This window comes from Bos indicus x Bos taurus, chromosome 13 (assembly GCF_003369695.1).
Source record: "Bos indicus x Bos taurus breed Angus x Brahman F1 hybrid chromosome 13, Bos_hybrid_MaternalHap_v2.0, whole genome shotgun sequence".
Taxonomy (NCBI): domain Eukaryota; kingdom Metazoa; phylum Chordata; class Mammalia; order Artiodactyla; family Bovidae; genus Bos; species Bos indicus x Bos taurus.
In genome coordinates, this window is record NC_040088.1 from 48,212,379 (window position 1) to 48,356,557 (window position 144,179).

General features: G+C 46.6%; 1 protein-coding gene across 6 annotated transcripts; it reads left to right on the plus strand.

The window, feature by feature from the left end:
* The first annotated feature begins 26,654 nt into the window (after positions 1-26,654).
* Positions 26,655-105,051, plus strand: JCAD (junctional cadherin 5 associated). Of its 6 annotated transcripts, XM_027559748.1 has the most exons (5): positions 67,699-67,800; positions 78,736-78,843; positions 82,070-82,411; positions 94,392-97,990; positions 103,347-105,051. In XM_027559748.1, exons 3-5 carry the CDS (start codon positions 82,128-82,130, stop codon positions 103,379-103,381), a joined length of 3,918 nt encoding a protein of 1,305 aa, XP_027415549.1. In that variant the 5' UTR covers positions 67,699-67,800; positions 78,736-78,843; positions 82,070-82,127; the 3' UTR covers positions 103,382-105,051. The 6 variants fall into 6 exon arrangements, with proteins under 6 accessions (XP_027415546.1, XP_027415548.1, XP_027415544.1 ...); XM_027559747.1 differs by lacking the exon at positions 78,736-78,843 and having other exon boundaries at positions 67,667-67,800; XM_027559746.1 differs by lacking the exons at positions 78,736-78,843; positions 103,347-105,051 and adding an exon at positions 98,368-98,470 and having other exon boundaries at positions 67,694-67,800.
* The last annotated feature ends 39,128 nt before the right edge of the window (positions 105,052-144,179 follow it).

The window sequence follows — 144,179 nt, forward strand, 5'->3', positions numbered from 1 at the left end:
CCCCGGGAATAATCAGACTCCATCGCAGGCCCAGCACTCTTCACCTTTTCCAGCTGTTTTTCATCTCCTGTTCATTTCTGTAGACCTGGGCCCTGCCCAACATCTGCCCTGGCCGGAAGTGTACATGAAGTCTAACCAAGACCTGCTGATCTATTGTACTCAGATCACTGGTGCTGCCTGTGGCTTAATTTGCTTAACTCTCTGGACTCCCTTGCGTTCCTGGCCAGTGCTATCTGCCTAGTCTGTGGTTTTGCTTCAACCACCTAAACTCTGGTTCAACTGTACTCAAGATCATCCATGCTCTGACACCCTGGATCTCGATTCAATCACCTCTGCTCTAGCTTATTTTTTCATCTGTAGTTGTCATGTTCTTCCTAACCCTAAACTTTCCATTTAGGAGCCAGATTATGGTCCTCTCCCAGTCCCAGTGCCCACTGACACATAAAGCCCACCTGCTCACTCAATTCAGCTTTTCAAATCAAGGCAGTCTTAACCTAGCCTTGACCGTCCCCACCACGTGCCCTCAGGGTGAAAGTCAAGCTCAGAGAAGGAGGAAGGTAAGGGATACAGTTAGACTTCAGGACAGGATGAGCAAAAGGATGGAGATGGGGGAAGGTGAGTGTCCACTGGCTACATTTCCTGGCAACGTACAAAACTGGACATGTAATGATGTGATGAGAGCTGCGGAATACGTATGGATGTCAAACTCTCAAAAAAACAAGAGTCGAAACAAGTTTATGGTTACCAAAGGGGAAAGGTGTGGGGGAGAAATAGATTAGGAAATTGGGATTAAAATATACACAGTACTAATAGATAACCAACAAGGACCTACTGTATAACTCTGTAATAACCTATATAAGAAAAGAATCTGAAAAAATAATAAGACACATATATGTATAACTAAATCACTTTGCTGTATACTTGAAACTAACACAATATTGTACATCAACTATACTCTAATATAAAATTTAAATTAAATTAAAAGAAACAACAGAGTCAAGATAGCACTATAAAAACATGTATTCCTGCCACCCACAACTTGAGTGACTTGGGTGTATAACAAGTCACACTTGGTTACACCCAAGTTGGGTGTAACTTGCTGCTACAAGGCAACAATAATAACTCATTTTGTAGCATTTCTGAATTTAAAGAGCACCTTTTAAAAAAGCCTTTTTAAAACAATAATACTAATCAGAATTTATTTATTTATATTTTTATTTCAGCCAGGTTGTATACCCTGTGAGATCTTATTAAAAGTTCCCTAACCAGGGATCAAACCTGTGTCCTCTGCAGTAGAAACGCAGAGCCCTAACTACTGGACTACCTAGGAAGTCCCCCTAAAGAGCATCTTTGCATCTCATGTTTAATCAATTCCAAAATAGGTACATTTTTATTGTATATTTTAAACTTCTAAAATCCTATATCTTGCAATCAGTGTTTTGTGATCACTGTGAGCCAGGTGTTACCTGTTATCACTGTTTCGGCTTTGAAGATGCCGACATCAAAATCAACAGCATAGGTGGCAACAGCCTGGGACAGTCCCAGGGACAGTGACCCCCTAGTCCTTGGGGGCCAGATTCTTTGGTGGGAGTGAAGAAGAGGGAAAGATGGTGCGTTAGATGGATTTGGCAATTCTTAAAGGACAATTCAAAAGAAAGCAAGCTCTAAATAATTGTGGCGTCAGCTTAGGAGATGAGTACTGTTGGCTTGCAGCTCTTCGATGGATTCTTTGAAGATGCATTGTAGCAGTAAACTCTTCATGGCACAGAGGAGAGTTTATGCGGTAAAATACAGCTTTCAGCGACCCTGAGTTAAAAAGCCATTTGGAAGAGTATGTATGTGAAGATGTTTCTAATTTATTCCTCTTGTGTTTTCCTTTTTATAGACGCATGTATGTTATACAAGCAATGTCTAAGTAAGACTAAAACAACTCTTATAAGACAAGTAAGATAAAAATTTTTCATGACAAGAAAGCATTGTCTCATTGTTTGGCAGTATGTTTTCTTTCTTTCTCAGTGGCTTTCAGAGCATAAAATATGTCTTCATCTGGTCTCTGAGAAGTGGAAGACACTGTCCTCAAGTGTGGCCCACTGGTCCTCCTTTTGGTGCTGAGGATTCTTTGGTGCTAAGATTTCATGGTGATGTGTCAGTTTCCTACTCACTAGTGGTTTGATTCAGTTTTGGCCACAGAACATTCCTTATTTTTCTGTTTCAAGGCACTCATAGGATCTAGGTTGATAAATGCTTTTGAAATCAATGCACCTTGTAAAAAGCAAAGCTCAGAAATGGAATAGTGAAAAATATGTCCAAGTTCAAAACATTGGCCAGTGTTGCAAGGCAGCTTGGGTGATGCAGTGGAGGATCACTAATTCTTGAACGTACTAATTCTTGGCCAGAAGTCTTGAGAAATGTAGGGAAAGTGTGTGAGGAGGAAATGCTGCAACCAGAGCTCACAGAAATCAAACTTGGTACAAGACCACGAATATCTTCAATGAGTTCACAGTGCTCAAGCCAAGATTCATTGAAACCACAACCACAACTTTCAATACCTACATCCTTCTAGGGGAAGGACTGTATCTTGCTATTATCAGCTATAATGTATTCATTTTCCTTCCCAAAAGACACTCAGTATTCTTATTGGGAATTACATCCTCCTGTTCAGCTTTTTTTTTTTTTGGCCCCTGCTTCCTGCCTTTCTTTGCCTCTCCCCACTAAGGTTGGCAGAGGCCAAGTGAGCCCAATACTTCCTCCTTCTGCCTCTTACTATAGTCAGATTGGGCCAGTGATCTCAGCTTGAATGATCAGATGCTTGTTCTTAGAGACTTTAAAATCTGTTCAGGTGACAGGGAAAGAGAGGGGTTTCAGAGGTTAGATTCATCCCATTGGTTTCTGTGACTGTCACAGTGATGTCTTGATCACATTACCCTGCCAAAAAGACTGTTGCCTGTTCTATGAATTATGACCCTCTTTTCCAGGTTGTTCAGGGTTCTTTCCATCCCAGACCTATTATTCCAGTTTCCTACCAATTCTAAGAGTCTCACATAATTTCCTCTTAATACCTTAGTGCTTCCAAGAGCCAGTTTCTCTTACTTGCCACCAGGAACCCTGATTGATTCAATAGCATCTTGTATAGAATAAGTAGTACCATAACGGAGGGGAGGGAAACCAGCAGACTATATCCCAGAGCCTCCTCTTTTGTTTCATTAGAGGGAGGAGATGAAGGCATGGATTCTTTCTCTGGAGATCTTAAAGAACATGATGATGGCGCATCTGATATAGGGTGGTCCTGCCAAAGAGATAATACATGTGGCCTTTTAGGCTCCCCCTGCCCAAGATTAGATACCTGGTGAAAAAAGAAAGTCACTCAGTCGTGTCTGACTCTTTGCGACCCTATGGACTGTAGCCCCCAGGCTCCTGCATCCATGGGATTTTCCAGGCAATAATACTGGAGTGGGTTGCCATTTCCTTCTCCAGGGGATCTTCCTGACTCAGGGATTGAACTCAAGTCTCCCACGTTGCAGGCAGACTCTTTACCATCTGAGCCACCAGGGACTCTAGGTACCTGGTGGGCTTCCCCAATGGCTCAGTGGGTAAAGAATCCACCTTCAATGCAGGAGACACAGGAGATGAGGATTCACTCCCTGGGTTAGGAAGATCCCCTGGAGAAGGAAATGGCAACCCACTCCAGTATTCTTGCCTGAAAAATTTTATGGACAGAGGAGCCTGGTAGGCGACAGTCCGAGTGTTACAAAGAGACGAACACGACTCAGTGACTAAGTGCATGTGCTCCAGAAGCTCAGCAGGCGAGCGTAGGCTAAGAACACAGAAGTCCCTGTGCCCAGCAGCCTCCATCCTGTCTTTTCCTCCCCAGGTGCTGAATTAGCTTCAGAAGCACTCGGCAGGTGATGATGGCATGGTCTCAGCCACGAATCAACACAAGGGCCTACTGTATAGCACAGGGAAGTCTACTTGCTATTCTGTAATAACCTCTGGGTTATATGGGGAAAGACTCTGAAAAAGAATAGATACTTATATCTGTGCATAACTGAATCACTGTGCTGTAAACCTGAAACTAACACAGTATTGTAAATCGACTCTACTTCGATATAGAATAAAAATTAAATTTAAAAAGCAGAGTTCCTTTCAGGGTTCTGCACATATGTTAACTTTGCTAAGCCAAGAAACATCCCCACCCTACAAAATCATACAAATCTATAAACATTTTTTTTGGCAGTAATATTGGTGACAAGTAGACATGCATCCTGGAAGAACATGGTAGAGTGTGGGTATGTATTGATTTGGCATTCAAAATAGATCCTTTGTTGATAAAATCGACTGGATATTTCATTACCTATTACTTCCCTTTGGGAAGCAGACACAACAGAAGTGGCAGTCTCCAAAGCTGAGTCTTGAACATTGGGGTACATGTGTCATTTTGAATTATGGTTTTCTCAGAGTATATATATACTCAGGGGTGGGATTGCTCGGTCATAGGCAACTCTATTTTTATTTTTTTAAGGAACCTTTCTATACTTTCTCCAGTAGCTGTATCAATTCATATTCCTGCCAACAGTAAAAGATGGTTCCATTTTCTCCACACCCTTTCCAGCATTTATTGTTTGTAGATCTTTTTGATGATGGCCATTCTGACCTGTGTGAGGTAATACCTCATTGTAGTTTTGATTTGCATTTCTCTAATAGTGATGTTGAATTCATTGCAGCAATATTTACAATAACCAGGACATGGAAACAGCATAAATGTCCAATAACAGATGAATGGATAAAGAAGATATGGTACATATATACCATGGAGTATTACTCAGCCATAAAAAGGAACAAAATTAGGTCATATGTAGAGATGTGGATGGACTTAGAGTCTGTCATAAACAGTGAAGTATGCCAGACAGAGAAAAACAAATATCATATAGTAGCATTTATAAATATATGTGGAATCTAGAAAAAGGTATAGATGAACCTACTTCCAAGGCAGGAATAGAGATGCAGATGTATAGAATGGACATATGGACATAGTGGGGAAGGGGAAGGTGGGACAAATTTGGTGACTGGGATTGACATGTGGGGTTTACTACCATGATTAGGATTTACTACCATGTGCAAAATAAGTAGTTAGTGGGAAGCTGCTGTATAGCACAGGGAGCTCAGCTCCGTGCTCTGTGATGACCTTGACAGGTGGGATGGGTGAAGGGGTGTGGCCCCAAGAGGGAGTGGAAATATGCATATGTACAGCTGAGTCATTTTATGTATAGCAGAAACTAACATGACACTGTAAAGCAATTATACTCCAATTTAAAACAAAAAGCCTAAAAAATTAAAATGGATAACCAAAAACAAAACAACAACAACAAAAAACCAAAGTTGAGTCTTGCTTGGGGGACTGTACCAAGATCATCCATCAACGCAGGAAGATGCAGAATCTCCCACATCTGAAGGTGGTCTGGAGGTTTTTGGTGTCTACTCTTGCTCTTCTCTGTGGCGTCGTGGGCCGGGGGTAAGGGAACCTACCCAATCCTTGTGTCCCAACCTACTTGGCTCACTAAGTCTGTGTTGAGCTTTCCATGGGAATTAGACTGTTGAATCCCCAAAAGGAGAATCCTAAATGTGAATTATTCTTCTAGGAGGGGCAGTATGTTTGACTGGCTGGACAGATTTTTATGTGGCTGGCCAGCTCTGGCAGTCCTAGTTAGGATGTCTTTTAATTTCATGGCTACAGTCACCATCTGCAGTGATTTTGGAGCCCAGAAAAATAAAGTCTGACACTGTTTCCACTATTTCCCCATCTATTTCCCATGAAGTGATGGGACCAGATGCCATGATCTTCGTTTTCTGAATGTTGAGCTTTAAGCCAACTTTTTCACTCTCCTCTTTCACTTTCATCAAGAGGCTTTTTAGTTCCTCTTCACTTTCTGCCATAAGGGTGGTGTCATCTGCATATCTGAGGTTATTGATATTTCTCCCGGCAATCTTGATTCCAGCTTATGCTTCTTCCAGCCCAGCGTTTCTCATGATGTACTCTGCATATAAGTTAAATAAGCAGGGTGACAATATACAGCCTTGACGTACTCCTTTTCCCATTTGGAACCAGTCTGTTGTTCCATGTCCAGTTCTAACTGTTGCTTCCTGACCTGAATCCAGGTTTCTCAAGAGGCAGGTCAGGTGGTCTGGTACTCCCATCTCTTTCAGAATTTTCCACAGTTTGTGGTGATCCACACAGTCAAAGGCTTTGGCATAGTCAATAAAGCAGAAATAGATGTTTTTCTGGAACTCTCTTGCTTTTTCGATGATCCAGCGGATGTTGGCAATTTGATCTCTGGTTCCTCTGCCTTTTCTAAAACCAGCTTGAACATCTGGAAGTTCACGGTTCACATATTGCTGAAGCCTGGCTTGGAGAATTTTGAGCATTACTTTACTAGCGTGTGAGATGAGTACAATTGTGCAGAGTTTGAGCATTCTTTGGCATTGCCTTTCTTAGGGATTGGAATGAAAACTGACCTTTTCCAGTCCTGTGGCCACTGCTGAGTTTTCCAAATTTGCTGGCATATTGAGTGCAGCACTTTCACAGCATCATCTTTCAGGATTTGAAATAGCTCAACTGGAATTCCATTACCTCCACTTGCTTTGTTCATAGTGATGCTTTCTAAGGCCCGCTTGACTTCACATTCCAGGATGTCTGGCTCTAGGTGAGTGATCACACCATCATGATTATCTTGGTCATGAAGATCTTTTTTGTACAGTTCTTCTGTGTATTCTTGCCACTTCTTCTTAATATCTTCTGTTTCTGTTGGGTCCATACCATTTCTGTCCTTTATCGAGCCCATCTTTGCATGAAATATTCCCTTGGTATCTCTAATTTTCTTGAAGAGATCTCTAGTCTTTCCCATTCTGTTGTTTTCCTCTATTTCTTTGCATTGATTGCTGAAGAAGGCTTTCTTATCTCTTCTTGCTATTCTTTGGAACTCTGCATTCAGATGCTTATATCTTTCCTTTTCTCCTTTTCTTTTCGCTTCTCTTCTTTTCACAGCTATTTGTAAGGCCTCCTCAGACAGCCATTTTGCTTTTTTGCATTTCTTTTCCATGGGGATGGTCTCGATCCCTGTCTCCTGTACAATTTCATGAACCTCAGCCCATAGTTCATCGGGCACTCGAGTCCCTTAAATCTATTACTCACTTCCACTGTATAATCATAAGGGATTTGATTTAGGTCATACCTGAATGGTCTAGTGGTTTTCCCTACTTTCTTCAATTTAAGTCTGAATTTGGCAATAAGGAGTTCATGATCTGAGCCACAGTCAGCTCCCGGTCTTGTTTTTGTTGACTGTATAGAGCTTATCCATCTTTGGCTGCAAAGAATATAATCAATCTGATTTCGGTGTTGACCATCTGGTGATGTCCGTGTGTAGAGTCTTCTCTTGTGTTGTTGGAAGAGGGTGTTTGCTATGACCAGTGCGTTCTCTTGGCAAAACTCTATTAGCCTTTGCCCTGCTACATTCCGTATTCCAAGGCCAAATTTGCCTGTTACTTCAGGTGTTTCTTGACTTCCTACTTTTGCATTCCAGTGCCCTATAATGAAAAGGACATCTTTTTTGGGTGTTAGTTCTAAAAGGTCTTGTAGGTCTTCATAGAACCATTCAACTTCAGCTTCTTCAGCATTACTGGTTGGGGCATAGACTTGGATTACTGTGATATTGAATGGTTTGCCTTGGAAATGAACAGAGATCATTCTGTCGTTTTTGAGATTGCATCCAAGCACTGCATTTCAGACTCTTTTGTTGACCACGATGGCTACTCCATTTCTTCTAAGGGATTCCTGCCCACAGTAGTAGATATAATGGTCATCTGAGTTAAATTCACCCATTCCAGTCCACTTTAGTTCGCTGATTCCTAGAATGTCAACGTTCACTCTTGCCATCTCCTGTTTGACCACTTTCAATTTGCCTTGATTCATGGACCTAACATTCCAGGTTCCTATGCAATATTGCTCTTGATACCCAACATCTAAGGTAAGAGAAACCCAAGTAAGACGGTAAGTGTTGCGAGATGGCATCAGAGGGCAGACACACTGAAACCATAATAACAGAAAACTAGTCAGTCTAGTCACATGGACCACAGCCCGGTCTAACTCAATGAAACTAAGCCATGCCCTGTGATGCCACCCAAGACGTCATGGTGGAGAGGTCTGACAGAATGCGGTCCACTGGAGAAGGAATGGCAAACCACTTCACTATTCTTGCCTTGAGAACCCCATGAACAGAATGAAAAGGCAAAATGATAGGATACTGAAAGAGAAACTCCCCAGGTCAGTAGGTGCCTAATATGCTACTGGAGATCAGTGGAGAAATAACTTCAGAAAGAATGAAGGGATGGAGCCAAAGCAAAAACAATACCCAGTTGTGGATTGGCCTGAAAGAGCCCTAAAAAGAAGATGATTTCCAGGGGGGCAGGCATCAAGATTGCAGCAGTAATCCTGTCCCTCTTTGGAGATTCTTATTCCATTGACAATTTTTAAGGAAGTCCGAATTTGGTCCTGCCTTGGTGTCTGTGATCAATGTGGCCTTGTTACTTTCTACAGCTGAGTGTGAAGTCTGTAGGAGACAGGGTATAGAAAACACATACATGGCATTAGCCAGAGACTACCTCTAGCATCCAATCCTGGTGACTCACAGAGTTGTCCTCACCAAAGTCACCAGCCTCAGGATGAGGGTGGAGGAGATGGAGCCACTACATGACAGGGGCGAACTGAAGCATGTCACACGGGTGTGTCCTGTGGGCTTCGGGCTCATGGGGCAACCACAGTAACAGCAAGGAGAATCCATTTAGGGCAAGATATTTTCATGGGCAACTTTCTGATACCCCAGGGTTTGAGTTTTTTAAGAGTTAAAAACCTTTCTGTTGGTCTTCCAACAAAAGGATATTTTTTTAGGCACACACCCTCTCCTGAGGCAGCCCTGAGGGCCTCAGGGTAAATTCAGCTCCATACTTAGGTTTTTACCTCTAGATACAAAGGCAGTTGTTGCTGTAACTCTGAGAAACTAGGCGGTTGTGCCTGGCATTTGAAAAAAAAAACAAACAACTTTTTGTTTTGCAACTCCAGGTACAATAACCTATTTAAAAATTTTGTATCAGATTGAATCAGAAACAAATTTTACCCACATGCATCCTCTCCACCTCACCCCCTCCACCCCACTGGTCCATTCTGTCAGCGATCTTTCTCTCAAGGACAATTAAATCTCCCAACACCACCGCAGTGTGGTTCAGGGGTGGAGAACCTGGGCTCTGGAGTCAGCAGACCTGTTTAAGCCCTGCTTTCGCTGCATGTGCCCTCCTTGCTCCGTCTGCAAAGTGACAATGGCAGAACCCCCTCACCACGGGGTCAGAGGCAAGCTCTGCAAACAATAAAACAAGTTTTGAAACCGAACATTCTCCGTGTGTCCTCCGTCTTTCAAGGTCCTTCCACTTTACAGCGTTCTGTTCCCTCATCAGCCCAGGTGATGGAACACGTGTTCCAGGGGCCTGGTCACTACCTGCCGTCCCCACCCCGGCCCCCTGTCCCTTTCGTGCTGTGACCCCTGCCTCTGGCTGCTGGAGGCTGGCTGCTCAGAGCCTGTCTGGGGCTGACAGGAGCCAGGCCCGGGGGACTTCCTGGGAAATTCGCCCCCTCTGAGGGCTCCATGTGGCTGCTTCCGGGGGGTTTGCCTGCTCTGGAGGCATTTCACCCCCAGAGCACCTGTTTCTCCAAAGTAGGCCTTGGCCTGTACGTATGTGTGTGTGTGTTTGTCTGTATGGTGTGTCTATTGTTTGTGTGTCTGTGGTGTGTGTAGTATGTATGCGTGGTGTGTATAGTATAGTGCATGTTTGTGTCTATAGTGTGTGTAGTATATGTGTGTGTCTATGTGTGGGGTGTGTGGTGAGTGTGATATGTGTAATGTGTGTGTAGTGTGTGTGGGGTGTGTGTGGTGTGTGTATGGTATGAGTAATGTGTCTGTGTGGTATGGATAGTGTGTGCATGTGTGTGTGTGTGCAATGTCCTTGCCTTGGTCCACAAGGACACTTTCTGAGTTCCTTAGCTCCCACCCGTCTATACAATTGTCCCCCTCTTCGTCTACACAGCCACCCACATCTACACAGCCTGCCTTCCTGGAGGGCTTCATTGCCAGCCCTTGTGGCCTGCGGGTCTCAGACCCGCATCTTGGACAGAAGTCAGCCTCTGCCCCGAGAAGGGAGGACGCAGGCTGCTTCCCTCGCTTCAAAGCCCAGCAGCCTTTCCTGAGCTCACAATGAGGGCCCCACCTTTTTCCTGGCCAAGTGTTTACTCCTTCTGCTCCAGCGTCCGGGGGCCTCAGCACAGCCTCTTTCCAGCCTCCTGGTGCAAAGCGGCTCCCAGGTCTGTGGCCTCGACTGCCGCCCCTGCCCCCAGCGACTAGTGGCGGGGGAGGGCCCACCACCAGACTGCAGGGCGTCTCAGGATGAACTTGGCCCTATTTCTGTTGTCCCCAGGTCCACAAGGATCAGCTGAGCCTCCTGTAAATGGTGCATCCACACAGTGTCATCTGCAGACCAACAGCTGGAATGTTCAGCCACCTTTCCTCTACCTGGGGACCGAGTGTGACAGTCCTGCCGAGTGACCATCAGCCTGGGAACAGGGGTCTTCAGTTAGGCTCAAGCAGTGCTGAGCAGCCTTTGTTCTCCCTCCCTGGCTGATTTTGTCCCATGGTTATTTTCAAAGCAGGACAATAGATTGCACGGAGCAGCTTTACAGTGCAGGCTCCAGGAAAAAAAAAAAAAAAAAAGCATGTTTTTGATGAATGATTGCCCTGCTCCTCCATGAAGTTCAAGCCACCTGCCACCTGCCTCTCCCCCCTGAGGGAGCTGTGTGTGCCATCAGCAGGAGGCACTTTCCGCAGCCCAGACATTGGCACAGCCGGGACTCGGCCTCATCCCAGGGTCCTGCTGACAGCCAGGATGAATGATTTTGCTCCCAAGAAGGCAGATGAGTTTGGTCTGGCCTGGAACTGTCTTACAGGGATGGATGGTTCAAGGCTGTCACAGCCAAGTGTGCATCTAGAAAACCAGAGGTACAAAATCGTAACTAGCCCTGAATTTAGGAAGTGAACATTCTGTACACAAAGTCCCAGGTGGGAAGGATGCTCTGTCTTCTTTGCTTCTCCAAAGCCACATTGATCCCTCCACCCCTGCCTCCCACCTCTCTCCTCTGTCTCCCTCCACCATCACCTCCCTGAACACCCTGACATGTGACTGACAAACAAAGAGATGATGGGAGACACGTGAATGGCTGTGATGGGTGCTGTCAAGGAAATGCTTTTAAATAGAATACAGTGGGCTGTGCCTAAAGAAAAACCCTTCGTGGTTAATCTGGGATCTCCCGGGTGCCTGAGGTTTCGTGATGGTCCCTCTGGCCCCACAGCAGTGCAGTGTCGGACATGAGATGCAGCCACTGAGATGCAGGGAAGAATCTCATTCCAAAACACCTCTCCTTCTCATCTCCTCTCCTGGAAAACTGCACAGTGGAGCTGCAGTAAGTTTCTCAGGTATTTTTACCGTGTTGGTGTATATTATTGGTCAGACAGCTGCTCCGTGTTCCTTATATAACATTTTCACTTATATAAAATTGCACCAGGATTTGAGGTTTCCTTACATGCCCCATCTCAGGTTCACCCTCTCTGCCGCCTCACAGAACAGTCCTGGGGGCTGGGATGGGTGGACATCTGCCCCCAGAGTCAGTCCCATGGCTCCTGTCACCTCTGGGGGCTGCCACTGACAGTCCCTTCTTCCCAAGCCCTGACCCTGTGTAGATGGTATGACTTTTGACAGAAGCTGCTCCTGGCTAATATATTCTGAGCACTTAGTGTGCTAAGAACTGTGCCAAGCAGTGCATGTGTGTGTACACTTTCTTATTTACTCTTCAGATGATCCCATACGGAAGACACTGCTGTTATCCCCATTTTTCACATGAGAGAACCCAGATTCACAGAGGTTTAGTCTCTTGGATAAAGTCACACAGTTAATTAACTGTGAATTGGAACCCCAGGTAGGTCTGTTCACCAGAACCAGAGTATTCTATTCCCCCCAGGACTGCAAGCCTTAAAAGCAAGCATCTAAGGAAAGAGGGTAGCTGACTGGGCAGCTCCAACCCTCTGCCTGTCTTCATGGGGATGGTGTGCCTGGCCATATTGTGGGGGCAGGGATTTGTCATGGAGTTTTTGTCCAAGTCCAAAGCTGGTCCTCAGGACATCCACGAAAACCCCTTAAAACTGTGTGCGAGATATTGTGGATATGTGTGGTGTGGTCTTTTTTTTTTTAAGAAGGGCTGTATAATTTCATTGATTCTCAAAACATTGGTGCCCCCCAAAAGTTAAGAATGCTGTGACAGAAGGTCACATCAATTGACCACATCACCTGCTCCTCTTCTCAGCTTTCCCAACCCCATTTCTGCTGTCCACCCCATTTTGTTCAGTTATTAGGAGCTGAACCCAAGGCTTATGTGATGATGGCATGAGGTGAAAGACAGTGAACCCCAGCCCTCACCATCCCCTCGGACCTGCCTGGCTGCCCCCTTCCTCTGATGTGTGGCCTGAAGTCACTGAACTCTGGACCATCTCTGAATAGGGAGCTGGGGAGGCATGTGGCTGGCCCACTCTGAGGTGATTTACACTAGGGTGTGAGGGACTGGTTTTACTGGTGTGAAGGGTAGGTGGGCCCATGTGCCAGCTGAGCCAAGGGGTCCAGCCTCCCTCTGCTGCAGGCTTCATTTGGAATCACAAGTGGTCTTGCTTATCCTTCAGGCAGGGTCTTGAACTTGAGGGACCTCCAATGACAAGATTAATACTGCCCTGCTGAACAGAGATGGAGAAGTCAGGCCATGGTCTTTCTCACTCAGTTTCCTGAAGTAAGAGCTGAAGGTTGAATTCCCACAAGGAGCAAACCTAATCAGGGTGACAGTACAGAGATGGAAACCCCAGATACCAAATGTTTGCAAGCAATGAATAGTTTTCCTTGGGATAGAGGTCACATCAGAAGTAAAACCCTCTGAATTATAGACAATTACAAATACACTTGGACTCAGATTATTGTGGTCCAAGTTAAGAAAATCTAGACATTTGTGTCTCAAGATCTCTATTTCAAGAACTATCCAGAAAGCTATTGAAACTGAAACTGAAAGTTGCTCAGTCTTGTCCTACTCTTTGCGACCCCATGGACTGCAGCCCGACAGGCTACTCCATCCATGGAATTCTCCAGGCCAGAATACTGGAGTGGGTAGCCATTCCATTTTCCAAGTGATCTTCCCAACCCAGGGATTGAACCCAGGTCTCCTGCATTGCTGGTGGATCCTTTACTGTCTGAGCTACAGGGAAGCCCTGAAAACCATGGAACCTATCACCCAAAGCCATGTAACCTATTATCAATTTTTCCATTTATTTTTGGCTGGAGAAAACTGGCTTAATCAGTTATTGAGGGGCTTCTCTTTCATCACTTCTTCCTTCTTTCCTATCTCATCTGCAGCCTGAAAATAGCCTTCTTTTGGTGGATTAAGGGCCAACTCTCACACCTCTGAAATGACACCAAAACGAGGGTATTTTGTTCTTTTGCTTAACTCGTCTGGCTGTACCTAAGACTGGCTGAGGGCCAGGTTCCCCTCAACATCTGGTTCACGGTGAGTGGATACACCTTAAAGTCCTTTGGTGGCCTGGAGGGGCAGGGGTGCTGGTTTGCTCGAGTCTAAGAATTGATTTTAACCTTGACTTACGTAAATAATTTTTGGAATAAGGCACATGAAGGTGAATTAATAAAGGGTTTGGACCCTGGTTCATAACCGGAAGTGGATTCTGAACTGAGCCAGGAAGTGAGCCAGCCACATGTCCTGGGGCTGCGTGTTTACTACGCGCAGAGAGCAGGGAGGTGCTGGGAGAAGGCCAGGTCTTAGAAGAATTCTTTCCCTCAACCACAAGCTTTAAAGTTTATAAAGGCTAGAATACAGTTCAAATAAAGCCCTTCTCCTCCTTGCCTTCTAGAAGGACAGTGAGTCTGGGATGGGAAAGGGATTGATCAGAACCACATGGGAGATGCAGGTCGTCACAGAGGGGAGGAGGGGGACATTCAGAACCCAGCTCCTTATTAATGTATGACCTTGAATCAGGAATGTAGCCTCTGCGTGCCTGGTGTTCCTGACCTGTGATATTCAGATACAGGTGGTTCCTGACTTAGGATAGACTTAAGGATTTTTCGACTTTATGATGCTGTGAAGGTAATAGGCGTGCGATGGAAAGCACACTTCTAATTGTGGATTCTGCTCTCCTCCCAGGCTAGCGATGTGCAGTATGATATGCCCCTGAGGATGGGGCGGCAGCAGGGAGATGGAGCTCCCAGGCAGCCACGTAATTAGGAGGGGAAACAACCCTTACACTTACAGCCATTCTGCTTTTCACTCTCAGTACAGCAGTCAGTAAGTTACATGAGGCATTCAGCACTTTATTATAAAGCGGGCTTCACGTTAGATAACTTTGTCCAACTGCAGGCTCATAGATGTGTTCTGAGAACATTTAAGGTAGGCTAGGCTAAGCTATGATGTTCAGTAAGTTAGCTGTATTAAATGCATGTTCAGCTTACGATATTTTCAACTTTAGATGGATTTGTTTGGCTGTAACTTCCCCGGTGGCTCAGTGGTAAAGAATCAGCCTGTAATACAGGAGACACAGGTTTGATCCCTAGGTCAGGAAGCTGCCCTGGAGGAGACAGGGCAACCCACTCCAGTATTCTTGCCTGGAGAGTCCCATGAACAGAGAAGCCTGGTGGGCTACAATCCATAGGGTAGCAAAGAGTCAGACACAACTGAAGTGACTTAGCACGCATGCCCAAACTCATTTTGAGGAATACCTGTAGTCACTTGCCTCACTTTTCCTAAGGATGAAAGGAGTTAATATAGATGATGGCTTTAGTTGAAATTGGCTCCTGGCAAGTACTAAGTGAAGCCAATAGGTGAGATTACCATTGTGGTTACTGTACAAATCACCCTCTTTCTTCAGTAGGATGCCAGAGCCTGAACTGCTGGACCTTGATGAGTGCCATCATCTGCCCACCTCTTCTTTCCCCTGCCAGAATTCTGTATTCCAGACACAAGTCTGTTTTTCCTCTTCTAAAGAAAGGAGACCTCACCATGCCTCTGTTATCTGATCTCTAACAGTCCTTCACGCCAGAAAGTTTTCCTTGGAAATTCATTAACCTCTCTTCTTGAAATGGAAGCCATTTCCTCTCACTGAAGCCACTTTAAGACAGAGAAGTGCTTTTCTCCTTAAATAACTCTCCTATGTTTTAATGCTCTATTAAATCCCTTTTCTGGCTTTGCTTTTCTTAAAGAGAATTAGAATCATTTAACGTTTCTCTAGGGCTCCTTTCAATTACCTGCTGGAACAGTTCTTGCTCTTGCCTTCTTGTTTTCTGCACATCACTCTTAGAAACCAAAGCCACTATGAAATGAGCAAATGCCGACAATCCTTGTGGATGCTACAGGCGAGGGAGAGATTACTTCCTGGCTCCTGCCCATCCTCTGCCTATTCAGTCTTGGTACCATGCTTGTCTTCACAGCCACAATCAAAGATGCTCATGAATCACCCTCACTTAATGGCGGGGACCCTTCTTGACCTTCTTCAGTGTCTCATCCCTTTCTTCTACCTGTCATTCACCCTTTGAAGCTCTGATGGTCTTTCTGAATCTGTCCAAGATGCTAGCTAGATTCACATCCAAATTTGGACTCACCCTTCAATTTGTTTTAATGTAGATTTATTTATTTATTTATTTTTGGCTGTATCAGGTCTTAGTTGTGTGGTGCATAAGATCTTAGGTTGTGGCTGGAGTTCAGGCTCTTCATCACGGTGCACAGGCTTCTCTCTAGTTACAGCAGGTGTCCGGGTTCAGTAGTTGCAGCACACGGGCTTAGTTGCCCTGAGGCATGTGGTATGTTAATTGCTTGACCAGGGATCAAATCTTGTCGCCTTCATTGGAAGGCATATTCTTTTTTTTTTTTTTTTCTTTTCTTTCAATTAACTTTGAAACTTTAAACTTAGTATTTTGTATTGGGGTATAGCCAGTCAACAATGTTGTGATAGTTACAGCAAAGGGACTCAGCCATACCTATACCTGTGTCCATTCTCCCCCATACTCCCTTCCCTTCCATGCTGGCACATAACATTGACCAGAGTTCCACGTGCTATACAACAGGTCCTTGTTGGTCATCCATTTAAAATATAACAGTGTGTACATGACCTTCCCCAACTCCCTATCTACCCCTTCCCCCACCCCAGGAATCATGTTTGTTTTCTAAGTCTGTGAGTCTCTTTCTGTTTTGTAAGATCAGTTGCAGCACTTCTTTTCAGATTCCACATCTAAGGGATGCCATATGATACTTCTCCTTCTCTGACTTACTTCAGTCAGTATGACACTCTCAAGGTCCATCCATGCTGCTGCAAATGGCATTATTTCGTTCTTTCTAAAGGCTGAATAATAGTCCACTGGACCACAGTTTCTTGATCCATCCCTCTGTGAATGGACATTTAGGTTGGAAGGTGGATTCTTAACCGCTGGACCTCCAGGGGAAGTCCCTCATCCTTCAATCTAATGGGCAGTGAGCTCCTTGAGATCAGACACTGATTGCTCTCTGCCTCCCAGTGCTCAGCGTGATGCCTGGTTCCCAGTAGATCTACAGGACACACTGGTGGATACTCTTCCTCAGTCGTTGCTGGCAAAGTGGGGCGTTCAGTCCTGTTAGGTCTGAGGTCGGTCCTGAGGTGACATCTCCTGAAAGTTTTCCTCTCTCGTATTCCCAAATGGACGTGGCTGCCAAGTGTGTAAAGAGAACTGATGTCTCTCAAGGCCTGTGTGTGTGCCCATGTGGAAATATGCTTTTTAGATTTTCTTTTTTTTAACCCGTGTTATTTTATCTTCAAGTTGGAAATTCTCAAGAAGTATTTGCAAAGAGTCCCAAAGGGAAAACTTGCCGTGCTTAGGGCCTGGATGCCATTCTGATGAACTCTTTGGAGAGATAGGGAGTGGAAAGTGGGTCATTGTGAAATCAAACCAACAATTACAATGTCCCATAACTCCGACTGGGCTGGGAATTATTGGTTCAAGTCACACTTTCCACTGGGTCACTGTCTCTGAGTGTTGTTCTTCAAAGAGAATTACATAGCCCCTTGTTAAATATCCATACGTCAGATTTATTTCCATCTCCTCCAGTGTGTGTCTTGTCCACCCCAGGCAGCTGGCCCTACTCCCTGCACTCCCCACCCCCACAAGTATCATGTCTGTGGCTTTGCTGATACTGTTTTCTTGCCAGGCATGCCCTGCTTCTCCAATCTAGGGATGTCAGATACAGCCCGAGCTTTCCTTCCTCATGGTCATTATTCTCTGCTTGTTCATATCTGCCTGTTTTCTCTTCCCAGTAACTCATCACTGAGCATGACTCAGGGTGACCAGGGGCTCCACCTCGTTTCCAGGCCTCTGTTCCCAGCAGAGCACCATGCAGAAGAAAGAGACCTAGATCAGCAGGCCTCAAACACGACCAACTTCCAGAATTACCCAGAAAGTTTTTGTTAGAGATTTCCTGAATCAAAACAAAATCTACAGAGATGAGGTCCAAGAATCTGCTTTAAAAAAAAAAGAATTGCAGGAGGTGAATCAGTTGATGGATCAAGTTTGAGAATTACCAAGATGTGAGAGGGAGTTGTGTCAAGTTCTTGGTACTTAGAGGGTAGAGCTGCTAAGATTTGGGGTTGGTCCCACAAAACTAAAACAGCCTCCTAGAAGGTGCTCTATGAGTCTTGCACTGGGGTCCAGGGAGCATCAGCTGCTGTGACACTCTACACATTGGCATATTGGCTTTCCATGCACTGGAGATATTTATGTAATTAATTTTTTTAATATCCTGTGTCACATTCACCTTCAAACTAAGTACCACAACTCTTACCAGTTCATCAGTTTTGCATGGAAATAAACACGGCTTTGCTGGGCAACTTTTATTTTCCATCCATCCTACTTCGCAAGATGGCTCTTCCTGGGCCAACATACAGGATCAATTCTATTCAGCTTAATGCTCATGAGTGACTTTGCTCATGATGTGCTTGTTCATTCTCGGGAGGGACATGCCCAGCCACTATGATTGCCACATCCATCATACTTTTCCAGGCAGTGCCCACTTAACTGTGGTGTTGAGCTGGAGATCCATTCACCCCTTCAGGCAGAGTTGAGACTGCAGGCGCTGACCTTTAGCTGGCACACAGCCAGCTTTGCTCAGATGTTTGCCTGTATCCTTAATAATCTGGGGCTTGGACTGTCCCATAAGCCTCTAGTCTTAGCCTTGGGTATGCTTTAATATGTTCACATGAGAAATTTTTCTGAGTGTGGAGGCATTCAATTTCACTTCCCATGTAATATCCACTTATTTTAGTTTGAATTACCAGGATGACATAATATCAATATTAATACACCATTTATTGAGAACCTAATATCTGTAGGGCAATGTATGGGGTAGATATAGAGGCTTCAGAGATTAAGGAGATAAGGTCCTTGCTCTAGACAGGACCATATTCTGATGGGAGATACAGAATGCCATTCATAAAAAAGCAATTTACAAAGCCAGACAGCAGATACCAAATACCAAATGAATGACCCAGACAGTAATCATCCTCAGGCTTTGGAGGAAGGCTAGACCACGAAAAAATGGAAAATTGGAGAACTGACTCTAACACAGGGCCTGGCTGATAGCAAGTACTCAATAAAACCTGTCAAATGAATAAACAAATGACTGGGTAATGGTAAGTTATGAGCTGTGCCCTGGCATATAGGTAGACCATACTCAAGAGAATAAATACACACACACAGCTTTTTCATCAGTGAAGTTATGAACCTATTTTATCAGAAAGTAACATGAATGAGAAACTTAGGAGAGCATACCTTCTTGTTAAGGTTAACTTTATATTATTATATATTAATATTAATATATATGATCAATAATTAATAAAATAATAATTAATAATAATGTTAATATTGATGTATATTAATATATAACTTGTATTGAGGGCTTCCCTCATAGCTCAGTTAGTAAAGGATCCACCTGCGATGCAGGAGACCCCAGTTTGGTTTCTGGGTCGGGAAGACCCTCTGAAGAAGGGACAGGCTACCCACTCCAATATTCTTGGGCTTCCCTTGTGGCTCAGCTGGTAGAGAATCTGCCTGCAAAGCGGGAGACCTGGGTTCGATCCCTGGGTTGGAAAGATCCCCTGGAGAAGGGGAAGGCTACCCACTCCAGTATTCAGGCCTGGAGGATTCCATGGACTGTATAGTCCACGGGGCTGCAAAGAGTAGGACACGACTGAGCAACTTTCACTTTCATCATGTATTGAGCAGTAACTAAATGAATAGTACATACTAAATATTGTTTATTTCCAGTAAACTGATTCAGTGTTTGCTATGTAAATTCATTGCTTTACAATATAACAAAGAAACAAGAGAGATGCCTATTCAATCAACTGAGCTATATACAGTAACTGCCTGGTTTGCTTTGGAATCAACTACTTTAATTCTGGGTTTCCCAGGGGGCTCAATGGTTTAAAAAAAAAAAAATCCACCTGCTAATGCAGGAGACACAGGAGACATGGGTTCAATCCCTGGGTTGGGAAGATCCCCTGGAGGAGGAAATGACAACCCACTCCAGTATTCTTGCCTGGAAAAGTCCATGGACAGAGAACCTGGCAGGCTACAGTCCATGGGGCCTGGGGCTATTTCGCAACTCAAGTCCCGAGTTAATTGCTGCTACTCCTAGTTTGACTACTAGGGGGACTGTTATCACCAGCTAGCCAACTTTTCTGCGCCCCGGCACTGAGCTAAATCCCATACACATGTTTTAAAAATTTTAATCCTCCAACTGCCCTGTGAGTAGGTCCTGTAATTCACCTCTTCTTGCAGACTGCTTTTCCTGAAAGCAGCAAGTCCTCTCCAGCCTGGGAATCGACACACAGAGCAGGAGATGCAGCCAACGGGAAGCCTGCCCAAGGGGAGATAAGAAGACCCTACTTCAGAGCAGCTTTGATGTAGAGAGGGGGCAGGCCAACAGGCCTGTGCGTGGCCAGAGCAACTCCAGGGGAGTCGGGACGAGGTTTCTGGACTGAACAAGGAAGAACCATCCCTGGTAATTGAGGACTCTCGTTTGCTTATTTGTTTTTATAATATATCAACTTTATTTTGGATGAATACATTAAGTCATATGATATTTGGGATTAACTTCAAAGTATCAGGTAGAAGATGTAGTGGGGGGGGAGAAGGGGGGAGGGGACAGTTAGGGAGTTTGGGATGGACAGGTACGCACTGCTGTATTTAAAATGGGTAACCAACAAGGACCTACTGCATAGCACAGGGAAATCTGCTCAATGTTCCGTGGCAGCCTGGATGGGAGGAGAGTTTGGCAGGGAGAGTGGATACATGTATATGCATGGCTGAGTCCCTTTGCTGTCCACCTGAAACTATGACAACGTTGTTAATCGGGTATACTCTAATACAAAATAAAAAGCTTAATTAAAAAGAATAAAAGACATAAGGGGTCACCTCCCTCCTCCTTGAAAAAAAAGCCTGAACATGAGTTAAAGTTTGTTGAAAGGACCCTGGGTTTGACTGGCCACCATGTTAATTGTTTAGAGGTAGCCATGGCGCAGAGTCCAGTGTGCTGGACTTGGAATCAAAGGAGACATTCCCACCAAGCACATCTAAGCTGGTCCCTTCCCACCTCTTTGCTCCATCTTTTAACTGGCAGGAAGGGCGCTTCCCCATGCACCCTGCAGACCCCACCAGAATAAGTGTAAACACCAAGGCTGTGGGCTAGTATTCAGTCCCAGTGTCAAAGGCTATGTGTGCTTGTTACTACTGCTGCTGCTGCTGCTAAGTCACTTCAGTCGTGTCCAACTCTGTGCAACCCCATAGACGGCAGCCCACCAGGCTCCCCTGTCCCTGGGATTCTCCAGGCAAGAACACTGGAGTGGGTTGCCATTTCCTTCTCCAATGCATCAAAGTGAAAAGTAAAAGTGAAGTCGCTCAGTCGTGTCCGACCCTCAGCGACCGCATGGACTTCAGCCTTCCAGGCTCCTCTGCTTGTTACTACATGGTTCCTAAAATTCAGTATTCCTGGTTCCTCAGTATTGAGTAGTTTATTCTTTAAATACTTTTTCCTACTTCTGCACCTCCTTCAATGTGTCCCAAGTCCTGCTGGTGGCTGCCTCTCAGACCTGCCTGTCTCCTTCTTGTCATCACTTAATATTGCATGATCTTAGATAGAAGAGGGAAGAATATTTACTGTTGTACAAACATCCTTATTTATTCCATTAAAAAATTGAAGTATAGTTGCTTTACAGTGATTCAGATGTTCAGCAAAGTGATTCAGTAATATATATATATTATATATACATTCTTCATATTCATATATTCTTACACATATATTTTGGAGAGGCAATGGCACCCCACTCCAGTACTCTTGCCTGGAAAATCCCATGGACGAAGGAGCCTGGTAGGCTGCAGTCTATGGGGTCGCTGAGAGTCAGACACGACTGAACGACTTCACTTTCACTTTTCACTTTCCTGCATTGGAGAAGGAAATGGCCACCCACTCCAGTGTTCTTGCCTGGAGAATCCCAGGGACGGGGGAGCCTGGTGGGCTGCCGTCTATGGGGTCGCACAGAGTTGGACACGACTGAAATGACTTAGCAGCAGCAGCACACATATATTTATAAATATATTCTTTTTCAGATTCTTTTCCATTATAGGTTATTACAAGATATGGAATACAGTTCCTTGTGCTATACAGTCAGATCTGGCTATCAAACATCCTTATTTTTTTAAGAATGGCAATTTTATAAAATTAATCCACCTCTCATGGATTAATTTTTAAAAATAAAATAGCATATTTATATTTAATAAATAACATATTTATAAAATAAAATAGCATATAAAGTAGCATATTGATTCCCACACCACTTTTACTTTGTCTCTATACATTTATGATGTTCACATGGCTGTGATCACAGGGTAGATACATTATCTAGTTCCCCTCTATGTATTTAACATGGCTCTAAGCATTTCAAGTTGCTATCTCGCCTTCATAATTGGCTTGGCTACTGGCTGAAAACAATTTCAGGATAAAATGTCTCATGATGAAATGTAATTTTATTACTGTTGGACGTTTAGATTGATTTTAATAAATAATGCCAGAACAAATACCTTGGATTTATAGTCTTTTCCCTCTTGTGAATTAGAAAAAGTCTTTGCTACTTTTTTTTTTTCCCCCAAAAGCCAGACACAATTTTCTAAATCCCCTCTGTATTTGTCAGCCTTCACTGACGCATCTCTGCTTCATCTTGTTTTATCCTCCTGGGATGTTCTGGTCTGTGAGGGCGAGGATGTAGCTGTTGTTTCTGATCATGATTTCTTCCCATCAACAAGTCCCTTCGAAGGCTGTTTCTTATTCTCTGAGAGGCCAGAAGATTACGTATATCAGGCAAATGACTGATAACATTTGCCTCATGGTTGTCCACTTTGGAGAAGTGACCTTGTCCAAAGCAATAGGAAGAATTCTACCCAACAGGGTGAAGACACTGCCCAGAGAGTCTCATCCAGCCATGGGGGCTGGTGGCTCTTTAACCGGAAGTGCAAGTGGTATGGGGAGCTGTATCAGTCAGGGTCTGACCAGCAACATGAGATTCACTCCAAGCATTAAAAGAGAGGACGTGTAATTCAGGGAAGTGGTGACACAGACAATGGAAAGGTTGAGAAGCAATCAGAGGTGGCAGGAGGTCACTGCTACCTGGAGATGGAGCCCAGAGCCAGAGTCATCTATTAGAAGCTGGACCTGGGGGGCTGGTCCCTGCAGATCTAAAGTCAGAGACCGGCAGACACAGCCCTGCTGGAGATACCACCCAAGGCAGAGCAATAGGAGAAGCACCCCAGTGCTCCCTTACTCCTGCCGGCCCGCCCCCCCGCCCCCGCCAGTGCCTCTCTTGTGTTGAACTAGGTGTCACAAGATCCTGCAGCACACAACTTGCAGGGGTGAACCGCTCCCCAAACACACACAATGCCTGTGATATGAAGCAGGGAAAAGATGAGGAAGGAGCCCAGAGCAAACGAGCCAGGAATCAGTACAAAGTCACATTCCAAAGACTCGTTCCAAACAGCACTGGGGCAAGAGAGAAAAATCCTCCAGAGAAGCAGCCAAGGAAGCAAGCAGAAGAAACTAAGTGCCTTAGTCTTAAGCACCAGCATCAGCCACACACATGTGTGTTTTTCGCTGCAACTGGTACTTCCTGCTAGTTTGAGCCAAATGATGATTTGCTGAAAACTATCAGTAGGTTACCGATCTCTGGGAGACCAGGGTCAGGTGTAGAAGTTGCATGGCTGGGAGCACAAGACAAGTTATGCGGGGGAAGGTCGCTGGCTATCCCTGCAGAGGTGGGGCTGGGACCCTGGACTTACTCAGCAGAAAATCTGTACCAGACACATGACCGGCTCTCCTCAGGGCTGCCTCTGAGAACTGATATCCCCCTCCCAAGTGGCACTGACCTCCTGTAGAGTGGATTCAACTCCTTTCTTGGTTTTTACTGAGTTGAAGGCACATTAGGGCTGACATATGCCTGCACCTTGGCTGCAAAGAAGGCTGGGGGAGAGAGTCTGGCTTCTACTTTGGGGAAGGGCAACTGCTACATACTGAATTGTGTCCCCTCACCCCAGTAGTCATGTACAGATCTGAGAGTTGGTGATAAAGAAGGCTGAGCATCAAGGAATTGATGCTTATGAACTGTGGTGCTGGAGAAGACTCTTGGAGTCCCCTGGACAGCGAGGAGATCAAACCAGTCCATCCTAAAGGAAATCAGTCCTGAGTATTCATTGGAAGGACTGATGTTGAAGCTGAAGCTCCAGTACTCTGGCTACCTGATAGGACAAGTCGACTCACTGGAAAAGACCCTGATGCTGGAAAAGATTGAAAGCAGATGACAGGAGAGGAGATGGTTGGATGATATCACTGACTCAATGGACATGAGTTTGAACAAACTCCCAGAGATAATGAAGGACAGGGAAGCCTAGCATGCTGCAGTCCATGGGGTCACAAAGAGTCGGACAGGACTTAGCGACTAAACAACACCCCAAATTCATATGTTGAAGCCCTAATGCCCAAAGTGACTATATTTGAACAAGAACTTTTGGGGAGTAGCTATGGTTAAATGAGGTCAGAAGGGTGGGGTCCCAATCTGATAGGATTGGTGACCTCGTAGAGGGAGGAAGAGAGAGAGCCATCTGTCCTCATGCAAGCATCAAGGAGAGGCCAAGAGAGGACACAGCCACAAGGCGGCCGGGCAGCCTGCAAGCCAAGGAGAGCATTGTCACTGGAACCTGGCCATGCTGGCACCCTGATCTTGGACCTGCAGCCTCAAAAGCCATGAGAAAATACACTTCTGTCTGTGGGGTTTTGTTACAGCAGCCGGAGCACTGAGATAAAGACTCAATGTGGGAGTCCACCACCATCAAAGGAATTCTGTTCCCAAGATGTGGGGTGGCCACAAATGTGATAAATGTCCCGTACACCCAGATTACCACCTTCTGTTTGCTACAGAATGTTACGGGATCCAAATGAGGACAGAGGTGGCCTTGCTGGTACCATTGGTGCAGCGCCAGTGCCACTTGCCATGTGAGAGGGCTGGCTCTGGTGAGCTCCGGACCTGACTGGGCGGGTCTGCATCCCTTGGCCACGTGACAGGTAGGGCCACACCACAGAAGCTAAACTAGCACCTTAGGAACTCAGAAGCATTCTGCCTCCTTCCCAACCAATGCCAGACCTTTCCAAGCCTTCTGACAGCCCTAGTTGCCACAAAACCTGTCTTTTTCTAACGTCTGCTGGTATAGAGTCCTACAACGAGGGTCTTCTCCCATCAATTCAAAATGAGATGACCAACTAATAGAGAATGTGTAAAAGTCAACCCCACTGAGGGGGAAGGGTGGGAAGAATTGGGCCAGGGTCAACCTTGAGGAAGACTATCTTAAGAAAGCTGAGTCTTCAGAGAATGTCAGATACCCTTTCATTCACTTCTGTTAAGATTCTGTTCCAGTGGATTAAGACAGATTGAGTTCTTTCTGTAATAAGAACCCCCGTTAACAGGGTGTCCCCCTTGTGCATCTCTTACTGTATTAGGTTCTGGAGATAAAGCATTGACTAAAATATCGTTCTTGCTCTCAGGAAACCTACAGTCCAGAGATCACTGTGATATAATACAGTATATATATTATATATTATGGATATAATATGTATGTCATATTCAGGGTATTAGTCTTTATTCTGTAGGTCACCAGGAGCCATTGAATACAAATGAGCATGTGACAGTCATTTATAGCTTTTATTGCATTCAAAAAGAAATCATCAGGATACAATGACAAGAACTACAAGAGAAGAATGAACAGAATAGACAAGAGACTTCCCTGGTGGCCCAGAGGTAAAGACACCATGCTCCCAATGCAGGGAGCACGGGGTTCGATTCCTGGTCAGGGAACTAGATCCCGCATGCCACATTGGAAGGCCAGGGCCCACTCTTTATTTCTTACAGGCCCTCCTGGCCCCATCCTGCTGTCCACCTGTGGCTCCCAACTTACTGGACGTGTTCTGGCCCCCGGCTGCAGGGCCATTTTTCGTCCTCAAGGTAACTGTGCACAGGATAATTTATATTTTGGTGCCAACACACCCCAAGCTCCTTTGAGATGAAAGCCTCGATATAAAAGTGAGTTATGACCCTGGTGAAGGGGAGCACTGCTGAGTTTTTCCCAAAGTGGAGTTTAACCCTCTTTGGCTTCTGCAAAGGGCTGGCTGCAAAGGACCTTTGGCCATTTCAGTGGCTCTGTTTTTAGCTATCGATTCTGTTGTGTGATAAATTGTCACCCTCCTCCAAGTCCAAAGATAGTGTTTGTCCAGAGGTTGGCTTGTACTTGCCAAAATGCCAAGGAGGAGGAGGAGTTCCAGCTGAGGTCCAAGCTGAGGCTGGATCTTTGCTTTTGAAGTTGTTAGTGAAGTGAGGGACAAACACATACATACGTTCATGTTCCCTAATAACATAATCCAGAAGAGTTCCTCCCTTACCCTCTATCCTCCTGTGGGTTCTCGGGACACTGGTTGTGTTTTTTCAGGAAAAGACTGAACTTGACCAGGGTTCTTGGTCACTCTGTCCTTTAACCCCTAGAAGGCTCTCTGCTGCGTTGGAGCAGGCTGTCTGCAGGTGTGACTTGCTCCTGTCCAAGGCCCAGGGCTCCCCAGGTCAGCTCTGAGCTGGGCTTCCCTTTGGACAGTATCAGACCAACATGTCTTTTTTTAGAAAAGACCGAAAGTGTCTTATCTTCCTCCTCCGGAATGTTCCACAGTTGTTTCACCTCTAGTTTAGGAAAAGTTGGTTTGAGGGTTCTTCCATCAGCTCCGTGAGCTCGTCTCACTTGGGGTGGCGGTGCTTCTGCATGCCAGCCTCATTTCCATCTCTCCTCCTCCCGACTAGAAACCTTGTGGTTAAAATAACACACAGCCTCTATTCAGAGCTCAACTCAGAGCTGCTCTCAGAGGCAGATTTCGGATTTAAACACCACTCTGGGAAGATGTATTGGCTTGCTTTTTAAACGTTCAGTTTTAGACCTTTGCGAAGAAGGTGGGGATCTCAGGTAAATACTTCCTTTCCTTTTTCACTGTTTTGTTGAGAAGACGATCGGGAAAATTGTGCCAGTGGGCACTGGGAGAAGCCAGCTGCTTCCTAGCTTTTGACTGTTGAACGGGGCTTGTGTCTGTTTCTCTGAAAGAGGAACAAAAAAGTGCTGAAACGTGGATCTCAGGGAGAGAAATGGCAGGGGGGACTCTCTCTATGCAGGAAGGGCTGGGGTTTGAGGAATGCTTGTGCCTTGGTAGAGCTGCCCAAACACCTTTGGATGCTTGGGGGTCGGAAATGTAGGAAACAAGGGTCTGTTGGTCCTCTCTCTTCTCTGGTGCAGCTGCTTGGAGGCTGGTCACGTGACCAGCTCACACGGAGTGGGTCCCAGCCCTCTCTCATCTTCTCTTCTCATCGAATGAAACCAAAGTGGTTCTCTTTCCCTAGCTGCTTCCTGCTCAAGCAGGTGGGTACCATTACATCTATCTACCATCTACCTATCAATCTATCACCCACCTGTCATCTATCATCCACCTATCTATTATCTATCTGTCTATAACCTACTTCTAAACTGCTGTGAAACATTAGTCCACTGTCTCGTGTTTTCATATTAAATTTAAATGTATGCCTTTCTCTGGTGATAGGACCTTAAAGATTTGCCTTCCGTCTCTTTGTAGAACATATTAACTATTCCTTTGAATACCAATAACTGTGGTCTCTGAAACAAGAGTTCATTTGCAGAAGCTGCTTTGGGGAAGAACTTGCCACCACTCCTCCAGATCTGTCCTTGTTCAGTTTGTATTTTTTTTTTTTTTTAATTCCTGTGAATATTGGTGCCTGTGAACTTTTTCAGTACAGCTCAGTGTGGCAGGACTAAGTGTTTATTTGCCAGTTCTTCATCTGTCTCTCTATTTCTCTATCCCCTCTCTCTCACTCTCTGTTTTTTCTCTCTCTCTGTCCCCCTTTGCCCCAGGGATCATTGCTTCCTTTGAAGTTTTAGTTGGAAGAAAATCCCATCCCTATTTGATGACAGAACCAAATCAATCAATAATCGATCCATCATTGGGCTACCAAACATTTACCCAAATGCATTTTCTATGTTCTGTGTTAGAAGAGTCATCAGAGTAGAGGGGAGGTTGTGCTGTGCTGTGCTAAGTCACTTCAGTCGTGTCCAACTCTGTGCGACCCCATGGACTGTAGCCCACCAGACTCCTCTGTTTATGGGATTCTCCGGGCAAGAATACTAGAGTGGGTTGCCATACCCTCTTCCAAGGGATCTTCCCTACCCAGGGATCAAACCCACATCTCTTACATCTCCTGCACTGGCAGTCGGGTTCTTTACCACTAGCACCACCTGGGAACCCCAGGGTGGGGAGGTTATCCCAATACATATACATACCATCATTGGTGTTCATCATGCATTTTGACTCTCACCTACATCCATTAAATAATTACCAAATATAGTACAAAATGAAGTGTTCAATTTCAAGCTTTAAGTACAGGTGAGGTTGAAGTCAGAAAATACAACTCCTGTTTCCATGAGCTCACTATGCAACAGTGACTAAGTTAAGCACTTTGCAAGCATCTCCTCTCACTCTCTCAACAGCACTCATGTTGTGTATTGAGGCAGGAGTGGGTGCTAGGTGCCCACGTATCAGGGCTGATGTGCAAGTCAGAGTTCCAACCTGGTCTGGGGCCAGTGCTCAGGACCCAGCTGGTATCAGGATGTACATCCATCAGAGGTGGTCCCTGGACTGGGCTAGGAAGGGTTATCCAGAGTCCAAAGGAGGAAAAGGATGGATTGCTGGGTGGGGGGTGGGTAAGACGGGCCTGGTAGGGGGCAGAGCAGTGATTTGTGCCCTAATGAGAGGCAGGCAGGGAAGTGCTTGTTTGAGGGCAAGAGGGGTGGTGCAGAAGGAGCCGTCTGTGGTTTCTGGACTGAGGTGTGAGTTGAGGGGTCAGGTGATGGTGGCTACTGCTCAGAGTCACTGTGGGCTTCAGGGTATCAACGGGATCCTGCAATATGTGGCCTTTTGTGTCTGGCTTCTTTCACTGAGCATGATGTTTTCAGGGGTCTTCCACGATGTGGCCTGATTGGCACGTCCCTCCTTTTCATGGCTGAATGATATTCCACTGAAGGTACAGAAACCGTCCATCTATCCGTTCATCACTTGAGGTCATTAGAGGTCATCCCCACCTTGGGACTATTGTTAGCAGTGATGCTATGAACAGTCATGTACAAGTTTTTGTTTGAACACATGCTTCCAATTCTCTCAGTGACTCTGTAGGAGTGAAATCCCTGGGTCATATGGTGACTTGACATTTAACTTTTGGAGGAACTGCCAGACTGTTTTCCACAGCAGCTGCTCCATTTTATACTCCCATCAGCAATGGACGAGTGTTTAGATTTCATCACCTCCTTGCCAACATTTGTTCTTCTCTATTTTTTTTATTATAGCCATGCTAGTGGGTGTTAGGTGGTTGGTCATTATGGTTTGATTTCCATTTCTCATAACATTGAGTACTTTTTCATATTTATTGGCCATTGGTCCCATTCACATTTTCTTGCCTTTATTTGACTCCATCTTTTTTTTTTCTACATAAGTCCTATGATTTATCCCTTCCTATCACTTTCCCTCTTTGTTTATTTACTATCCATCTCCTCTTGTTTCTAAAGAAGCTCCATGAGGACAGGAACTCTGTCTTGTCCATTACTGTATCTCTGTATTGTAGGGACTCAATATATATCTGCAGAATAGTTGAAGACTAGATTATGGTTATTCCCCCAGCCCTGTGCCTAGAGCCCCTCCCTTTTCCTGCAGGTGGATCAACAGTGGGGCCAAGTTGTGTAGGGGGTGGGGGCCGGAGCCACAGCTGGTCTGCACACCAGTCAGTCCCTGACCTCATTCCCCACCCACCTCTCTCCCCACTCCCCACTGACATTGCCAAGGCCAAAGCACTGGCCTTAGCAATGGAGTCCACCCACTTAATGCAGTCCACCCACTCCTTGGTTTGTGGGGTGAGAGGATGGAGCAGCAAAGTACTCGGAAAGATCATCAAAGTTTGAGGGGATGAGAGTCTGAGCCAAGGCAGAGGTGAGGAGGGCAGAGTGAGAGGAAGAGATACGAGGCAGATATTTAAGGAAAAATCAGCAAGACTCTGTGACTGGCGGGGGTGTCAATCAAGGTGACTTCAGATATTGAACTTGGAAGGTTGGGGATGCGGTGGCACCATGAACTATAAAAGGAAGTTGGGAGAAAGAGTCTATTTGGGAGCAGGAGAATAGGGAGGCTTCTTCTGTATTGAGTTTGAGACAAGGACTAGAGATGTGAGTGTACAAAGCTGGGGTGTGGTGGCAGGGACAGCCCTGGAGAGTAAACGGGAGCCCAACATGAGAGGTGAGGGCAGAGAGCCTGGCTGGGAAGGTCAAAGTGGAGCATCAAGGAAATCAGTGAAATTCACAAAGGGACTTCCCTGGTGGTGCAGTGCTTAAGACTCCATGCTCCCAAAGCAGGGGTTTGGGGTTCAATCCCTGATCAGGGAAATAAGACCCCACATGCTGCATAGCACAACCTTAAAAAAAAAAAATATATATATATATATATATATTCAGAGAATGGGCAATTTCTGTGCATGTGAGAGAGAGAAAGAGGGTGGAGGGATGCCAAACACAGAAATATTTCTCTGCTGAGGGGTTGGGTAGAAGAAAAGTGGGTGAAGCCAAGAGAGGAGAGGAAAGAGGATGTGGGGAGAAACCCAGAAGCAGGGAGGTGTTGGAACAGAAGGGAGGACGGGAGGTGAAGTAGGACACAGACAAGAGCGAAGCTGGAAGGAAAGAAGAGAGACAGAAGAGGGAGCGAGGGCGTTAGGAAGAGAGGGGCTGGTACCAGAGAATACTGTCCACCTGCTCAGGAAAAAAAACAGGAAGGCAGAGGGAAGGCAGGAGGGAGGGATGTGTGGGCTGCTGTGTGAGGTTAAGGAGGCGCTTGGTACCCAGCCTAGAAAATTGTGATGGATGCCTATGCTTCTCCAGCTCTGAGCCTGAATAAAGAGAACAATTCTGCGCCACATACACTGTACTGACTTCCCAACAGCCCCTCCCCCTCCCAATATGGCCATTCTTATCACAAGATAGGGCTCTTGACATATTTTTGGGACAGAAGCTACTGACTATGATGTCCTCGGCTGGAGGAGGGCACGCCAGGATAGGGTGCGTATCTCATTAAATGGCATGGCCAAGAATAAAAACAAAAAAAGCTTTCAAGAAATTGTCCCTTAAGTGATTAAAAAGCAGATGAGTTTCATCTTCATTCTGAAACAATGGGAATTCAGGATTGACTTCTGTTGACTAAAAAATAATAGTCACAACCTGAAAGTAGACAGTTATTTTATTTGGTGGGAATGTTTAGGATTCTGAGCCCAGGAGTCAGCATCTCAGTAGCTCTGAGAAAACTGCTCAAAGGAGGCAGGAGGGGATGTCAGACTCCAAACAAGCTTGCAACAAAGGGAGCAGGCCCTCTGAACTTCAAAGATCAGGTATCAAGTTAAGGAATTTAGCCTTCTAAGTGTGGGAAGATGCAAGCCTCTGGGCTCACTGAATTCATTCCTTTCATATGCACCTCAGCTATCTGGGGCCAATCCTGCTTCTTTGTTCATCTTGCTTCTTGCATTCGCCCAGCTCCTCAGTAATCACCACGAGGGCTGGTGGCATCCCCTGGATCCCAGTTTTGGGAGCCCTCATGCACATTTGGAGGCCAGTGACATTTCTTATTGATTAATATGGCAGGAGATATTTTCATTTCACACTTCCTTGGATGAAGTGTTTTCTGACTTCATAAGATCATTGACTAATTTGTTTGCGTATTCATCTAACAAATCTTTGTGGAAACTCGTTAGAATAAGCCCATTGACAGTTGGAGGAGGGGGGACACATGACCTGCCCTCATTCTCCAGTCAGGACTAACACGTGGAGGAAAAGCGCTACAGGTCATCGTGTTCATCCAGATTAACCTTGTGGGTGGCTGCAGGCTTCACAGTGACAGAAATCCTACCTCGTGTGCATTTGCTTTTTCACGATGCACCTTTCCTGCCGTAGAACATCTTTTTAAGATGACGGAAGATGTTTAAAGCATCATCTATATTAATGGTTTTATTGTTCTGGAACTGTGGCCTCTCCGAGTTGTAAAACATCTCTTTAAAATGAAAAAGGATCCTTACAGCATCGTCTGTAATCATGGTTCTATTGTTCTGGAATTGGGATGAAACACAAGTAAAGGTCGGGGTCTTAGTGCCATAGGATGTTTTGTTCTAAAGGGAGGGGTGCAGTGTGTTTCTTCCTAGAAGTCGCCACTAGGAAATCAACTAAGTTAGGAAGGTTGAAAGTCGCTCAGTCGTGTCTGACTCTTTGCGACCCCATGGACTATACAGTCCATGGAATTCTCTAGGCCAGAATACTGGAGTGGGTAGCCTTTCCTATCTCCAGGGGATCTTCCCAGCCTAGGGATTGAAACCAGGTCTCCCATATTGCAGGTGGATTCTTTGTCAGCTGAGGTTAGCATAAGATTAATGTCCAATTCAGGATATAGGAATGATGTAAAATCACCATTCTGATTTTTGCACGTAAATTGTAAAATCAGCCTTTGATCTTTTATGTTTAACAAGAGCAGTGATGTCAATTAATCTCAAGGCTAATTTATAAGAACAGGTAACACAAATAAAATGACTATCCCACAGGCGTTAGGCTTTGAAAATACTACGTGGGATTATTTCAGAATAGCCTTGCTTTCCCAATTCTTAATTTTCCTAAATTGATATGAAAATTATGCTGAGGAGTTCGGCATAGACAAACTGAAGGTGAGGAATTGGGCCAGAAAATTGGCAGAAGGAGTCCCTTAGGGGTCAAACATCCCCCACAGTACAGGCTGGTGACAAGCACAGTCAAGTTCAACTTTTGTCCCTGAATCATCCTTTTCAACACCAGACAGAGTAGGGGTGTCTAATAATCATTTTCACCTTTCCCCTCTGTACCCCACCTTCACAAAATCATTGTCAGTTGGAGATGACCTTGCAGGGCAATATAATATCCCAGTTGAGAAACTGGATTTAGGGATAGGATTGACCTGGTTGGGTCTCCAATCTGCCTCTTTCTAGCATGTAGCTTCTTAAAGCTTCCATTTCCCCCAAGCTAAAATCAAAATAACAAAGCTCCAAGGATTGTTGTGACAATTAAGCGAGTTAATGTATGCAAAACTCTCTGCTCATTCAATCAACGTGAACTATTATTATCGCGGGGGCAGGTGAATCACAGAACCGAGCTTCCATTTTCCAGCTGAACAAACACCAACCTGCCTCTCCTCTGTCTTCTGGAAGTTGAGTCCTCAGGCACAGTTGTGATGAAGTTACTCCTCTGCTCAAAACTTTGAGTGCATCAAGTTCAAATTCCCTTCACATGGCCTGGGAAGCCCCTCATGAAGGTGCTTTACTCTATCTCCCACCTACACCCTAGGATCAGCCTCTGTGAACCCACTTCTGAGTCCTCATTCCTCACGTGGGTTAGTTCCCAGCAGGACATTCAAGCTAGAGTTCATCTCCTTTGGTGCATGTCCGTGGTACTCGTTTCATGCCTTTATGTAGCACTTAACACTGAATGAAGTCTCCCATGTTACAGATAGCAAACTCCTTGAACATGGAAACAAGGCCTTGTTCATTTTTATGTCTTCTATAGTGCTTTGCAAGCAATTATTCACATAATCAAACAGGAAAGGTTGGTTGAATTAAATTGAAAAGTTGACTCAGAATGTGTATTGTCAGAAGGTCATTACAAACTTACCGTTAACAAAGGAGAAAGGTAGGATAAATTAGATAAATTAGAAGATTGGGATTAACATATATACACGACCCCACTCCAGTACTCTTGCCTGGAAAATCCCATGGACGGAGGAGCCTGGTAGGCTGCAGTCCATGGGGTCGCTGAGTGTCAGACACGACTGAGTGACTTCACTTTCACTTTTCACTTTCATGCATTGGAGAAGGAAATGGCAGCCCACTCCAGTGTTCTTGCCTGGAGAATCCCAGGGATGGGGGAGCCTAGTGGGCTGCCGTCTGTGGGGTCGCAAAGAGTCGGACACGACTGAAGTGACAGCAGCATATATAAAATAGTCAATAAGGACCTACTATATAGCCTAGGAAACTATACTCAGTAACTTGTAACAATATAATGGAAAAGAATCTAAAAGAATATATATATTCTTTTATATATACACATGGGCTTCCCTTGTAGCTCAGTCAGTAAAGAATCTGCCTGTGGTTCAGGAGACCCAGGTTCAATCCCTGGGTTGGGAAGACCCCCAGGGGAAGGAAATGGCAACCCACTCCAGTATCCTTGCCTCGAAAATCTCATGAACAGAGGAGCCTGGTGGGCTGCAGTCCATGGTGTTGCAAAGAGTCGGGCATGACTGAGCAACTAACACTTACTTACTTATACATACACATATATGTGCATAGATATATGTATCACATATCAGTTCAGTTCAGTCGCTCAGTCGTGTCCGACTCTTTGTGACCCCAAGAATCGCAGCACGCCAGGCCTCCCTGTCCATCACCAACTCCCGGAGTTCACCCAGACTCACGTCCATCGAGTCAGTGATGCCATCCAGCCATCTCATCCTCTGTCGTCCCCTTCTCCTCCTGCCCCCAATCCCTCCCAGCATCAGAGTCTTTTCCAATGAGTCAACTCTTTGCGTGAGGTGGCCAAAGTACTGGAGTTTCAGCTTTAGCATCATTCCTTCCAAAGAAATCCCAGGGCTGATGTCCTTCAGAATGGACTGGTTGGATCTCCTTGCAGTCCAAGGGACTCTCAAGAGTCTTCTCCAACACCACAGTTCAAAAGCATCAATTCTTCGGCGCTCAGCCTTCTTCACAGTCCAACTCTCACATCCATACATGACCACTGGAAAAACCGTATACATATATATATATATGTATATGTATATATATATATATATATATATATAAAACTGAATCAATACACCTGAAAGTAACACAGCATTGTAAATCAACTATACCCCAATACTAAAAAAATTAAATTAACAAAGAAGGTCATTACATAATAAAAATTAAATTAAAAAAGAAGGTAGAGAAAGGGCCTGTTTGGGATCCAAAGAATGGATATGTATGCATATATGTTTGTGTTTACATATATGTTTTTCTATATATTTCCTCACCTGTGAAATAGACAGATGTCACATGAAGATCCTTCCAATGCTGAGTATGTGAATCTGAGCTATTGGCCTTGCTATCTTTATAATGGGCTTCCCTAGTGGCTCAGTGGTAAAGAATTCACCTGCAATGCAGGAGACACGGGTTCAGTCCCTAAGTCAGGAAGCTCCCATGGAGAAGGAAATGGCATCCCACGCCAATATTCTTGCCTGGGAAATCCCATGGGCAGAAGAGCCTGGCAGGATACAGTCCACAGGGTCTCAAAGAGTCAGACAAAACTTAGCAGCTAAACAACAACAACAACAAATCCTTATAACACACTTACAAACTTTGTAGCAAAAGAGTAACCAGAGCACTGCCATCTAGGGCCACAGACTGTGGACTGGGTAGAGATGAGGCCCCCAGAGTGACCTGAGGGTAGCATAGCAGCTTCCCCTGTATTTCCCAGGCAAAGGCTGCTGTGAGTCAGCTTGTTACTTCAGTCTTGCTCTCGAAGACACAGTGTCGCAGATTTTCTCTTCATTGTGGCAGCACCTGGCATGGATGTTAGTACGTCACCCACAGAAGACAGCCCATAAAAATCTCTTGAGTCACTGAGTGGATAATCTTCCCTTTCATTACAAAAATAATGACAAGATTTGTAATACATCTATGGCAGGACTCTGTGCTCAGAAAGCAGTCCCAATTTCCACCAAGAATAAAGAACCTTCCTCGATACAGTCATTAGCTCCCATGATTGTCACAACAGTCCTGTAGGCTAGGAGTTATAAGTTCAAATTTTTTTCATCATAGATAACATTTATCATATAATGTTTTTCATGGGGTTTGTCATTATTTCCAATTATACTGTATATGTCATTATGTTTTTTATACCTCTCTGTGTAAAATGTAATCTCCACAAACAGAGGGATTTTTCTTTCAATTTATTCATTACTGTTTCCCTAAGACAGTGCCTGGTACATAACAGGGGCTCAATAAATATTTGCCAAAGAGAGTTGAAATTTATATCAACAATTTGGTACTAAATAAGGTATACCAGAAAGGGAAAATCATTTAAGCAATGAAGAAAGCTCATTCAAAAAAAAAAAAGAATGAAGCCTGAGGCATAATTGAAGTTTAGGGAGGAGGCATAGGATTAATGGGAGTTTTTTTTCACCCATGATTTGTTTTGGAAAAAAAAAATGGAATGAGACAGAAAACGAGAAGTTGGGAATCCCCAGAAGGTTTTGGAAATAATTAACTGAGACTTTTCTTTTGTAATGTTTTATGTTTTAGAAGTAAGAAGAGTTGGAAATAAGTGTGGGTTTCATTTTCCCCACTTCTGAATGCTTTTCTTTAAAAGGGAAAGAACAGGAATAGAAAGACTGCAAATTTAGAAGAAATCCGAGGAAAAGACAGGAAAAAAAATTGCATGGAGCATACATTAAAAATCTCAAAAGACAATGCAGATATTCTGGCCAAGAGAAAGTAAACTAGGAGTTCAAAGGCTATCAGGGCAATCAAGTGAAAGAAACAGTGAAAAAAAAAATCAAGAAAATTGCATTACTGAGGAAAGAACCACAGATGGCAGGAACCATCCAGCCTGCCAACAGGAGAGCAAATGGTTTAAAGGAAACAGGAAGTTTGGGGGTGATTGTAGCCAGTGGAGCAAATAAGGGAGAGGTGGGTGGAATTTTAAGGTTGAAGATTTCACGACAAAAAGTTATGGGACACTAAAAACTTCGAAATGGCTCGTAAAGAGAAGATGAGTCATTCAGAGACTAAACAGACTTTATAAAAAGATGTGAAAGTGTTAGGAATTGGAAGACACTTGGCATCCTGAAAATTGTCTTAGAAACAAACCAGAACTCTTTCATTCCCTCATTCAGCACTTTTTGAACATCAACCAGGCACTGGAGACACAAAGGTGAAGGGATCCAGCCAAACACAAACCCTGCTTTCTTTGACTTTACCAATGAAGAAAGCAGATGCTCTCACTGATGAAAACACACATATTCAAGTAGGCATCGGCCCAAGAAGTTCATGTGGAAGAGTAAATCACAAATGAATCAGGTCTACTTGGGGCAGAGAGGGATGGATGTGAGGCAGGCTTTCCATGCAGGGCCATCTGAGCTGGGATCCAAAGGGGAAGACGAGTGGAGCTGGGTGGAAGAATCCTTCTAGAGACAGGGGACAGCACATGCCAAGTCCTTTGGAGGAAGGCTCATGCACCTTCCAGAAAGAGACAGAGAATTAGTACAGCTGAAGAATAGAGAACCAGGAGAAGTGGGGTTCACCGAGGCAGGGCAATGGGAAAGGTCCAGCAGGCAATCTGGAGGGTCACGGCAATTATCTGGGCTTTCGTCCCGAGAGCAGTAGGACATCACAGAGCATCTTTTGCTTAAAGTAGGGATGGGATGTGACCAGGAGCTGGACTCTTCAGATAACCAACACTCACCAACCTGTGTGCCCAAACATTTATATTTTTACTTTCTTTGAAGGACGAAGACCTGGATGAGGCTAGCTCTTATCCTTTCTGTCCATTCTTACACCTCTGAACCCTTAACATTATTTCAATGGTCCAAGGCACCAAAATACCATACTTTTAAGATATAAAGGCTGCTTGTCCTGTGTTCAGTGATCCTAGACTGTTTTTCTCTTTTGGAAAAGGATTTTAACTCTTCTTTTCCATCATGCCTTCCTCTCACTCTAATTGGATGCTTCCAATCTATTGTGGAACGAAAAACCAGAGAACCAAATTGAGAGGCTTCAGCTGAGCTGAAGTTCATGGTCTTTGTAGTTCCCCGGCTACCTCATGGGTTTCCTCCTCTGCCCCAGTGGTTCTTCAGATGGCAGTGTGGCTACAGGGAGCTCTAGTTGGTGCATTACAGTTGCACTGTCCAACATGGTAGCCACTGGTCACAGGCACTATTTTAAATTTCAATTCGTCAAAATGAAATAAAGTTAAAAAACTTAGACCTTAGTCTCAATAGCCACATGTCAAGTGCTTAATGGTCACATGTGGCCAATGGCCACCATATGAGACCACACGGATGTGAATGCTTGTATTATCCCAGGAAGTTCAATTGCACAGCACCATCTCAGAGTGTTGATGGAGACCATAAACCAGATGGTGCACACTATTGTCATTCATATTTTTTAAACATCTCTCTGACAGTCACTCCAGGCATGTACCAGCCTTTCTGGTTCCTCCAAGTGTACAAAAATACAATGTGTAAATTATTCCTTTCAGAATTGTTATAATTACCGTAATGCTATTGAAAAAAGCACTCAGGGATCTGCTATTTCCAGCAGAGAAAGACTCAAAGCTAATTAAAATTCGACAGTTGCTCCCTGGAAAATCTGAGCTTGATTCACCTTCCCACAGTGTCTCCAAATAGATCCCTGTCACACACATGTCACGCAGCCTTAATAATCTAGCTGAGAAATTTCAAGACACCCGCCTGAGCCTTCCTCCATCCATATCTCAACCAGGTACTTCAGGAACCTGAGACCTTGGCACAAAAAATGCTCATTTTCTGGGGGGAAAAAAAAAGCAGTTTGTTGAACTGCTGAGCTAGTTATCCTGTGGTCTGGCTCAGAATCACAAATGAAACAAGAAACAGATCAAAGATATTCTGGCTGAATGTTATATAAAAGTCATATCAAGGTGTGATGAATAATGCATAAGCAACTCCTTGATTTTCGTGATGTGGCAGCTTGAGAATGTCATCTGAGCCTAGAGGTTTCCATAATCACCACAATAATCACAGCACTCAAACATTCCTCATCCTTGTAACAACTCTGTACGGTGGGTGGCATCTCCCACATCTTACAGATGAGGAAACTGAGGCTCGGAAGTGAGGCTGAGACACAGAGGAGGCCAGCTCTCTGTCATGTGATTTTGTATTCCCAGACCTGCCCCCGCCCTCTGCCCTCAGATGCACGTGCTTCTGTCTCCTGGTGCCTCTGGAGGTGAGGAAGGCTAGACAGGTGGGTCAGGAAGACACAGCAAGACAGAGAGATGGGGAGAGGAGGTCTTAGCAGTCCAAGCTGATCACATCTTTCTGGAAGCTTCTATCCCCTCTCACGATACACGATTTGTAGCATGTGTGCTTTGAACCTTGGCTTTTACTGACAATAAAAAAAAAGGTGGAATGCAGCAAATATTTTCCCAACTGTTGTGGTCAGCTGACTCAACATGACCTGAGTTTCAGAAATAATTCCATTCTGTTTAAAAAGGAGCATATAAACAAATAGAAACAGACAGAACTAAGAAACTCTCTAGATGAATGAGGACAGACTGTCTCTCGATAATTTGGTCATTTGTTCCTCTTTTTTTTCATTCTTTTCCACTATGGTTTATCAAAGGATATTGAGTATAGTTCTCTGTGCTATACAGTAGGACCTTGTTGTTTATTCACCTTACATATAATAGTTCACATCTGCTAATCCCAAACTCCCACTCCATCCCTCCCCCACCCCTAGCCTCCTTGGCAAGCACAAGTCTGTGCTCTATATCTGTAAATATGTTTCTGTTTTGTAAATAAGCTCATTTGTGTCATAGAATCAGTTCAGTTCAGTCGCTCAGTCGTGTCCCACTCTTTGCGACCCCATGAATTGCAGCACGCCAGGCCTCCCGGTCCATCACCAACTCCTAGATTTCACATATAAGTGATATCGTATGATATTTGTCTTGCTCTTTGTGTCTTACTTCTCTGAGTATAATCTCTAGGTCCATCCATGCTGCTGCAAGTGACATCATTTCCTTTTTATGGTTGAGTAGTATTCCATTGTATATACGGATATACCAAATCTTCTTTATCTAGTCATCTGTCAATGGACATTTAGCCACATCTTGGCTATTGTGAATAGTGCTTCTATGAACATTGGGGTGCAGCTAGCTTTTTGAATTATAGTTTTCTCCAGATATATGCCCAGGAGTGGGATTGATGGATTGATCATATGGTAGCTCAATTTTCTTTTTTTTTTGAGAAACCTCCATATCGTTCTCCATAGTGACCGTGCCAACTTACATTCTCATGAACAGTGTAGGAGAGTTCTCTTTTCCCCACACCCTCTCCAGCATTTGTTATAGGTCATTTGTTCTTCCCACTGCTTTCAGGATAAAGTACTGACTGCAATGAGGCTAAAGTTTGAGGATCCCATAAGGTCTCTCCCTTGAGAAACTGAGTGGCTTGTAAATATTTTCTGAGCACCTGTCTTATCACCCAAAGATGAATGAGGTGCAGTTCTTGCCCAAGAGGAGCTCATAGAGAGGTCTAGGAGACCAACGGGTGAGCAAATATAGGCACACTTCTCTGTATTGTGCTTCACAGATAGTGCGGTTTTTAGAAATTGAAAGTTTATGGCAACCCTGTGTTGAGTAAGTCTATTGGCGCCAACTTTCCAACAGTGTTTACTCACTTCATGTCTCTGGGTCACATTTTGATAATTCTCACCATATTTTAAACCCTTCACCAGTAAAAAGATGATAATTCACTGAAGGTTCACATGATGGTTAGCCTTTTTTATTTCAAAATTAAGGTATGTATATTATCTTTTAGACATAATGCTGTTATCGCATACTTAATAGACTTCAGTTAAACATAACTTATATATGCACTGTTGCTGCTGCTGCTGCTAAGTTGCTTCAGTCGTGTCCGACTCTGTCCAACCCCATAGATGGCAGCTCACCAGGCTCCCCCATCCCTGGGATTCTCCAGGCAAGAACACTGGAGCGGGTTGCCATTTCCTTCTCCAATGCATGAAAGTGAAAAGTGAAAGTGAAGTTACTCAGTTGTGTCCGACTCTTAGCGACACCATGGACTGCAGCCTACCAAAAAATTCCTGAGATTTGCTTTAGTCTGATATTCACTTTATTGTGGTGGTCTGGAACCAAATCCATGATATCTCTGAGGTCTGCTGGTAATTAAAATACAGCATGATAACTGCCATGAAACCAGGACTGATGACGTGTAAATGAGTGGAGAACTAGGTGCACACTTCCAAGCAAAACTTCTGAATTATAGTAGATCAGACAAGGAGGCAAGCTCAGAAATGGGGTAAGACAAAGGGCAGGCTATAAGCTCTGATTAGAGATGAGACAATGCAGACAAGGCACCTGGGACACTGGATGTCCTTTATTGAGGCCATGGGGCTACTGGTAAGACTGGCCCAGGGCTTAATTTAGAACAAAAGTTGTAAAAGCCATGGTTCACCCAGGAATGGAATTAGCTTTAATCACCAACTAGTAAATAGCTACGAGGAATAGCAGAAGTCAGAAATGAATCAGGCATCAGAAATAACTTCAAGTGATGAGAGTTGTGGATTATACATGAGGGGCAAAATTGAGAACTGCAGACCAGCCTGAACCCACCCCAGACCAAGAGATGCATCCCTGGGTCAAACATCCTACTCAGGCCATTTGAATGGAACTAATTTCTAGTGATAACTAGATGTTCTTTTCTGCTCTTTTGAATGAGGGACTCAGCATGCCCATTTCAGAGAGAGTGTGGAAAGAGGCAAAGATGGGAAACCATGCCACACCCCAGGAAGGTCAGGGAGAGAGAAAGCCAGGCAGGAGACCTGGTGATGAGGATGACAGAGGACTGGTGGGCCGAGTCTGTGAGGTGCATGGGCAAGAAGAAAAAATGTGGGAGTGGCTGGCTGCCCTCTACAAAGGCAGGAATGTTGCTTCTTTAGTTTTGAGCAATAACAGGACAGATTTCTTTCCAAAGACCAGCACCCACCTTCCCCAGGGCTGCACAGAGTTATGCAGGCAGTGGTAAAGGTCCTCTGCCTTCAGTGAGAAGGTAGCTATTCTATATGGCCCCTCTCACAGTGACAGCAACCCCATGGCCATACTTCACAGTAGCCTCCAGAACACAGTTCATGGATTTTCATCTTGACTTCGGTACGAGAAATAATAAAGCAGGGAGGCAAGTTCCCAATGACTTCCCAGAGCACTTACAAAAGAAACATCCATGCCCCTTCCTTGCATGTGGCAGAAACCATCTCAGTGAGTTCTCAGGGGCCTAGCAAAATGCTGGGCAAGAAAGAATCCAACAGAGTCCCCAGCTCTTTCTAACAAAGATGTCCAAGACATCAGGTGAGGGCTTCATTTACTGCAAGCAATATCACTGAACCAGTATTCTCCAAAACCAAAGAGTTTAGAGCTTACTTTGGAGATGCTCATTAAAGAAACTTGCCCTCCAAAAACTTGCTGAGTCTCTAAGCTCTTTTCTGTCCTGGGGTTCCCCTGGCTTCGGTGCTGCTGATTGGAGTTAAGGCCTGAATAACAGATGCTGCCCTGATAATGTAAGAGTCTGGGGTTTAGGACATATTAGCAGCTATTCAGGGACTTAAGGCACCGAGTCATGCTATAAGCAGATCCTCGTCATTGGCTCCGTAAACCCCAGCCTCTTTTTGTTTGTTCTGCAATCTTGGGAGGAGAAGGCAATGGCAACCCACTCCAGTACTCCTGCCTGGAGAATCCATGGACGGAGGAGCCTGGAAGGCTACGGTCCGTGGGGTCGCTAAGAGTCGGACACGACTGCTGCGACTTAGCAGCAGCAGCAGCAGCAGCAGTCTTGGGAGGGGCAGCTTTGGGCCACTCTCTCATCCACTTCTCCAAGGCAGCTTGAATGCACCACCAATTTCATCAGTTCCCAATGATCCAACCTATGTGGGTGCCCAGATGCGGGAAACAGTGGACTTGTGACTATAATACAGACACCAGAAACCACTCCTAGAAAGAGTATGCCATAGGGATTCACCTGGGAAAACTAGAAAACCAGGTTTTATCAACGTTTAAACCACGCCCAACTTGAGTGACATCAATACGTGGTTTGGCTGACAGAAGATTCCTTCCAAAAGCTTGAGCAAGCTCCGGGAGATGAAGAACACAGAAGCCTGACATGCTGCAGTCCATGGGGTCGCAAAGAGTTGAACATGACTGAGAGACTGAACAACAACAGATTCCTTTTATTACTTGGTTTCAGGATCTGCAACTCCTTCACTTCTCAAAATCAGAAAGTACACTAGAGTCAACATCCAGAGCCCTGGTGAAGCCGCAGATTTTGAAGTCTGTCTATGGTATCTCCTTTTTGCTATTTTCTAATTTATCCAAAATTTCTATTTTCTGGCTAAAACCCACAGCTCCCTTGGAGCATTTTGTATCCTTTTCATTTTCAAAATTTGTGTACTTAATGGTCTCTCTTTATGAACACTTTCCCACAACAGAACATTTTCTGTTACTAGCAACTCACAAGAGGTACTGAGCAGAGAAACAGCAAAACCTGATTGAAATGTGGACGCTAAGCCATAAGCAAAGCTCATTCACCAGCTACATGGCTCGCTCTCACGCCATACTCTGCTCTCCTGCTAATTCCACTCTGGGCCTCTGCAGAACAAGTGATCATATGACAGGCTCTGGGGGTTGTTCACAAATAGTCAGACCAGGACGGTCCTAGCTTCAAATACCCGGCAGCCAACATCCTGGCTCAGGTGCTGCTGCTGACACAGCCTGCAGACGGAAAAATGCTTCCTTCTCAAAGCTTCTAAGCTGTTTCAAGGACCCTGGGCTGTGTGCTCAGCAGGCAAGTTTCTGACTGGGATGTTGTCCTTGAGATCATCGAGGGGCTCCTTCCCCCAAGCTTGGTGAGCTAGGACCTGCCGGCCTGCTGGCTCCTGTTTAAATGGATAGTGGAGGTGGGTTGGCTGGGATGACTTTTGCTTTTTTTTTTTAATTGGAGGATAATCGCTTTACAATGTTGTGTTAGTTTCTGCTGTACACCAATGTAAATCAGCTATAGGAATACATATATCCCCTCCCACCAACCCCTCTCCGCATCCCACCCCTCTGTGTCATCACAGAGCAGCCAGCTGAGCTCCGTGTGCTATACAGCAACTTCCCGCTAGCTATTTATTTTACACATGGTAGTGTCTGTCGGAGAAGGCAATGGCACCCCACTCCAGTACTCTTGCCTGGAAAATCCCATGGGCGGAGGAGCCTCATGGGCTGCAGTCCATGGGGTCGCTAAGAGTCGGACACGACTGAGCGACTTCACTTTCACTTTTCACTTTCATGCATTGGAGAAGGAAATGGCAACTTACGCCAGTGTTCTTGCCTGGAGAATCCCAGGGACTGGGGAACCTGGTGGGCTGCCGTCTACAGGGTCGCACAGAGTTGGACACGACTGAAGCGACTTAGCAGCAGCAGCAGTGTCTGTATGCCAAAGCTACTCTCTCAATTTGGCTGGGATGGTTTTGACAACTGTAAACCCCTAGTATTCTTCATGGCCTGTGCCCATATGCCAGGAGCTACCATGCAAATACGTGTCTCCCTGCTGCTACAGTTCTACTTGCACCCCCCAGACACCACCCAGGGACTCAATCCCCTGGCCCACCCCACCTCCCATTCCCATTCTCCACTCTTCTTTCTTTCTCTGGAGGATCCCTATTATGTCATAGAAAACATATTTTTGGTTTTATGCCTAAAGTAGATTGACATTAAAGAATTTGAATAGAGTTTAAAATATAGTTATTGCCACCCCGAGGAAACTCAAACAGCTGATAAAGTCATCTTCTCCCATCTCCCCCTTTCCTAACTCCCACGCCCCTCCGAGAAAATCTGACGTCAGTCACCATGTGTTCCTGCTGCCAACTTTAACCACCCTCTCCACCCTGCTTCTGACAGGAACTTCTTTTACAGATAAATTTAAACCGAGAGTCCATTATACCATTAGAATCTCATCCAGAATCACATCTATTTTTGAGGAGTTTTTTCTTAGCTCTGTTAAGCGATTTTTTAATTATGCCAAACGACTTGTCAGAAATCATGTTGCAGACAGAGCTTCTCACCAACAGACCCGTCAGTCGCCGTTAACTTGGGGTCTGAATGGGTTTATTTAGCCGTGAGGATAAGGACAGATGCCTGGGCGCCTGTGGGCAGAGGATCAGGCCCGGAAGGAAAAGTCAGACCCGGAAGGAGAAGTCAGATCCAGGAGATTAGTGCGCGCGCGGCAGGGAGAGGTGGTGAGGGGTTGGCTGTGAGACCAGTGCTCATCGTTTCTGAGGCTGGGTCTGCATCTGGCTGTCGTTTCTAATCTTGCCATGGGGTCGGTTCCCCTCCGCTGCCTCGACCCGATAAATCAATAACCTGTGAATTAGAGCAGAAGTCACCCAACAGTGAGCTGACAGGGCCCAGGCCACCGCTGTGTGACGGCAGCCCTGCCCAGAGGCCGAAATGTTCCACCATTCCTGAGCTGCCTCCACCTTGATTTTCAGTTTCTAGGTTCCTGCTGCTCCTGGTTTCCATACTGGGGAGCTTCGGCTGAGTATGGAAAGGGGTTTAGGAATAGGCAATGGAAAGATCTAGAAGGTTCACATTTTTCTCCTCTTTATCACCTCTTTTACTCATCCCCCCATCCCAACTCCCCACCCCTGTGACTACTTATCACCTGTGCAAATTTTTCTCTTAAACAGAGACTCAAGACATCAGCAAGGAAGTAGGTGGTATCTATGATGAGTCTGGGACCTTGATGTACTCAGAGGATCTTTAGTCAAATTAGCTCTGGATATAAAGAACTGTGTAGAAAACACCATTATCCCATGGCTGGGCTCTGCAGCTTTCTGGGTGATACCCCTGCATCAGCGGTCCCAACTTTTTTGGCACCAGTGACTGGTTTTGTGGAAGATAATTTTTCCAGGGGTGGTTTCAGGATGATTCAAGTGCATTACAGTTATTGTGCACTTTATTTCTATTATTATTATATTAGCTTGACCTCAGATCACCAGGCATTAGATCCTGAAGGTTGGGGACCCCTGTCCTACATGAAAGATGGTAACAGATCAGCACCATTAGGTTGAGAAGGTGAGAGTAACCAGGTCATTGAAGTTCACTAGTGGGACACAAGGACCATTTTGGACTATTTTCATGACCATAATTGGGAACAAAACACATTTTGAACTCATTTTGGCACAATCACATTTTCATGAATTGCAAATAGCTTTTATACTTAGGGGCTTCCCTGGTGGCTCAGATGGTAAACAGTCTGCCTGCAATGCAGGAGACCTGGGTTGGATTTTTCCTGTGTGGGTAAGATCCTCTGGAGAAGGGAATGGCTGCACACTCCAGTATTTTCGCCTGGAGAATTCCATGGACAGAGCAGCCTAGCAGGCTACAGCCCATGGGTTTGTAAGAGTCAGACACGACTGAGTGATTAACACTTTATACATACAGCAGAGTTGATGGGAGTGTGTGTGTGTGCACTTTAAAAGCCTCAAAATACAATAAAGCCTTGCTGTTCACTAGACAGCTGGCATCAGCTGTTCTCTTCCGAGTGATTAACTCACCTATGTGATTCCTCACCACCCTGGATAAATCAGTGTCACTGGCTACAAAAATGGCGGTGGCCATCCCATATCCTAGGAAACAACTGTCCAGTGAGCACCAGGTCCAAAAGGGTCTCCCAACATTTCTGTCCCTAGAAAGCCATTAGCGACAAATAAAAAATCTGGAAGGCACATCCACGTTTCACAGCCCACATCCCCGATGTTCCTCAGAGATTCCCCAGATGGAGGCACAGCAGTCGTTTTGTGAGTGACTGCCAAATGGGGCAGGCAGACAAGCAGGGGAGCAAGAGATTCTGGGAGACAGATGCTGGTCTCTGAGCCTTGCTCACTCTCAGGTAGCCATGCTCCCATCAACACCTCCGCAGTTCAGTTCCTCCGCCAGGCAGAGGCAGCTGGAGGCAGAAGTCCCGCCCTCACCAGCAATGGCTTCTCAAAATTTACCCCAAAGAGGGAAAATAAAAATCTCCATTTTGATTCATGAGCATTACTGTTTGTACATCATCATCCTTCTTGGGATCGAGATCAATGGTCCGTGTCATGTCTTTTCTTCCCACATCAAGGCTTGGAAACCAAATGGACTTCGTCCAGCTCCTGCTTTAGGGTCACTGTGTTCCTGACCCTTATTATTTTTAAAAGAGAAAGAAACTGAAATGCAATCAGGCCCTTTATCTTGCTATCTCCTCAACTCTTTGATTTAAACCTGAACCCTGAGCTGGCAAACATCTCCCTTTGTTCTAAGTCAACACATAAATCTTGGAGTTGGGGCGGGGGGACTTCTTTGAGTTCCTGCAGCGTTGGCTGAGACCCCAGACTCAGAAAGGTCGTGTGTTCTGGAAGTCCTAAGGGTGACCATTCTCTCCTGAACGTCCCACGAGGAGAAAGACTGCTGTTTGCTCTTAGAATGCTAAGGATCTATCTTTGGGAGTTGGAAGTCACATCAACTACTTCCAACTGCCTGTGTATAATCTTCACACTCAACCTGCTTGGTTTTTTTTCCTACCAGATCCACTCTGTCTACTTTCATTCATTTTAAGCCAAATTGACAACTCCAGCGGGGTTCCAGGGTCCATGCTAGGTCTTTTTGACTAGAGACAGAGAAACAACCTCCCCTACTAACCTTCCCCTCCCACACTGGGAACTGGTTAAGCCAGGCAATTGTATTACTGACAAAATGATGTTGGACAATGTTCCTCCCCAACTTGACAATCAGATACTAAGTTGGCTTCCTGCCTGGGATAGAGAATGTGCAGTTGTGAGAGGCTGATAGGGGGAACAGGTCTGCCTCCACCACACAGCTATTCCTAACTCAGAAGAACTGGGACTCCCACCCTTGGCTCCAGCCCCCAATCTGGAGTTCATCTTCTATGTCTATCCTGCTATTCTTTTTTTTTTTTTGCTGCCCTGGGTTTTCCTTGGGGCGAGCAGGCTTCCTCTAGTTGTGGTGAGCAGGGGCTACTCTCTAGTTACAGTACTCTGGCTTCTCATTGCGGTGACTTCTCTTGTTGCAGAGCAAGGGCTCTAGAGTGAGCAGTCTCAGTAGTCGCGGTGTGCAGACTTAGCTGCCTCATGGAATGTGGGATTTTCCCAGACCAGGTATCGAATCCACCTCCTCTCCATTGACAGGTGGATTCTTAACCACTGGACCACCAGGGAAGTCCTATCCTGCTGTTCTGACAGGTAACATTGGAACTTCTTTAGCAAGAGATAAAAATCTCCCAAAACTAAGATGTGCATTCCATACTTTCCAAATATGAGAGACATTTATCAGTGTACCTTTTAGAAAGACTACTTCTGACTTATCAGGAAGACCTAGCTTCTTTGTATATAAGAAGTAGGTGAACATATTCAGATCATATGCCTCAGATTGGCAAGCGTTCATATCTGCTGGCTGGAAAAAGCTAGATGGACATTGCCCATTTCTTGATCCAGAGTATAAGCTGCGAGAAGGCCCAGGATGACAAAAGTGAGGAGGCCTTTGTCTGTTGGGACAAAACACTGAATGACTTTTTCCAATAGTGGAATTGGATTTCCACCCAACCTACATAGTATTAATGATCTAGATTTGCATGTCTCTCAGTATGAAGAATTCACTGTTGAAAGTTCAGCATTAAGACAATTGCTAAGGTTGAAATACAGACAGAACGTTCTACCTTGGGCCTACTGACACCATCCTGCAGGCAAAGAAAAACAAATGAGCTCTTCATTGCGTTGTTGAAGGCAGCTCATTTCAAACTGGGGAGCAGACTCTGTTTTCTGCCCTGTCAGTAAAAAGCACAACAGACTTGTCTGCCAAAGGGACAAACCAGGCCTTTGTGGAGGGAAAAAGTTTAATATCTAAAAAGAGGCAGACAATAAGTAAGCTTTGTTTTCCTGGGCAGTTAATCTTTACTGTGCTTCGTACATGTTCATTTTTCCATGAGAAAAATCCCTTTTTATAAAATTTCATGTACAGTTTTATTTTTTTGGTGACAGTTTAATGCTAAAAATAATTCTAAATTGCCCATTTTTCAAGAGTTGGTAGAGATACAGAGTTTTGTCATTTTTGTCTATGAAATTTGTCATGTAATTTCAATTTTGAACATTTTACTGGAGTTCATTTAAACAAGTAGACTTTTCAGAGGAAGGACTAGATTGATGTTAGAATCTGGTTAAACAAAATTCTCTCTGATGCCATAGATTTCTGCTGTGCTGATGAGAAGGGCAGGCAGTTAGAACCCCATGGATTGGACATCACCCTGAGTCCATGGGACTCTTAAACAGAAAAGTAAACTGAGGCATGGATGGTGCTGGAGATGAGTTCTCGGCACAGTTGCAAAACAACTGAAGAGCATCTTGGGGGTCAGCCCATCATTCCTCACTCACACACACACTTTCCAACACACCCCTGTGGTTCTTGAAACTGCTCACATCTTTGGCTCATAACTCCTATTGTCCATTACTTGGGAGCCCTTCCTTCTTCCTATCCTGTAAGTTATCTCATCTCCTTCAAGTACCCTTCTGTGAATGCGTAGCTCTGACTGGCCCGCCTTCTCAGATTTTCCACAAAATCTGTGTTCCACATTGTAGTCCAGCACAGTTCTTTCTATTTTAATTATTAAACTTTTTATTTTGTATTGGAGTACAGCCAATTATCAATCTTGTGATAGTTTCAGGTGGACAGTGAAGGGACTCAGCCATAAGTATACATGTATCTATTGTTTCCCAAACTCCTTTCCCATCCAGGCTGCCATTTAACATTGAGCAGAGTTCCCTGTGCTATATGGTAGGTCCTTATTGGTTATCCACTTTATATATAGCAGTATACACATGTCAATCTCAAACTCCCTAACTATCCCTTCTCACCTTTGGTCTAACTTGACATTAAATTTATTGAAAGAAAAATTATGACTTTGATTCATTACAGAATTCTTGAGCTAGAGGGAATCTTACAGTAAAGACTAAAGGACAAATATAGAGATAGTGAAAGTGAAAGCAAAGTCGCTTAGTCGTGTCCGACCCTTTTGACCCCATGGACTGTAGCCTGTGAGGTTCCTCCATCCATGGAATTTTCCAGGCAAGAGTACTGGAGTGGGTTGCCATTTCCTTCTCCAGGGGATCTTCCCAACCCAGGGATTGAACCTGGGTCTCCAGCATTGCAAGCAGGCAATTTTACCATCTGAGCCACCAGGAAGCTCTGGAAAGTAAAGACCAATGCAAGGTCACATAAAAAGAGTGGCAAATAAGCACTATTCACAATAGCCAAGACATGGAAACTACCTAAGTGTCCACAACAGACGAATGCATAAAGATATGTGGTACATGTATACAATGGAGTAGTACTCTGTTATTAGAATGAAATAATGCCATTTGAAGCAACATGGATGAGCCTAGAGATCATACAAAGTGAAGTCAAACAGAGAACTCATGCGTATTTGAAAACTCTGGAAATGTGCACTTTTAGTCTGGAATCAATGGCATCACTTTGATTTAGGTTTCACATCATTTGATCAAAGAAGCTTTTTTTTTTTCTTCCAGTTTGTGACCTTCATTAACAGTGAGCTGTCATAGTCTTCCCAAGGCAATTTTTTTTACAAAAGAATTCATATCCTAAGGTATTAGAAAAAGTGAAAGCTTTTCTTAGCACTATCTGAGAACTGACTCTATTTTTCTTCCCACGGGAAGCTGAGTTTGACAGCTAATGGGTCTGTTTTGCACTAAAACTACTATCTGTTCCAAGGCACTTTAAAAGGTTCCATCATCACCATTATGTGTGAGATACATAAATATATATTCAAAATTATTCATTTATAAGAAAGAGATAAAAACAGTTACACTTAGGCTTCAGAGTATATAACATTTATACAAATGCTGCTAAGTTTAAACTGCAACAAATAAATGAAATTGATATACCTATAGACCTCCTACTTATATACACAATTGATTGATAGCCCTAAAAACTAACAGAACATCTTTTTGCACCAGGATTTCAGGCAGTGCTGGAGGTAATAGTATTATGGTGGTAGTGGTGGTGGTTTAGTCACTAAGTCGTATCCGACTCTTTTGCAACCCCATGGACTGTAGCCTGCCAGGCTCCTCTGTCCATGGGATTTCCCAGGCAAGAATACTGCAGTGGGTTGCCATTTCCTTCTCAGGGGATCTTCCAGACCCAGGGATTGAACCTGCATCTCCTGCTTTGGCAGGCAGATTCTTTAGCACTGAGCCACCAGGAAAGCCCGTGTAGAAATTAGAACCATCATTCGTTGTTAGTGGGATGTGAAATGGCACAGTTAGTGTAGGAAATTGTTTGAAAGTTCCTCAAAAGTTAAACATAGAGTTACTGTATGAGCTGTAATTTCACTCCCAGGTACATACTCAAAAGAATTGAAAGCAGGGACTTCAACAGACATTTCTGCACCACAGTTCCCGAAAGTATTATTCACAATAGCCAAAAGGTATAAACAACACAAGCATCTATTGATCTATAGACAAATGGATAAACAAGGTGTGACATATACAAACAATGGAATATTATTCAGCCATAAAAAGGAAGGCCATTCCAATCGATGCTGCAACATGGACGAACCTTGAGGACATAAACCAGACAGAAAATGAGAAAACATAGAATAGGTAAATTTATAGGCAGAAAATAAAATTGAGGTTACTAGGGGCTGAAGGGAGGAAGAATGAGGACTTACTATTTAAGGGGGAGAACTTCTATCAGGGATGATGAAAAATTTCTGGAAATGGATATAGTGATGGCAGTTGTACAACATCATGAATGTACTTAGTGTCACTGAACTATACACTTAGAAATGGTTAAAAAAAAAAAAGGTATGGAAAAGTAAATTTTTTTGTTCAATTCCTTGCCAGTGGTGTAGACACCTCAGTTCCAGGTACCACCTTCTGCCCATACCTGTGTGTCACCTCACCACAGGGAATCCTGGGAGCTCTCCCTCTGGTGTAGGTGGCACTGGACTGTTCCTGGTGCCTTGCAGCAGCATCGTTAATATTTTCTGTGATTCCAAATGTTTTTTCCCATCTTCCCCAGCTCAATCACCTACATGTCCATTTTTTCTGCCTGCCATTCTGGGCAAGTGAATTCTGCTGGGGAATGTCCCTTCTCCTCTCCCTCAAGCAACTCTCCTCTGAATAAAACATGGACCCAGGCAATTCAGCCTTTGCAGCTGGTTCTTGCAGGCGTATAGTGTGGCTTTTGTTTCCTTCCAGCCTCAACAAGTATGATGGCTCATGCTGATTTCGATTTCTGGGAAGTTGAGGCTGGCAGGTGTCTTTCGGTCCCATCACACCAGAGTCCAATTAATTTGTTTATTTTTCAAAAGACTTATGCATTTATTTTTTTTATTTTTGGCTGTGCTGGGTCTTTGTTGCTGCACTGGGTGTTCTCTGGTTGCAGCAAGTGGGGGCCACTCTTTGTTACGACGCACAAGCTTCTCATCACAATGGCTTCTCTTGTTGCGGAGCAGAAGCACAGGGGCTTCAGTAGTTGTGCCTTGAGTTGTGGTGGCTCAGTAGTTGTGGTCCATGGGTTTAGCTGCCACATAGCGAGTGGGATCTTCCCAGAGCAGGGATTGAACTTGTATCCTCTGCATTGGCAGGTGGATTCTTAACCACTGGACCACCAGGGAAGCCTGAGAGTCCAATTTAGATGGACTAGCAAGGCCATGCTCCCCAGGACTACATGTGTGTACTATTGTCCTCCCCCCGCCAGAGATGGCCATTCACAATCCAACCCCACAACTAGAGAAGGGATAACCCACACACTGGGATGCGGTCCCTTGGTGAATGGGGCAGCCCCACCTCTCTATCTGGTGGAGTGAGCCCCACAGTCTTGGAGCATCCCACTTTGAAATCCAGCCCCAGCTGTGGTTCTTGCCGTCAAGGACCACCTGGGCGGTGTAACTATTTTGATAAAACACTGGTGTGCAAACTCAAGACAGGAATCCCTCTGTCAGATTTCTGAGTGGGTACCAAACGCTCAAAAAGTCCCTGCATGAACCATATTTCTAAATGAGAAGTGAAAACACGTCTGCCCCAGGAAACATCAGGCTAACTCCGTTTGTCATCTCAGTGGAGAAGATTCAGAACAAATGACAGAGCTGGGAAGCGCATGTTATCACGAAATGAGGATACAGGAGCGGCAGGCTGGGCAAGCAGAGGTGTGACAGCTCTTTGCTTTTTTACTCTAAGTCTTCCAAGATGCTTTTTCCCCCTTTAGCAGATATTACTGAAACAAAGACAAACTGCCCTCATTTCGAGTGCATTTTCCCTTCCCCGCTTGCTCTGGGTTCTTCCACCGTGCTGCTCCATAATCTGATGGCACGGTTCTGACAGGCTGGCATCTGCCATTGTTTGGTGTTTGGCATTTCTGATGTGGCACTGGCTTCACTGGATGCAAGGCATTTTTCTCTGGAATCAATGTAAGTTTCTAGAATGGGTTAAGGGGAAAGCCTTGTCTCGAAATCCACCCAAGTCGGAGCCAACCTTGGGCACCCTTTCTGCTTAGCACACTTGTTATATAACAATTACCCAGTGTCATTGCTGCTGACAGGAAGATTAGATCAATGAGGCCATTCCCTGGAGTTGGGATAAAGCTGTGTGAAAGTCACTAGGCTAATGGGTTTAACGAGGAGAGGACTTTATTCCTAAGGACTCCTACTGAAAGCAGATTGAAAGCAGCATGTCACAGAGTCTGTGTCGTGGGCTTTTTCTTGGACTCAGAGGGAACTGTGATTATGTTCGACCCTCCATCCTTAAAGCCTGTCTACTCCCTTCAGAGAGGAGGACTACCGTGGCCCACTGCCCTCTGGATTCCAGAGGCTTTTGCCCCAGGGAAAAAGCTGTCTATAGAGATCTGCTTGTGTAATCTAGACTGAAATAAAATAACTGAAGCTTCTCTAAACTAGTTGAATGTAGGAAATGAAAAAAAAAAAAAAGTGGGGGAGGGTCCTGCCTTCCAGGACTCAGCAGGTATTGAAAGCATCATGTGATGGGATGGGTGGATACAGGACAGGCACTGGGGGGTATGACACAGCTGACATCTGCCCCGTCACCTTCCACCACAGCCCTGCTCCCTTTGTGGGTTCCTGCCTGCTGTAGGCGTCACGGCAGCTTCAGATCCCCGGAAATCACAGCCGACATGTGTCCAGATGGATGCAGAGCTGTGGCCGTGAGCACTACACCTGCCGTGACACACCCACACATGAGGAACTGAGACACGAGCCACCTGGGGACATTTAGAAGCCAGGCCAGACAGCCAGGCTGGCTCTTCAGAACGTCTAGGTCAGAGAATCTGCCTCAGGACACACAAAGAGACTTAAGCTTGAAATCACTCGAACTTTCAGTGAATTTTTTTTTTTTTTTTGGTGGTGGGCATGCCACGTGGCTTGTGGGATCTTAGTTCCCCAACTGGGGATTGAACTCAGGTCCTCGGCAATGAGAGCATGGAGTCCTAACCACCGGACTGCTAGGGAAGTTCCTCGGTGGGTTTATAACATGGTCACACTCTGTTATAAAATCTCCTCCCATTAAATTTGGAAGAAAAGGGTGCAAGTCAGTGCAGTAGTGTCCTGGTGGCAGGTACACTGTGTGTATCATCCGGAGGAAGTCCCGCTGATTTACCCACTCAGGGATGCTTCAGAGCACTGAGTTAGTGTCAGGTGGTTACTCGGTCCACAGTGTTTTTGTCAAGATTGCGAACACATTTCTGCATCCTCTCATCATTGGGCTAAAACTACTCTTCTAAATCCTGAAAGCTAGCCCTTTTACTGCCCTCTTGTCAGACACACACACATACAGAGACACACCACACACACACACCCCACAGACACACACACATACACAAAGCCATGCGCTCAGATTAAGCTCTGAGCTGTCACATCTCACATTAACTGAGTCCTCTCATTAAATGTTCTCTGGGGATCTTGTGATACCTGGGATTCCTGGCGGAATGTAGGGAGCTCTTAGCATCCTGCCTTACGCGGTCTCTTATCTGAATGCATTTGACGTTTAAGTAGCTTTCAGAAGCTCTGACCCTTTGTTATAACTTGAAAATGCACATGCTCTTTGTGATACCATTCTCTCATCTGCAGAGAAGGAAGGAAGGAAGGAAGGAAACCAGCCTTGGTTTTCAATTAAGAGGCTAAGTGGAACAGTCCTTCTTACAATCTGTTAATCACCTAATATCTCTGTAACGTTTTTCCTGCAAAAAGTGAATGAATCCAAGCAGGCCTCACAGATATTATGGGTTCAGCTCCAGACCACCTTGATAAAGTGAAGACAGACACAAAGCAAGTCACACAAATGTTTTTGTTTCCTAATGCGTATGAAAGTCATGCCCATACTATGCTGTAGTCTCTGATGTGTGTAATAGCATTATGTCTAAAAAACATTTTATTGGTAAAAATACTAACCACCACCTGAGGCTTTTTAGTGAGTTGTAGTAACAATGATCACAGATCACCATAATAAATATAATCATGAAAATATTTCAAATACTGTGAGGATTATCCAAATGTGATGCAGAGACACACAGCAAGCAAATATTATTGGAAAAATGACGCCCATAGACCTACTCAGTGCAGGGTTGCCATGAACCTTCCATTTGTCAGAAACACACTATCTGGGAAGCACATTAAAGCAAAATACACTAAAACAAAGTCTGCCTGAAGAGAAATAATTTTCTCTCTTGGCTCTCAAATTAGGGGATGGCTCTCAGAAGTTACATGTTGTCTCCAGAACATGAAGACACTGGGAGCTCTTACTGGGAGAACACATGATGGCCAGGAGTTCACATCACTCTCAGTCATTCTCGTGTGGACCCCTGGAAAGGCACAACCTTTAACATTTATAACGGCTAACATTTATGGAATGTCAACTCTATTCTGAATGCTTTCATAAAAGATCTCATTTGATCCTCGTAACCACAGTGTGGTTTGTTATCCTATAAGGAAACTGAGGTTCAGAGAACAAAATTATTTCCCTAAAGATACATGGTCAATGAATGACACCCTGGACACCCAACCCAGACCTATCTGACTGCAGTCTCAGTGCTTCTTCAGGTTATGTCACTGCCTGACAAGCAGGGGGATGGGGAGGTAGGTCACACGTGAATGTTTTATTCCCCACCCTGGACAGCCGATGGCTTTGTAGTTAACAAGGTCTACAAGGCAAATGAGGAAGCCTCACAAGGAGGACCCGCCAGTAGTAAGTTAAGAACACGATCTGTCATAAACCATGGCCCTTGAACTTTGCTGCTCATTTGAACCAGGGAACTTGTTTAAAATGCAGATTTGCGAGCCCCATCTCTGAGTTCCTAGCCACTGACAGCTACCCATATTTTTTTTTCTCAAATGGCCCCAAAATTTAATAAAATCAGATGACATTTCCAGCCTTAATGGTTTCTGTTGTGAATGGTAGGTTGTCATTGGGTGTCTTGTCTTTAAGAAGCTTACAATCTGTGAGATGAAAGAGGACTTTGTATGTGTGGGTTCTGCAGGAAAATACACTCTTATTTTGAAATATTAGTAAAAATAGTGGCTTTCCTGGTGGCTCAGAGAGTGAAGAATCTGCCTGCAATGCAGGAGATCTTGATTCTATCCCTGGGTTGGAGAAGGGATTGGCTACCCATTCCACTACTCTTACCTAGAGAATTCCATGGACAGAGGAGCCTGGAGGGCTACAGTCCATGGAGTTGCAAAGAGTCAGACACAACTGAGTGACTAACACTTTCACATAGCATGAGACATAAAACAGAGCACATAATCCAGAGAATGGGAGTGTTCAATAAATATACTTTACTGAGTAGCAATGGCAGTTAACTGTGCACTAAAGATGTTTCATGGACTTTAATTTAAATGCCAGGTATGTTTATGTGATACTAACCTCTGGTCACCCCCTTTTATGAAAAAAAGGAGAGGATTTTCTTTTCCCAAAGCAATGATGTATTGGCGTCTGTAGGGTTCTTTCTTATTGTCCTTATATGAATATTTCAAACCTGCAGCTAAGAAAACCTATCTCTCTTTTAACTTTTAAATATATTCCCTTAAACATAGGTGTTACACCTCTAAAATCGAGAGATGATCGTATTAAGTAAGTCAGACAAATACCATGTGCTATTACTTATATGTGGACTCTAAAAGCAAACAATACAAATACACTTATTTACAAAACAGAAGTAGAAACACAGACATACAAAACAAAATTATAGTTACCAGCGGGGAAGTGGGGAAGGGATAAATTAGGAGTTTGGGGTTAAAATATATACACTACTATATATGAAATCAACAGACAACAAGGACTTACTGTATAGCTCAGGGAACTGTATTCAGTATCTTGTAATAGCATATAATGGAAAAGGATCTAAAAAAGAATATTTATTTGAATATATATATACACACATAGGCTTCCCAGGTGGCTCAGGGGTAAAGAATCTGACTGCCAACGCAGGAGACGCAAGAGACACGGGTTCTATCCCTGGGTCAGGAAGATCCCCTGGAGTGGGAAATAGCAACCCAGTATTCTTGCCTGGAAAATTCCATGGGCAGAGGAGCCTTGTGGTCTACAACTCGTGGGGTTGCAAAGAGTAGGACACGACTGAGTAGCTGAACACACACGTGCAGATATATATATATATATATATATCTGAATCACTGCTGTACACCTGAAACGAACACAACATTGTAAATCAACTATACTTCAATAAAAAAGACCTTATCATTTTATATCAAATGTCTGAAAGTCAGTTTTACCATCCTGCAATTGCTTCAATATCAGAATATTTTATCCTCATATCCTCCATCTCTGCACCCATATGGTGTCCTGTTCACACTGCAGTTCATTAGCAAAGGTGGGGAAAGTAAAAATGAAAAATAAATAATAATAATAAAACAATTTATTATGAGTTAGCAGCAGAGAATTAGTAACTAGGAAATTTTAAATTACCCCTTCAACATATAAAATCTATCATAACCTCATATACAGATTTGCTCACTGATAAGCAGGTGGGCCCTGACCACAAATCAGGCAGTGTTCTCTGGAAAAGATATTAGTTTTGTTTATGAATAGCATCTGTTCAAGAATGTATGATATTATGGCTCCAGTGTATACCGTGTAGAGAGGGAAAAAAAATAGGGATGAACTTAATACGACATCTGTGACTAGTTAGTTATGGTAACCTCCAGGTATTTGGTGGTTTCAGCAGAAGTTCTAATATACATTCCAGGCATGAAGAACTACAGGGAAGCCTGTACAAATACTGAGACAAAGATGAATACATTCACTAGTTTGAGAACACTAGGAAATACACATGGCTCCCTGCTGACTTGAGAGCTGCACTCAATTTCTCCTCTCCCATGGGAGGTGTGTGCAGGTTCCCACGTGGGGACAGAGGCTCTGGCCACCCCAGATGCTGAGATGGGGAGTCACTGGACCTTATTAGTGGTGACCCCCCACAAATGGACTAAGTTTCCATGTATCCAGGGGATGGTGGCTGACAAAAGGAACATGCCAGGAGTCACGGAGTTATCCAGGCACTTCCTAACCAAGTGTTCCAACCAAGTGAGACACTGGGATTGGACTTTTACTGTTATTTTGTAACCACTGCTGATGAAAAGCTGACGTTCACTAATGATTTATTTTCTTTTCTAAGACTTACATTTCATGTCTGTTAGTTAGCTTCTGACAAACCGTTAATTCTTCTCCTTGGCTCTCTTGTTTGCATGTTTTATATTATTTGCTTTTAGAAAATGTAATTTTGTTGGATTTAGCCAAAAAGCAAGCAATCTGATACATAGCTATATATCAGATTGACCATATATATATACATATATATATATATATATAGATTGACCATATATATATGGTCAATCAATCACCAGGAACTTAAGAGGCTAATAAAGTTTGAGAACACTAAGCTGGGTTTATGATAGAATACAGAAAAAGCAGAAGTAAAACTCAAAACAGATTTAAAACAAATAGACCAAAAATTCAAGAAAACTCAGGCATTTTCTAAATGTGTTGGTCATCTTTCCTTTGGGGACCCTCAGCCCTCTGCTTCCTGTTTTCACTGTGTGCATATTGTGAGGATTTTTAACTCAGAATTTGCACAATGTCAGTTTAGATGGCCATTTTTCACTTCAGATACATTCAATAATTCAGTGGAACGAGCAGTTGTTTTATCTACCTGTTCAAAGGTGTGGTTCGAGGTTGCAGTGAACAGAGGGGTTGATTTGGGTCTTAATTTATAGAGGTGGGTGACAATTTGGGCTTCCCAGCTGGCACTAGTGGTAAAGAACCTGCCTGCCAATGGAGACATAAGAGATGTGGATTCAATCCCTGAGTTGGGAAGATCCCCTGGAGGGGAGCATGGCAACCCACTCCAGTATTCTTGCCTGGAGAATCCCATAATCAGAGGAGCCTGGCGGGCTGCAGTCCATAGGGTCGCAAAGAGCTGGACACGACTGAGCGACTAAGCACACATGCTCGAGTGACAATTCAGAGAGGCCAATGGTTTTGATGGAAAAGTTTAGTGTCGCTCACAATTCCCCTAGAAAGGAGAGGCACGCAGGGCCGCGGGGGAAGCACCAGTGTCCACCAGGCGCCAGAGAAGAACAAGTGGACAGCATGGGCCACAGCCTTTGCTGCGGTGCCTGTGGAAAAGGGCAAGGCAGGGCTAGGGAGCCAGCTTGGAACCGGCTGGTTTGAGTGGCTCTGGGGGACTCTGGGGCATCAGGGCTTTCCCTGGTTGCCTGGGGGGGGTTTAGGGAAGGGACAATACCGGCTTGGGGTGTGAGGGTTAGATAAGGAGGTAGTTTCCAGCCTGGGCCCCCGATCACAGAAGACTTGTAAACAACCGGGCCACTGCTCTGGCTTTGTGATTAGTGGATACTAAAGAGATAAACATGGAGCCTAAGAAAACACAGGACAGAGACGAACAATCCAGAACTCAAAATCCAGCAGCTGAACTAAACATGTAGGCTGATACAGAAAATCCAAGATATATCATGATAAATCCAATCCTAGAAGCTTAAACCAATTGCTGTGGGTGTTTTATGAGCACAAACAAGCAAAGATGTAGAAAACTCTCTTTATATGGGAGATTCATAGCCTCTCCAGCACTCAACTCAAATCACTCCTTCAAAATCATCCAACCCTGGGCTTCCCTGGTGGTTCAGACAGTAAAGAATCCTCCTGCAATGCTGCAGACCCAGGTTTGATCCCTGGGTTGGGAAGATCCCCTGGAGAAGGGTATGGCAACCTACTCCAGTATTCCTGCCTGGAGAATTCCATGGACAGAGGAGCCTGGTGCGCTACAACTGAGTGAGTAACCCTGGTAACAAAACTGTGGAAGAATTTAAGTCAAGGCCTAGCCACATGCCTGGCGCACAGCAAACATGAAAGGAAGTTCTTGCCTCTCCCCTGGCCTTGGTGTCATCTTTGTATCGCTTGCTATCACAGACCCAATAAAAGCCTGATAATGTTATTCTCTCCCCCAGTGGAAGGCTTCCCTGATGGCTCAGATGGTAAAGAATGCACCTCCAATACAGGAGACCAGGCTCTTTTTTTTTTTTCTAATTAATGTTGATAACCAACTTGTTTCATAGTTGTTCACGTATCTCCCATTAAAAAAAAAAAGTCACACAGGGTAAAGAAAATACTCAATGTTTAGGACTTCACTGGTGGTCCAGTGTTTAAGGTTACACACTCCCAATGCAGGGGGCCCGAGTTCAATCCCTGGTAAGGGAACTAGATCCCACATGCTGCAACTAAGACCTGACCCAGCCAATAAATTTTTTTTTTTAATGAAAGAAAAAAGAAAATACTCAGCTTAATTCTGGTAGATTCTCAATCAGCTGGTGTGAGATGGCAGGAGAGGAGGCCGGAAGTGCCTGTGTGTGGACATGCCAGCGCTGGTCCACTGTCCTCTGGAAGCCACATCTGTATCTCCTTTGTCCCAGGCAATTCTAGCCAGCCACTGTCATTCCCTGGAAAACAGGAGAATTGGGTTTTCCTTATGAATCTGGCAAAGCACCACAGTCTGCAGGCAGGGGGATGCTTGGAATGAACCTCAATTCTGCTCCAGTGGGTGGTGATGGCGCTTGGTGGTAGTGCGTGGCGGGGAGGCCATGAAGGTGTAGCCTGATGGAGGAGAAAGTGGAGAAAGAGACAGCAAGTGATTTTTCTCATGCAATAACCATGCAGATCCTGTCTCCTTAGAGTGAAGGTATAGTACTGAAATGTATTTGTCATCCTTTTTCTTAATCCCCATGGTTGTAAATTTTCTGTTTGGGTTGGTGCCAAATCTCTAAGGCAACAGTTAACACACCCCTAATGCACTTTATTTCCCTGGGGCGTCTTCCAGCCTCACGGAGTGACGTTGATGGCTACCGTTCTGGGAATGTTTATCATGTGCCAATCATTCTGTTAGGCCCTCCACACACTAGTTCTTCCTCTTGTACTCTTTCTCTGCTTCTCAAACTTGCCCATGTGTATGAATTGTCTGGGCACGTACTTAAAATAGAGATTTCAGGCTCTCGACTGTAGGAATTAGAAATTCTGATGGTGTCCAATGAGGCCCAGGAGTCTGGCTTTTAGTCAGACCCCCCCGAGTTGATCCTGAAGCGAGTGATCCATGGAGCACACTTGGGAAAACATGCCTAATTCCTAGTTCATGGTCAAAAGTGATTATGCAGCATAGCCTCTAAATTAATAGAAATATCTATATCTAAAAACAGGTTTTCTTAGCACTTGTGAACATAAAACCCTTTCTAGTTTTTGTATAACTACTATTGTCTGACTTTCCAGAACAAGCCAACAAGAGGGACTTTGAGATCTTATCGAGAACATTAATCTTTTCAGAGAATAAGAACTGGTAGTGTTTTTACAGACTGAGAAAAACATCAAAGAATAATGAAGTTAAAGGAAACCTTGTGGTAGGTCATCACTGAGGCCCTAAAGCAAGGAGGGTTGTTTTTTTTTTCACTGAGTCCTTGAAAAAAAGCAGCAAATCAAAGAAACAAGGGTTTTGCCTTTTTTTTTTTTTTAATTTTTATTTTTCCTGAAGAAGACCGTTAAGCATTCTTGCTCTGGTCATCTCACATCTGTCCTGATGACTCAGTAATCCAGTTCCTTCCTGAGTCTGTGAAATCCCTTCTCCAGAACCCGCAAGGAGGCGGGGTCGTGGAGGCAGCCAGGGAGGCATCCTGGCTCAGGGTCCCGGGCAGCATCACGCTCAGAGTTGCTTTAAACCACATTTTCTGTTTCCTCACAATTACATAAGCAGGCGATAGATATTTTTCCTGTGTTGAAGTCTCCCAAAATCAAGTAGGTGAGAGAGAGGGGTGAAGTTTCCTTATAATTGGGAGATTGGGAGGCGAGGTGGTGAAGGAGTGGGATTCCTTTTATGGGCAAAATAAAACCTATGCAGGTGCTTTCTGAGTTACAGAGACCTGCCTGATGAAGAAATGCCCTTTTTTTCTAAAAATATAATAACAAGCGTACATATACATGTGTGCTCAGTTGTGTAAAACTTTTTGCAAGCCCAAGGACTATAGCCCACGAGGCTCCTCTGTCTGTGGAGTTTTCCCGGCAGGAATCCTGGAGTGGGTTGCTATTTCCTCCTCCAAGGGATTTTCCTTATGCAAGGATCAAACCTGTGTCTCTTGTGTCTCCTGCACTGGCAGGTGGGTTCTTTACCACTGAGGCATCTTGGAAGCCCCATATACCCGTGTGTGTATGTGTACAAAAGGCAGAAGACCACAGGCATATACATGTATACACAGTTGGTTCTCATCTCTCACGCCCACCACTCCAGGTCCAAGTACTATAAACTAGTGTGCAATGGGTTTTTTCCTCCTCAGCTTCCACCTTCATTTGGGGAAACACCACGCCCCGTCTATGTGCTCTTTAGACAGTCACCATCCCATACTCATTGCCTTTTTTCTCTTGCCCTTCTTCCTCTTCACAATTGTAGCCCCAAATCTGCAGAAAAGGCTCCCATCTTTTTCCTTGCTTCCCACCCCCTGCCCCCACTCTGCCCCATCCTCATTTTTTTCATTCTCCTTGTGCATCTGAAATGATCTTAGTCATGGCTGGAAGGCATGAGAGCTGGGCCAGGGATGTATCTGTGCTGGAGAAAGCAGAAAGGCAAACATTTTGGAATGAGCTTATCATGTTAGAGAGCTGGTGTCAGGAAACCACAACAATCTAGGAAATCATGAAGTCATCTTCTCCGGAATCTGTGATAGTGCAATCTTGTCACCTTCCTCTAAAGAAAGCTGCCTTCACCCACCTTTCTGCCCCAACAGTTTCTTATTACAGAGGCTTTATGTGGGTTGATTTAGCTTGTTTCTCCCTTTGCTTCAGTGTTGTCTTCTGCTGCAAATACACAGCCGTTCAGCTGCATTAGGACACTTCTGCGGGGTTGACCCAGAAACCCAACAATATAACTTTGTTCCGTGGGAAACCGTGTCCTGATCTCAACGTGCTGGTTGATAAATGATCTCGTGGGAACATTTGGCTCCATGTGTGTGCATACTGCTGGGCACATAGATGCTCCACAGCAAAAAAAAAAAAAAAATTTATTTCATTGAGTTGACAAATTGAGGATAGATGGGAATGGTGTGTCACTGAAGCAGTCTATCCCTGAGACATGCTTTCATAACAAGAAGTCATGTCACTGCTGTATATAACTATGATTTCTTAACTATGATTTCCCAGGAAAACTTCTGCATATCATTTTCTTTGCTTTTTTCTTATCTTATTTGCCCAGCCTTGCTCTGCCTAAGTGCAACCTACCAGGCCTTTGAGGCATTTCCCATGAAGCCTTCCTTCCAACAGAGCACCATTAGAACAGGTGTTAGTGGTAGGAGCTGATATTTCTGCCTTCTTACCTTGTGCCAGCACTATGCTGGTTGCTAAAGAGGCCTCATTTCACTTAATGCTCAGGGCTTCCCTACAAGGTGAGTACTATTGCTGTACTTATAGTATTAGGCAAGAAACTGAGGCTCACAGAAGTCACACATCTATAAAGTAGCATGTGCTCGTTGTATCTGACTCTTTGTGATCCCATGGACTGTAGCCCACCAGGCTTCTCTGTTCATGGAATTATCCAGGCAAGAATACTGGTGTGGGTTGCCATTTCCTTCTCCAAGGTATCTTCTGGACCCAGGGATCGAACCTGCATCTCTTGCATCTTCTGCACTAGCAGGTGGATTCTTTACTACTGTGACATGTGGGAAGCCCCTAGAAAGTGGCAGGAATACCCAAGATCAAGTACGCAAGCCATCTGCCCCTTGAGCTCCAGAGCAAGCTGTCTGCTCCCATCTTCCCCTCCTGGTTTCCTGGGATACAAGAAAGATGATTTCACCACATGACCCTTGACCATATCGCCTTTCTTTTTCAGCACAAGCGTTTTGGCTTTCTATGCTCTCTTAGACTGCACACGCCTTGTGGTTAGGGTTCAGAATGAGAGTCTTGGGCCAGATTCTGCAATTGCCTACCAGCAGGGCCTCTCAGAGCCCCAGTTCCCAGTGGCACCATCTCATAGGACAATGGTGAGGACTGAAACAAAATCATGCACTTGAAGGGCTCATCCTGGGACTCCCTGCAGTGACAGTGCAATGACTTTAGAGATTATTGGTGTGATGGCAAAGAGCACAGCCAGAAATCAGTAATGTGACTGAACAGTTTTCTTTCTTCTTCTTTTTTAAAAAATGTGTTTATTTGGCTGCATCAGGTCTTAGTTGTGGCTCCCCAGATCTTCGCTGCAGCACATGGACTCTCTAGTTGTGGCATGCAGGCTCCGTAGGGATAGCTTACAGTGAATGATGTCAGATTTGTGATCTCCAAAGAAGGTTTTGCTTCAGGACCAGGGACCAGGCTTCAGATACTCAGAACTTCATGTGGCAAAAGTTCTATTACAGCGAAAAAGGACAGAGAAAGCTTCTGACATAGACATGAGAAGGGGGACAGAGACTGCCCCAGTCACTAGTCTTATCAAGGCCTTATATACTTTACCAGATCCACCCAGAACATACATCTTAAATTAACAAGATTAGAACTAGCAATAGGAAGATCTTACCAGACCCACTCCCAAAACATAGGTCTTAATATAACAAGATTAGTCAGAAGGTTCTTGTTAAGAAGGAGAAACATGTCCTCAAGCAAGACACATTGTTGTTATATAATCATTCAGTTTAGTTCAGTTCATTCACTCTTTGCCACTCCATGAACTGCAGCACTCCAGGCTTCCCTGTCCATTACCAACTCCTGGAGCTTGCTCAAACTCATGTCCATCGAGTCAGTGATGTTATACAACCACCTCATCCTCTGTCGTCCCCTTCTCCTCCTGCCTTCAATCTTTCCCAGGATCAGGGTCTTTTCCTGATCCTGAGTCAGTTCTTCACATCAGGTAGCCAAAGTATTGGAGTTTCAGCTTCAGCGTCAATCCTTCCAATGAATATTCAGGGCTGATTTCCTTTAGGACTGACTGGTTGGATCTCCTTGCAGTCCAAGGGACTCTCAAGAGTCTTCTCCAACACCACAGTTCAAAAGCATCAGTTCTTTGGCACTCAGCTTTTTTTATAGTCCAACTCTCACATTCACACATGACTACTGGGAAAACAATAGCTTTGACTAGATGGACCTTTGTTGGCAAAGTAATGTCTCTGCTTTTGAAAATGCTGTCTAGGTTAGTCGTAGCTTTTCTTCTAAGGAGCAAGCATCTTTTAATTTCACAGCTGCAGTCACCATTTACAGTGATTTCGAGCCCCCCAAAATAAAGTCTGTCACTGTTTCCATTGTTTCCCCATCTATTTGCCATGAAGTGATGGGACCAGACGCCATGATCTTCGTTTTCTGAATGTTGACCTTTAAGCCAAATTTTTCACTTTCCTCTTTAACTTTCATCAAGAGGCTCTTTAGTTCTTCTTCGCTTTTTGCCATAAGGGTGGTGTCATCTACATATTTGAGGTTATTGATATTTCTCCAGGCAATCTTGATTCCAGCTTGTGTTCATCCAGCCCGGCATTTTGCATGGTGTACTCTGCATATAAGTTAAATAGTCAGGGTGACAATATACAGCCTTGACGCACTCCTTTCCCAACTTGGAACCAGTCCATTGTTCCATGTCCAGTTCTAACTGTTGCTTCTTGACCTGCATACAGATTTCTCAGGAGGCAGGTAAGTGGTCTGGTATTCCCATCTCTTGAATTTTCCACAGTTTGTTGTGATCCACACAAAGGCTTTGGCGTAGTCAATCAAGCAGAAGTAGATGTTTTTCTGAAACTCTCTTTGCTTTTTCTATGATCCAACAGATATTGGCAATTTGATCTCTGGTTCCTTGGCCTTTTCTAAATCCAGGTTGAACATCTGAAAGTTCTTGGTTCATGTACTGTTATAGCCTGGCTTGGAGAATTTTGAGCATTACTTTGCTAGTATGTGAGATGAGTGCAATTATGTGGTAGTCTGAACATTCTTTGGCATTGCCTTTCTTTGGACTGGAATGAAAACTGACCTTTTCCAGTCCTGTGGCCACTGCTGAGTTTTCCAAATTTGCTGGTCTATTGAGTGCACCATTTTAACAGCATCATCTTTTAGGATTTGAAAGAGCTCAACTGGAATTCCATCACTTCCACTAGCTTTGTTCATAGTGATGGGCCAAGGTCCTAAGGCCCACTTTACTTCACATTCTGGGATGTCTGGCTCTAGGTGAGAGATCACACCATCGTGGTTATCTGGATATATAATCATTAGTATAGAGCTTAAGGAAAAACATACCCTTGACCAAGATGAGTTGTTTTGTTGTGTAATCATTAGCTCTGGACTTAAAGAAAGTTATTCTTAAAAATTGTTGCCACAATAACTCAGAGTTTAAGAAAAAACGTCTTATGTGACTAAGACAAAGTGATGTAGAAAAAATGTTTGTCCCTTTCTCCCCCTCGAGAGCCCCAGACCCCTTTCTCCTCCTTGGGGACTCCGGGTTTCTTATCAACCTACCTGAGAATTCACTCTCTCAGTAGTTACGAGGCATGTAGGGTCTTAGTTCCCCAAGGAGAGCTCAAACCCAAATACTCTGCCTTGCAAGGCAGATTTTTAACCGCTGGGCCGCCAGGGAAGTCCAATTGAAAGGTTATCCTTCTGCAGTGACCGGCGGCTGACTTAGCCAATACCATCGCCCTCTCCATGACTCATCAGCAGTTGAACATTTTGTCTTTTCTCTGCCCTCCAAAGTGCAAGGACTTTTGCCCTTGAGCAGACCTGGCAGCAGTCTGATCGCGGCTGTGAGGGAGGTGGAGAGGCCGGGAGCAGTATGTGTTCAATCTGTCTGACCTCTGCCTTCTCCTGGCTTCCCGTTTCCTCATCTACCAAGAGACAGGATTGAGTAGCTGACCTGTAAAGGCTCCCCAAGCCTCTAGCTTAGATACTCAGCCGTCTGCTTTTAAAGGAGATTCCAAGCACTAAGCTGTTGTCACTGTCTTCTGCTCTTCACACCTTCCCTACGTGTATGTTTTTGTGAAAGTGTGTGTGTGTGTGTCTGTGTGTGGCTGTATGCATCTCTGTGTGGCAGTGTACGTATGCATACGTGTGTGTGGACATTCGTACAGCGTTGAAGCTGCCCAAACCCAAGAGACTGGAAAGAGGAAAAGATGACCAATTCACCTGTGCCGTAGGCGGGGCCGGAGTAGGCCTGTGCCTTTGGCTACCGGTCCGCCCCCTCCCCGGGTGCCGCCCTCCGGCCCAAGAGCAGAGCCTGGAGGCCGCTCGTCGGACGGGGCGGGGCGGAGCGCGAGGGGTGGAGCGATGGGTGGGGCGGGGATCGCGAGGCCGCGGGGGCGGGGCTATGGGCGGGATGCTGGGTCGCGGAGGGCGGGGTGATGGGCGGGGCCGCGGAGAGCGGGGCGGCGGCGGCGGCGGCTCCGGGCATGCTCGGCCGCAGAGGCTGCGAGCGGGGTGGGTCGCGCTGTTCCCCGGCCGGCCCGAGCGGCGGCGGCAGCGCAGGGCAGCATGAGGGAGCCGCTCGGTAAGTCCCGGCGTCTGTCGCCCCTCCTGACTCCCTTCGTCCATCTGGTCCGCTCCCTCGGCGCCCCGTGGGCCTCGCCCCAGCCTCCCGCGTTCGCCCCCCAACTTCTCCAGCCCGGACGTGGGTCGGGTCGGCGCCCTCCCCAGCGCCGGGGGGGATGTCCGCACCCAGTCCAGAGCCCCCGGCGCGGCCCCCAGCCCCGCAGCCTCGGGTCGGGGGCGCCCCTCTGCTAGGGTGGGGGGGATGAGTCCCCGTCCTCAGGTGACCGGCCCCGGGCTCGCGTTAACCTGTCGGCGCCGAGGGCCGCGGCTGGCGTTGGCGCTCGCCTTGCCCCTCCACGCTGGGTCGGGGCTGCGGGGGGTCGGGAGGCGGGGGTCGCTGCCCAGCTCCCGCGTCCGGGCCACCGCCCGGGTCCAGCCCACCCGCTTCTTCGCCTGCGCCCTCCGACTTCGCGGGCATCTCCACCGCGGGGAACTGACAGCCGCCGCCCCCAGTTCCCACTGGCGCCCCTCCTGCCTGCCCCCACCCGCGGCTGCTGGGACCTGCCCGCGGGACGTTGGGAGCCGGCGGCCGCGCCCCCGCCCCGCCCCGTCTCCGCCCGGCCCGCGCGCCCACCGCCTTGGGGTCAGGGCCGGGATTAGGGTGCTAATCGCCGCTGCCTCCTAGCCGTGCGCGCGGCGGCCCGGCCCTCCCCTAGGCGGCTGGCGCTGAAGCCAAAGAGAGAAAAAGGAAAACAGGGTGGGAGAAAGGAAAGAGCCCCGCCTGAGAGCGCTGTAAATCCGTTAATAAGCCCACTTCTGGGATCCGGAGCCCGCCCGCCGGTCCTGGGTCTCCGCGCTCACCCTGCGTGTCCACACCCCAAGTCGCCATCAGTTCACCCCGAAAACCAGGGATTTCCTAGAAGACCCGACCGCAAGACCTCAGCACTTACAGCTGAGAGCGCCGCTTTGGCCCCCTGTCACTGGCGCCCCGGATTCTTCTAGGGGTTTGAAAAAGAAGCTGTGATTCCACTACTGAAGAAAAAAAAAAAAAAACCCGGGAACTTTATGCCCGCGCCACCTGGTTACGCCCTAGCTCTTGCTCATCCTCACTCTCTAGGAGAGAGGACTTTGGGGAATTAGCTTAGGCAGGTCCCCACCCCCAACCGCCCACACCCACACCCTGCCACCCAGTCTCCCATCCCCTGCGTCCCCGTCCCACCCCCTTCAGCATCTCCCTCCCCAGATCTGGTCGCCTGGCCTGTCTTGGGGAGAGGGTGGAGCGGTGAGGACCACACAACTAGGAGGTTTTCTGCCTTCCCTGGCTGTTTTGTCTTTTCAGATTTGCAAGTAGAGGCGGGGTGGGGGTGGGGAGGGTATGGGGGTTTGAGTGGAGGGTTGGAAGATGGGAGGGGGAGTGGAACGGGGACTCAGGCAGCCAGAAATGCGTGGACAAAAATTGCAGACTCAGTAGTTTGAGTGGGCAAAACTTCAGGGGAGTGTCATCCTAGGTCAGGTAGTTTTAGAATTTAAGATAACTGGACTAAGACCATCCAGCAAGGCAGAGGCGAGTGAAAAGTTTTTTTTGAAGTTTCACGCAGATTCTATTTCCAGGAACTTGTGTTGGCTTTGATGTGACCTGGGAAGTGTGGTAAATTGGTTTGGTTTTCCATAATGTTCTGTGGGTTTGGACTTTATGTTTACCTTGATATTAGGTGTCTAATTCTAGGCCACCAGCTGAACAAGCCTCCTGAAGGGCTCCAAGTGTTACTCAAGGCAAGCAGCTTATAGAAAATGGTTCCCCTCCCACTGGAGGGGTGAGCAAATATTTGTTGAACAGAGGCCTTCATCTACTGGGCCTTCCTCCCGCCAAACTTCACCCTCTGCTGCAGAGATCGGAAGGTCAGGCCCTTGGCAGGCCCAAGAGATTTAGGGGGATTGGGTGGGTGGAGGAAGCCTGTGCCAGAAAGAAAAAAACATTCTTTTTACCTCCTTAGAACATAACTTAAGATGCCAGGGTGTCCACAAGCTCTGGAGGTCTTGACAGCTAATCACAGTTATCTAATAAGGCATCTGAGTAAGTCACAGATTCCAGAAACATTTGGCTGTAAAATTTTAGCTATAAAAGGTAACTGGAGATTGGAGGTACACAGGAGAATAAATAAGGACCAGTTTTTCAATTAAAAAATCTTTGAAAAGATGCTTGGAGTCTTAATTTTTTTAATGCAGTTTAAAAATAAGTTCTAGAAATGGCTATCAGCAAAGAAAACCCAAGGAGTCTGCACCCCCATCAAGTCCTCATTGTCCTTGCTGCAGAGCTCTGGAGTTTGGAGGACAGTTAACACCATGGGGCTGTAGGAGCCCAGAGTTTTTCTAATAATGAGCTTGGCGGGACTTCATGCTAATTGATCTAAAGAGAGTTTAGAACACAGAGCGTGGGATTGAGACAAGTGTTCTGTTGTGGTTTTTCTTTCCAGAGGCAAAGACCATGTCTCTGAAATCCTCCAGGCCGATCGCTGAACCCATCACTGAAGTTCATTTGGTTTTTCAGCAGATGTTTTTCACCTTTTGGATGGCAAGGGTTATCTCATTCACTGAAACTTTGCTATTGGTCTTTGTTATGAAGGCTGGCCGACTTCAGGAATGCTGAGGGGCACTCAGTTGCTAAAGCCAGGAGGCTGAGAAGTCTCCAATGCTTTGATACAGCCTTTAAACCTTTCATGTCACTGAATACAGGAACCGCCCAGATGCTAAAACCTCAATTACCTTGATTTGAGTTTGCGGTATTTTGTTTAAAATTTGACTTTTTACCTTAACTTTCTTTGACCAAATATATTTCCCAGAAACTGTCTATAGATAATATAGTTGAGAACAGCCTGGCCGAAATGACAAAACCTTATTTTTTCAGACCACTAAATAGCCTTGTGGTTTGTTGCTTTCTGGTTATCTCTCTGGAGTTGCCTATTCAGCTTGCGTTTTTTCTGTATGGAAATATAAGAATTTAGATACTATTATGAAGACACCAAGATAAATATTTCAAAGAGGAGAGGGGGAAAAAGGGAGTGAGAGAAAGCAACTATACATAGTAAGACTAGTTGGAAAAATAGAAACCAGATGGTTATTTCTTGACACAGTGGAGTTTGAGGCAACTTTTACTTTCTAGTTAAACACTGAATTTTTCAGTGTTTACTTCTGGAATAATATTATATGACTTTCATAATTAGAAAATGAATAATGTAAGAATTATACAGGTTTGCTTAAACTTTGACATTTTTATAAAACCTTGGGTGTTCTATTCTAAAGATATTTAAAAGCAAAACTAGTGTGTTGTAAGTTTAAGAGATTATTTTAGAAATCTTTACGTGTGGAATTTGACATCTGTGATGATAGTGGAATTTAATTCTAACCTATTATAAGTTTTACAGTTGTTTTTGCAGATAGTCAACAATTCCAGAAGATTTAGAAAATGTTACCCAATTTCAGTCCTCTTTTCTTAATGACTGCTAATCTTTCAGAAACGTTAATGAGATACTTAGAGTCTCTTAAAAATGGTTGAGGTCTCCAAAGCAGTAATTGTGTGATAGAATTTAGAGGTGAAAGAAGGCAGGAGAGCGTGAGTGTGTGTGAGTGTATATGTGTGAAATGTGTGTGTGTGTTCATACAGTTGGTAGGGGAAGAGATAAAGAAGTTTAAAAAGGTAATATTTACCAAAAAAAAAATGAGGTCCATGGTGTTTGGCTCTGTACTTTCTTCTCTTTTTGAATCAGTGCCTTAATACCAACCCAACCCAGCAAGGTTAGCTTTCCAGGAAACTCTTGATCTTAGACCCAAGATTTCCTTCTCTTTTTTTGTTTCGTTTGTTTGTTTGTTTTGTTTTTGCCACCTTAAAGAAACTTAACTCCGAGATGGCTGCCCCACTAAAACCACAACTTCACAGATTCAATATGCTTTTTATGTCTTAGGAGATTGTGACCACTTGAGGGCCCTGGCAGAAGTGGTCATCCCTCTGTGGTGTGGTGACGACACTGTCTTTATTTAATTAATAAGACTGGAAAGGGAAATGGCAATCCTATTGCTCATAATAAAATCCATGACTCTGCCATCCAAGAAAACAAAAAAAGCTGTAGAGAGTATTAAAAATCTGTGCATCAATTAGCAGCCTGCCTCAGTCTGGTTTGTTTTGTATCTTGGCTATTTACCTCTTGTTTAAAGAAAGTACTTTGTTGTATGTTAATCACAACTTTAGACCGAAAAATTGTCAGTTGGAGAAATATTTATAGTCAACTGCCAACAATTTGAAGGACTAATTGCATCTTAAGGGTGGAATGTCAATGAATACAAGAGAGAAGCCTTAGGTTTTCTAGTACCAATGTCTCATCAGGACCTTTAGAATGCTACTTGGGATCCTGTATTCAGTTTTATCAGCAGGTTGGGATTTTAAGCCTGCTAGATTCAAATTAAGTATCTCTTGGTAGCAGATAAGACATAAATACCATATCCTAAACTCTTCAAACCTTATGTAATTTACTTTTCATTTATTCTTCTCTCCTGTGTCTCTCTTATTCTCATTGAGTCTTGAAATATGCAATATGTTTTTGAAGATATTTTCTCTTAATCTTTCCTATATGTAGCTTTTTGTTAAGTTCTTTTTCCCCCCCGATGATGAAATAGTAAGTATAAGAAAATGCCACTACTTGACCACTTTTTACCTGTAAAATGGCAGCTTCGTATGGTTCGATCTAATATATTTCATGACTGAATATTATAAATACAGGAAAGTATAAATAAGGGCATTTAAAAAACTTAGAATCCAGTATCACTGCTGCTATTTTGGTATGTTTCCTCTTGGTGTTTCTCCCCATACTGTATTTGTGTGTATTTACATGGAATTGGTATTATATACACTGAATCTAGGCTTTTGTATCCTGTCTTTATTATTTAACATGGTGCCATGAGCATTTTCTCCCTGTACCATTCAATATCTAAAAACATCATTTTATACACATGTGTGCATATTATAATCTTCCACATGGAGGTACCAGAATTTTTTAGCCATCCCTTAAATGACTGTTTAATCTAGCTTTTTAAAAAATTATTATCATAATTAAAACTTGGGTAAGTATCCTTATATAAAACTTAGTATGTATCTCTGATTATTTCATTAGGTTGGATCCCAAGACGTGGGATTATTAGTCTATAGGGTTTCAGATTTTTAAAGATTTTATAGCATTAATCATTTTTAAGAAAGGAAATAGCCGTTTACATACAGACCTATTCCCCCCACCAACCCCACTCATACACTCACGAATGGGAGAACCCTGACAGCTCATTCACCATGCCCTCAACAAAAGCTATTGCTTTCTAGAAACTTCAGTAATGTGAGAAGTGGATAGTGGCTTTTGGGTTTAATTTGCATATCTTTTATCTCAGGTGAGGGTGAACATTTGTTTGATATTTTTAATTGAGTATTTGTCTCTTTCTTAGTTTGTAGTTCTGGGCAGATGTTTAAAAGGAAGAAAAGTGCTGGTCGATTTCGTGAGTTTATTAATATTTTGTTTCATTTCCCTGTCTTGAGGAGCCTGAGAAGCGCCAATATGAAAAGAAAACATATTTTTACAGATGGGAAGGGAGCGGGCAGTGGAGTCTGTGTAGATAACATTCATTTGCGAGGCTCGACCCCTAGTGATGAAGGCGCCTGTGACTTCAGTAACGCCTCCCAGCTTAGAAGGTTCACAGGGGAGGGTGTTGATGGGGGCTTCTTCTGTATCTCCATGTCTTCAGAGCCCAGGGCCTGCAAACCTGGTGCAAAGCAAGTTGCAGTCAGTGGGCGTGGCTGCGCTCCAGGTCTCCTGGGGTGGGCGATGCTGGGTGCTGGACTCCCCTGGCCCTCGCCACCTCCCCCTCCTCTCACTGTGTGGCCTCTTAGCTCTGCTTTCTGGGCTGGCCTCTGTATGGGTGCTGCTAACCAGGCCAAGGTCAGAGGGTCTAGCTTCCTGTGACCCAGTTAGCTTTATTCTGTGTCATGGCCACAAGCTGTATTCTCTCCACCGAGCTAACTGACTGAGAAATGCATGCTACTCATCGCAGGGGAGAAGAGGCCAGAGAGGGGGGCCGTCTCTAGAGCGGGAAGGACCCAGAAGATCCTCTAGTTCAGCCTTCTTAATTCACTTTTTGGGAAGAAGACTGAACCCCATAGGTTCTCCTAGGCATTGTCTTAGGCTCAGTTCCTACAGCAGTTGTGTATTAAGCCACTGTGGTGGAATGGAAATTCATCCCTACCGCGAGGGGGTAGACAATTCCAGTCCATGCCCAAATGCTATGAGCTGTTATCAGAATCCTTTCAACCTGAATAGAAAGGATACAGCTGATAAGGACAGAACTTAGAAGCCCACCACACTGGAAGATGGCTTACTGTGGTCTCATTTGGGTTCTCTGGAAAGAACAAGAATTCTGATGAAAAGCCATTGGAGAATGATCTGGGTACAAAAAAACTTTGCAGGAATAAGTTGGTTAAATCAAAATCAAATGACCCGTCATCATCTCCAACTGAGTGTTGTTTCCGATTTCTGTGTTTCTCATAACAAGAGGACGATTACTTTAGTCACCAAGACCAAACTTCACTGTACTTCTTCCCTGGGAAGTTACACTCATTAGTTTTCTTTTTTCTTATCTCCCGCCCTCCCATCCACCCATGCACATTACAACAGAAGGGACTTGTGACTATTTGTCCACACATCTGTCCTGTTCTGCCCGCATTACTCCTTCGCTCTCCTGCCAGAGTCACTGTAAAACACCTTTCCTTTATCTGCCCAGACCCCTCGGTGGTTTCCCACAGTCTACTAATTCAAGTCCAGATTGTATTAACACTGCAGAGAACAGTGGCAATTACTATGTAGATAATTTTTTTCTCTGAGAACTTAGTTTTTTACAAAAGTTACAAGTTCCCCTCCCATTTCTCATAGATGTAGTTTGTCTGCTTTTCAGCTTCACACAGCAGGTTTCATGAGAACTCCAGGTCCCTGATGGAGAGCCTGGAACTCCAGATAATTGAAGAGGTCTGCTGAAGGTCACAGAGCATCACGTGGTGTATTTGTGAATGAATCATGTTATTTGCGTGTTTAGAAGTCAGTGTTAGTATCGCCATCAAGACACTGCAGTGAAGTGAAGCATCAGCCTTGTGTGTGTGCATGCCGCAAGGGTCACCTCACAGAGCCATCCTAGCCCAAGAGAATAAAGGAGTTTTCTCATTTTTATTATTGTATTTCATCTTCATGCCACCACGCCTTCTATCCTTTCTTATTTATATTTTATGCATTATTTGGTAAACTGGGAAACTTTTGTTGCTATTAAGGAAGGAAATTTAGAGCCTAAAATAGTAGCATGAGCTTTGAAGCTAGACAGACCTTGGTTTGACCCTTGAATCTGCGCCTATACACTGTAACCTTGGACTCTCAGCCTCGGTTTTCTTGTCTGTAAAATGGAGACGTTCATATCTACAGCAGGACGGTTCCTGGGAGTGGAAAATAAAGAGTGCCAGGCAGCCAGCAGAGTGGCTGGCACATCACAGATGCTCGGCGGATGGATGATGTTGTTATCTCTCGTGTGCTGCTATTCTGAGCTTAGAGAACAGGCTCTTCCTTCTCTGTGTATAGGGAGAGTTAATGAGGGTAGTGGCTGGGTGGGGGGTATAAATTAACCACGAATTGGAAGATGTTCTTGGTGAATTCATTACACATCTCCTGGAGGGCGTTTGAGCATCTTACCACTTATCCCAAGCATCCTCAAGGGGGAAAAAAGTGATCGACTATAAATCTAGTGATGTAATGAATCAATAGAAAAAAACCCAGCCTAGGAAGCTCGGCTGTTCAGCATTCGTGATTCCTCTCCCTGGGTTCCCCTTTAAACCACCTAACTTAGAGCCCGCGTGCCATAAGCATTTCTCTTTGGGTCTCCTCTCGTGACTTTAATCTAATTTAAACCAGTCCTGTCGAGGTGAACAAGAGAACTGTAGGCTGAACGCAGACTTCTCACCCAGCTCCGTGTTCCTCGTGTTTGTTTCCGTCACTGTTTCTTCCGTTATGTTAGTTTTGACGCTTGTAAGCATGCATTTTCATAACAGAACAGAGGGGAAAAAGCTAAAGTTTGCATTTCGCTTAACTGTCTTTTGGAGTGTTGTTATACACTGAGCACAAAAGTTTTCTCCTATAAAAAGAGACTTGTTGTAAATCCAGTTTGCCTTCTTTCTGTACACTGTCTACAGAATTTGCTTTCATTGAATGACTGAGTCGCTCAACTCAAGTTGTATAACCAGGTGAGACGTTCTCTGAGCCGGGGGTCCTGATCTGTTGTTGTTTAGTCGCTAAGTTGTATCCAACTCTTTGCGACTCTATGGACTGTGTCCCATCAGGCTCCTCTGTCCAGGGGATTTCCCAGGCAAGAATATTGGAATGGGTTGCCATTTCCTTCTCTGGGGGATCTTCCCAACCCAGAGATCGAACCCACGTCTCTTGTGTCTCCTGCATTAGCAGGCAGGTTCTTTATCACTGAGCCACTTGGGAAGCCCAGGTTGGGCCCGGGTTTCTCTTTGGTATCATCGAGCAATGCCACCAAGTCCAGTAGGAATTACCAGCCTGACATCCTAATAGCTACTAGATACCACATACTTGTCTTTAGCATAAGTGGCCGATCCATTTAGAAAACTGAGGCTTGGAAGTTAAGCCCCTTGGTAACAGCCATCTTCCAAGCAGAAGCTTGATAGAAGGAAGCCTTTCTATCAAGAAAGCACACTGATCTGCTCCGTTTTCACTCAGATCAGGTGGGAGAAGGTCTGCAGGCAGGTTCCGCCTGAGATGAGAAGAAACAGCTGAACACACGCCACCCAGGGAAGGAGACCCACCAGGACACATGTCCCTTCTGCCAGACTGTCAGGCTTTTTATTAGGGTGGTAGGGTTTTTAAACTGCTTTCTCTGTTTTGTCTTTGAAATGATGGGCTTACTCCAGGAATATATGGGGCAGAGAACAGTCTAGGAAAAGATGAAAAGAGCCGTAGTGGACTCAAAAGAGACAAAAGTCTGCTTCCTGGCTCTTTCAAACCAAAAAGAGAATAAAAGCAGCAGTACTGTAGGTACCGTTCATCCTGAGGGTTCCTTGGCGCCTTCCACGATGCTGGCTTTATCTGTCAACCAGTGGTGTTGTGTTCTGAGGCCTCGGGTCTCAAGCCCCAGGTGGATCACAGGTAGAGGAAGGAAGCAGGAGCCAGGATGTTCCCTTCAGGAGAGTTCTTTCTTTTCATCTTATGCTCTTAAGAATAGGAAAGCAGCTTCACTTAGTTGCTGTGGCTTTTCTTGGAAAGGAAATTTTTGATCAGATAGAACAGCTGTATTTTGCTGTTGAGAACAAAGCAAGGAACTTGTTAAGGAATTTCTCATCGATTGATGAGATCGTTGAACTGGACAGAATTTCAGGGGTCATCTAGTCCAGCATCCTGACCAGCACAGGATTGATTTCTCCATTAGTGCTTTCCAAACGCTGGGTTCTGATCAATTACTGTGACATCAAATTTAGTGTGTAGTAACCAGCATTTTTCAAAAGTGAAATAGAATAGAAAATATTACAGTGCCCCTCAGGATGTGAGGGTAAATATGTGTGCACACCTTCAGTGGGTTGCTGTAAAAACAATAGAATTTGCAAATTCATTGCCTTGACCTCCACTTAAGACTCTCCCAGCCAGGAACTCCTCACTACAGGCCTTGATGGACTGTTCTGTTAACATGAGAATTTTTGTTTTTAATAATTTTATTTCTTTTTGGCTCTGCTGGTCTTCACTGCCGTGAGGGCTTTTCTCTAATTATGGTGAGTGGGGACTACTCTTCATTGTGGTGTGCAGGCTTTTCATTGCGGTGGCTTCTCTTGTTGCAGAGCACAGGCTCCAGGGTGTGTGGGCTTCAGTAGTCGTGGCTCCCAGCCTCTAACCACAGGCTCAATAGACGTGGCGCACAGGCTTAATTGTTCCAAGGCACATGGGATCTTCCTAGACCAGGGATCGAATGCGTGTCTCCTGCATTGGCAGACAGATTCTTTACTGCCAAGCCACTAGGACAGCCCAACATGTGTATCCTTATCTTAATTGTCTGCCCTGCATTTAGTCATAGAATGAATGAGTTACTGTAAGTGGGCTCCTTAGTCTCTGGTCCTTGTGTTCTCAGGATTCTGTCTCTGAGAACATATCTGGGCACGAGCACTGCCTGGACCGCTCTTCTTAGATGTTCCACTCTGAGTATTTGATGCAAGGTGACAAAGTAGCAAAGGAAGACATTTCTTATGTGAACTGACTGGAGAAGCATCCTTACAGGGTGACCTCACAGCACAGCTTCGCCCTGAAGGGCTTGTTTGGCTTTGACACGCTCTTCTAGAGGCCGTCCTGACTCCCTGAGACTGGGTGAGGGTCCCGTGTTCTCCTCCTGTCCTTGTCCCCATCGCAGTGCTGACACTGTGGGGAGCAGGCACGCTCCCGTCACTAACACACGCCTGTGCCGTGTTTCCCTGGCCTGCTCTCCTGCTGTCGCTGCAGTAAACCTCTCAAGAGCAAAGAGTGGGTCTCGTTCATCATTATAGTGTAAGTGCCCGGTGTGTCCCAAGCCCTCGGAACGTGCGTGTGCATGTTCTGGACTCTGTGAAATAATGTTTGCTGTCCTCGGTGACTCAGATGGTGGCAGAAGTACCCCTTCCTGGAAGACAGGAATCTGGGAGATAGAAAGTGGGCTTGATTTTGGGAATCAAGTCACAGGCCAAGTGATCCATGAGGAATCAGGGAACGGTCCAGCGGTCACAGCGAGTAACTACGGTGAAAGCTTTCCATGAGGACAGGCAGCCCTTCAGAGATGGACCCGCCATTGCTGCGTGATAAATGCTATCTCAGATTGTGTGTGATTTACGCTTTTACGTGTACTTACATAGCCCTTGGGAAGCCTGGCGTGCTTCAGTCCCTGGGATCGCAAAGAGTCGGACACCACTTGGCAACTGAACAACACCGTGTGGCCCTTGGAACAGTCTGGGAAGACAGATGTGAGTGCCCCTGCCATTTTGCAGATTGGAAAACTGAGGTTTGGTGCAGCCAATGACTTGCTCCCAGGACCACAGCTGGGGCTGGTGTCAGCACCACCTGGGGATGAAAGGGCTCATGCCAAGCCCGTGCTGTTTTAACTCGAGTGGCCCTTGAACAACTTGGGTTTGATTTGTGCGGGGCCAGATTCTTTTCAGTAAGCACCTGCTTACAGGGTATGAGCCAGCCTGGCCAAGGTTTGGTTGAACCTGTGGCCGAGGAACCTCAGATATGCATACGGAGGGACCCCGTATACAGAGGCCTGACTGAAAAGTTTACCCTCAGATTTATGATGACCCGGGTGTCAGTGCCACAAGGGCCCATCATACACACACACCTTTCCAAGTTGTGAAATACCATGTTCTAATAATTTACACTTAGGTCCAATTTTGTTGTGTGCTTCTCTGAATAGCAGCCCTTTGGGTGGTGGGTGGGGGGTGGCCTCGAATACCTTTGATTTGGAAGGCTGCTGCCTCAGGGCTGGGCGGGGGCTTTGAAAGGACTCCCCTCCTCCTCAGGTCCTTGGCATGACCTCCTGGTGGCCGTGGGACTGATGTGTTAGAGATGCGCTGGTCCATCCATGGTAGGGAAGGATATTACAGGAAGGATGCTGAATACAAAAAGGACTGGATGGTCCATGAGGCTGTTGAGAAGTCTGTCTGCTGGGAGCGACGATGTTTGACATGGGGCTGGAAATGAAGTAGAAGCCAGGCTCTGAGCTAGGGTCCACAAGGTGGCGGGTGTCAGCCAAAGGAAGGAGTCCTCTGGGGATTGGGGGCACCCCTCATCTGGGTCATGGGGCCTGTGCTGTGGGTCATCCCCTCTCGTGGGGCCTGCACCCCAAGTGCTGAAGCTGGTGTGCTTCATCCTCCTGCCCCCCACAGGCTGCTGGCTTCCACGAGACCAAGTTAAAAGAGTCCCCCTACATCAATATACATTTGACCTCAGACCTGTAGGGTCAAGGACAGTTCTTACGAGTTTGTACGAAAGATATTCATGGCTGGGCCTGATCTGTTGTACTGTTTAAGGGTTTGCAAAGTGTACTTACCTTGCAGACAGAGGCAGCATGGACCAGCTCGCCTATCCCCAGGAGGACAGTGACCCTCTGGCGTTTTTCTGGAAGGTCATTGCTTCTTACCACCCTCATAGTGGATTCTGTCATTGATGCTGGCCTGCTCCTCTGTGTAATGGGTGGCCAGCTAGGGTGCTATGAACTTAGCTTTGCTTTTAAAGAGCCTGATGTAGTAACAGAAAGGAGCTGAGTGTCCTCAGACCTGAACTCTGACCATGGTGCCAACTGTATGTGTGACACGGAGTCTGGGAACCCACAGTCTCACCTGCAGGATTCTGTTGCCGTGTCATTTCTTTCCCCCGGGATGATTGTACCCTGAATCTATTTTAAATGTTAATTCCCCATCTCATACACATGTGCACGTGCAGTTTATTCAGTGAGCTCCTAATCATTCTTCAAAACCTAGCTCAAACATCACTTTCTCCCACTGTGCCTTCATTTGACAGTGATTTATTGAGCACGTACTATATGCCGGATGCTGGGGGCGTAGCATTGAACGAAGCAGAGCTTGCCTCGATGTTCCCGCAGATGTCTCGATGTTTCCACAAACACATCCTGGGTTTGTGATGGGGTCCCTGTCCTCTGCAGGCCCAGCCTGGGGATCAGGACAGTGGACTCAGAACAAATGCTCGCCCCTCTGGTCCTGCCATTTCTCTGTCTGTCTTGTGCCAGCCCCTAGAAGACGTGGAGCTGGAGCGCAGCACCGGGACTAGCCGAGGTGCTGCGGAGATACTTCTTCTACTACAGTCCCTGCAGGAGCGTGTGGGTTTTCCATAACGTGGGGACCTGATGGAGAACCACAGGCTTCCAGAGCCTGATCCTTCCTGCCCTCTCCATGCCGGCAGCAACTTGGCTGCTGCTGGAGCCCAGTGTGTGCCGAGGACCGGCACAGTCAGCAGGATCCTGTGATGAGCCCCGGGGAGAGGCCCCACTGGCAGGAAGCACAGGGGCCCCCCTTTCACCTGCACGCGGGGGCAGGCATTTCCTGGCTATTGTTTGCAGGGGCTGCTGCTGCTGATAGTTGCTATTTCCGTCCAGCAGCCAAGAGGGGCTGGAGCAGCCGTGTTCTTCCAGGCCCGCCTCTCCTGTGCTGCTCACCCAGGCCCGCCTCGTGGCCCCTGGGGAGGCAGCGGCAGGACTGACCAAACTGCCTACCACCCCGTTAGCAACAGGAGGTCTTGGGAGAGGAGATGCTCCCTTGTGAAAATAAACGCAGCAGCCCCACCTCTGTGCACACAGGCGCTTTCATGTAGGTTCCCTGTTCACTTTCATTCTTGGCTGGCACCATTGTCTTAGGACCGAGTGTTTTTGAATCGTTGCTGCTGTTGAATTCATGCACCCTGGTAGGACTCGGATGTGGACACCCTGGGCTCAGAGATGCAGACTGTCTCCCCAAGATAAACTGGAGAGAAATCTGATTCTTTAGAGTTCGGTATGGGAAGAAGTTTGGAATTGTGTAGTGCACGGGCTGTGTAGGCTTGGTTAGCATTTCTCATTATGAGCTGAAAGACTTAAGATCTATTTTCGGTGGCTCATTACCCACCCAGATTGCTTCCTCCGAAGTGCATTATAACCCTGGGTTGATTAAAGATCTTGCCTTGCCCTTTTGGAGCAAAAGGTGTGTCTGCGAGATGAAAGCAGGAAAGATAATAAGATGGAGCTGGCCGCTGGGGGTTTCTCTTTTTAGCAGCGTGGAATAGTAATTGCGGCTTCCGAGTCTCTTTATTTTTACCTTTCTCCTGTGTGTGTTGTCTTTAGAGGTCTGGGGCGGGGGACACTGGTCGTCATTCCGTGGCTTAAATGCTGTTCTGGACTCTCCTGCAAGTGGTGGCCATCTGGGGAGGGGTCCCCAGAGTCAGTGCCCCATCCTGGCTCTGTGGAATCCAAGATCAAATGCTCCCTCTCTGGTCCAGAAGGGACCATCTCACCCAACCCCGGGAAGGCAGCCCTCCTGCCTCCACCCTCTGTCTGAGTGAGATGAAGAAGCCCCCTCCTCTTCTCTTTCTCTGCAGGCACCATGACCAGGGTGCCATATGGTCAGGGTCTGGGAGGGAGGAGGTACAGGAGCCCTGAGGGCATTGTCCACAGCTCACAAGACACTCTCCTTATCCCCACAGTGTGGGCCCTGCCACCACGACGGTCCCAGCGGTGGTGCTTTGATGCAGCCAGAGCACTATGTACAGTGTCGAAGACCTGCTGATTTCCCACGGCTACAAGCTGTCGAGGAAGCTGCCAGCCCCGCACGAGGATGATGGCGAGCGGCGCCAACCTGCAAGGACCACGGTGCCCGCGGGCCCCGGCCTGCTGAACGGTTGCGATGATGGCCCCGCCGCCCTCCCCCGGGGCAAGGCCTCTCCGGGGACGGGCCTCCTGAGCGACCCTGAGAGCCGCCGCCTCGGGCCACGGGGCCACGGGGAGCGCCCCAGCACTGCTGCCGCTGCCAGGATTTCTGAGGCCGGGTAAGCTCCACCAGGACCCGCCAGCTTCCTTGGCCCGGGGGTCTGGTAGCAGGTGTACGCGTGCATCCTGGCCACCGCCTCTGTGTGGCCAGGGCCTGGGAGGGAGGGGAACTGAGTGGCAAGGCTGCATCTTCCCTGGAGCATCTGGGATGCTCGGTGGCACCCAGTGCTGGGTCGGGTGTGTGAAGCCTTCAGCACACAGTGACGAGTGAGCGGATTCTCTCCTGCCAACGCAGCATTTTAATCCTCAGCCTCCTTATTCCCTCATAGTCGCATCCTGTCTCCTCAGCCAGGAATCATTTAAAAACTCTAGAAAGGCCAGTTCGTGTCAGGCACACACTCCAAGCACATCCAGGCTCCTTGTTGACATGTTCCAATACCTGACAGAGTTGAAACACCTGTACGTACCTGAAATACAGATGCGTTCCAATATCTTGTACATTACAGGATTGTGAGATGCCTGTGCTCCCCTCCACTTGGGCAAAAGCAAATCCTCTCTTCTCTCATATTCATGTCATTCCACTGGCCTCTAACCCACCTTTTCCCAACACTCATGGGCCCTGAGGTGAGCATCTCACCTCAATACAGCTGCATCTGTGGGTGTTTTTTTACAGCTGAAAAAGAGGGTGGACTGGCCGGGGGATGGGGAGGGAGGTAAATAGGAGGGAATCTGGGCAGCTCACTACAAACCCTGCAGCCCGCAGCCAGCAGTTTTAACCTGTAGGAACGTTTGTCATCGCTTCCTAAAGCTGTGTTTGTCTTTAATGCTACGTGGACACTAGGCTTAGGCAGGAGGGTGGCCTCTGTCTACAAGTGGAAGCAGAGGCCTGTGTTTAAGGCAACAAACCAACACGCAAACAGGACAGTGAGTCAAGTCCAAAGGGGATGAATGGCCTCTTATGGTTTCAAGTCACCCGTCTGTCCACAGGGAGAATCTTTCTTGTTGGTTGACAGACTTCAGGCAAAAAGGGGAGGGGTCTTGCTTTTCCAAGTCAGAGCAGTCAACCCCTTGGTCATGGAGTACTCCCCAAGGGGAGGGCGCCTCTTCATGCCCCATGGAGCAGACACAGGTTTGCATTACTACCCAGACCCACCTCTTCAGGGAGGGCTAGTGTTGTCAGCGATGGGGCGGGTTCAGGAGGGATGGAGAAGGACTCGAAGCTGCTTCTGTTTAACCGTGTCCTTCAGAACTTGCAGTTGTGTCTACTGTTGCCTGGGGCCCTGGTCTTGGCAGCCATAGTCCCTGAAAAGCCTGCCCACCATGGACTTTGGAAGAGGGGGCTTGTGGGTGCATGGGCCGAGGGTCAGGACAGCCTTCGCTTCTACCACACAAATGCTGGGTGTTACTCTGCCTCCTGGGCTTCTGGTTCTCTGCAGAGTGTACCTGTACCTCCCACCCTGGATTTCGGGGTGCCGAGGTTGCACCCTACCCCCCTGCCCCATGTGTCCCACAGAGCTCACTCCAGTGTTGCACACACGGGGTGCTCAGGATAAGCCCCGAGATTCAGTTCATCCTTCCGGCCTCATGACAGCCATCGAGGAGCCGAAGGCTCAGTTTCTAATGAGGTGAAAAGATGGTGGTCATGTTATCCCCATGAATGTGCCATATGTGGGGTCCTCTCAGTCCGGAAGGGCTGAATCAGAGATCAGGGTTGGGTCCTGGGTGGTGGGGGAAACAGAATCCCCTTTAGGATTCTCTGAGGGCAGTGAGACCCCCGCCCCGTCCACAGCCTGCCCAGGACTCCCCAGGCCCCTGTAATCATGGGGCCTGAGCACTGCAAGGCCCTGTAGCCCAGCCTCTGTCCAACCCTCGGGTGCCTTTCCTCCTGTCTTGAATGAGGGGCTCAGCTGGTTTGAGAGCGTCGCTGGCACAGCTTTGTCAGTCCATAGAGTTCTGACAGATCCGACCATTCCCTCCCAGTTCTGAGGTCGGCTGGTTAACTTGGGAGGTGTTGAGCTTTGGGGTTGAAGGTTGTCTTGTAGGGTAGAGAGAGACAGGGCACACATGTTGGCAAAGACCCATGCCAACGCCCAGCACCTCAGAAACCTGCTGCTTGGCTTCCTGGGTTGAAATGAAAAGACATTTTCTTTTTCAGCGGCCATTAGAGAGCTGGAAACAAGAGGCAAACGGAAAGGTAGGCAGGAGGAGAGTTATTTTTCCCTTTCAGGAGAAATGTGCTCTGAGGGAAAATAAATAAATAGTTAAGGCTTCAACCTGTGAAGCCAAATTCTCTGGCTCCTGGGAATTCTGAATCTGGATGGATCAGTGGTGCTTGGCCACATCCCAGCCTTCAGTCACTGGTCCTCACAGTGACCCCACTGGCCTGGCCTCTGGGTCTGGTCGGGGAGGGGTCAGGCGATGGGGCCCAGGAGGTGCTACCCAACTCCTGGGCATCAGGGTGACCTGAAGGCATCATGAGGACTCCCCACCTGCGGTTTCTCGTGAGGTCCTGCACTGTGTCCCTCAGCACCCCGTGGACCTCCCGGGGGTGGCCTGGAAGGCCACAGGGGCCAGAAGGGGACTGGGCTGTTTTATTTTATTCTGGCAGGCTGGCAGAGAGGCAGGCACATTAGCAATGTCATTATAGCCAAGAGCGCGGAGCCCAGGGAATGTCAGTGACTCTGTAAGGGCCACTCGCTCAGTGCTTCCGTGGAGGGAAGCCAGGCTCTGGCTCCAGAGACGGTGGACCTGGCCGCACCCTCGCTGGCGGGGCCGTCCCCGGGCTGGACCACCCTCACTTCCTCATCCTCTCCCGATGCTCGCAGGTGGGGGATCAGCTCCCCAGCACGGCCGCGCCCCTTCCTGTCTAGGGAGCTGCACAAGGACCACATCTGTGCTCCCAGACCAGAGCTGGGCAGTGATGCCAGGCCACACGGGTGGGGGTACCATCGCTGTCGTCTGGGGCGTGGCTGGAACTTCAGGATTCCTGAGGGAGGAGGATGATAAGACTGATAAGTACCATCGCCTTAGAGTTTCTCACGTATGAGCTGGTTGTATCAGGAAAATGCTTAAGGAAAATAAAAGCGGGGACACAGAGCAGCTTGCTCCTGTGAAACTTGTAAAGCACTGTTATCAGGCATTCTGTTTCCTTACCGTGTTCCCTTTCAAATGTTATAATTGAAGGAAGCTGTAAAATAACGTAACATAGCAGAGGTTTGAATCTGAACCTTGTAGCATAATACGCTGTTCTCTGCTTACCCCAGAAATCCCAGCTGAAGTTTGTGCTAGTTAACCGTGAGACTCGCTTGTAATTATCTGCTGTCATCAGCACAGTCGTGACTGATTAGAGACTCCGCAGTCTGGGAGGGTCTCTGATGTGGGGTCTGGGGAGGCTTCCATCTGCTCAGTGAACATCGTTCTAGGTGGTGCTACTGGACTCAGTAAACAGTTCCTTTTTGGAGGCTTTTTAAGCTTCTCTCAAATCCCATCTTGCTTATAATGGCTTTCCTAAAAAGGGATGTCTCGAGTTTAACATCTGGTTCCATGTATCTCTTTCTCTGTACAGAATGACACTTCCACAAACATCACTGGTCTTGTTTCATCTCCTTGCTTCATTTCCTAAGTGCTAGGCCTTGTTAATTTGACCTCTTCACCGAGCAAGGTAAGAGTTGTGTGAGCTGGTGTCTCAGCCGCACACGTGAGGATTCGGACCTTCTGTTTCCCCACTGCCTTGTTGTAAACTCTTCTCCTGGGGCACTTCGTTCTTGTTCGTCAGCAGTGTAAGCTTCCAGAAGCCTGGACGCTGGTCCTCTCTGCACACATTCCCGTGTTGCCCTTCTGTCACCGTGTTTTCCCAAGAAGAAGCAGGTTGGACTGTTTGAACATGAGATTTCAGGAAGAACAGTGTGAACGGGTGTTTCAAAATTACCAGGAAGACTTCAGAGAAAACAGTGATGGGAGGGTGGGGTGCTTCCAGAATTAGTGGGAAGACAGAAGTGCAGCCTGGAGCTCCATTTGTCTAAGAGCCACGTTACCACCAAGAGGAGACTTGTTGGTGATGAGTTTCTTCTTTAACTAGAGAACTAGTTTAATTAACAAGCTAAGAAACGCCCATATATATCCATAAGTGCGTTAGTCGCTCAGCTGTGTCCAACTCTTTGCAACGCCATGGACTGTAGCTCGCCAGGATCCTCTGTCCATGGAATTCTCTAGTAAGGAATACTGGAGTGGGTAGCCATTCCCTTCTCCAGGGGATCTTCCCAACCCATGAATCAAAACCAGGTCTCCTGTATTGCAGGCAGATTCTTTTCCCATATGGATATGGGAAGCCCGTATCCATAAGGATATATACTTATTACAGAGAAAATAGGAAACTCCTGGAGTAATCTGCCTTACTTACTGGTTTACTGGGTCCCAGCTTGCTCTTCCTGCTTTGTTTGAATAAACTAAACACTGGATGACTGGACATCATGGTTATGGATCCTCCCTTAGAGACCGGCCAGAGGGGCAGGGTCTTGTTATGACAGTCAGGACATCGTGGCTTCCTGGTATTGTGAAGGCCCATTGATCACAGCTGAGGAGGGGACAATCTCAGTCTAAAATAAGCCTGCGCAAAGACAAACACTCACTCTTTCTCTCTTTCCTGCGTGGCCCTCACCCTCTTCCTTGGACGATGTGAGGCAAGAGATTTGAAATGGATCCTACTCCACTGAGAATTGATATTAATTGGGTTCAGATAGTACTAATAGCTGAAAACAAGGGATTAGTATACTCTCTGCCAATCATGTAACATGTATTATCTCATGAATCCCTCCCAACACACTTGAGGAGGAAGACGTTAGGAACACCCACTCGATAGCAACGAGGAGTCTGAGGCCAGAGGGGGTGAAGCGTGTTGCTGAGGATACTGGTGACAAAGCCAGGTCCCCCTCGTCAAGATGCACACACACTCCTGGCAAGTTGGCCACCCTGCTCTCTGGTGGCATCATCGTGGGTGGTCCCCTCGGCCCTGGGCAGCTGCCCTGTGGTTCACAGCCCTGTTGCCGGTGGGCAGCACTCTCTGGGGACTGGCTGCAAGTTTCCCGGTAGCCTGACCACAGGCACCATCTTCTCATCCCACTCTTCTCTGTTTTGAGCCCTTTCTCCCTGAAGCCTGGAAACCCATCAGAAGGCGCCAGATCACCTGGAGTAAGTGTGGGGGCAGCTGCCCAGTCACTGGGGATGGCGGGTGGGCTCCACATCTGGGAGGGGAGGGGGGCTCTCATGGATCCCAGAACTACAGCTCTGGGGAGTGATTTATAAAAAGCAGGTAATGACCCCAAACACCCCTCCCTCCTGGGGCAGGGCCTCTGACTTAGGTCTTTGCTGCTGCTGCTGCTGCTGCTAAGTCGCTTCAGTCGTGTCCGACTCTGTGCGACCCCATGGACGGCAGCCCACCAGGCTCCCCCGTCCTTGGCATTCTCCAGGCAAGAACACTGGAGTGGGTTGCCAGACCTCAAAGCATCAAAAGGCTCTTGAAGTCCTACCCCAGCGATGATGTGGAAAGCCGCCGGCCCCCACAGGAGGAATCTGTGTCCACTTCCAGCAACGTCTGATTTCATGGTTGTGCAGCAGAGCAGGCTGGCCCCTGGCACCATCACCTCCCCAGGAGGCTGCCCATTCTGAACCCATCTCTGTAGAACTGGACTCAGGCTCGGTTATTCAGACCCCCACATGGGGGACCCAGACTCAGAGCCTTCCGTCTCCAGTGTCAGCAGGCAGGTTTCCCAGGTGGATCTGCTTGGTCACCTGTGTGCAGTGAGTGCTCTAGACTGTCTTGCTACCCTACCCCCACCCCCCATATGCTAAAGTTAGCATCATTCATCAGTCCAGTCATTCATAATGCTTCCTATTTCCATTGTTCAGTGTGTGTATTTAAAAAAAGATAATCAAACAGTAACCTCCTGAAATAGTCTCCCTGCTCCTTGATCTCAGCTGGAATCATTTGCACTTACTTAGCATGACATAGCGGCTTCCCTCAAGGCTCAGATGGTAAGAATCCGCCTGCAATGCAGGAGACCTGGGTTCTATCCCTGGGTTGGGGAGATCCCCTGGAGAAGGGAACGGCTACCCACTCCAGTATTCTGGCCTGGAGAATTCCATGGACAGAGGAGCCTGGTGGGCTACAGTCCATGGAGTGGCAAAGAGTCAGACAGGACTGAGCGACTTTCACTTTCACTTTTCACTTCATCAGGACACTGTGAAAAGCAGGCCTAACGGTTTGCTAGTCATGTGGCCCAGCAGCTGTGTGTCTCCTAGTTATATCTATGCCAGTGCAACTAGCAATTCTTGTTCACATTGAACTTGGCTGCATAGTGATCTTCATGCAATATGTTCCCAGACCAGCTTTATCCTTTCTGATGGATTTTAATTTGTGCTATCCTCTTAACCTCTGTCATGATCTCCTCTTGACCTTATAGCTCCCTTTTCCAAAATTAGTCTATTACTCTGAGTCAGAGGGCCATTCACCCAGTTGTAATATGTTGAATATACCACAATTGGCTGAAAAGTAAAGTTTCAGGCTTCCAAGCCAGAGAGTGTTAAGAGCAAGTTCTGTAGCATGAGATGGCTGACCCCACCCCAGAAACACCTAACACTGGACTGATAACTCCGAGTCACTCGAAAGAGATGCCCTAGTGCCCCTGCCAATCCAGAAGTAGAGAGCTTCTCCTTTAAGGGGTGGGGGTTTCTTTAAGTGAGACATGCTACATTTATGCTCAGACTCCACCCACCTGGAGGAGGGTGTGGCTTCTGAAGGACGTGGCCCTGTTTCAAGGTGATGATGGGTGGTGCTGGCAGCTGCTAGATTGGGGCCCTGCTGATGGGAAGAAGTCACTGGACCGGAAACCTCTTCAGTGGGGCCTTCTCCCTCCACCCTGATCTTTACAGGGAAGACAAGACTCCAGAGGCCCCCTGGGGACCCACTTCAGGATTTTGTTGGTGGAGGAAGGAGGGTGTCTCCCCTGACCCATGGGGCAGCGGGCACCCAGCTGCGCTGTGTCGTGCCCGGGTGACACTGCCTGTGCTGTGTCAATTCCATGGTCTAGGGACCATGGAAGGGATAGTCCTGCCATGGGTGGAACCATGGTTAAAAGTCATGGCGTTGCTGCCCTTCTAAGTAGGCTTTCCTTTCTAAAAGGATGGTGGGATTTTCTGTTGCCATGGCAAATGTCATGTGAACAGACAGGTCTCATGTTTTTCATCACCAGCTTTTATACCTTCAGCAAATAGATATGCCTTTTTTCCAGTAGACATGTTGTTTGCCGCATGTTCCTGTTTCAGAGGTTTTCTAAACACCCTGTATCAGTGGTTTTGTCATCAACATGACACTGCTGATAGATCAGGGAGCTGCTCGCAAGTGTAGCTTCTGTCTTCTCTCTGACCTCTTCTCCCAGGAATTCTGCACAAAGACCCTGCTTGTCTCCCTAACCTCACTGACACTATTTATTTGGGCTCACACACTCCACTTGGCTTCCTTATCTTTTTCCCACCCTGTTTGAATGTGTTCAGCATGTTTTTGTGGAATGTCCCATTGTTAATGTTTGTGAATGTAAATTTGGGGCTTCCCTGGTGGCTCAGACTGTAAAGAATCTGCCTGCAATGCAAGAGACCCAGGTTCAATCCTTGGGTGGGGAAGATCCCCTGGAGGAGGGCATAGCAACCCGCTCCAGTATTCTTGCCTGGAGAATCCCATGGACAGAGGAACCTGGCAGGCTACAGTTCACAGGGTCAAAAAAGAGTCGGATATGACTGAATGACTAACAAACTAGGTGCACTCTAGATGATGGTGAACTAATCACTTTATAGTTTTCTGTGTCATGTATACTTGTTAAAATAGGTTATTTAAAGTTCTCCAAGTGGCCCTGTGTTTTCCTTAAACTGGGATTTTGGTGTATGGTGCAAATGGAAAAAAAAAGTTTAGCCCAGAATGCTTGGCCATCTTGATTAATTACACATGGCAACTTGGATGAAGTTAAGGTGATGTCGCAATTTTCAGCAGGAAGGAAACTGACCCCCTTCCTGGTGCAGGTAGCTGCAGCCTGTTTGCGTGCTTGTCCTGTTTCTGTCGTCCTTTGTTAGTCTCCAGTTGTGCTCGTGGCCCAAACGTGGGAAGACCGCACCTTGGGATTTCAGCCCCTCTTGGTATTTAACAGATCATGCATTTACAGGGAAACTGGAATGTCTGTTGACCAAGTGAGCAAAAGCCAGACAGCAAGGTCTCTTCTGTGAAGCCAGGGGCCGCAAACGTTCAGGGGTCTGAAAGGAGCCAGTCAGTAGGTGTGGAGGGTGAAGCCCACTCACCGTCAGCTATAGACCAGGCGAGAAAGGAGATTCCCACTCTGGGCATCGACCACACACTCCGGGTGGTTTGTTTTACTCTCTTAATTAGCTTTGCAATGATTGTAGCATCTTATGAAGCCTCACTTTTGAGTCTTGCCCTTGGACTTGGCACAGAGTCTAAGACCCTGAAACCAGTAGATGCACCATGGTTCACTGTCAGTATCAGACTCGGGACAGGCAGCCAGAGGGTGTCCCTAAGGACAGGAACATTAGCTTCTGAGCTCTGGATGCCCTGTGCTGGCTCAGCTGAGGGTGAGGGTGGGGGCGATGCACGCGGAGGCCAGTGAGGCAGCTTCCACAGGGACCAGTCCTCATAGAACCCAACCCGAGGAAGGCTCTGTCAGTCCTCAAAACCTAAATGCCCCCAAACACCCTGTGATGACGACAAAGGCAACAAAGAACTTGACCTTCAGCTGTGGGCAGGGTTAAGACAGCTTGCGCTGTGTGTGTGCAGTAAATGCAGAAGCAGTTAGGCGGTTCTGGCAAACGCTTTACCTCCAATCCATTTCAGGCATTTTCTGCTTTTTCAATCCATGACTCAGCTTTACTAAGTGGCTGCTGAAGTTACTGGGGGGCAGGGGGCGGGATGCAGGATGTGAGAAGCTGCCTTCACTTTTTAAGGCAAAGAAATGAATTCCAAAATAAAAATGACAGTATTTTAATACTGTCATTAATAATAATAACTTTTTACCATTTGTTTACCATCTAGCTCCTGTAGAACAGCCCTTCTTTCTGCCTGTGTGTTGCAGGGGTTGGGGTGGGGGTCCCACCTTCAGCCCATAGCCCACAGTGCCTTGTCCCCAGGCTGTCACCTTCTGTGGCTGCAGGGGGTGGGCATCCTCCCTGTTTTCTGTACCATCCTGTCAACTGGAAAGTGGACTGTGGCATAGAAATCATTCCAAACCACAAAGTGTGGTCTAATGGCACCTAAGTGCATAAAACAGTAATCCTCACTAGTAATCACAGAAATGCAAATGGAGACCAATGGGAGATTGCTTTCATTTCTCTAGTGCAGAAACAAATGAGCCCTGATGATCAGATGCGGGCACAGTCCAGCAGGACCAGCTCTGCTCCAACCTGCGGGCAGATCGCACAGCAGGGAGAACCTGATCCCCTGACCTGCTGATGCCTTCTCTCAGGATTGATTCTTCAGAGGCTGACACACGATTAGTGATGGCGAATAGCATTTCTCCTAAGTGTTTTAGAACTAAGAGACACAGATATCCACGCCTTCCTGGTGGCTCAGTGGTAAAAAAAGAATCCACCTCCCAATGCAGGAGGCGTGGGTTTGAACTCTGGTCCAGGAAGATTCCCAAGAGAAGGAAACGGCAACCCACACTAGTATTCCTGCCTGGGAAGTCCCATGGACAGAGGAGCCTGGTGGGCTACAGTCCTTAGGGTTGCGAAAGAGTCGGACACGACTTAGCAACTGAACAACAAGAGCACGGATGTCCAACAGCAGGGTGACGGTTAAATAAAGCATGACTCATGAGAGACTGTTCTCCCACTGAAACTGTGCAGCTGAGGAATCTGTCATTATGCTGGTAGAAGTAGAACGCGGTGGCTGATGGGCTTTATGGTCACCTTCGTTGGGTTTGAACTCTTCTCCCACCACCTACAAGCTGTGTGACTGAGAGAGTCGTTGAACCTCTCTGCGCCTATTTCCTCCTACCTCAGAGGGGTGCTGGCGGAGCTTGGAGGAGTTAGGAGGGCACTTAGTGAGGATCTGGAGGGCTGTCGCCGCTGTGTGAGCGTCAGCTGGCATTTGTGACACAGTTGTTGGGAAACATTCACGTAAAGCCAGATCCCAGTAGAGTGACACTAAGGCCGTTTGAAAAGCCCACGTCGTCACACAAACACTAGAAGCTGTGAATCACAGTGAGTACCTCTGGGTAGAAGGACTGCCAGTGACTTTTGATTTCTACTCTTTTCTGTATTTTTCCAAATTTTCAGCAATAAATTACATATTACTTTTATTTTTATTTATTTACTTATTTTTAACGGAAGGATAATTGCTTTATGCGTTGATAGGTGGCAGAAAATGACAGAATGCATATTCCTTCTATAATGTGAAAAGCAAGTAGCACTGTTAGCTGCTTGAAACCTTTTCTGGTTTCAAGAAAAGTTGAACCCTTTCTGGATTAGCCCGTGGCCAATCGAGCTCATGGAGTGCCCCAGGCTTCCCTCTGCCCAGTGGGTTTTCTGGGTTACAGCCCTAGTCTCTGCTCCCTGTGGTCAGCAGCTTAACATTTCTGCACAGTGTGCCAGGGTTCTTCAGGCTGTTTCTTCGGCTCCATTACAAGGGTGATTCTCAACTCAGGGTGTGTGTTAGAGTCATTCAAGGAGGTACCAGGCTCCTGGCTAAACAGATTAAATCCCCCATCTGGGGTGGGAGGGACCTGGGTCGTAGTATTATTTAATGGCTCACAAGGAAATTTCAATGCACAGTCAGGCGGTGGACGGCAGCCTGGGGTCGGCAATCCTCGGCTGTTGCCGGTGCTGCCCTTCCTTGCCTGGCAGAGAGCTCTGCCCACGAGCAAGACCCCACTTCCTCTGTCAGTCTCAAAAGTCAGTCCGAGCGGTGTTTCCCCCATCGCCCTGAAGAAAAGATGCCCCTGACAGCTTGCTTAAAATAGACGTGTTAGCCTCTCAGTCGTGTCCAACTCTTTGCGACCCCATAAACTGTAGCCCACCAGGCTCTACTGTCCTTGGAATTCTCCAGGCAAGAATGCTGGAGTGGGTTGCCATTTCCTCCTCTAGGGGACCTTCCCGACCCAGTGATCAAACCCGGGTCTCCCGCGTGGCAGGCGGATTCTTTACCATCTGAGCCACCAGGGAAACACCCAGACCCTAACCCAGACCTACTGAATCAGAACTTTGGGGGCAGGGACTTGGTAATGTGTGTAGTTAATGAGCCCCCTGGGTGGCTCCCACCATCACAGTGGTGTGGGAACTCTGCTCTGCTAGAGCCAAGGGGCCGTCCCAGTCACACGCTGGGAAGAGCTGGGGTCCCACCTGCCTCTCCACCTGCCCCTGAGACTCTTGACAGGTCAGAGCCGGGGTACTGCCTAGGCGTTGGGAGGGGCGGGGTCCCCGGATGGCTGTGCAGTCGTGCTTGATGCCTGCCGGCTGTGATGTCCTCAGGGGTCGCTGGGATCAGCAGTAGCCACAGTACCCGGGACCTGTTAGAAGCGCCCTTTACAGAGTCCCCCCAGGCCTCAGAGTCAGCATCAGGGGTGGGATTCCTGCACCTGCTGGAAGCAGGTACCCAGACTTGCTCCCAGAAAGCAAGGTCTTCCGTTCTGAGCTGGGGGTGGTGGACCCCAGAGGCCCAGGATCACACTTGCGAAGCTCTGCTCTGGGCTCACCCATGTCTCTTGGGCATTTCAGGTGCCACTCAGGTACAAGTCTACTCCTAATGCTCTTGTGGGCAGCATGTCGCTGCCACTCTTAAGTCTGTGATGGCAAAACATGTGGCTGCCTTCCAGCTGTAATTCCTGGGCCATGGTTTCTTTCAAGTGAATGAGTACCGTGGTTGGAAATATGTCTTTCAAAGCTTCTGATCTAAGTTTGACTCAGAACACTGTCCCATAGGCAGAGAGGTGCGCGCTGCTCCCGTGGGCTTCCTCCAGGTGTAACCTGTGGCCCTCTGTCTCGCAGGTTCTACCATCAGCCGGTGCTCGCGTGGTCCTCGCAGCCCCTGACCGGCCGCAGCCACGCCTACTGGAGGAGAAGAGAGCAGGAGGCCCGGGAGGACCCAGGGGGCCGAGGCCCCGTCCCCAGCCTGCCCGCGCATCCGAGGGAGGGTCCCTGGGAAGTTGGAGGAAGGTCTGAGCACGTGATGAAGAAGGCTGTTTGGGAAGACGAATTGGGAATGGCGGGTCCCGCCAGATGGCAGGACGTCAGCGTTAGAAGCTGGAACCAGCCCCCGAGACTAGGCAGGCAGATGTCAGACGGTGTTGGCGAGAAGTTGTTTCAGGACCTGTACCCGTTCATGCTTGGGGAGCACGGGCTGACCTCCCAGAGCAAAGGGAAGTCCCAATCACTGCCTCGAGTCCTTTCCCCTGAGAGCCTGAGTTGCATGGAGGTCCCCATCCCTTTGAGTGATGGCCATTTACCAGGTGTCCCTAAAGTGCCACTTCAGCCTCCAAATTGTGCTTCCAATTTGGAATCCACCAGGAACCCCAAGAAGGCTGGCACCTCGGCCCCCTTGCCCCAGCCCAGGTTTGGGAGACCCCTCAAGCCCCCGTCTTATGGCTCCCAGCCACACTCCAAGGCCGGAGCAGAAAATGGCAGCTACACAGACAGCCGGCAGCTGGACCCGGGTGCTGCCCACTCAGCCAGGACGAACAGTGCCAGGCAGGACCTCTACGGGCCTGACCCCGGCCTGGAGCCCCCAGTGTACGTGCCCCCACCCTCGTACAAGTCACCACCGCAGCCCGCCGCACACCCCTGCCCCGAGGAGGCGGTGTCCAGGCATGAGGGCAGAGGCCGCCGTGTACCGCAGCATCCAATGGAGAGGCCTGCTGCTGGCGGTCAGCCTCTTTCTGGCTCCCGGGGAGCTGGGAGTGAGTGGGGGGCCAGCCCATGCTCTCCTGTTGGTGTCCCCCCACAGCCCCACCACACCACGGCTTACGACGGCTCCATCCTGATAATTCCCTTCGACGACCCACGGATACGACACATTAAACTACCCCGACCCCATGGATTCTGGGAAGATGTGAAGCTGGATGGTGCGGTCCCTGCCCCTGACCCAAGAAGCCTGCAGCAGGAGGGGGCCGTGTGGGGCCCATCAGGGAAGGAGAGGGGTCCTGCCCCTGCTGATCCCAGCCCCTCGTGGCTGTGGGGCCAGCCCCCCAGGAATGGAGAAGACGGCAGCTCTCCTGACCAAAGAGACCCCTGCATTGTCACACAGAGAAAGCAGCCTGATGTGAGCGGCAGCCCACAGGAATATCCAGAAAGCCTGGTGTCCTCCCCGAGCCCCCAGGGCGAGAGTTCATGCGAGATGCAGACCCAGCTCAGAAAGTTCGAGGCAGGGCTGCAGCCCAAGAGAAGCTCAAAGAAAAAAACGAGCGAGACGATCTTTTGTTTGGTTTCCATCCCGGTGAAATCGGAGTCCCAGCTGCCAGGTACGGACACGAACAACAATGACCTGAAGCAGAGCGCGGCGTTACAGGAGCAGAGTGTGCTCAGCTTGTCCTCCACCGACCTGGAGCTCCAGGCGCTCACGGGCAGCATGGCCACGAGGACAGAGCTGCCAAGACCAGACCCAGGGGGCCCAGGACGGGGCCGGCAAGCAGACGACCTCAGGTTTCCCAGCCCTGCAAAGCACCGCGCGCTCGCATGGCCTGGCCCATGGCCTGGGCACCACTTCCGAGACCAGCAAACACAAACCAGCTTCGCTCACGAACCTCAGAGCCTGCAGCCCCTCCCAGGGGAGAGGCCAGGGGGCTCCCCTGACCCCGTGCTGCCTCCAAGGTGTTTGGACCCCGCACCCTTCGAGGTTCAGATGCACATGGCGTTGGCATCCAGTGACCCGAACCAGAGGCCCGGGGCTCATTCCCCGAAAAGTCAAGGGTCCCTCAGCCCATCCAGCAACAGCGCCTTCTCCGGGTCTTCCTGGCCCCGGAACCAGGGTCCCGTGCCAAGGGCCAGCCTGGGTCAGCAGGGCTCTGATGGCCCTGGCCGCCGAGCCAGCCCCGTGTCCAGGGGCGAGGTGATCAAGGGGGAGACCACAGGCCCCTGCAATAGTAGACAGCTGTTCGGGCAGTTCCTCCTGAAGCCAGTAAGCCGCCGCCCCTGGGACTTGATCAGCCAGTTAGAGAGTTTCAACAAGGAGCTTCAGGAGGAGGAAGGAAGTAGTGGCAGCAGCAGTGATGGTAGTGGCAGTGAGGACAGTGACACAGAGCTGCCCTGGGGGAGCTGTGCCCGCCCGGCACCCCAGCTGCCAGGCCTCCTGAAGGACATAGTGCCCGAGGACCCCAGGACCAGGCCGGGCAGAGTCAAGAGCAAGTCCGAGAGCTGGAGCGAGGAGGGGAGGCCTCGGTCCCCCAGGCCCTGGCAGGCAGAAGGCAGAGGTTCCGTGTGGTTGTCGCCCCCCGGGAGCTGGATTGCTGAAGACGGGGACCGAGAGGTTGAGGACAGGGTGGCCCAGCTGGCAGTCAGCCCAAGGCCTGTGAAACGAGCAATATCTTCTGGGTTGAATGATGCAAAACCCGAGCCCCCACCCGATCCAGCAGAACAGAGGGAGCCCCTGCCCAGCCAGGAGCTCCCGGGCAGTCACGGAGCTGTGGAGCTGAGTGCAGCCGGCCCTCCGAGGGCGGGCGGTGGGGAGCAGGGGAGCACAAGGGCGCCCCTCTCTCTTGCCGGCAAATCCCGAGGCCTGTCTGCACCAGACTTGAGGTCTGTGGGGCTGACGCTGGTGCAGGAGCACAGTACCAGCCAGCTAGCGGGGTCTCCGGGTGATGCCAATGCAATAGAAATACCCCCAAATGAGTCCCTCGAAGCCAGGGCCGCCAGGATCCTCGGCATCGAGGTGGCTGTGGAATCCCTGCTGCCAGGCGCCCAGAGGGCAGGGCAGAGACGGCACCCCGAGCCGGATGGAAGTGCCCTCAGACCCGAGTCCCCCAGACAGGAGGCAGCGGCCAGCTTGGCCCAGCCCAATGAGTCCACCGCACCCGCCGATGCCTTCTATGGCAGGAGGAAGTGCGGCTGGACCAAGAGCCCTCTGTTCGTAGGTGAGAGGGACAGCACCCGGCAGGTTCCCCGGGCCTCTGAGCCCGCGGATGTGGACGGGGCCGTCCCCACCAAGGCCCCCGAAACTCCGCCCAGCCCCCTGGAGTCCCAGCCTTTCCTTCCCAAGGACGTGGAGACAAAGCCACCCTTCAGGTCCACCTTGTTCCACTTTATAGAAAGGACCCCAAACTTGGCATTCTCAGAAAAGAAGCTCCGAAACACTTCCAGAGTGATCGAAAGTTTACAGGAGAAGCTGGTCTCCCCGCCCAGGAAGGCGGACCCAGACCGCCTGACGAGGATGAAGGAGGTGAGCTCTGTGTCTCGGATGAGGCTCCTGACTTCCCGGGCCGCGGACTCCGCGGAGGAGCCCAAGGCCGAGAGGGGCCCCGGGGCGTGGCTGGGAGGCCTGGTGGCTCCCAGTGCCGGGCACAAGCTCTCCGACCCTCAAGGTGCTCTGTCGCTGGAAGCAGATGGGCATCCAGCAGCACGAAGGGAGAACGGCGGCCGGGACTTCTGGTGCCCAGGTGAGGAGTCAGGCAGAGGGGCGGGCGTTCAGGTTGCATTTGACGTCCTGAGAACATCTAAATGCCTAGTGGGTAGATGATGAAACCTGAAGATTCAGAAAAGATGAGATCGACTCTGTGAATTATGGTGCTCAAAGAGTCTTTATTCTACCCAAGAATTATCCGGAAGCTTCTCTTAATAGTAAGACCTGGCATTTTAAATGATCCAGTCTTCATAGATATTGTCTATGTAAGTGACTAAATAAAATTACCTATATAAACACCCATGGGACCCCTAACTCTGAAGAGGTACATCAGTAAGCTATGCCAGCCAGGGTGTAGGCACCTTGATCGGTCTCCTAGGAGACTAGGGCGTTTGTATTCTGTTCTCTCCCCAGATAATAGACATTCCCCCCAGATAACCCTCGGACTTCCCAGGTGGCTCTAGTGGTAAAGAACCCGCCTGCAAATGCAGGAGACACGAGAGGTGTGAGTTTGATCCTGAGTCAGGAAGATCCTCTGGAGGAGGACATGATAACCCACACCAGTATTCTTGCCTGGAGAATCCCATGGACAGAGGAGCCTGGAGGTTACAGTCCATGGGGTTGCAAAGAGTCGGACACGACTGAAGCGAATGAAGCAGGAAGCGGATAACCTGCATTGCTTGGTTAGCCTAATGAGAAAAGACATACCCGAGTGATTCAATAAACTTCCTGCCCTGGGATTCTTAGCGAATCCTTTGTCCTCCATTGTTATCTCTTTTCGCCACCACACCATTCATGAAAGACTTGAGAGGTTTAGACAGAATTAGCAGTTGGCACTTTCTCAGCACCAGCCCACACGCCCCTCGAAGCCCACGGGCCCACCCTGTTTCTTCCAGCCCCTCAGCTCTGATCACTTGGCCCAGGGGAGCCGGTTCTGGCAACAGCCTCCTGCAGACCTGAAGCCCCACGTGTTCTCATCTTCCCAGGTCTCTCCAGTCTTCTTCGTTGTATAGACCACGGGGCAGGTTCTCACAGCGGGGACATTGTGCCCCCAAACACCAGTTCTCTCTCCCAGCTCTGACAAGAGCAGGCGAGAGAGCCCTGGGAATTTCTGGTCCAGGCCTGGGGGTTATCAACGATATTACCAGTTATATTCCCTATACGTGGTTCAAGGAGGGGAGGTGTCCATCTTGAACTACCGACTGGAAGGGGCCTTTTTCCGGGAGGGGCAAGGGTGCCGTGTCCTCAGTGGTCTGGCGCTGCCCCTACCCCAGCCCGTCCTGGCAGCCAAGCCCTTCTATCTGCCTAGCTGCCCTGACCGGGTTGGTCCTCCCCACCCCTGCCGCTCTGCTTTCTGTTTTGAAATCAGGTTTATAAGGAGATGGAAAAGATCACTTGTTTCAGCTGGAAGAATCCCGAAATTTTTGTTCAATTAAAAAAAAAAATCTTCACATTTTTTAAGTTTTCTCCCAAATGCAGAGGAGTCCTTAATGCTCCCACCCTCTCATAGAATCCAGGATCGACGGAAGCCGTCTGTCAGGGCCCTCCTGGGTCATCTGAGTGACCACGTCGGTCTTTGCTGTGGGAGAGAACAGCAGGGGTGTGGAGCCTCGGCCGTTCGTGGAAAGAGCTCCATGGCCCACCTGTGAGCCGTTGTGAGGCTGCAGCAGGAGACCTCCCCCGACCCCCACCAAAAATAGACCCCCTGGCTATTCGAAAGCCATTATAGGCTTTTTCTTTTAATTGAAGGATAATTACTTTACAGAATTGTGTTGTTTTCTGTCAGACTATCAACGTGAATCAGCCATAGATGTACATATGTCCCCTGTGCCGCAAGCTTTTAAAGTGAGTTTCTTATCTGTAAAGTAAATCAGGCTGAGAGTGTTAGTCCTCCTGAGAATTAGAAGAATTTTAAAGGAAGATACATCCTGTTATAAGAAAAACATCATTTTGTAGAGATTTCTATGCCTCCATCCATGGCCACGTATTTTGGGGAATGTGTTATAAAATTTCTAGTTTCATTCAGCTCTCCCTCAATTCTCAGCCTGAGCATCTGGCATGTGAATGGGGTCAGATGGGTGTCTGAAATCCCCCAGATAACGTCAGTTTCCATTTTAACCAGCCATTCAGACACCCTCACCTGTGACTTAATATTATCTATCCTGTAGCTGTAGTTTCCAACCATTAGAAATTTTTAATTACTTTTTTGCCATTCCGTTTGGTGCATTTGCTGTTTAATACACAATAAGATGACCAAAAATCTCAAGGCAGAGAGCTCCTTGTGGGGACAGCTTCCTGAAGTGGCCACATAGCAAGACCTATAAGGGCGACTGCTCATGTGTGCAGCCACTCATGTACCCCCTTCAGCCTTCCACATGCTGGTCACCAGGTCTCACTGTGCAAAGCCAGTCCTTCCAAGAGGCCTTAATCGAGGTAGGAAAGCCTTGTTGCTCATAAGCTTTTGGACTCTCCTTTTGATGTATTTTTATCAATTTAAACACAAAAGTCATCATCTCCATCCTCGCCCAACCCCTGCCTCTGTCACCTCAGGGTGTGGGACCCGCTTCACTGCCCCAGACTCACAGCCCACTTAAATTCAAATTTTGTTCTGGAATTTTCAAACAATATCGTACCTCATATATCTGTAAATCGCCCCCCACACACACACATCCTTCTAGAACTTTATTATCTGTGTTATGTACCCATCATATCATAAAGACTTGCCTTCAGCTTAAAGACAGTCATTTCAGCTAACATTGTTTTAGTGGTTTTCGGTCGGGGGAGCTCTGGCTAAGAAATCAGCAGCTCAAAACTAATTCAGGTCACAGCATTCCCATCTCCGCTGGATGGATTATGTCAGAAGCCTAATCCGGCGCATCAGTGTCTGAGCCTGCTGGTCTGGTCCCGTCCACCTCCGCTGGCCGCTCTCCTGGTACACATTCAGGAGGAGAGTGGGGACAGCTTGTCCTCTTCGGGCCTGGGGTGGGGATAACCAGGGCAAGCTTGAGGGGAGCCTCATGATGCCATTAGAAGGCTGGGCGTCAGCACATCCTCACAGGTGGTAGCCTTCGAGGGTGTTCATATGCAAAATACCCACCAGGGTGGGCCTTAGTGATCTGTCTTCCCCCGACACAGTGCCCACAGGAACCAGGAGGGGCATGACTTCCCTGTACTCTGGCACCTCTGCCGGCCAGTGTGGTGGCCCCTGGTCACATGTGGCTCCTGAGCACTTGAAACATGGCTCGTCCCAATTGAGATGGCCTGTAAATGTGTGATACGCATGCCAGAGTTCAAAGACATCACCAAAAAAAAAAAAAAATCTAAGATGTCCCAATAATTTTTTTTGGTTACCTGTTGAAATGATAACATTTTGGATATATTTGGTGACATGATATGCACCATTGAAACTATTTTCACCTGCTTCCTTTTGTTTGCCCTAACATGGCTACTAAAAACTTTACCATGCTGCGGCTCACATTGTATTTTTATTGAACCCGACCCTCCATGGTCTAAAGAAGGAGTCCTTGGTCATACTGATTTCTCTCTGTGGTTCTGTCACTGGGTCCTCAGCTTCAGCAGTTGGGGTCGGGCTGCAGGCATGTCCTATAGGGCAGTCTCCACATACCTGCCCTCAGGTGGGCTGCTGAGGGCCGGGCTCTATGTCCCTGGAGGCTCAGCCCCTTGAGGCCTCTCCTTGCCGCCAGCGCGCCCTTTCATCCGTTCATGACCACCCACCTCCATCTCATCTTCGCTCATGGGGGTCCCCCAGAATCGGCACTGAATGAGGCCAGCTGAGCTCAGAGAGGGGCTCAGCTACTAAGACCCATGTTGTCACGGTGGGTGTTAAGTGTAGACCCGCAGAAGGCAGCTTGTTCATGGGATCTCTGCCTGCTTTCAACAAGACGGGCACTTGGTGCTGTTTGAGGAGCAGCAGACCCCTTCCAAAAAGTGGAGCCTGTCCCAAGTGCGACAAACGCTGTCTTAGTTGTCGCAGTTGTGGTGTCTCATCATAAGTACATCCCAAGGAGTCAAGAAGGTGTGTGGTGTGTTAGTCGTTCAGTCGTGTCTTTGCGACCCCATGGACTATAACCCGCCAGGCTCCTCTGTCCAGGGGATTCTCCAGGCCAGAATACTGGAGTGGGTTGTCATGCCCTCCTCCAGGGGATTGTCCCAACCCAGGAATCTAAGCTAGGTCTCCTGCATTGCAGGCAGATTCTTTACCATCTGAGCCACCAAGGAAGCTCAAGAATATTGGAGTGGGTAACCTATCCCTTCTCCAGGGGATCTTCCTGACCCAGGAATCGAACCGGGTTCTCCTGCATTGCAGGTGGATTCTTTACCAGCTGAGCTACCAGGGAAGCCCAAAGTCCCTCAGTCGTGTCTGACTCTTTGTGAGCCCATGGATGGTAACCCTCCAGGCTCCTCTGTCCAGGGGGTACTCCAGGCAAGAATACTGGAGTGGGTTGCCATTTCCTCCTCCATTGTCAAGATGTGCAGAGGACACAGCAAGATATCTTGCTGCCAGAGAAGTGGGACTCTGCATGGCCTTCAGAATGCACTGTCGTCCAGATGGGTTGAGGAAGAGATGGCTCTGTGATAGTTTTAATACCTGTTAAATTGTACCGTCCTTCCAGACTTCTTACGTATTTGCTCTTAAGAACTTAGGAGCCCTTTGAACTGCCATGGGAGGAGATTCTGACCATAGGAGGTACACGTGTGAGCCTCAGATTTGCCTGGACCCCAGAGATCTGTAATGCCCGAGGGCCCAGCCACAGCCCAAGTGATGATCTAGTACCGCTGTTCTATTGTATGGTGTCCCTTTTTGGAAACCGGGGCCACTTGGGCCCCGTGTGTGTAGCTGTAGAGTGGATCAGCATGGCAACTCAGACTCACACACACTGCTGTGTGTGGAAGGCTGGCGGGTGAGCCTGCAGCCTGGGGCCTGCATGCTGGCTGTGGGGTCAGAGATAGGAGGCCTGCCATCACCAGGCCCAGTTCTCAGGGTTTCAGCCCCACCCTGGGACATCACTGGTCCCATGGCAAGCTTTCCTTAGAGTTGCCGTTAACGTACATGCACACAATATCCTGCTTAGCGTCAGCTGAGAGCGTCACTACTGCTTTACAAGAGTTGCAGTTAAAGTGAATTATGTTCCCTGTGAACAACAGGAAGGGACGGTCAAAATACTAAGCTGCCCCCATTTCCCATCTGTGATTAGGCATGGGTCATACCCGTTCCTTCAAAACAGCCTTTAGATGGTAGCCGTTTACTCCTAGATAAAAAATACGGTCGGTGGGCCTTGATCCCTACACATTTATTTCTGGCCTGAGGATTAAATAGAAAGCAGACCAGTGGAATATACTACTCATTTTCTTTTGTTTCCTTTTTTTTGCAGATTCCTATGACCCAAGCAGGGTGGAGAGGGTGTGATGGCATGCCACTGGAGTGTGGGGCCGCGTCTTTTGCTGACGGGTGACCCCCCAAGCTGGCCTCAGCCCCGCCACCTGGGAGGAACCTCACTGGGCCATCCTTCCCCGTGGCCAGGACACACGTCGACTCCACAGAGTCACTCTGTGGAAATAAAGCAGTAGTCTGTTGAAAGCATCTGTTTTTATAGCACGAAGGGTTAATACCTATGTTTAGAAAAGAGTCACAAGGACCCTCCTTAATGATGGATTTAGCCCAGCTGATGGAGCATTTGGTGTTAATCTGGCTATATGTGAAAACTCAAATGTAGGTGGTTTAATGAGTGATTTTGAAAGGACCAAGAATGTCATAAATCCCCCTTCGCATCCCTGTGGCCTGCTGTCCACGCTCACTTTCGGGAGTTTGGGGAACATAGGCCATTGCTAGTGTTTTAGCACTTTGAGTTTCCGGGAAATGTGAACACGTATGTATGATCCATTTCTCATCAATTTGGCCTTCTGCTGCTGAAGTCACTTTACCTATTAAGTAACTTGCCATCAGCAGATGAAAGCGGTAGCTTGCAAGTTTCCAAAAGATGAAACCTTGTACCATGATGGATAAGAGTATTATTTATCGGCAATGAGACGCTCTGATCTTTTGCAAACATGCCATCGTCTGCTTTGCACTCAGTATTATCTATTTTTATTTCCTGTATGGATGTCTAGAAATTCTTTATATGAGAAATAATTGCTGGTAAAATAGACCATTTTAACAAAGTAACTATATTTCTTTTTACCAAAAAATGCTATTTTTCTATGATGTAAACAATTGTTAGGTGGCAGATTTTTAAGGAAGTTTATTGTATTTAAGAGTCTGTATCCCTTTGTGTGAGAGGAACCCAGAGAGGGTTCACATTTGCTTTAAAGCATAAACCCCTCACCCATTCACAGCTCTTGCTACTCTTAGTTTATCTTAGAAAGAGATGTCAATAGAGACATTTTTCAGGGTTAATAAAATTAACTTTTCACAAAGTTTTTTTTTTTTTTTTTAACAAATGCAGCTATAAGGTTATATTTGAAAATAACCCTCTTAAAACCAGCCAACATCCTTACAACAAATTTTTGCTGCCATATTCACTAGAATTACCAAAAAAACCCCATAGTTTCATCTTTGTTCGTCTGCAGGGATGTGCCCTGAGACCAGATCCCCCCTCCCCTCACCCCCACCGTCCCTTTAAAGAAATGTGTATTTTTATCTAGAATGATCTTTAATTAGCGTCTGCATATTTTCCAAAAGTGCTAGAGACATTATATGTACGCCATTACAGAAGTATTATGAGGCCTATGTATTCTGCCGTTTACTATTGCATTAATCTGCACAAAGTTTATGCATTTTTTAAATGCGTTTGTCACTTCTTTCTAAGTCAGGCTTTCTCGTGAACTAACATTTCCTCAATGGTTTCTGTCTCCTCCCTCCCTCCCTCCTTTTCGTCTTTTTTCCTTCTCTCTCTCTTTCAGAAATCACCTTATCAATTTCTAAGCATTTTGAATTCCTAAAATGTGAACTGTTGAGTGGTCTGCCATTTGGCCCTAAAACAACTCTGGGCTCTCATGGCCTGTTTTTATCTGTACCATATGATTTTATTTCATCAGAACTTCATGTATTTGGACAGTAATAAACAATACAGAATCTAAGCAGTTCTGAGAAGTCTTTTCAAATCCACTTTGCAGCTTTGCTTCTTCCCTGTCTCTCATGGTCACTCCTTTCCAGATTTTAGTTCGTGTGATATTAGAAGCTTTGCTTCTCATAACCCGTGGGGATGACGGGCCAGGCCTCTGCCGGGAAAATCACTGGAGTCATCTGGTACCACTGGGAGCAGCCACCTGGGGGTCCTCGTGACGGGGTGTACATCCCTCTTAGGTGCAGATGAGAGAGGGTGTATGTATACACATACACGTATATACATGTGTCATTGTGTGTACATAAACATGCATATAGACGCATGCATGTGTCATGTATGTACACACACACAGACACATACATACTTGTGTGTGTCATGTGTGTGCATACATATTACCAGTTCTGACTTTCCCCTTACAGTCTTTGATTCCATCTAAAACATCTTTTAATCAAAAGAGGTCAATCAGAGCTTATTCCTCGAGAGAAAGAGAAGGATCCTAAAGGGAAGAAATCACAAACAAACCAGAATATGATACTCTGTTTTCTTCTAAATCCTTGTATCATATCACTCTGAAACTATTCTAAAAATTTAGGGGAAATTATCAGTATTTATCCCTTTAACCTTAATTTCTAGATTCTAGCCTGTACATAAGTTTTTGGGAGGAGAGGTACCTGAAAATGTGACTTTTAAACTTGCATTTTCTGAGGTAAATAACGATTTCTAATCCTATAAAGTAGCTTTTCTAGAGGTTTTGAACTTTTGCTAATTATTCTTTTATTATTTCTATTTCTCATACATGCACAGCTCTCTTATCATTTGTGGCTGGAAAGGAAGTACTCATATTTTGTATTTGTCATTCTTTTTCTCATTCATATGATTTACTGTTGATGTTTAATATTTGGGGGCTTATAAGATTAAAAGTTCTAACTTTGACTATTTGGACTTAAAAAATGTGAGGAATCACATTTGAAATGTATTTGTATCTCTTGTTTTGCAAAAGAAGGGGGGAAATATTGGCAATATAGCTCTAATTACCTTTCTTTGAAGAAAATTCCTGGGCCATTGAAAACCAAACATCTTTATTATTGTTTTGAACCTTCAGTTTCTACAAACTACAGAAAACTCCCTGTGAAGGATGCACCATCCCTGACTGCATCTTTAGAATCCTTTTCCATGTTTGTACATAACTATTTGGGTCCCTTTTTTTTAAAACATCCCTTAAAAATGTATGTACTATGAGATCCTGATTTCCTTCTGAGAGTTGTAGGTTGAGGTTTGATTCCTGTGGAAATTCTAAGTAGATCCATGTCTGTTTCACGTGACGGTTTGTGAAGGGCTGTCCGTTGTTCACAGAAGTCCAAATGTCTAAACCCAAATGACCCTGTTGAGCTTAGACTCAAATGACTGCTTTTTGCAACAGCAAAATGACTTTCTCTGATAGCACCTTGGTTGTGGGTTTCTGGGGAAAAGATGAATTTGATTCTCAGTTGACACAACTACTTCCCAGCTCTGAGCAGAAAGGGCTGATGGAAGATAAGGTGAACCCACCATCTCATCCGTGACCTTCCAAGATTACACTTGTGCGTCTTTTGTTTTGTTTAAAATGACTAAATGATACACAGTTGAATGTCAGGTTAGCATCCCCTGGAAACGGGCCAGCACTGCAGAATCCCTTTAAATATCTGGGCTCAGAGACCTGGACGCAGTGTCATCAGTGTTTGGAAGGTCATTGTTCTGCTAGGTCCACCTGAGCACAGAGATGGAGTGAAGGATGCAAGTGTGTTTCTTAAGCCGAAGCTGTTGCAGGCCTAGGGGACTTCTGCATTTTCTTTCTGTTTTGTTTTGAACTCCTGATTCTGCACATCTGTTTGTGGGAGGAGGGTTGCTACTCAGGACAGGATTTAAGAGACTGATTCCAAGTGACCTTTAAGAGTCTGCCTGGTGGGAGGTCCTTTTCCAGGAGTGTGGGTTTGTCCTCTCAGGGACCCCTCAAGCCAAGAAGGAGGAGATGATAAAATAACATGAAAGATAGAATGGTCCCCAGCCTGCACGTCTTTTTTTTTTTTTTTTAAATAAAAGGTGGGGAGGAGTGGTAAAGACTGTAATTCAGCCTCTGGGAAACGTTGATGGGGTCTAATTCACAGGCCCCCAAAACAGTCTCAGGTTCATGGGCAGCGGCGGGAGGGACAGGGCGCCTGCGGGTTGTGTGTTAGTTGCTCAGTCGTGTCCAACTCTGTGACCCCAGGGACTGTAGCCCGCCAGGCTCCTCTGTCCGTGGGATTTCCCAGGCAAGAGTACTGGCGTGGGCTGCCATTTCCTCCTCCAGGGGATCTTCCTGACCCGGGGACTGAGCTTGTGTCTCTCGTGTCTCCTGCTAGGCAGGCAGTTTCTTTACCACCACGCTACCTGGTGGTTTCCGAGTTGTATTAAAAAAAAAAAAAAAAAAAGGTCCTCTTTACCTCTTTCCCATCAGCTTTTGCAGACTTGCCCTCATCCTTTCCTGGCTCCATGTGTGTGGAGCTCAAAGCTCAAGAGTTCCAGGGCCCTCTCCCTTGTCTGAAATTTCAGATCATGTCAAGATGCAGGCCTTAAAATGAAGAGCTATTCCCTGCCAGTTGGTAATTCAATGCACATATTAGAATATAACTGGAAAAGAAGTCCCTTGACCAAATTAATGCTGTAGGATGAAGCACTTGGGCCAGGAATTGGCTTTAAGTTCTGCCTAAACTCTCTGTGACCATGGCCACCTCTGCTACCCACTTGGAAACATTGCCTAAGTGGGGGAAAGGGATTGAACTATATTAGCTGGTTTCTTCCAACTCTAAGATGAAATAACTATTGTTTGGTGAAATTGAAAGTCCATAGGGTCTTTCGCCCTGACAGAACAGTCCAAGAGTAAAATAATTTGAAAACTGCGGCTGTACATGATGGAGGACTGGGTCATTCCCGGGGTAGGGAATCTTGCCATGACTTAATCTTTCACCAGGGTGGTCCACGTCCCCCTTCCCTCTTCCAATAACTTATCATGCTTTTGTTCCCCACCCCCCGCCCCCCACCATAGTACAGACCAGCCAAGAGACTGACAACATTGAATTCTCCCAAACATTTTTCTTAGGTTAGAACAGGGTACCGGGGTGTTTATGAGCCTGGCAGTCAGTCCAAGGCATTAATCTGCACTGTCCGTATAGACTGCTTTTCTCACAATTTAAATGCACTCAGGTTCGGAGAGTTCGTCTCTCCCCAGCTAAGTCGGCCTTTCTGCTTCTACCCGAGCATAAATCTCCCCCAAGATAGTCAGTTTGTACCTCACAGACTGGAAACGCTGTCGATCACCCCATTGCTCAGCACTGGGGACAACAGCTCTGTGGGAAGCATCGTTCCTCCAGGCCCAGCCGGTGTCTGGTCTGGACTCAGTGGGAGAACCCAGCTCTTGAGGTAGAGGTTTGTGCCTGATCACACAGAGGCTCTATCTGCTGTGTCGTCTCATGGCTACTTCTGTCCTGTGCTTCCTGCTTTACTACCTATGGCTGTTTTTACCTTGCCTAACCCCACTGGCATTTCAGAGGTCATCATGGCAGGGCCAATCTGGATAGAAACAAACCTAAATGTGCGTTTACCTGAAATTTCCTCTGAGTATTTAAAATCAGGGAACTCTCCTACACTGTTGGTGGGAATGTAAATTGGTACAGCCACTATGGAGACTAGTACGGAGGTTCCTTAAAAAACAGAGCTACCATCTGATCCTGCAGTCCCACTCTTGGGCATATACCCAGAGAAAAACATAGTCTGAAAGGATACATGCACCCCAGTGTTCATCGCAGCACTGTTTACAATAGCCAAGACATGGAAGCAACCTAAATGTCCATCAACAGAGGAATGGCTAGAGAAGATTGGTACATATATGCGATGGGATATAACACAGTCATTAAAGAGAATGAAATAATGCCATTAGTAGCAACATGGATGGACCTAGAGATTGTCATTCTGAGTGAGGTCAGAGGAGGAGAAATACTGTATGACATCCCTTATATATGGAATATAAAAAGAAATGGGTAGAAATGAACTTCCTTACAAAACAGACTCACAGACTTAGAGAATGAACTTCTGGTTGCTGGGGAGAGGGGAAGAAGGGATGGTTAGGAAGTTTGGTATCACAGCATTGTTAATCAGCTATGTGTGTGTGTTGCTAGCTCAGTCGTGTCCAACTCTTTGCAAGTCCATGGAAGAGAACAAGGAAACCAACATCGTTGGGTTCCTACTGTGTGCCAGGTATGTTATAGCATAAATGCAATGTACAACACTTTACAAAAGACACATGGGTATAGAGAAGATAAATAATTGCTTACAGATGCAGCTCACAGCTGGTGAAAGGGCAGGGGTTCAAACCTATTTCTATACCCCAAAGGCATGCTGCTCATTTTAGCTTGCTGCATCCCTGAGGACAAGAGAATGATCCTCTAGTTAGTCAAGAAATTCAAAGGTAACATCTTACAAAACTATATGCATCTGTTAGAATAAGGTTCACCTGCTTATCCGAAAATTGGAAAAACCAGTAGCTTAAGTGAAATGCAAGCTTATGTCTCTCACACTTGCAAGGAACTCAGAGGCAGGCAGTCCAGGGCTAGCATGTCCGCTCCAGGGTAACTGGGGAGCCTGGGCTCCTTGTGTCTTTCTGTTCTAGCATCCTCTCATGGTGGCCTCCATCCTCAAGGTAACCTCCTGGCCCAGGATGGCTGCCAAAGTGCCAGTCATCTTGGACACTTTCCAGGTAGCTGACAGGAGGAAGAATTCTCCTCCCACATGAGTTAGCTTACTTTAAAGAGATGTCCAGGAAGTCCTAAACTCTTCTGCTTATATTCCATTTGCTGGAACTTAGTCACAGAGTCAAACTAGCTGCAAGGGAGGTTGGGAAATGTAGTCCTTTAAATTGGGCACCATTATAGACCTGAATATAATCAGAATTTTGTTGCCAGTGAAAGCAAAAGGGAAACTTGTGATGGCTAGTGGGGAAAGAATAAGAAATGTAAGATAGGGCCTGGGAGGATTCATTTTGAGAGCTTTGTAATTTTACCATAGGATCCGCCTTTTTTCATACACAAGCTGTCAGGAGAGTTATTTTTGCCTTTGGGAAGCACTGCATGCATGAACTTGGACAGAAGTCTGCGTTTGAGTCACACCGATATTAAGCCACACAGTTTATACCAATATTTTTTAAATGACTGTCTTTATTATAAATGTCTGTTACTCTTGGAGGATTCCCCTATCAGAGGTATGATCATGCCCATATTATATCTGGTTCAGCTACAATTCATGTACATAAGATTGTACCATGAAGAAAAAGAAGCTAAAGTTTGCAGACTTTATTTCACTCACAGTAGATTTTCTTTTTCAAGTTTGAGCACCTCCAATGGATGGTGTATATGAAGGGGGTTGTTTTTTTCTTTATTCAGAGAAGTTTCAAGTCACAGGGGCTTCCCTGATAGCTCAGTTGGTAAAGAAGCCACCTGCAACGCAGGAGACTTTGGTTCAATTCCTGGGTCAGGAAGATCCCCAGGAGAACGGAAAGGCTACCCACACCAGTATTCTGGCCTAGAAAATTCCATGGACATCCATGGGATCAAAAAGGGTCAGACACAATTAAGCAACTTTCACTTTTAACTTTTCAAGTCACAGAAGCATTGCCTAGATCCTGCCATCACCCACAATAGAAAACCTCTTCTTATGAAAATAAAAGGTGGTTTCTTGAATAAGACTTGCTCATAGTGTAGCGAAGAATCTCTGCAGGACAACCCAGAGTGAGCTTCAAGTGAGCTCTGGGATCACAATCTGGGTTCCCACCGAATGGTCATCTCCACGGGGAACCCCATGATGACACAAATGGTGGAGACCGGATGGAAATTCTCACTCCCACTCCTCAGTCTCTGCCAGGTAGGCTGCACAGTTTTGTTTGTTCTTGAGTGATATTTAAGAAACGTGGCAATTGGTCATTTTTTCTGAGGCTGCACATAAATCCTCCAGTTTGAAGCTGGTGAGTCTCAGTACATCACTGGCCAGGGAGCCAGCCCAGCATGTGCCTCCGTGTGTTCCACCCACTGATTAGTTCAGAGGTACATTGGGGTCCACAGGGTATGATATTTGGACTACTCCCATTGCCTTGAAAATATGCTCCAGCAGCCCCTCATTCTGGAAAAATGGATGACACACGTATCCCAGTCAACCCGAAGACCTGTAGGCTGAAGAGGAGTCACCCTAGCTGGCCACAGATGTGTGAGAAACCAATACTTACTGTGTATGTTCTTGAAATGTTTGAGGTTGCTTGTGGCACAGCATTATACAGTAACAAAGCTGCTGACTGAGATATGGGCTAATTCCATGGTTCATTATATGCTGTTGTGTTTATGGGGAGATTTGCGTGCTCTCAAGGCATCCATGAATTTTTCTTAAAGCCTTTGTTGAATTTGTTGCAATATTGCTTCTGTTTATGTTCTGGTTTTTTGACCATGTGGCACGTGGGATCCTAGCTCCCCAGCCAGGAATTGAACCGGCACCCCCTGCATTGGAAGGTGAAGTCCCAACCACTGGATAGCCAGGGAGGACTCCATGAATCTTTATAATTTGCAAATACCTGAGGTCAGGGCCTTTGGGGATATCAAGAATCACCCAGAGGGAGGTGTGTGCTCAAGAGATTAGCTCTCTGCCCTTTGACCCCATGCCTACCTCCGCAAACATGGCTAGATTGACCTGGGCTGGTTGCCTTGGGAAATCTCACCTCTCACCCACCTGGTTTATACCTGAGGGCCAAGTTGACCTCAGATCCTTCCTCTGATGCTTCTTCAAAAGCTAAAAATCATTAGAGGCATCTCTGCTTTTTGGACATTCAAGCACTTCTCCAAAATCCTCACAGGAGGAGATGCTGTGTTTCTTAGTGCTCAGATTCATGTCTTTGGAAATATCGTTGGCTTCCCTGGTAGCTCAAATGGTAAAAAAAAAAAAAAAAAAAAAAAAGTCTGCCTGCAATGCAGAAGACCCAGGTTTGATCCCTGGATCAGGAAGATCCATGGAGAAAGGAATGGCAACCCACTCCAGTATTCTTGCCCAAAGAATCCCATAGACAGAGGAGCCTGGTGGGCTACAGTCTATGGGGTTGCAAAGAGTCAGATACGACTAAGCAACTAACACTCTCACTCTTGGTTTCTAAAGGGACAGTCACTTGAGAGAAACAAGGAAATACCTCTGAGGTTCGTGGAATTTGAGTTGGCATTCCTGCCAAATAGCAACACTGGCTCCTAGCCGTTGGAATAAATGGCTCAGGTATGAGCGACTGTGGCAAAGGGTGTCCCAAAGTCCCCTCCAGAGGAAGAAGCCCTCCTTGTAGAGCCGAGCCTGCAGGAGGGTGCTGACAGCTCCGCTCAGCCCTGGCATGCTCAAGATTCAGCCCAAGGATGCTCGAGATTGGTGGGCGGGGCCTGGCTCTCTGTGTGGAGAGGCACTGGGAAGAAGCACACTTTTCAGAGCCGGGAGGTGCACACTCTGTCCTGTGACTCCAGGGATGAGAATGACAAGGCTGTCAACCTGCGCATCCTTGGTGGAGGTGTCCCACCAGTGTTCAGACACTAGAGGGCAGCATCTGCTCATTCCGAGGAGGAAGCTGGTCCAGAGCATCTGGTACCACCTGGCTCTGGGGAGGCTGGCAGCTTTTCCCGCAAATGGAACCCCTGACCTACTCATCTAAGATCTGGGTTGAGGTACTTTGCTGCAATCAGTCAGCATGAAACAAAGGCTCTTCAGGGATTCTGCTCCTGGACCCAAACTTGATTTGTAAAAATATGCAGATAACCCACAAGCTTTTTGTTGGAAGCATATATGTGCCTTAGAGCCATGCGGCTTTGGACAAACAGGCGTCTGGTCACTTCCTGTTATCATAGAGAGGGTTTCATGAGGGTCAGATAAAATAACGCACGAGAGAGCTTAGCAAAGCGCCTGTTCAATCAAAGTTCATCAGCTGTCATGCTGCGGCCTGGGAAAGCAGCCATGCTGGGCACACGTGCTGTGTTGCTCAGTCATGTCCAACTCTTTGCCACCCCATGGGCTGTAGCCTGCCAGGCTCCTCTCTCCATGGGATTCTCCAGGGAAGAATACTGGAGTAGGTTGCCATGCCTTCCTCCAGGGGATCTTCCCAACCCAGGGATCAAACCCAGGTCTCCTGCCTTGCAATCAAATTCTTTACTGTCTGAGCCTCCAGGGAAGCCCATGCTGAGTACAAGCCCCAGAGAAGAGGGGGCAGGACCTGGAGCTCTTGCAGGATGCCCCCCCAAAACCGCCCTGCAGAGTCCCTCCCGGGCAAGAGACCCTCCTCGACATCCACAGAAGCGCAAAGATGGACCTCAGTCCTAGGCTGTATGACTTCTGGAGCCTGGCTACCTTTGTTGCATAGAAATTGTCCCTTGGGTATGGATCCTTAGGAGACAACAGCATCGGCTACACAGGCGTAAGGGTACCTGGCTGACCACCAGACTCGCCCCCCAACGCCCACAACCCTGCCCATGCCCAACCCCCTGGGCAGCTCTGGGTCCAATTGCTCCTGGGTGTCCTTAGCTCCCTGGTAACCCTCCACTGCCCCTGCAAGCATGATAACCTGAAACAAAGCCGAGTTATTTTGCACCCCTCTCACCTGTTTTCCAGATTTCCCTGGTGGCTCAGAAGGTAAAGAAGCTGCCTGCAATGCAGCAGACCCATGTTTAAGATTCCCTGGAGGAGGGCATGGCAACCCACTCCAGGATTCTTGCCTGGAGACTCAATCCCATGGATAGAGCAGCCTGGCAGGCTGCAGTCCAAGGGGTCGCAGAGTCGGACATGACTGAGCGACTAATAGTTTCATGTTTTCACCTGTCTTCAAAGGAGCTCAGCTCCAGAAGTTTCTGAGGGCAGTGACTGCCGGGAACTCCCAGGGGTCTGTAGGTTGTCGTGGGGATGGATGGGGCTTGAGTGATCTCAGAGGTCATCTTGCCAGAGGTCTGGAGTCTACATTTCGCAGTGTTAGACTCAGCAGTTCACCAATTAGCCAGGTGGCCTGGGACAAACACGTCACCTCTTTGTGCCCTGGCTCCCCATCTGTATAAGCAACACGATGGAGTCATTTTGGCTCCTCCCCCCACAGGGGACAATTGTCAGCATCAGGGCAGTGGGAACACTAGATGGGTTCCCAGCACTTACACTTTCATATGGTGCTTTTTTGTTTTCATAGAGCAGCCACTGTGGAGGACAGTACAGAGGCTCCTTAACAAGTTACAAATAGAGTTACCATTTGATCTGGCAGTCCCACCCCAAGCATGTATCTGGAGAAAACTAATTCAAAAAGATCCATGCACCCAATGTTCATCGCAGCACTATCCACAATAGCCAAGACATGGAAACAGCCTAAGTGTCATACACATATATATGTGTGTGTGTATATATATAACAATATATATAGCTACAAATATATATACGTATTGAGAGACAGAGACAGCTGAGAGACAACTCAGGCAGCTCTCTGTGGGTCGCCTGCCCTTCGGCTGACTCTCTTGTTCTAGATTTTGCTCCAAATCAGCTTTCCAAGGATGTTTGCAAAGTGAACAGTCTGAGATGTGCCCGTCACAGGGCAAAGGACAGGTTTGTGGATAGCCAAGTGGGATAAAGACCGCCTCCCTTGGGGGCAAAGCTCAGGCACCCGTCGCTCCTCTGACCCCATGGGTTTTCAAAGCGCAGGGCTCCTGTCCCACAGGCAGGTGTCACCTGGCCCTCTTCACGGAGCCCTGTGCCAACTAGGGGTTGGGGATTTGGATCCAGGGCAAGACAATACTGCCCCCCGGCCTAGTGCCCTTGCTGACGTCACACAGCCCCCATCCTGACTCCTGTGTCTGCTGTCCCCACCCCCCAGGATACCCGGGTGGCCTCCCTTACACGGTGGGTGGCAAACTCAGGACCCTCTCTTTCTGAACCCCTTTCAGCCAAGGTTGAAACCCTTATTCACCATCATCCTGTCAGCCAGGCACACAGATATTTTCATTCCTTTTTTGCAGGTGAAGCAACAGAGGCTCAGGAAGTTTAGAGATGTTTCCAAGGTCAGGTTATACACGGCAGAGGAGATGAATCTGAACATTGTTGCACCTGTTAGTCCCTAAGTGGTGTCTGACTCTTTGTGATCCCATGGACTGCTGTCCGCCAGGCTCCTCTGGGATTTTCCAAGCAAGAATACTGGAGTGGGTTGCTATTTCCCCCTCCAGGGGATCTTCCTGACCCAGAGATTGAGCCCATGTCTCCTGCATTGGCAGGCGGATTCTTTACCAGGGAGCCACCAGGGAAGCCTCATCTGAAAATTAGTGCTACCTAAGAAGAAAAATACAGTACTGCCTCCAAGCTCTCTCTCTCTCTCTATATATATATATATGTAATGTTGCAATGAATGTGGGTGCAGACAGCTTTCCAAGTCACTGGGTTTTTTCTCTCTGTATAATTAGCCAGCAGTGGAGTTGCTGGATTATATGGTAGTTCTTTTTTTAAAAAAATTTTTAATTGCCAAGTTTGTGTTTGTTGTTATAATTTTTTAATTTAATTTTTATTTTATATTGATTTACAATGTTGTGCTAGTTTCAGGTGTAGAGCAAAGTGATTCCGCTATACCTCTGTATTTACAGACACGTACATATACTTTGGGGCTTCCCTGGTGGGCTCAGACAGTAAAGAATCTGCCTGCAGTGCGGAAGACCGGTTTCATTCCCCGGATTGGGAAAATCCCCTGGAGAAGGCAATGGCTACCCACTTCAGTGTTCTGGTCTGGAGAATCCCCATGGCTGGAGGAGGCTGGCAGGCTATAGTCCATGGGGTGGCAAAAGAGTTGGGCATGAGTTAGCAACTAACCAACAACAATATATACTTTTTCAGATTCTTTTCTAGCATAATTTATGACAAGATACTGAATACAGTTCCCTGTGCTACATGGAACGGTCTTGCTGTTTCTTTTGTATACAGCAGTGTGTATCTGTTAATCTCACAGTCTTAATTCACCCCTCCCCCTTCCCCTTTGGTAACCATGTTTGTTGTCTGTGCCTGTGAGTCTTTGTAGTTGAGTTCATTGTGTCGTATTTCAGATGACACACATGAGTGATACGTCTTCCTCTTTCTGACCTACTTCACTTAGTATGATCATCTCTAGGTCCATCCCTGTTGCTGCAAGTGGCATTATTTCAGCCTATTTTATGGCCGAGTAGTAGTCCGCTGTATATGTGTACCACATCTTCTTTATCCATTCATCTGTCAGTGAACACTTGGGTTACTTCCTTGTCATGGCTATTGTAAATAGTTTTGCGATGAACATCGGTGTGCATGTATCTTTTCGAATTAACGTTTGCTCCAGATATATGCCCAGGAGTGGAGTTGCAAGGTCATATGGGAACTCTATTTTCAGTTTTCAAGGAACCTGCATACTGTTCTCCATAGTGGCTGCTCTTCTGTCCCTTTTGTTGTAGATTTTTAATGAAAGAGACCTCTGAGGAAACTTCAGCTGCAGGTTCCAAACATTGTGTGTGTGTGGAGAGAGAGAAGGGTGGGAACGCACACTGGAAAGGGGAAAGAAAACGGGCTTGGCTGGCATTCGGGATTTTGGTGACAACCTCAAGTTTTGGACAAAACCAAATTCAGGCAGTGGGGCCTGGTCACGTGTCTGCCGCTCCCACCCCTCTCTGGCCCTGGGGCTTTGTAAACACCCAGCGTGTTCCCACAGTCGCCAGGCCTGGTTCACCCGGAAGAACCCTTGTGATGCGCTGTCCCCACAGGGATGGATACTGTAAAAGTGTAAACTGCACCCCGGGTTTGAAGACTTCAAAAAACAAATGCAAAGTAGTTCCATATTTTTATATTACACATCGAAATACTATTTTACTGGGTTAAATATAACACATTACTAAATTTCATCTCTTCTCCTTTTTGAAAGTGCTATTGGGGAATTGGAAGTCACTGACAAATTCTCAGGTGGTTCAGTGGTAAAGAATCCACCTGCTGATGCAGGAGATGCGGGTTCCATCCCTCGGTCCGGAAGATCCCCTGGAGAAGGAAACGATAACTCGCTCCGGTGTTCTTGCCTGGGAAATCTCACGGACAGAGGAGCCAGGCGGGCTGCATCCATAGGCTGCATCCGGGCTGGGTGCCTCCGACGCCTTTGCAATGCTGCCCCCTGCTGGCCAGTTCGTGGAAATGCCCAGCCAGGTCTCAAGCGCTGAGATGCCTGGTTTTGTCGTCAGAACGTGTTACTGCTGTGTACATCGTGTGCATGTGTATGGGTGATGGTGCGTGTGCACAAACCAGCGCTTGTTTTAATACTTCTCAGCTGACAGTGGTCCTCAGCGTCACTCTCCTCCCATTTTCCGAGCAGCAGTTGTTGGGTCCAAATATTCTTGAGCAGTAAGGAAAGAGTTCCTGTTTACAAACTGGGGGTCCCCACGCACCACAGGAGCCTTGTGCAGCGCTGATCTCTGGCCAACACAAAATTATTCCTGAATAGCGGTACTCTGCGGGCCACCGGAAGTCTTAAGTAGGAAATTCTCCTTCAAGTCTATTGTAGTCCACATGTTCCCTGCTATGGCAAGGAACGGGAGAGGGGAGCAGGGCGCCCCGTTGGATCCTCCACTGGAGAGACAAACAAGAACACTGATAATTCACTAGTTGGATTTTCAAATAAAATGGTAGAAGCATTTTTTATAAAAAGGGAGAAGGGACTTCCTTGGTGGTTCACTGGGTAAGACTGTACTTCCAATGCAGGGAGCGTGGGTTCCCTCCGTGGTGGGGGAATTAAGATCCTGTATGCTGCCTGGTGTGGCCAAAAAAATATATTACTTAATGAATTAAAATAATTTTTTAAGAAAAGAAAAAATGAGGCATGATGTCTGATGGCTGAGATTCCTGAGTTTTGATCCCCAAAACATGTGGTACAAATGTTCATGTGTTGGGAACACATGTAAACAGGTGACTGAGTGTCCTTACCACCCTGAATGTAGGCTCATCTGAGCATGCCACATGGAGAGCACAGTGGGGCTCCAGTCACTGAGAGGCTTAAAATCCCTCCCTTCTTATTAAATCCCATTTTTTTCAGGTCTCAGCTCTGTGCCAGGTGGTGGCCAGCTAACCTGATAAGCTGGTGGATTGATGCTTTGCTCCTTTCTGTGTTCCAGTTCTGCAGTTCCACTTGGCCTTCTGGATGGATACGGTGATCTACCTGTTCACTCATTCAACACATATCTCCTGCCAAATACATAGTCAGTCAGTCCCCAGGCCAGAGATTCTCAGTGTCTTCTGAGACGAAGAGACAGAGATGGAGAGACAGAGACAGGGGCAGACAGAGAATTTCAGTGCACTGAGCAGTTTCTAAGTAGAAGAGTAGTGAAAGTGAAAATCAGTCAGTCTTGTCCGACTCTTTGCGACCCCATGGACTACACAGTCCATGGAATTCTCCAGGCCAGAATACTGGAGTGGGTAGCCTTTCCCTTCTCTAGGGGATCTTCCCAACCCAGGGATTGAATCCAGGTCTCCTGCTTTGCAGGTGAATTCTTTACCAGCTGAGCCACAAGGGAAGAAGAGAAGAGATATCTCTAAATAAATGGATTTGGAATCAGGGAAGATAACACAATTCATTGCTTGACTAGGCCTATGGAGACTTCCCAGAGGAGGAAAGAGTTTGGGATGCATTTTGAACAATGAACAAGTGATCTCTAGGGGCAGCAGTGGGGAAAGAACCTCACACAGGAGGGTATAGTGTACAGGAAAGCACCCAGCATGCGAGGTATTGCCTCACAGCCGGGTGGGAATTTCAGGTCCCCCAAAGTGAAGCAGGACATCTGGCATTCTTCAACTCTGGACTTTTCTAGAAGACTTCTTCCAACTCTTGCCACCTCGGTGATGCATGTCCCTCCCACTGCAATTGCCTCGGGATCCGTGTGGGGTCAGTTTGTGAGAGATGTAGACTTTTATGAGTTACGTGCTTGAAGTTGTCCCAGATGGGGACAGTTGTCCCTGAACAGATTCACCTGCTCAGTCCAGATGTGAGTAAGACACCTGAGAGGTCTGCCTTGGCCGGTTCTTTATTAATAAGCATAGATGCACAAAGGAAAATGACAAGACCCATTTTGGGGGGATCCCGTGAGGGATGGGAAGGGATTCATCTCTCTCGGTTCCCTTCGGTTCCTGATTTAAGGTGAATAACGTGTTAATCACCCCCTTGCTGCCTCACTAGCGCATAAGAATGAAATATTCCCCCAGCACTCAGTTCTTCCTACACAAATGCTGGCCAGGGCTTTCTCTCCCCCTGGAGAGCTATTTGCTGCCTTACACATGTGCAGCTGAACTTTCCTTCTCCCTTTCCATTCTGCTTAGTAAGCAGACTCTGAATAACGACACCTGCATCCTATTCAGTCTGCAACGTGAGCCAAAGGGGAGAGAAGCTGGTGTATGAGGGTCCGAGGGCAGCGAGGGCTGGGGCAGCAGGGCCTCACTTCCTCTGTTTCCTATCAAAGAAGGCAATGGGGAAGTTTCGGAGTCAGGATCGCAGGTCGATAGATGGTGATGCTTCTTGTTTATTGATCATCACGCACATATTCAACCCACAGCCCACGGATGGTCAGCCTGTTGGTGGTCCCTGTTTCCCTGCCACTTCCCTTTTATTGGAACAAAAATTTAACTCTTTGCTAAGACCCTAATAAGGCGGACATTGGAACAAACACTGTTTTTGTCCCCAGTGATTTAGCACTTTGAACATTTCCATCCTGAAAGCATTTATACACACTTAGGAAGAAGTCAGCTCTTCTGAAATCAACACAGTACTAATTTGAAAATAGAATCATCAACACAGACACCAAATACTTCTGCCATCATCTTTAGTGGACACAGGCTCCTTGCGTGCATACAAACATTGGCCAGATACCACGGCGGCCTCATTTCTGGTATTTCAGAGTGCTGCTGTTGGGAGCTTCTTGACAGAAGAGTTGATGTCACCATCCACATTACCCTGATAGTATTTGTTTCTCTATGAATGGACATTTAGGTCACATTTTCCGTCCGCGTCTCCTGCCGGCTGTGAGCAGTGACATCTCAGACGCACTTGCCTGCTGACTCACCGCCTGGGGTCATGACACCCATCTGGCTGTGCCTAGTGTTTTCCACACACCTCATTTATTTTCCACCTTTCCAGGTGGTTAGCACATAGAAGCCTGGAAGTCAAAATACTATCCATCGGTAGATGAATGGATAAGCGAAATGTGATATAGACATACGATGGAATATTTTTCAGCCTTCAAAAGAAAGGAATTCTGACACATGCTATAACCTGGATGAACTTGAAGACATTATGCTAAGTGAAATAAGGTGGTCACAAAAGACACACATTGCTTGATTTCTTTGATATGATGTACCTAAGTATTCTAGTCAAATTCATGGTCAAGGCAGAACGGTGGTTGCCGGCGGGTGGGGGAGAGTGTGTTGAGCAGGTGCAGATTTCAGTTGGAGAAGATGAAAAAGTTCTGAAGGTGGATGGTAGCAATGGTTGCATGATAATGTGAATGTACTTAATGCCAGAGTACTGTACACTTACGGATGGTTAAAATGGCACTTCCCTGGCAGTCCAGTGGTTACAAATCTGCCTGCTAATGCAGGGGACACAGGTTTGATCCCTGGTCCAGGAAGATTCCATGGGCTGCAGAGGAGCTGAGTCTGTGCCCCACAACGACTGAACCTGCACTCTAGAGTCTGTGAGCTGCAACTCCCGAAGCCCAAGAGCCTAGAGCCTGCGCTCTGCAACAAATCAGCACAATGAGAAGCCTGCACACCACGGTGAGGAGTAGCCCCACTTTCCACAACTAGAGAAAGGCGGCACCCAGCAATGAAGACCCAGTGCAACCAAAAATAAACTGATACATTTAAAATGGTAAATTCTATAATATTTATATTGTCACAATAGAAAAGTACTGTCATGGGAGGAATCGATGTTACAGATAGACTATCCTATCACTTTGAAAATTTCTATGTTAAAATTCCTTTTTTTTTTAATACCCCACTGTATCTGTAGATTTACAGATCTGTAATTTTACCTGTAAATTTATCTGTAGATTTACCACTCTGTTTTTTAATGGTGAGAGTGGCTCTCTCTGAACCCTCTGTGTAATCTTTTCCCTTGAGTCTTCTAAGAAGCAAGCTTCTCTCTTCTATGCACCATTGTATATTTAACTTGCCTGTAAGGTGATGGGGTAGCTTTCCTAAGCCCTCCTGGCTGTTTCTCTCTTGAGTTTATTACCACTCCCTCCTCAGGAACTCTGAAGAAAAGCGTTCCAACCTGTCTGGCCCGAAGCAACCTGGCCTGGCGCCCACCCCCGCTGGGCCTGTGCGTCTGAAGCTGTGGAATCCGGTTCACTCAGGGGCTGTTGAACAACTTGAGCAGCCCTGCTGAGGGTGAGTGATGGGTTTTATTGTGATGTGGGTATTTACAGTATGGTCTTAGATGGGAGGCACCTCTTGGATGTTTTCTCTGATGAAGACCGCTCCTGGAATAGAATGTCATAGTCACTGCCGGAAGTGACTGGATTTTGTTGTTTGTTTGTTTAAAGTTTTCTGCTTTGTATTGGTAATAATTGTTATTTTCTAAATTGGAGAATAGTTGATTTACATTATATTAGTTTCAGGTATACAGCAAAGTGATTGTTTATACATATTTTTCAGATTCTTTTCCATTATAGGTTATTAGAAGGTACTGAATATAGTTCCCTGTGTTGTACAGTAGGTCCTTGCTGCTTGTCTACTTTATATGTAAGTGTGTATACGTTAATCCTGAACTCCTAATTTGTTCCACCCCCACTTCCCATTCCCTTCTGGTACCATAAGTTTATTTTCTGTGTTTGGAGTCTATTTCTGTTTTGTAAATAGATTCATCATATTTTGATTCCACATGTAAGTGATTTCATAAATATTTATCTTTGTCTTTCTCAGGATAATAATCTCTGGGTCCATCCATGTGGCTGCAAATGGTGTTAGTTCATTCTTTTTTTATGGTTGAGTAATAGTCCATTGTGAGGAGGGCATGGCAACCCACTCCAGTATTTTTGCCTGGAGAATCCCATGGACAGGAGAGTTTGGTGGGCTACAGTCCATGGGGTCGCAAAGAGACAAACATGACTGAAGCGACTTAGACAAGCACAATAGTCCACTGTATATATGTCCCACATCTTCTTTATGGTAATAATTTGTTGATGTCCTTAGCATTCCCTCATAGTTCAGTTGGTAAAGAATCTGCCTGCAATGCAGGAGACCTGGGTTCAATCCCTGGGTTGGGAAGATCCCCTGGAAAAGGGAAAGATTACCCACTCCAGTATTCTGGCGTGGAGAATTCCATGGATAGTCCATGGGGTCGCAAAGAGTCGGACACGAAGGAGCGACTCTCACTTAGCATTATTAGGTGCTTTGATTAGCTTACTTGATTCTCATAACTTAAATAGGCGGACTGGGACAAGTAACTTTCCCTTGGTGGGAGATGAGGGAAATAGAGCCAGAGGGGTCAAGCGATGTGCTTGAAGGCCGTGTTCTCACGTGTGAGCAAATTTCAGGAAGGCTTGTTAAGACAGTTTTCTGGATCCCTTCCTGAAGCTTCTGATCCAATAGGTCAGTGGTGGGGCCTGAGAACTGGCATGCTCACAGGCTCCCGTGGGGATGGTGATGCTGCTGGGCCCACCCATCAGGCTCACACTTTGAGAAGCACCAGCCTGAGGTCACAGAGCCGCAGAACCAAGCCTCCTGGGCAGAACGACGCTCCGTGTCCTTCTGCTCCCGGTCCTGTCTACCAGCCTATGACACTGTGCATAGCAGGGGTGGGGTCGAGCCATAGAACTGACCGCACAAATCCTTCCCCAAACAGTGTCATTATTTCACAACCAGTTACCCTACCAGTTATCGACCAACCTGGCAGCCCCTGGAAGGCAGGAGTCACGTTGTCCATCCCTCTTCCTGGAATCTCCCAGGACACCAAACCACACCTGGCTATTATGAACGTGTAACAAACGAGTAATGGACATGACTATCCTGATAGGACTAACCCACCTCAACCTCTCCTGATTCCTGAGGTCCATTGGTTGATGCCCGGGAAGAGCGACTAGCCAGGCCTTTCTTCCACCCCTTCACCTGCTGGACTGTCCTCTATCAGTGACCCAGCTTGCACGTGAGGTGTCAGGCTTTCTCCTGCCTGCAACACAGAAGGCTCTGTACCTAGAAACAGAATCTAGAACAAAGTGCTAGACACCCACCACCCTCCTTCTAGTGAACCAGATCCAGGATGTTTCATATGTCAGCATCCCCGTGGGATGGCTCCCTGTCACTGGGCAGCAGGGCGGCCGCTGGGCCATGGCCCTGAGCCCCACATCTGTGCAGCCATAGCCACTGGACGACGTGGACGGGCGTGCGGTGCTCCCAGGGACACACACACACACACACACACACATAACTTACTTGTTCAGTCTTCTGCTCCTATACATACCCTTGACATGACACAAATCATTTTGCCTTCTGTTGTTTTAAGTCCCTGAAAGAGTCAATGTCAGTTTTCTGGCAAACAGATGCATGTGTATACGTACATCTGTGTGTGTCTGAGTATCTGTATGTGAGTGTCTCTATGTGAATGTGAGTGTGTGTGTGAGGCTGTGTGTGTCTTGTGTGTGTGTGAGTGTGTGTGAGGGTGTATGAAAGTGTGTGAGTATATGAGGGTGTGTGTCTTGTGTGTGAGTGTGTGTGTGTCTTATGTGTGAGTGTGTGTGAGTGTGTGAGGGTATGGGATCGTGTGAGTGTATGTGAAGTGTGTATGAGTGTGAGCATATGTGAGAGTGTGTGTGTGTGTGTTGTGTGTGAGTGTATGAGTGGGTGTGTGCATGTGTGCCTGTGTCTGTGAGAGTGAGTGAGCATGTATTACAGATGAGGAAGACCCCCGGGAATCCCAGGGATCTGACTGAAGGAGGCTCTTCTTCAGTCTCAAGTCTGGGTTCTTTCCATCCGGGCTGTGAGGTCTGCGGTTTCCCCCCAGCCTGGCCTGCAGGCCTCTGAGGTTGCGTTTCTAGATTGATGGGGTGCCGTTTAAACTTTCCTAGGCCCTGCCAATAACAGTTGGACGCTCTCTGGTTTACGGTTCTGGCAAATGTCGACAAAACAAAACACAGCGGAACTCCATTCCCGAGGCCTCCAAAGAGAGGCGATGAGGGGGTTTCTGAACGTTCGCTCAGCCGTCCGAGTTGTGTCTAAAGGTCACACTTCAGAGAAAAGTGAGGACTCGGGCTGGTGCCCAGCACAGGGATGCGCGTGCCCTAGAGTAGAGCAATGCACTTGGACGTGTGGGTGTGAGTCTGTGCAGCTCCCGCCAAGCCATCTAGGACTCTGAGGAAGAAGGAAAATTCAGCAATGATGATTCTGTCTTTATGTAAAATTTTGGTCATTTGTTCACCGTGGATTCTTTCTCTAGTTTTTATTTTGATGACGCCGCATTAGTTGGAGTGTTTTGTTGTCGCCTTAAAGTTTGCACCTGAGATGGTTGCCTCACTCCCTCACCCAATGCTGGCTTTGAGTTTGTGTTCGATTCTAAGACAGCCACAAGCCTGGAAGCTTGGGTCACTACAGAGCTCTGGGAGATGATGGGTGATGATGTGGTGGGTAGATAATCCCTCATGTCTGTACCAGCTTCATTTATGCTGCGCTTTGTCCCCGCAGGGCCCTACTGATGCCTCTTCTCACTCTATAAGCTCCTGGAGCGTGGACGTTATCTGATTTACTCACTGTCTTCTCCAGAACAAGGATGGTCCCTAGTACCCTGTAGCTATTCGATAAATACTTGTTGAAACAACCTCTGAGGTTAGTGCTGTCGTTATCCTCATTTTACAATGGAGAAACTAAAGGTTTTTTTTTAATTTGTTTTATTTTTCAGTCATGCCACACAGAATATGAGATCTTAGTTCTCCAACCAGGGATCCAATTTGTGTCCCTTGCTTTGGAAGTGTGGGGTCTTAATCACTGGACCACCAGGGAAGTCCCTGGGGCCAATGTCTTAACTATATTTTTATTTATTCTGTAAAATGAGAAGACATAGAATTTTAACTAGAGTATGCACCTACCTGCTTGCTCAGTCATTTCTCTTTGTGACAATTTGGACTGTAGCCCACCAGGCTCCTCTGTCCATGGGATTCTCCAGGCAAGAATACTGGAGTGGGTTGTCATTCCGTCCTCTAGGAGATCTTTCTGACCTAGGGATCGAAACCACGTCTCCCACGTCCCCTGCATTGCAGGATTCTTTATCTACTGAGCCATCAGAGAAGCTCATGACTTAACCTTAGCCATCAGGTCTCCTTGTACCCAGGAAGACTGGCGATTGCCTTCACCTCAAGGGCAGAAGTGAGAGAGGAGCCCGAAGCTCTCAGAACTGGCAGAGCCAGAGAGAAAGGGTTAAGAAGTGTAGCTTTCATCAACAGGAAGCATAACGATCTGAACAGAGGTAGGCAAACTTTTCTGTAAATCAGGGAGTATTTTAAGCTGTGCTGGACATGTGGTCTCTGTTAGAGTTAGTCAACTTGCCAGGCAAAAGCAGCCATAAACAATATGGAAACAAGTGGGCGTGGCCGTGGGCCAATAAAACCTTATTTACAAAAGTAGCAGAGGGCCGGTCTTGGCCCACAGATGGACTGGTTTGCCAGCTCTTGATCTGGAATGCCGTTTCCCTTAATGAGGTTATGTTAATTTATCTATGTATTTCCAAACCAAATATACAGACCGATAACAGTCATGATGATGTTTGACAGCTAAAAAACATTTATAATTGATGGAGAACATATGCAAAAGCTCTCTGTGGGGCCTGTGGAACTGACATCCATCCAGTCCCCGCCATCTCGTCCAACACCCCCTTACCAAGCCCATCCTCTCTCACTGAATGGCCACGGGGAGTCCTACTTGGACATCGCTCCCTCCACCCCGGCTCTGTGCCACTGATTTCTACACAGAAGCCAGGGTCACCTTTAAAAATCAGGAGGAGGAAGATACAACCCTCCTCCTTGAAACCTTTGGACGGGGACTTCCCTGGCAGTCCAGTGGTCAAGACTCCATGCTGCCAATGAAGAGGGCACAGGTTTGATTCCTAGTCGGAGAGTTAAGGTCCCACATGCCACATGGTGTGGCCAAAATAAAAGAAAAAAAAAGTATATGTCTCCACTAATGTAAGTACGGGGCTTTCCAGATAATGCTAGTGATAAAGAACCCGTGTACCAATGCAGGAGACATCTGACATGAGGGTTCCATCCTTGGGTCAGGAAGATCCCCTGGAGTAGGAAATGGCAACCCATTCCAGTATGTTCTTGCCTGGGAAATCTCGTGGACAGAGAAGGCTGGTGGGCCACAGTTCACAGGATTGCAAAGAGCTGGACATAGCTGAGGTGACTTTGTACAACGTAAGTACAGTCATTGTCATAAATGGTTGATGGATGGATACATTTTAAAAAAGGTAATGGATGGACTTCCCTGGTGATCCAGTGGTTAAGAATCCATGCTTCCATTGCAGGAGCACAGGTTCAATCTCTGGTAAAGGAACAAAGATCCTGCATGCCAAAACAAAACGCTTTGATGACTTGTCACTGCTTTGGGGATTAAAACCCAAGCCTGCCCCAAGACTCCCAAAACACTGCAAGCCTTGGTCCAGCCTCTCTTCCCTCTCCACTGCCTCCTCGCTCCTGGGATTCTAGCCACACTGTCCTTTTCAAAAGTCCCCTGGCTCACTGGCTTCCGCCGAGGAACCAGTGTCTCTTCTTGGAATTTCCCCCCATGCCACCTCTCTTTTCTCTGTTGATTTCCCAGCATCTACCTCAAACATTGTCTTAGTAGAGCCTTTCCTGACTCCCAGATGAGGTCAAGACTTCCTGCTCATTCAGTTCCCTAGAGTTTTCATCCACAAGTATGCATTTCATCCATACATTAGTGCTCATTCCTGGGTCGAATGCTTTCTCCTCTTAGACCAGAAACTTCATGAGGGCCATGACAACACTGTCTTATTCAAGCCATGGCCCCGGCACCCAGCAGAGAACCCGGTCCAGAGTGGGTACTCAGGAAATACTTCATTAAGACACATGGAAGCAAATCCAGGCATGATGTACCCGATGTGTGTGTATATATATATTTACAGGTTTATATAGATATATGTATTTATATATATTTACAGGTTCACACACTATATCAATATTTAAAATAGATAACCAACAAGGACTTACTGTATAGCATAGGAAACTCTGCTCAATATTCTGTAATAACCAAAACTGAAAAAGAATTTGACAACAAATAGACGTATGTACACGTATAACTGAATCATTTTGCTGAACACCTGAAACGGTGAACCTGTCAATCCCAAACTCCCTAACTATCCCTCACCCCTCCCACACACAGAACCACTATTATGACCTTGGATTCAGACTGTGGGGCCACCTTGGCCCAAAGGGACTGGAGAGAGGTAGAGACCATGGCACGAGCTGAAATGTCTCCCCTCTTTTGAGTGTGAGGTGGACATGGGGACCCTGGTGGGGAATGTATCGGCTGGCCTTCACTGGTTCTAGGACCATGACCACACAAGGCTAGAGGAGTGGGATTTGATGAAAAAAAAAGCCCAACTTTCTTTCTGCCACTGAATTGTCAGCTTCCACTGTCCAGAAGAAACCAGCCCCCCAGGGTAGAATTGCAGGCTTCCTTTTAGGTTCCAGGGGGACACTTAACAAAGCCTAGTGGGTGGAGGGCTGTCTCTTTGATCTCTGTCCCATCCATTCTTCTTAAAATCACATACCCAGAACCTCCCGCCAATTTCTGATCTTTTGTTCCAACTCAACTAGTGAACAGTCATAAATTGCTTTGAAGATAAAAGCGCCACATCAGTGCACCATGATACCATTATTATTTTAACAAGTGGGGTCTGCACATGTCTCCTTGACATATGAGCTGTTCAAAATATTTGTCTTGTTTTTCAATTCAGCTGCATGGGAAAAGGACTTGCATCATCCCTTGTGTATACTCCCACATCTACCCTACGTGGAGTGAGCATTGTTTTCATAAAAATGTTTGCCTTTTCCCCAACAAAAGAAATTGATGCTTCTCACGGGGACACCACTCCGTTAGTCAAAACTCCAGTAATTATTTTCAGAGGCACATACTTTTAAAATGTCTAATTTATTGCAATGCTTACAAATGCCAATAAAATGTATAAGACTATGACATTCATAAGGCAAATGAAGTTCAGGTCACACTGAAAAAAGTTTGGTGCACAGTGAGAAGAAATACATATGTGAATGTAATAATGGGCTCATAAACGAACATCAGGATGGATTCCGCTCAGAGAGGAGAAACAGAATAAAGCGTTTTATGCTCTAGATCTCTCTTTTTTTTTGGCTGTGCTGAGTCTTTGTTGCTACACTTAGGCTTCAGTAGTCGTGGTACATGGAAGTAGTTGCTCCACGGTACGTGGAATCTTTCCAGACCAAGAACTGAACCTGTGTCCCCCGCATTGGCAGGTGGATTCCTATCCACTGTACCACCAGGAAAGTCCCTCTAGATTCACTATTTTTTTAAAAAAATGTTGGCTGCACTGGGTCTTTGTTGCTTTTGCGTAAGTTTTCTCCAGCTGTGGCCAGCAGCGCTGCTCTTCTCTGCGGCGCACAGGCTCTCATTACGGTGGTTTCTCTTGTTGTGGAGTACAGTCTCTAGGGCACAAGGGCTATAGTAGTTGCAGCATATAGGCTCCGTAGCTGCAGCTCTCGGCTCTAGAGCACAGGCTCGGTAGTTGTGGTACACGGACTTAGCTGCACTGAGGCATATGGGATCTTCCCAGACCAGGGATTGAATCTGTGTCCCCTGAATTGGCGGGCAAACTCTCATTCACTGTGTCACTAGGGAAGTCCTCTAGATCCACTCTTAATGGCTATTTTCTACCCAGGCTCCAAAGATCTTTTTCAAGGAATTTCTCTGGAAGCATATCTGACTATGTCATGGCACATTGCTTTGGCCACCTTTGCTAACGCCTTTGCAAGCCTCATCAATATCTAATCTTTCCATTTGCTCAGCCACACTGGCAGATCACCTATCAGGCACTAGGACTGGCCTGTGGGCTAACAGCTAGGACTGAGCAGAAAATGAGGAGGGCTGTTCAAGAGGGTTGAAGAAGGGCCACTGGATGGGGCTTGGAAACAAAGAGTCAGTTCACAAAATGTAGACCTTATAACAGATACCTGGGAGCATTTGTCACACCTGCCACAGGTTATAGGCTTTGTCACCTGGTCTCCACTCCAAGCCTGAGCATGAAATTCTGTCCAGCCCGGTTTCTCTCTCAGCTGTAATGGAGGGGTCCATAGTGTGGTCTGACGGCCATACCTCAGGGAACTTATACTCTGCGGAGGGAACAGATCCATCCTATGGGAAGAATCAGACCCTTACCAGCAGCCAGAACTTCTCCTGCCTTGGGCTGAAATCCTGGAGTTTCTGGCTGGAACCATTTTCCTGATTCCTGCTTCTTTCAAAGGTGTCCTCAAAAGTCAGTCTGACTTTCCACAAACCTGGCTCTCTGCAGTTAGTCAGGGGCCCCGATCCGACTCTATCAACTGCCCTTGAACCCCAGAAATCCCACTGATACTAACCCCGCCACAGCCCTCCTCTGGGCTCCACAGGCACCACTGCCTGCCCCCTCCCTGGGATCTGCCCACTGCCTTGTAGCATCTTTGGCATTGCTTGGTCTGTATTGTAAATAAACTTTCCACCAATGCCTTGTTTTCTTGTTTAATTAGTACAGAGCAGGGAAGGAGCAGTCCAATTAGATTGACCTCTAGGAGTTCCTATCCCAGGATGTCTGCGAGGGACAGCCAAGCACTCCCAGTCAGCCAGCACCCCACTGGGCTCGGTTTCTCTGCCATATGGCAGACCAGACACATTCTGGAAGAGTTTACCACCCCCAGGAGACAAGAATATGTTCCAGAACTCTCCCTCCCATACCCTCTCGGGGAGATCGGCTCCACTCATAGCAAAATAAATGAAAGCACTCAAAGGTCTTTGATCTCTCGCAAGAGCAAGGAGTCCCTGGCTGTCACAAGGGTGTCCTGTCCCTCCCCACATCCCTCATGTGCAACATGGGCTGAAAACTGGGGTCCTTATTTCAGGACGGGGGCATCTGTGTTCACCATTTGAGTTGTGACATTCCCAGGGCCAGGGAGCAATCAGAAACTTCCCGCCCCAGGACCAAAGGAGCGCTTTGCTTTATTGATGAGTTCCAGAAAGTGCCAACCTCGCCCTGGGCATGACTTCACCTTCAACGTGCCCCCCATTATTCAGCCCACAGGTGGATTCCCCCAGGCCTGTGACTCTGGGCTGTCTGCTGCGGACGGCATTCGCAGCTGTGGCACCACCAATATTGCCTTCTGTATTCATCCTTCCAGAATCTGTTTGGTTATCGCTGTGACTTTGCTGGCAGTTTTGAACACAGGATGGGAAATCTATAACAGCCTCAGGCTGAGTCAAGCAATCAGCAAACAGCTGAGTACCACCCTCCTCCCACCCCCGCTGAGCTCCTTTCCCAGGAAGGAGCCACACACACAGACCTCCATCCATCTCTAATTGATGACATAATAAAAGCTGCTCTTCTGTAGAAATAGAAAAGGGCATAAATCATCCTGCTGGGACAAAAATGAAATAGAGATCCAGAATTTAAAAATAGCAACTGCACGTTTGCACATTCAGTCATCATCTGATAAGGGGTTCTTCCCACCCAGCAGCATCTCTGAAAGCATCCCCTTGTGCCCAGGGAGGGGTTGTTGGAGAACCCAGAAGGTGGAAGGAAGTCACTGTTGGTGGGATCCCTAGGGTGAGCCGGACACACAACCCTTGGGGTCTCCATGTTTGATCTTCCCACAAGCGGACTAGGAGACGGTCCTAATGTGACAAACTGGGAAACTGAGGTCAAGAGAAATCAGAACTTGGCCCGAGGTCACATGACAGACAAGTGATGCACGTGGAATTCTAACTGGAATCGAACTTGGGGTTCCCTTCCCCCATCACAAGGCAGAAGTGAGACAGGGAGGCTGTGGGAGATGCAGCAAGAGCAGAGAGGGGCTGAGAGGGGAGCAGAGAAGAATGGGCAGGACCAGCAGGGTCTGACGGGGCGGTGGGAGCTCCAGCAACAGGATCTGCGACCCTTATACTTTCTGTTTATTTGCATTTAATATTTTTAACTGTGTAATATACACATAACATAAAATTTACCGCTTTAGTCCTTTTAAGTTCTGTTTCCTTAAGTACACTGACATTGTTGTGTGACCATCACTCTCATCCATCTCCAGAAAGTTTTTCTCTTGCAAAACTGAAACCCTGTATCAATTAAGGGCTTCCTGGGTGGCGCTAGTGGTGAAGAACACGCCTGCCAATGCAGGAGACATAAAAGACACGGGTTTGATCCCTGGGTCAGGAAGATCCCCTGGAGAAAGAGATGGCAACTCACTCCAGTATTCTTGCCTGGAAATTCTCATGGACAGAGGAGGCTGGCGGGCTACAGTCCATGGGGTCGCAAAGAGTCGGACATGACTGAAGTGACTTAGCATACATACTAATTAAACAATAACTCCTCATTCCTTTTTGCTCTCAGTCCCTGTGATCAACCATGCTACTTTTTGTCTGTATGACCACTCTAAGGGGATCCTTATATTTATTGAGGAAAATGTAAGTTCAGTTCAGTTCAGTTCAGTTGCTCAGTCATGTCCGACTCTTTGAGACCCCATGGACTGCAGCATGCCAGGCCTCCCTATCCATCACCAGCTCCCGGAGCTTATTCAAACTCATGTCCATTGAGTCAGTGATGCCATCCAACCATCTCATCCTCTGTCATCCCCTTCTCCTCCTGCCTTCAATCTTTCCCAGCATCAGGGTCTTTTCCAATGAGTCAGTTCTTTGCATCAGTTGACCAAAGTATTGGCATTTCAGCTTTAGCATCAGTCCTTCCAATGAATATTCAGGACTGATCTCCTTTAGGATGGACTTGTTGGATCTCCTTGTTGTCCAAGAGACTCTCAAGAGTCCTCTCCAACACCACAGCTCAAAAGCATCAATTCTTCAGTGCTCAGCTTTCTTTATAGTCCAACTCTCACATCCATACATGACTACTGAAAAAACCATAGCTTTGACTAGACGGACATTTGTTGGCAAAGTAATGTCTCTGCTTTTTAATATGCTGTTAGGTTGGTGATAACTTTTCTTCCAAGAAGCAAGGGTCTTTTAATTTCATGGCTGCAGTCACCATCTGCAGTGACTTTGGAGCCCCCCAAAATAAAGTCTGTCACTGTTTCCATTGTTTCCCCATCTATTTGCCATGGAGTGATGGAACCAGATGCCATGATCTTAGTTTTCTAAATGTTGTTTCAAGCCAATTTTTTCACTCTCCTCTTTCACTTTCATCAAGTTCTTTGCTTTCTGCCATAAGGGTGGTGTCATCTGCATATCTGAGGTTATTGATATTTCTTTTGGCAATCTTGATTCTAGCTTGTGCTTCATCCAGTCCAGCATTTCTCATGATATACTCTGTATATAAGTCTGTAAATGCACCCCCAAATTTGGAAGCATCCTCTCTGCTATGGCAACATGCGAATTACGATGCACAGAGATGGACTTTATATCCCTTCTCCTCCCATGGTGCCTAATAGATGCCTTTGCATACAGCAGATACTTAAGAAATATTTGTGAATGTCTTTGTGGGGTTCAGGATAACCAGCACTCTTTCCTTTGCCTCCCATGTCACTGCACCCCCACCGCATTATCAGTGTGCTCACTATGCTACAGCTGTGTCCAAATTTCCTGCTCATTTTACACCAGCAACATCTGGGAAGAAAACGTCCCTTGGAACAAGCTTCTGGAACCTTCTCTGAGGGTGCTATTTCTGAGAAGCGTCTCCAGGGTGCTTCCAGCAAGGCTTCTAGAGCCCTCCAGAAGGAGTGCATTGCTCACAATCAGATCATTCATTCTTCTGCTGTCTTTTCTCTCTTTCAAAGGTTTTCCTTACCTAGACTGTTCACCTCCTATAAGATCTACCGCAGGGACACTCGCAAGAAGTCAAGCAAACACAAAGTGAGAAAGGATGGTCTTTTTGGCAAGGATGAAGACAAGAGGCATCCCCCTGGGGTCAGATTTGGGTCCCTGATGGGCTACAGCCCTGGCCTGCTTAGAGGGCGCAGTGTCAGCCCTGGGATAGGAGGATTCCAGAGAAGCGTCTTAGTGCCGGAGAGAGGGGCAGAGAGGCCACACTGTGGAGCAGATGAAAAGAAATAAAGCCACTAGATGTAACTGGTGGGATCGTGCCAGAGGTCCCAAGGTTTCCAAAGAAACATTTCCAGTTGGAACCGAGTTTTCCTCTCCCCAGCCATGCCCGGGGATTACGCCTAAGCACCTGTTCATCTCCAGACTTAGCTGGAAAGGCTAGCAGGGGAGGTTACAGCCCCCTACCCCACCCCCACCCCGACCCCACTTTGTGCCTGGAGATTTCTCTGAAGCCCCACCCTGGAAGCTGGAGGAAGGGAGGGCTGAGGGGAGGGGAGGAAGGAAACTTAAAGGAAAAAACTGGATGAAAGAGGAAGGGGAGCTCTTGTCTTCCAGATGCGCGACTTATAGTATGCAGCCTGCTTTCCACGGGTGGGAGCAACGGAGGAGCCGGGGGAGCGCCCAGCAGTGGAACCCCAATCTAGGGCCTGCCAGAATCTGAGCGACTTCTAAGGCCAGGCCTGTGTAAGATGCTGGAAGGGGGCCCAGATGAAAAGCTACTTAAAGTGTTATAACTATGGGGTTTGTGGGGTTTTGTTAGTTTGTTTTCTATTTTAGTTTTTCAGTTTAAGATGTGATTCCAGCTCCAAAGGAGCGTCGTTGAAGTCTGTTGAGGAGGACAACACGGATGAGGAAGAAGCTGGAGTGAAGCATCTGAACCGGGTGTGACCAGGTTCTGCGGCTGGGGTGCACAGCGTGTGAATCAGGGGGTCATGGTGGGGCAAGCGGTGTGATCACCCGAAGGGCTCATCGGAGGATTCCCCACCTCTCCGACTACGGTATCAGTATTCTCTCCGCAGCAGGTGATTGATAGGTCCCTGTCCAATTGGAATTTGAGTCTTGCTAGATAACGTGAAGGAGGGCGGACTCCAGCAGGCAGAGGCTGGGCGGGAGCAGAGTCCGAGTGCTCCGAGGGGTGGGGGTTGGGCATTGAGGCTGGTCACTTTTCCGCGTGGGAGGAGGCATCTCAGTGCAGAATTCAGAAGGCTCACGTGGTACAACCAACTGGGCCAACCAACAACCTCAAGACTCAGAGCTTTCCCAAGAGGTAGGAGGACCCCAGATGTAAGGGACTCAGTTTCCAGATTCTCACGGAGGCAGCAAAATGTGCTGCCTCCAAAATATCCCTTTGGCATATGGATTACTTTGAGCTGAAACCAGTCAAGGCCCAGAAGACTCAGGAAGACCTTTGTCCCCCTTAGCCTCCTAAAGACTGTAGACAGAGGCCCTGATCCAGGAGGGAAGCATCAATCACCAGAGGTAATCACAGCTGGAGCCAGGTGTGTAGCTGGGAGGAGCCCACCGAAGTCTGTTCGTTAAATTCCTCCCTGTGTCCCGTTGTATCTACCTGGCTCAGCAAACATTTATTTACCAAACATTTGCTTTTATGTCTGCCTGTCAGTTGCCCCCTCTCCCTTGGTATCCATATATTTTGTATATGGATACAATACAATAATTTACCCATATTATTATCCATAATAATACAAGCAAGACGCCTTTTAATGAACGCACGATGACACACCTAACCATCTGATACTTTTCCAAAAATGTTTACTTCTTATATTTAATAATTATTTTAATCAAAGCTTATAACAATGTGTTAATATTTGTTTTGATCACATGTGGATTATTATTAAGATGATAACTAAACCCAGAGGAAATAATTTTTAAATTTCCACTTTTGTTCATATTTCTGTAACCAAGTATGATGGGCAGTCAATGAAAGATTTTCAATCACAAAAATATCTTTTCTTGGCATAAAATCCTGTGTGGAAGAGGAATGGAAATACAGTTTAAAGATAATAAATTTCCAATACCCAAAGAAGGGAATTTGTTGTATTTTTTAAATGGATGATGGGCTTCCCTTGTGGTTCAGCTGGTAAAGAATTCGCCTGCAATGCAGGAGACCTAGGATCGATCCCTGGGTTGGGACGATCCCCTGGAGAAGAGAAAGGCTACCCACTCCAGTGTTCTGGCCTGGAGAATTCCATGGACTGTATAGTCCATGCGATCTCAAAGAGTCAGACGTGACTGAGCAACTTTTGCATTAAATGATGATAGTGGACATAAGACAACTATAGTGTTTCCCTTCTGTTAGATACATTTTAAAGGGGGATGAACCGCTTTATTTTAAAATGCTGATATTTGCATTATGTGGGAAATTCTACCTCACATATTTAAACTTAATGAAGAGAGAAATTCAGCTGTCAACTTAAAAATGTGGATGGAAGAACATAGGTTTTTGGAAAAATTTTAGAGTATAGGTTAGCAAAAAGATTGGAAGACAAAAAAATTTAGGGTTATGGGGACTGAGGTGCCATTGAGCGGAATGGTATTAAGAAAAATTCCCAGGATTTTAATGTTAACTTAATATCTATTTCTGCACACTGCACATGCTCTCCCAAAACAAGATGAGCCCCTCACTTCTGTTTATTTTTCCCAACTTTTTGTTCTCTTCATATTCTTTGGTGTTCAGGCTGGGGTGGAGGTGAGGACATTAACTGGGCTCTGATAAATTCAACAATGATTGAGTATAAATATATGTATACATTTACATATTCATACCATATGCTATGACTATAACATATGCATATTATAATATAAATTTCTAAATTTATATTTAGAAATTATGTATAATACTTATGTATTATAATTATAAAATATAACTATTTAATCATTTAATTTATTATAATTATTATAACAATTATAATGATAATTTATTATGATTATATATTTATTATTACTATTATCTTTTTGTAATTTATTCTAATTATAAATATATAATTATAATTATCATATGAAAAACAAGTTTTTGGCTGTCCCCTCTAGAAATATATTTTCTAATCTTGACTATCCTGAAAGAAATTGTGGCATATATTCTACCATTACCTGGTGTTTCAGGAATTTGTTGGGCTGGCGACACTCACTGAGTGGAGTGTAATATGAGACCGGGGCTGGATGGCCTGCCCATACCCTGCTTGTGTGTTAAAGAAAGTGGACAAAGACTTGTAAATCTGGAGGTTCTGGTGTCTCCTTGACCACCACACACCATCCCTAGGATGCCAGGAAAGGGAAGAGACAGGGAGGCCTGAGGGACACAGCCCGAGGCCCATGCAGCCTGCTAGCCCTGCAGCAGTGCCCTATTTGTCACGGGAGAGCGGCCACAGCTGCTGGCCCAGGACTTGTCTGCACCCATTGAGGGCAGGAGATACAGCCATGGTCTGCACTGGGCTCTGATTGCCCCCAACACACAGTCACAGCCTGATTAACTCATTAACTCATTGACCACGGGATTTTTGCAGAAACTAATGCTCTTGGCTGGCAGTTTTTCTTTTGGCCAGCCAAAAATTAATTCTATTATTTTGCTAACACTTTGTGGATTATGACGTTCAATAGGCAACACCTGACACACCTGTATAGTTTTCTAATTTTCGTGAAATATTTATTATCAGTTTATTCTTCTGTAGAAACAAAGGAGCGTCCTCCAGCACTGTGAGTTTCATGTTCACTTTCCGAATCAGCATGGGTCACTAAGGTTTTCTGTCTTTTTGTTGGTCTGATATTCACATCATCTAAATCAGAATTATATTCTGAAGAACTATCTTCTGCTGCTGCTGCTGCTAAGTCGCTTCAGTCGTGTCCAACTCTGTGCGACCCCATAGACGGCAGCCCACCAGGCTCCCCTATCCCTGGGATTCTCCAGGCAAGAACACTGGAGTGGGTTGCCATTTCCTTCTCCAATGTATGAAAGTGGAAAGTGAAAGTGAAGTCGCTCAGTCGTGTCCGACTCTTAGTGACCCCATGTACCGCAGCCCACCAGGCTCCTCCATCCTTGGGATTTTCCAGGCAAGAGTGCTGGAGTGGGGTGCCAATGCCTTCTCCGAACTATCTTCTGAGATCCTTCTATATCTTCTGAGACCCTTCTATATATATCACTCAGCCAGTTAGAGAAAGTATCTGCATAAAATTCACGGAAAAATTCTTCTTCAATCAAAATTTTGCAGTGTGTCATTTTTGAAAATTTTAGTTTTATAATATACACAAGGTGGAAACAAAAACCTAATGGAGCAAAGTGTGAAGATAACAAAAATCATTAAGCTGTATAATGAACCCGTGATCAATTTTAAGCTCTTAATAGCTTCCCACAGTGATGCTAATTGTTATCACTCTCTAAAAATGTATTGATAGGTCTCCAGTCAATAATGTCCAGGTCACAAAAGACGTATTAATACAACTCTGGTCAATAATTAATAACCCTGGAAAACAAGGGCTATGGAGGCAAGGCTTTGTCCCTGCACAGCAAACACGCTGAAAATCAGGGATCAGAAATTCCCACATAGTTACAAACAAGGACCCACAGTATAGCACAGGGAACTCTGCTCAAAGTTTTGTGGCCACCTAGATGGGAGGGGAGTTTGGGGGACGATGGATACATGCATATGGATGGCTGAGTCCCTTTGCTGTCCACCTGAAACTATCACAACGTTGTTAATTGGTCATACTCCAATATACAATAAGATTTTTTTTTTCTAAAAAAAAAAAGAAGCTCCCACACTCTCATCTTTTCACATTTTATAGGCTCATGTTTTTACTGTACTGCTGGGCTGGCAGCCAACTTACTTTGTACTCATCACCTTTCAATATATTCATCTGTGAACAGAACTCAGTAACAGATAGCATCAGGCCCACGTTTCTAAGAGAAAGAAGGGAAAGAAAAGGAAATCATGTTACATACCAAGCAGGGCAAATTGCTGACAGAATTTCAAAAGCAGAGACATTACTTTGCGAACAAAGTTCCGTCTAGTCAAGTCTATGGTTTTTCCTGTGGTCATGTATGGATGTGAGAGTTGGACTGTGAAGAAGGCTGAGCACCAAAGAATTGATCCTTTTGAACTGTGGTGTTGGAGAAGACTCTTGAGAGTCCCTTGGACTGCAAGGAGATCCAGCCAGTCCATTCTGAAGGAGATCAGCCCTGGGATTTCTTTGGAAGGAATGATGCTAAAGCTGAAACTCCAGTACTTTGGCCACCTCATGCGAAGAGTTGACTCATTGGAAAAGACTCTGATGCTGGGAGGGATTGGGGGCAGGAGGAGAAGGGGACGACAGAGGATGAGATGGCTGGATGGCATCACTGACTCGATGGACGTGAGTCTGAGTGAACTCCGGGAGTTGGTGATGGACAGGGAGGCCTGGCATGCTGCAATTCATGGGGTCGCAAAGAGTCGGACACAACTGAGCGACTGAACTGAACTGAAACCTAAGAGAATAGAGTTCTGTGCTCCAGAAGACGAACCAACAAAATCCGTAGAACCTTGGCTTACTTATCTCTACAATGGAAAGAATATTCCTCCTTAAGCCCTCAGGGGTGAAATATGTAACACATTCATAGTTTGGGGAGTTTTCCTAATGGCTCAGATGATAAAGAATCCACCTGCCAATGCAGGAGATGCAGATTTGATCACTGGGTCAGGAAGATCCCCTGGAGAAGGAAATGGCAACCCACTCCAGTAATCTTGCCTGGAGAATCCTATCGACAGAGGAGCCTAGCAGGCTACAGTCCATGGAGTCACAAAGAGTCAGACACGACTTAGAGAATGATCAACAACAAGGGGAAGGATGTTGCTCCCTAATCCTGGATAAAATCTGTAACAATTTTATAGCTTGGGGATGAATTAGAAAGAAATTTGGAGAGTTTAGAAGTAGTATTAAGATATAGTGAAGTATTTCCACTAAAATCAATCTTGCACAGAGCTTTCAAATATCTTGAGCTATGGTGACTCTTTCATCTTAAAAGTGGGTAACAACCCCTCTCAAATTCTTCTCCCACCTACTCTAACTCCTCCCCCCTTATTGTTGCTCTATATCTGAGAGAATAATTCTGGGAATTTACCCACCAAAAATATGTTTAAATTCCCCCTCTTTCCCTTCACTCAGCTTCCTAAGACAGTAGGTGTCTAGTACTGCCTCCTACCCAAGTGAATCTAATTTTTTATTCTTCTGGCAACTGAAAACACAAAAGAACGCATGACCTAAAAGTTGAGAATTATGCTTTGTTTGGGGACCTTACTGAGGACTAAAGCCCAGGAAGGCAGCCTCTGAGATCGCTCTGAGGGACTTGTTCCAAAGAGGTTTAAGGGAAGAATCTGGTTCTATAGGAGTTTTTGCTGAAATAAAAAAGGTAGTTGAACATCAAAAGATCACTGCTAATCACACATACACACACACACACACAATAGACTTCTTAAGTTGATTTCAATGCTTTTCTGTGTATGGAAAGAGGCAAGAGTCTGGGCTCACTGAGATTATTCCTTTAATAAGCATCTTAACTATCAGGGCCAGTATCTTATTCTTCTCCATCCTGAATCCCCCTCCATCCTGAATCCCCTGCACCTTCAGAGCAGCTGTGGTGGCTGATGGCTTTTGGGCTGCAGCATCCTTTGTTTACTGACATGGCAGGTGACCCTCTCTGTCCACACTTCCTAGAAGGGTCCTGATCTTTATAAAGCCCTGGACCAGAGGAGAGCATTGCTGACCACCTTTACTGGCCAGGATTTCTGCATATCACAGGGAGCTCTCCTGGCCTTTCCCACATAGGGTTAAGGTGACCTCCCAGGCATACTCTCGTTTTCCTGGTGAAGAGTCACGGAGCTTCATGGGCTTCCATTGGACAGAAGCCTGGTCTATATTTGGACTGAGTAGTTTTCATCCTGGGGGCGCTGGTGGGGGTTATAGGAGTTTGTCTCATCATGTTATAGGCAGTTCCCAAACCACCAGGAGGGTGGAACATCAAACCCCAAAACTGATCCCGGTTTGGCTCAGTTGCTCTGCAGAATTGAGAAGGTTCTGTCACTGAAATTTCACAAGAAAAGGAACCATAAATCAGATTGAGTGTATCATCTTGGGCACATTTATCTTAAACTGGACACAAACCCAATACCTCAGCCAAGTTTTTCTGTGCAATCATGATGTTTCACAGGAAGAAAAAATAAAAATACATTTTGTGAGTGGGGCAAAGGCTTAATAGTATGGTTTCTGATAAAGGTCAAAGGTCTGGGAGACATTTTGGTGAAATCAGCTGAAGTGCTTAGCTTGAACCCAGAGCTAGCTGAGGTTTCAGATTTCACAAAGAAGCTTTTATTACAAGCTGTTCAGAAGTTGGTCTTCTTAGCCCAAGGGCTGTGTCTTGAAAATGCTTAAAACCACAGGGAACATTTTCCACATGAATCATCATCTGTCTGGGAAGTAAGAGGACTCAGGCAAATGCACCTCCATTTTTCTTTGGGTCACTTGGACAATTCAGATAACAATGCACAGTGATCACAGTCCACATTTTTTCAGATCTAAAGATGAATTTGTCATTTGAATGGGCTTGAGACTGGAAGTGAATTTTGTGAAGGTATGTGAAAAGGGGGCGGATGGCCGCTAACAGACCTGGGACACATTTTCTAAGTGATTTTTCCAAGATTCGCTCATCACATATGCAAATCCTACTTGGATAAGAGATATTGAATTCCTCTCCCTCTTGGTTCCTGGAGGGTTGATCCCTGGGTCAGGAAGATCCCCTGGAGAAGGGATAGGCTACCCACTCCAGTATTCTTGGGCTTCCTTTGTGGCTCAGATGGTAAAGAACCCGCCTGAAATGCAGGAGACCTGGGTTCAACCCCTGGGTTAGGAAGATCCCCTGGAGGAGGGCATGGCCACCCACTCCAGTATTCTTGCCTGGAGAATCCCATGGACTGAGGCGCCTAGTGGGCTATAGTCCATGGGGTCACAAAGAGTTGTACACAACTGAGCAACTTTCACTTTCACTTTGGTACCTGGATTCGTTCTGCAAGAACCAAAGGGAGAAGCTCATTTGCCCAGGAGAACCTCTCAGACTGAGAATCAGAACAGTCAGGGGCAAAGAATTGTAAACAGACACTGTGACTGGAAGGCCCACTCTTTTTCAAAGTATTTGTTTTATTTTTGACTGCACTGGATCTTTGTTGCTGCGCTCAGCTTTCTTTAATTGCCTCAAGCTGGGGCTACTCTTTGTTGCCGTGCAGGCTTCTCTGTGGTGGCTTCTCTCGTGGTGGAACACAGGCTCTAGGAACCATGGGCTTCAGTAGCTGTGGGGCACGGGCTTTACTGCTCTGCGACATGTGGGATCTTGCTTTGGGACCAACCCGTGTCCCCTGCATCGCAAGGTATTTCTTAACCACTCAGTTCAGTTTAGTTCAGTCGCTCAGTCGTGTCCGACTCTTTGCGACCCCTTGAACCACAGCACGCCAGGCCTCCCTGTCCATCACCAACTCCCGCAGTCCACCCAAACCCATGTCCATTGAGTTGGTGATGCCATCCAACCATCTATCTCATCCTCTGTCGTCCCCTTCTCCTCCTGCCCTCAATCTTTCCCGGCATCAGGGTAACCACTCAACCACCAGGAAAGTCCAGAAGGCCCATTCTTGAAGCCATATTGTGGCTGGTGGAATTATGTTCCTCACACCTCATCAAAGTCAGACCAACCCCAGTGGCCACCCAGATCCAGCCTGGTGTTCACAGAGCTCACCTGGGATAGTTTCCATTTGGCCCAACCCAAGAAACCTAAAACAGTAGTTCTGTACTTGGAATTCCCCATGTGGAGACAGCTGCTGTCTTCCAAATGGAGAGGAATCCACACACGGAAACCCCACTAGTAACAGCCTGGGGTAACAGCTGGACTCAATTCACCTTTCTGCTAGGACAAAACGAATTCCCAGGCATGTCCAGAATATGAGCACCGTTGGAGGACTAGGTATCCTTTCTTTTTTTACATTATATTTTATCTATTTTTATTAAGATCTGATTGATACATAACATTATATTAGTTTCAGGCATAGAACATAATGACTCCATATTTGTATATATTGTGATGATCACTATAATAAATCTATTTAGCATCTCTCTTCACACACAGTTACAAATCTTTTTTTATTTTCTTGTGGTGAGAGCTTTTAAGAACCATTCCCTTAGCAACTTCCAAATATAGAAAACAGTATGATTAACTGCAGTCATCCCACAGTACATTGCATCCCCTGGACTTACTTATTTTATAACTGGAAGTTTGTACCTTTTTATTCCCTTCACCCATTTTGCCCCCATAGCTCCCCCACCCCTGCCTCTGGCAACCACCAATCTGTTCCATGTATCTATGAGCTTGTTTTTATGCTTTTTATTATTATTTATTATTATCATTATTACTGCTTTTGTTGTTACTTAGATTCCATGTGTAAGTGAGATCATATGGAATTTGTCTTTCTCTGTCTGACTTATCTCACTTAGCACAATGCCCTCAAGGTCCATCCATGTTGCAAAAGTCAGGGTTTCCTTTTTCATGACTGAGTAATATTCCATAATATATATTATATATATATGCTTCATTTTTTCCATTCATTTGTACATCACTGAACATTTAGGATCTTTTATAAGCTCAGACATTTTTGAAAATAGCTCTATATGTAGCAACAGACACTTTAAAATGTGATTTTTTTTCCCCATATGCCCAATAAAATGGATTTTTTTTATAACTGTGCCTCTCAGCCAGGGCTGGGGAATTTAAAGAAGTGCCAGGAGCAGCTAGGAAAGACCTCCTGCTAGAGGTCTGAGAGAAGCCTAATGATTTGGAGGTCTTTCAAAAAGAATTTAAAATGGTTACAAAGCTGCAGACCATCAAACAGAAGGGTGGACATGGTACAATAAGTAGTAAAATAAGGCGAATGGAAACCAAAACCCAACGGTTGCAGGAGAAAGATTATCGCACTGAAGGCATCAATTGATCCTCTATGTATCTGTTAGGGAGAGACCACTGGGCAGACGCCAAGATTTCTCACAACCGGTGCAAAGAGGAACCTACTATCAGTTCCATTAAGGCACTAGGCCTACAAGTGAGGCTTGGCTCATCATCTGAGGACGAGCACGATTATTTGGGCAGGAAGAGAGGGTGGCGGGGGGAGAGCAACATGCAGCCCCAGGGGCTTGGAGGGAGGGAGACCCATTACCCCCATTTGCCCAGGAGCCAGGGGCTTCCCAAGATAAGGTTTTTCAATGCGAAAGCCAGGAAAGCTTGGGCAAACCCAGAGGGGTTGGTCCCCACTCCACCATAGCAGGAAGCACTCTGCCTAACCTTAACCAGAACCGGAACCAGAACTGCCTCTGGTCCTCACGTTTATTCCCAGACCACAGCCGCAGGTGGGAGCAGCTTCCATAGCCTCTGACCTTGGGGTTCTGGCAAGTCATTGTCCTGGTGTTTGTAAAACACAGTTGAAACCAGAGGATGCGGGAGACGGGAAGGACAGCAGAGGACAGGGGAATGCTCTCTTGGGGAACCCCAGCAGCGGTTGCAGACTTGACTTTTCTTAGCCTGAAGCTGCAGGAGAAGGAAGCAGTGAGGGCAAGCTGTCCCTCAAGAGTCCCAGGAATCCCGGGCACAGGTCACCTCCTTCAAATAGGCCTGGTGAGTCATGCCGGATGCCTCCTGGGCACAGATGAGGTGGCAACAGCTGGCATCCCAACTCTGCGGGCAGCCTGCAGGGCAGGAGCCAGCCTCCTGTCTCTGGCCAGCTTGTCTTGCCTCCACCAGCCTTGGAGATTCCTGGTCATAGGAAAATTCCTTAGAATGCTGGTTAGCAGGGAAAACTCAGGCTGTGGAACCCCAGACTCAGTAAGGCAGCTTCCGTGGTGGCCTTTGACCTAGTGTTGCAGGTAATGAGCTTTTCCCCATAGAAGAGGACTGCCCCCCACCCCACCCCCACCCCCACCCCCCATTTCATA

Bases quoted from the DNA above. Each gene is read 5' to 3' on its own strand.
- JCAD (XM_027559745.1), top strand. From the start codon at position 82,128: ATGTACAGTGTCGAAGACCTGCTGATTTCCCACGGCTACAAGCTGTCG. The intron at 82,412-94,391 runs GTAAGCTCCACC...TCTGTCTCGCAG, and splicing joins GCCAGGATTTCTGAGGCCGG to GTTCTACCATCAGCCGGTGC.